This window comes from Nycticebus coucang, chromosome X (assembly GCF_027406575.1).
Source record: "Nycticebus coucang isolate mNycCou1 chromosome X, mNycCou1.pri, whole genome shotgun sequence".
Taxonomy (NCBI): Eukaryota; Metazoa; Chordata; class Mammalia; order Primates; family Lorisidae; genus Nycticebus; species Nycticebus coucang.
The window spans coordinates 180,365,282-180,509,460 of NC_069804.1; the positions used below are offsets into that span (position 1 = coordinate 180,365,282).

The 144,179-nt window shown below is 42.5% G+C and overlaps 2 protein-coding genes and 1 non-coding gene across 3 annotated transcripts; 1 reads left to right on the forward strand and 2 right to left on the reverse strand.

Moving 5' to 3' along the window:
* Positions 1-14,274: 14,274 nt before the first annotated feature.
* On the reverse strand, positions 14,275-73,206 carry LOC128577102 (melanoma-associated antigen 8-like). Its single transcript, XM_053579119.1, has 3 exons — positions 73,095-73,206; positions 16,005-16,080; positions 14,275-15,325 (listed from the first exon to the last, which is right to left on the reverse strand). Exon 3 carries the CDS (start codon positions 15,286-15,288, stop codon positions 14,275-14,277), a length of 1,014 nt encoding a protein of 337 aa, XP_053435094.1. The 5' UTR covers positions 15,289-15,325; positions 16,005-16,080; positions 73,095-73,206.
* LOC128578275 (transmembrane protein 185A-like) lies at positions 35,632-44,241 on the reverse strand. Its single transcript, XM_053580857.1, has 3 exons — positions 42,952-44,241; positions 42,044-42,167; positions 35,632-41,194 (listed from the first exon to the last, which is right to left on the reverse strand). Exons 1-3 carry the CDS (start codon positions 43,237-43,239, stop codon positions 40,950-40,952), a joined length of 657 nt encoding a protein of 218 aa, XP_053436832.1. The 5' UTR covers positions 43,240-44,241; the 3' UTR covers positions 35,632-40,949.
* Positions 73,207-128,683: 55,477 nt separating the features above from the next.
* On the forward strand, positions 128,684-128,816 carry LOC128578867 (small nucleolar RNA SNORA76). The gene has a single exon (XR_008377966.1). It is a non-coding gene; the product is annotated as a small nucleolar RNA SNORA76 (small nucleolar RNA).
* The last annotated feature ends 15,363 nt before the right edge of the window (positions 128,817-144,179 follow it).

Genomic DNA, 144,179 nt, shown 5'->3' on the forward strand with positions numbered 1-144,179 from the left:
TTCCTTTTGATTCTTTCTTAAAGATTTTCCATCTTTCTGCTTGGATTACGCATTTGTTCTCAAACATTATCCACTTTTTCCATTATAGCTTTTAGAATATGAACCGTAGTTGATTTAAATTCCCAGTCTGATCATTCCAACGTGTCCACCATATCTGATGCCTGCTCTCTTTTATTGTGCTTTGACATTGAATATTGCAAACTTGACACAATGTACTGATTAAAAAGAACTGAGTTCAGGGGGTAGGAGAAAGATGGCAGCCAAGTAACAGCTTTCTTGCAACTGGGCATGGTGAGACTGGGGAGAGAAGATTCCAGGCATCTCTGGCTGGTGGGATTGGCCCAGAAACATCCCTTTGGGGACACAGGGAGTCAGCGAGAGACTTCTGGACCCCTTGAGGAGGACAAAAGCAGTGGAGAACTGGCAAGTGGCTGCGTGTGTTTGTTCAGTCTAATTGCACTGATGGCTGTAAGTATTGCACCAGTGAGGTTGCAAACTGAAAAGGCCTTACCTGTCAGCGTTTTTTTTTTTTTTTTTTGGACTGCACATTCAGTTGAACTACCTTGGGAGAACATGGGTGAGAGTGTGGAGGACTTTAAGTGTTGTCTAGGGCCGTGGACTGAGCCGCTGAGCCTGAATGGAGCTAATGGTCTTCGGCTGTGGGACGAGCAGAACCATTGTGAGAGAACTTCCCCTGCAAACTCCGCCCTCAGGATCGCAGAGTGAGTATCTATTGGTCGGGAGACCTTGGGTGAGTAATCTAGTGACTGAGCAGCCTATGGGTGGGGACTGAGACACCTCAGAGCCTTGGCCCTCAGGGGCATAGAGTGAGACCAGTTTTGGCACACTAGGTAAGTGGACAGCCACGTCAGGAGGGATACCAGTGACAAGTGCTTTCCTAAGAAAGCATCTGCTTAGCCAAGGTTAGCAGTTTAAAGTGCCTTTTAAGCAGGCTGAGGAGAGATTTTGGCTCTCCACCCTGCAGGGTTTGACACATCAGCAGAGGCCTCCAGTCTCCATCTTGTATAGCTGTATCAGCATTGTGATTAACATCTCATAACCCAGAAGATCACCTGTTGCCCAGACAATATTCACCAAGATATATATATATATACATGTATACTGCTTTGTTTTTGTTTTTTTTAAATTTCCCTCTAGATACTTCTTTTTTTTTCTTTCTTCATTTTTCTAGTTTAAATATAATCTTCCATTGTTGCCTTCTTTAACAATGAGAACTTCATTTTATCTAGTGTTTCTACCCCTATTATTTGGTTTTGCCCCCCATTTTATATCATAAAATTTTCTGTTTGATTGTTTGGGTTTGATTTATACCATTTTTGTCTTTCCTCTCTACTTGGTGGAGGTGGGGTACTGTGTCTGAACTGGCAGGCAAAGAGCTGCTGACCTCAATGGAACCACCCAACCCGCAGCACCAGAGCTTGGGGGTTTTTAAGGTTGGGTCAAAGTATCCTACTGTACACCGATATTGCTCCTGTCTCCCTCTTTCTATGCCTCTGTTTGTTTTGGTTTTTTTCTTTTTCTTTTCTCAATATTTCCTTTTATTCACCCCCTCTCCTTTCTCTGTTTTCTTTTTTCTTTTGTTTGTTTTAAATCTTTTTCCCTTTTTGCTCTTCAACCTCACCCTTCTGGTCCTGTACCAAAAGGACTCATTGAAAGCTAGGCCAGATGCATGGTAACTTAGAGAGCAAGAGGAAGTGAAAGGAAAATTAGGACAAGGAAACAGATAAAAGAAAACACTCAAGAGGAAGTATAAGCAGAAACATCTCAGCAACATGAAAAACCAGTCCAGAGCACAACCCCCCACCCAAGCCAGCACCGGCAAAGGACTGTGATGCAGCTACTTCAGAGGATTCCACCTATGAAGAAATGTTAGAAATGACAGAAGAGGAATTTAGAGTACACATGATGAAAACAATGAAGGAAATGATGGAAACAATGAAGGAAACTGCTGATAAAGTGGAAAATAAACAAAAGGAAATCCAAAAACAGAATCAAATAAGAGATGAACAACATGAAGAATATAGAAAGTATATAGCAGAGCTCAAGGAATTGAAGCAGTCAATTAGGGAACTTAAAGATGCAATAGAAAGTATCAACAACAGATTAGACCATTGAGATAACTCAGATAGTTAAAGAGGCAGAACAAAAAAAGATAGAGAAAGCAGAATGTTCAGTGACAGAATTAGGGGACTTTATGTAGCATTCAAACATATGAGTTACAGGTATCCCAGAAGGGGAATGAGAATGCCCCAGAGGAATGGAAGCCATACAAGAGAATATTATAAATGAAAATTTCCCAAATATCACCAGAGATTCTGACACACTCCTTTCAGAGAGATGTTGGACCCCAGGTCACCTCAACTCTGGCAGAGCTTCTCCAAGACACATTGTAACAAATGTGTTCAAAGTCAAGACAACAGAAAAGATTCTGCAAGCTGCCAGGAATACATGCCAGTTGACCTACAGGGGAAAATCCATCAGGGTGACTGCACACTTCTCTAATGAAACTTTTCAAGCCAGAAGACAATGGTCATCTACCTTTAATCTACTTAAACAGAACAATTTCCAGCCCAGAATTCTATATCCTGCTAAGCTAAGCTTTAAATTGACAGAGAAATCAAATCATTTACTGATATGCAAACATTGAGGAAATTCACCACCTCAAGACCAGCCCTATAGGAAATACTTCAGGAACCTCTAATTTTTTTATGTCAAGGGTGAGAGTACTTATCAGAGTCCTTTATATGTATCTCCTCGAATAGACGAAGCACTTCAGGATTATGACGACATGAGAGATTCAAAAGTCTGCAGAAAATATGGATTATAAAATCCTAACTATAGGCCCTTGAACAGCACAGATTTGGGCTGGGCAGGTCCACATACAGGCAAATATCTACACACTGACCATCACAATGGATCAACAGCAAAGTAAGAACTCAGAAATTCAAGGACAGAACCTAACTTCCACAATGATGCAAAAGATAAAACTAAGCAATGGACTCTCACAAAATAAGATGAATAGAACCCTGCCACACTTCTCAATTATCTCAATAAATGTTAACAGCTTGAATCCCCCACTAAAGAGGCATAGATTGTCTGGTTAGATTAAAAACACAAGCCATCCATATGCTGTCTGTAGGAAATACACCTAGCTTCAAAAGACAAATTAAAACTCAGAGTTAAAAGTTGAAAGACAATTTTTCAGGCAAATGGAATTCAGAAAAAAATAGGGGTTGCAATCTCATTTTCAGATACATGTGGATTTAAAGCAACCAAAGTCAAAAAAGACAAAGATCGTCACTTTATATTGGTCAAGGGAAAAATACAAAAAGAAGACATTTCAATTCTAAATTTTTGTGCACCCAATTTAAATGCTCCCAGATTCTTGAAACAGACCTTATTCTGGTCAGTCAGAACAATATGCTATCCTATAACACCATAATTTCAGGGGACTTTAACATTCCTCTTACAGAGCCGGACAGATTCTCTAAACAGAAATTAAACAAAGATATAAGGGACTTAAATGAGACCCCAGAAGAACTGTGCTTGATAGATGCATACAGAACACTCCATACCAAAGATAAAGAATATAATTCTTCTCATTGCCCCATGGAACATTCTCCAAAATTGATCACATCCTAGGACACAAAACAAACCTCAACAGAATCAAAAGAATTGAAAATTTACCTTTTATCTTCTCAGACCACAAGGCACTAAAGATGGAACTCAACTCCAACAAAAACATTCAACCACACACAAAGGCATAGAAATTAAACAGCCATCTGTTGAATGACAGTTGGGTGCAGGAATAAATAAAAGAGAAAATCATTAAATTCCTTCAGCATAACAACAATGAAGGTGCAAGCTACCAAAACCTGTGGGATACTGCGAAAGTAGTTCTAAGAGGAAAATTTATCACTTTAGATGCTTACATTCGAAAAACAGAGAGTGCATCAAGCCATCTTATGGAATTGGAAAAAGAAGAACAATCTAAGCCTACACCCAGTTGAAGAAAAGAAATATCCAAAATTAAATCAGAGATCAATGAAATTGAAAAAAAAAAGAATCATTCAGAAAATTAATGAAACAAGGACTTAGTCTCTTGAAAAAATAAATAAAATAGATAAACCTTTGGCCAGATTAACTAAAAATAGAAAAGTAAAATCTCTAGTAACCTCAACCAGAAATGATAAAGGTGAAATAACAGGAGATGCCACAGAAATACAAGAGATTATCTCTGAATACTATCTATGCCCAGAAATTTGACAATGTGAAGGAAATGGATCAATATTTGGAATCACACCCTCTCCCTAGAATTAGCCAGGAAGAAATAGAGCTCCTGAACAGACCAATTTTAAGCACCGAGAGCAAAGAAACAATAAAAAAATCTTCCAACAAAAAAATGCCCTGGTCCGGATGACGGATGACTTCACACCAGAATTCTATCAAACCTTCAAAGAAGAGTTTATTCCCATACTGCAGAAATTATTCCAAAAAATTGAGGAGGAAGGAATCTTCCCCAATATGTTCTATGAAGCAAACACCACCCTGACACAAAAACCAGGAAAAGACCCAACTCAAAAGGAGAACTTCAGACCAATTTCACTAAAGAATATAGATACAAAAATTCTCAACAAAATCCTAACCAATAGATTATAGCTTATCATCAAAAAAGTCATACATCATGATCAAGTAGGTTTCATCCCAGGGATGCAAGGCTGGTTTAACCTATGCTAGTCCATAAATGTTATTCACCACATCAACAGAAGCAAAAACAAAGTCCATATGGTCCTCTCAATAGATGCAGAAAAATCATTCAATAAAATCCAGCATCCTTTTCTAATTAGCACACTGAAGAGTATAGGCATAGGTGGCACATTTCTAAAACTGATTGAAGCTATCTATGACAAACCCACAGCTAATATTTTACTGAATGGAGTAAAACTGAAAGCTTTTCCTCTTAGAACTGGAAGCAGACAAGGTTGTCCTCTGCCACCTTTACTATTCAACATAGTGCTGGAAGTTCTAGCCAATACAATTAGGCAAGACAAGGAAGTAAAGGGCATCCAAATGGGAGCAGAGGAGGTCAAACTCTCCCTCTTTGCTGACGACATGATCTTATACCTAGAGAACCCCATAGACTCAATCACAAGACTCCTAGAAGTCATCAAAAAATACACTAATGTCTCAAGATATGAAATCAATGTCCACAAGTCAGCAGCCTTTGTATATGCCAATAACTGCCAAGATGAGAGACTAATTAAGGACACAACTCCCTTCACCATAGCTTCAAAGAAAATGAAATACCTAGGAACATACCTAACAAAGGGGTGAAGGACCCCTATAAGGAAAATTATGAAACCCTAAGAAAGGAAATAGCAGAGGATATTAACAAATGGAAGAACATACCATGCTCATGGCTGGGAAGAAGCAACATTGTTAAAAGCTATACTTCCCAAAGCAATCTACAGATTCATTGCCATACCTATTAAAATACCAACATCATACTTTCAAGACTAGGAAAAAATGATTCTGCATTTTATATGGAACCAGAAAAAAAATCCATATAGCTAAGACAGTTCTTAGTAATAAAAACAAAGCCAGGGGCATCAGCATACCAGATTTTAGGCTATACTACAAAGCCATAGTGGTCAAGACAGCATGCTACTGGCACAGAAATAGAGACATAGACATTTAGAATCGAATAGAAAACCAGAAAATGAAACTAACATCTTACAACAACCTAATCTTTGATAAACCATACAAGAATACACACTGGGGGAAAGAATCCTATTCAATAAATGATGCTGGGAGAACTGGATATCCACATGTAAAAGACTGAATGTGGACGCACACCTTTCTCCACTTACATAAATTGATTTAAGATTGATAAAGGACTTAAATTTAAGGCATGAAACAATAAAAATCCTTAAAGAAAGCATAGGAAAAACACTGGAAGATATTGGCCTGGGGAAAGACTTCATGAAGAAGGCTGCCGTGGCAATTGCAACAAAAACAAAAATAAACAAATGGAACATAATTAAAGTGAAAAGCTTCTGTTCAGCTGAAGAGCAAATAGACAACCTATACAATGGGAAAGGATATTTGCATATTTTGAATCAGACAAAAGCTTGATAGCTAGGGTTTATAGAGAACTCAAATTAATCCACATGAAAAAAGCCAAGAATCTCGGGTGGCACCTGTGGCTCAAAGCAGTAGGGCACTGGCCTCATATACTGGAGGTGGCAGGTTCACACCTGGCCCTGGCCAAAAACTAACAAAAAAGAACAAACTGCAATAATCCCATACATCAATGGGCAAGAGAATAGAACCTTCCGTAAAGAAGACAGATGAATGGCTAACAAACATCTGAAGAAATGCTCAGTGTCCCTAATTATTAGAGAAATGAAAATCAAAACCACCCTGAGATACCATCTAACCCCAATGAGAATGGCCCACCTCACAAAATCTCAAAACTACAGATGCTGGTGTGGATGTGGAGAGAAGGGAACACTTTTACACTGCTGATGGTACTGGAAACTAATACAACCTTTTTGGAAGGAAGTATGGAGAACCCTCAAAGCCCTCAAGCTAGACCTCCCATTTGATCCTGCAATCCCATTACTGGGCGTCTACCCAGAAGGAAAAAAATCCTTTTATCATAAGGACACTTGAACTAGACTGTTTATTGCAGCTCAGTTTACAATCGCCAAAATATGGAAACAGCCTAAATGCCCAGGAATGGATTAACAAGCTGTGGCATATGTATACTATGGAATACTATGCAGCCACTAAAAAAATGGAGACTTTACAGCCTTCGTATTAACCTGGATGGAAGTGGAAGACATTATTCTTAGTAAAGCATCACAAGAATGGAGAAGCATGAATCCTATGTACTCAATTTTGATATGAGGACAATTAATGACAATTAATGATACGATGTGGGTGGGGGAAGGGGAGAGTAGACAGAGAAAGAAGGAGGGAGGGATGGGGGAAAGGAAGAGCTGAGAGAGGGAAGGAGGAAGTGGGTGGGGTCCTGGTGTGTGCCACACCTTTTGGGGGCAAGACACGATTCTAAGAGGAACTTTACCTAACAGATGCAATCAGTGCAACCTGGTTTCTTGTACCCTCAAGGAATCGCCTCTCCCCCCCAAAAAAGGAACTGATGTAAATAGGCCATTAGTATGAGGCTATATGTTTATCTGGCTGTGTTTACTGTTTTCTTTTCTTTCTTTTATTTTTGTAGTTTTTGGCCGGGCTGGGTTTGAACCCACCACCTCTGGCATATGGGGCCGACACCCTACTCCTTTGAGCCACAGGAGCTATCCTGTGTTTACTGTTTTCTGTAGCTGTAGGCATCAAGGTTAAACTTGCCTGTGCTGTCCTTTCTCTTGCCTCCTCTGTTGTCTTTGGTTGTCCTTAGGGACCTGATCGACATGGGCTGCCATACACAGTCAGTTCTTTTCATTTCTTTGCCCAAGGATGTGGTGGTGAGTTGAGGAGGGAAGTGAAGTTTGCTATAATCCTAATGGTTAGCAGTCAGTGTCGGAGGCCGGTGTGTCCTGGACTGTAGCCTTCCCTGGTGCTTCTCAGTTTTGTTTTCTTTCCCCCTGAGGAGAGTCTGGAAGGCTAGAGGGTGTTGTAATTGGATATTTTCCTTCCCCTAGGTTGATTAGAGTCTGGTGCGAAGCCAGTAGGATAGACTCTGAAAAAACACTGTCTCTCGAGGGAAGGGCCTAATAAGAACATTATACTCTGGGTGTATTTTTTTTTTTTTTTTTTTTTTTTTGTAGAGACCGAGTCTCACTGTACCGCCCTTGGGTAGAGTGCCGTGGCGTCACACGGCTCACAGCAACCTCTTAACTCTTGGGCTTACGCGATTCTCTTGCCTCAGCCTCCCGAGCAGCTGGGACTACAGGCGCCAGCCACAACGCCCGGCTATTTTTTTTTGTTGCAGTTTGGCCGGGGCTGGGCTTGAACCCACCACCCTCTGCATATGGGGCCAGCGCCCTACTCACTGAGCCACAGGCGCCACCCACTCTGGGTGTATTTTTAACTGGCTAGTTGGCCCCTGCCCTGCAGGAAGCACAGAGGGATTTTTCTTGCTCTTCACTGTGAGAACCACCTAGGGCTCCTGCAGGTAAAACGCAGGACAGTGTGCTGGCCCCACAAGACTGTGTCCCCTGGAGTCCCCTGGAGTTTTTAACTCTCAAACTTGCTCATACTGACGCTCCAGCACTTCATCATCTACAGACTGAGTTTTCCTACCTTGGTATCAGTTCCCGAGTATTTGTCTGCTGGGCTTCCGGTCTACAACATCGTGATTATCTGTACAGGCCCGTCTCTCAGTTTGGGGCAGCAGCTTGCCCTGTGGCCTCACCTTTCTTATGGACCTAAGAAACGTGTTGGTTTTCCATTCGTCCACCCTTTTGCTTGTGTTAATGCCAGAGAGACTTCCAAGCTCCTTACATGTCCGAGTTGAAATAAGAAGTGACTATGAATACTGCAAAACACCTTTTTGAAAATATCACTTTTAATAGAGTTTAAAATGAAATGCTTTGGTATATAGCTAACAAGTCAGGTATGTATATGTATAGAGAAAAGTATAAATTGCTGATAAAAAACTCAAAGGGGGCAGAATCAAATAAATGGCCATATGGTGTTCATGGACCGAAAGCCTCGTTTAAAATGAGAATTCTTACCAAAGTGATTTACAGGTTGAAAGTGACTCCGATCGAGTAGTGTTAGTATTTTATTATAGATGTAGACAAGCCCATTCAAAAAGTTGATGGAAGGCAAAGAAACTAAAATACTTAAAACAACTTTAAAAAATGCAGTTACCATGGGAGAATTATGCTACCCAATTTTAAGATTTACTATTAGCCTTCAATAATCAAGAAAATATGGAATTGGCTAAGGGATACACCTATAGATTAATGGAATAGAATAAACAGTTTGTAAATAGACTGACACCCACACAGTTATGGCCAAAGGATCGTTCAGAAAGGAATAAAGATAATTTATTTGAAAAATGTTGGCCTCAGCTGGGCTTAATGATACACACCTATGGTCCCAGCTACTCTGGAGGCTGAGGCAAGAGGATTGCCTGAGCCCAAGAGTTTGCAGTGAGCTATGATGTCACGGCACTCTACCCAGGGTGCCAGAGTGAGACTCTTGTCTCAAACATAGAAAAAAGTAAAGAAAAATGTTCCCTCGGCCCCTATGGCTCAAGCAGCTAAGGTGCCAGCCAAATACACTTGAGCTGGCAGGTTCGAATCCAGCCTGGGCCCACCAAACAACAATGATGGCTGCAACAAAAAATAGCCGTGCATTGTGGTGGCGCCTGTAGTCCCAGCTACTTGGGAGGAAGAGGCAGGAGAATCACTTGAGCCCAGGAGTTGGAGGTTGCTGTGAGCTGTGATGCCATTGCACTCTACCCAGAGTGACAGCTTGAGGCTCTGTCTCAAAAAAAGACAAAGAAAAAAAGGAAAGAAAAGAAAGGAAAAAGAAAAATGTTAGCCTTTTCAACAAGTGATATTAAAGGAATTTAAAATCCATAAGGAAAAACAAAAAGAAACCATTAACAATCCTCATACTTTATACAGAAATTAACTCAAGGGTGATTATAGATCTAAATATTCCACATAAACTATAAAAATTTAACAAAAATAGGATAAAATATTAACGGCCTGAAATTGGGCAAAGAGGTCTTAAACATGACACCAAATGCATTGATTCACGAAGAAAAAAATGCTATATTGGCCTTTCTCAAAATTAAAACTTCAACTCCGAGAAAGACACTGATCGGAGGATAAAAAGTCAAACTACAGACTGGAAAAAATATTTGCAAATCATATATCCAAGAAACGCCTGTTATGAAGAATATAGAGCCCTAAATATCTCAAAAAAATAGAAAACATGTGTCAAATAACAAAATTATACCAAATTTAGTTTAAAGATCTAACTGAACCGGTTATTTACATAGAAGTCTCACTTTGTTGCCTGGGCTGGAGTGCAGTGGCACAATCATAGCTCAGCGCAGGCTTGACTGTCTGGGATCAAGCCATCTCAACCTCTGGAGTATCTAACTGGCTTTTCTTTCCAATTCTAGAATGGGGCAATGTCTCATGTATAAAATAGAATGGGTGTACCCATGAACTAAGCAGAAGCGTTTTGTTTTACAGGCAAACGAGGACTGAGGGAAGCAAATTCAGAGAACAGAAAGGGGATTGGTCATTTCAAAGTGGCTTTCCTTACAGCGTTCAAAGAGAAGGAACTTTCTTCTCCTGCCTGCTAATGTAAACTGGGTCCCTTCTGACTGGTTGGTAGAAATCTTTGGGTTTTGTTTTGTTTTTGTTGTTGTTTTTGAAGTGTCCCGTGTTAAACTGGTAACTTTGATTACCTGGCAGTCAGCAAGAGTCACTCCATTCTGATTTGATCTGGTCTGCTGAGGCCTGGGGCAGGAGCCTAGTCCAAAACAATGGCTTCCACGAATTCATTTCATACACACAACCATCTGTTTCAATGGGCAAAAGATATCCATAGGCACTTTATCAAAGTGGACATACACAAAACAAGTCAGCACGCGAAAAATTGTTTCACATCTCATCTATTAGAGAAATGCAAATTAAACCAAGTTGTGATATCATAACGCATATTTGAAAATGCCTAGAATTTTTTAAAAGCAACTGACACTAGCAGGGATGAAGAACAACATGAAATGTCACACGTTGCTAGTGGGAATTCTGGAATGACGTGACTAATGTGGACAATGACTTGGTATTTTCTTACAAACACACACTTACCACATGATTCCACAGTCCCCCTCCTTGGACAAATGAAAACTACATTCACATGAAAGCCTATATATGAATGTTTATAAAGGCTCTATTCATATTTGTCAAAACCTGGAAATTCCATAAATGTCTTTCTACGGGTGAATGGAGAATGAACTATTGGTGCCTCCATAGTATGGAGTATACTGCTCAGAATTAAAAACGTATGCTCTATTGCTGTACACAACAACTTGCATCAAACTCACAGGTGTTTTGCTACGAGAAAGGAGCCAGTCTCAACAAGTTACCTACTCTATTGTTCTATCCCTATGACATCCTTGAAAAGAGAAAACGGAAATGGTGAAGAACAGATGAGTGGTTGCCTGGGTTACATGTGGAGAGGGGGTATAAGTACAAAGGACGAATAGAACATGTAGGGTTTTTGTTGGGGGCAGGTGATGGTGCTGTTTGTGTCATGATTGTGTGCTGCATCCATGAGTCTATACATGGGCTGCAACCCATACAACTGTACATTATTGACCCAAATAAGAGACCAAATGAACATTTATTAAGCCACAGTTGAGGATGCACCTGGGAAAAACATGAAGCATGGACAGATCTGTGGGTGTTTTTCTGAAGGGGATTTGGGGAACTTTGGCATTTACAGGCATACAAAGAGAAAGAAAAGAAAACGGTGAGGGTTGGGGGGTGTTTGTGAGGCAAAATGGTTACATTCTTTTGAGGCCCATGAACTCTACATTTTACTTAAGGGAACGAGAATGTTAGAAGGGAAAAGGAAGGGAAGGAAGCATTGAGGCAGGAGTCAGACACCCTGCAGGCTCTGAGGGCAGGGGTCAGAAGGAGAAGGCCGAGGGAAGAAGAAAGTCACAAGGATGTGAACATGCTTAGCTAAGACAAACGCACCCGACGGGGACCCTCTTTAGCCATATCATCTTCATCTAAGGAAAAAGGGGAGACATTCGTTGACTTGGGACATGAACACAGTTGAGGTGACAGTGTCCCTAAATGAACTACCCTCATTAACATAGTAAAAATCGCACCCACCAGCACCACGACAGTTTACGACTGCAATGGACCATCCCGGAAGTTTCGTTATAAGGTCAAGAAGTGGGAGAATTCCCAGTTCTAGGAACTCTCCACCCTTTTCCCAGAAAATCCATAAATATTCTTCCCCTAGTTTAGCACAGCATTAAGATTTAATATAAAAGAACAGACCTTTACCCTGGGGTGACACTGTTCCTAATTGGAGAAGTCAGCTCTCTACCATCTTGGAGAGTATACTACACTTTCTACACTCTGTCCTTAATAAATTTCTTCTTGGACAGTGTGACCCTGCATGAAATTTTTCTTGCACAGGGTCAAGAACCCTCTCTGTTGTCACAAGCAGTGATCTGGCACGTATTAGCATCAATTATGTAGCTGTCCCTGGGTAGGTGAAAGAATGTCTGATCCTGTCTTGTCCGTTATGTGCCTGTAAAGATAAACTTGTAATTTGTTATTAGTGTGGAAACAAACAGATTTTAGTTCTAGGAGATAGACATACCCTGTGGACCTCCAGTTACAATCTCCTGTCCATATTTATGAGAACTTGGCGAGGGATTTCCTTAATGAATGGTCTGTGGATCCAGATCACCTGTGACATGAGATCGATAAGCCCTGTCCAGTAGGGCCGCTGGGATGTGCACAGTGTATGCAAGGCCCCTGGCCCAGCGCCCGGTGTGTGCTGGATCTGTGATACATGGCAGATGCCTGTTACTTCTAATATCATTCGGTCCCCGACCCCACCACTCTGGCATGTCATTGTTGTTCTCCAGGGTGTGTCACAGAATATGCAGCTCAATAGGACATCGAATTATCAGTCTGCCCAGAAAGGACATTAATTAGTAAAATTCACTGAGTATTCCCTCTTAGAGGATGTACCTCCAAATTTGGATGTGCAGAGTGAGTCCTCCCCAACTGGATACAGTTCAAAGCTCCTGGAATTTGAGTCAAGGACCAACCCCCTCCTTCCCTCCTAGCTGCTTGTCCAGCCAAACTGCTGTTTTCTTTCCTCGTCACCACCCAGAATGCAGTCCTTTGTATATAACCGGCCAACTTACACTTGAAATAACCTAACTAAAACGTTGGCTCTGGTTCTCCCACCGGGCAGATGAGTACCTGTCCTGTGGCTTCGGGCCTCACTGTATGGACGATTGTCCCCTATCTCTCAGGAAATCCCTGCCGAAGACGGGCATGAATCACACAGTTCTTGCAATGTGCTCACCCCATCAAACCTCTAACCCTTGCTTAGAGGTGTCCAAAGTACACAAAGGTAACCTAATTGAAACGTTTCTCTATTGGGGTCATCTGACTTCCGGGCATTGGTTCTCAGGCTTATTTATAAGAAATCTTTATCACTCAGGAAATCCCTGCAGATGGGAATCAATCACTTGGTTCTTAATTGGGACGAGACTGCAGGACGTCCACACCTGCCCCAGGTGGACATTCCTCTGCTTTAGCCACCATGGACATGGGACTGCTCAGGGCAGTTTTCTATTCCCCGCTTTGCTCTCAGACTTAGGTCACGAGCCACCCTGAGAGCCTGGACCTGCCACCACCCAGATTCCTTACAACCAATACCCACAGAAGGAACTGCGGTTTTCCAAAGTCCCCAAACCACCCTGGCTTGGGGCATTCGCTCCCCATTGCTCTCACCAGAAGCCCCACACCCTCAGCCTTTCCCTTACTTGTCCTTTAGGACATAGGGGACAGCTCACCAGCCTCAGTATGCGACTGCAGCCCCTAGACTCCATAATCCTATGGCTGAGGGTGGGCCTGGCTATTCCTGGTGTCTCCATTAACCCAGGGCCTTCCAAAGAGCAGATGCTCGATGAATATTTGCGGAACAAATGTGCCAGTGAGCAGTGGGCCTTATTTATGGACCTTAAATTCCTCCTACACTCTCAGGTAAGCCAAGCAAGTTCACTCCACATGGACAAGTATATAGGAATTTTATTGAAAAGAAGGTAAAAAGGGATAAGATGCCAAGCAATAACCATCTTTAAACTTTATTTATTTCATAACTACATATATTTGAATGCAAAGTTCTTTCATGTTTCTAAGAAAATTCTTATTTGGATAAAATTCCAATTTCGTTCCAGATAACTAAACAAAATGAAAGCCTTCCCAATTTGTTTTATAAAATAGCAAAGTCTTACTTTTGATAAGCAATATTACAAAAGAGATCAACATCATTCTCCAACTTAGAATAAAATTTGAAATGTTTCAAAAGGAAAACAGATCAATTTCTCAATCACCCCAATATAACAGAGCACAAAAAAGTTATAGACTGGTGGTTTCCCCAATATACTCAGGCCCCTGGCCACTACTCTCCTCAAACACAGGGGGAAAAAAAACAAAAACAAAAAAAAAAACCTCATTTCTGATTGGTCAGAGAAGCTAGTGGAAGGGGCCCTTGTTACTCACTGGCCCTGGCCCACCCTTCACCCCCGGCAGCAACTCCTGCACCCTCTCCCACTTCCTCATCTCTCAGAGCCTCTTCATACAGGCGTGGGAAGGACCTGCAATTGGTCCCATTGATCTTAGCCACATACTCCAAGACTTTCATCTTGGTGGTTTCAGCAAGGGCCCTCGGACCCCACAGGAACTCATAGCGCACAGGATCACTCTGGGGCACCTGCTGGTATACTAGGTAACCTTCCTGCACCCAGTTGTGGGTGATGAGCTTCCGGGGCTCCTCATAGATGTAATGCTCCCTCTCAGGCTCCACCCCAATCACACGCAGAGCATCCCAGATGACCTCCTCTGGGGCGCAGTTGTTTTCCATGAAGATCAAACCCAGGATCATTATCAGGAGGCCAACCTTGGGCAGGCTGTACTCATCATTCAGCTCCTCGTGGTAGGTGAGGCCCACGGAGGTGACGAGGACGTAGCAGTGGCTGGCAGGCTCCACTTCCTTCACGTCAACGCCAAAGATCAGCTGCAAGCAATCGGAGGCTTCCCTGAAGATCTCAGAGAAATGATCTCTGTAATCTTGGATGACACTATTCAGCATTTCTTCTTTGGTGATGGGCTCCTTCATTCGATACTTGAACAGCAGGAGATGAATCAAATCAGATATCTTATCTTCTATGGCATCTTGCAGCAAGGATTCGTGGTTTGCCAGCTCCAGCAAGGTGCTTGGCCCCTCTGCTCCCTGGCTGCTGGAGCCGTCACTGGACTGGCGCTCAAGAGTGGGGGCCAGGCCAGTGTGGGAGGAGGAGGCTCTTTCAGGACTCTGGGGAGGACTCGCTGTGGCACCAGCTGGCACCTCCTCCAGGGTGCCCGGGACCACAGCAGAGGAGGAGGCAGCCGCTTCCTCCTCCTGAGCACTGGGACCCTGTGCATCCTCTGGGGCCTGCACCTCTCCTTGGGCCCGATGTTCACGTCTGCGGCGATGATTCCTGGGATGGTGGTGGCGGTGGCGAGGCATGATGACTCTGCTTAGGGACAGCAGGCAGGAGCTTGGCCTGGGGAGAGAGTCAGCATGTCAGTGGCCTCAGTAAGAATCACACCTTAGGGCTTTAACGAAGTCCAACCTACAGGCTTTCTCCTAAAGTTGGTGCTCGGGTGGCCTCCCAGGGTTCCTGTCCTGCTTAGCCGGTCCCCTGAACACCTGAAGGAGGAAGGAGATGTTGCCTCAAGGAGCAGCAGGCTGGCAGAGCACGAGGCTCCGGGTCTGAAAATAGGCAGATGGGCCAGTCTCTACCGGGTCTCCCCTGTCCTGGGGTGGATGGTCCCCTCCATGCTCACGCAGGACCCTCACCTTTCTCCTGTGGACCCTACACCCCACCCCTCTGCTGGCCTGAGAAACTCTCAGAGCAAGGGCTCACATCCCTGAGATGGAGCAGAAGGTCATGGGTGGGCCGCACATCTGGCCACAGCTGGCCGGGGGCATCCTAGAGAGGACAGAAAGATTTAGTGGGATCCTGTGGATCCTGCTTGGTCCTCACCTGGATGCCTGCAGGAGCCTCCATCTGTTGACCCGAGGCCACCTCCCTAAAACAAGGCCCTGTCTTCCCGAGTCACCAGAAGAAGTGAGGGGAGGCCATTCACCCACCACTCTCTGCGTATTTCCCCAACTGACATGAGGGGGACAGCACAGCTGGGTCCTGCGTGTTAGGTGAATGAGGTCCCCTTAGTCCTCACCTTGAGTCCTGGCAGGGCCTGGGATCCTCTCTCTGCTCAGCTGGGTGCAGCCCCCTCAGACCAAGGCTTTGCCTTCCTAGGACCACGGAACCAGATATAAGAGAGGGAATCTCAGCCTGACCCTGCCCAGGCTGTCCAGGGCTGTTATCAGGGCGGGGGCTGATTTCTGTGGGGCCTCTGGTTGTGTTGTCAGCTGAGGGCACTTTCAGTCCTCCCTAGGGGCACAGCTTGGGCCTGACAGATCCTGGGACTCTTTCCTCTGCTAGTTGTCCTCACTCAGGGACCAAAGTGCTCATCTCCCTGAGTACTGCGCCCCCAACTTCGTGCCAGAAAGGAGCCACGCCATATGCAACCCTGCCAGGGCCTCCCAGGTCTGAGAACAGTAGAGGACCGGCTCTCAGCCGGCCCTTCTTCTGGGGGAGGTGACAGCACCTTGTGCCTTCAGTCCTCACCAACGTTCCCCCTGTGATTCCTGCCCAACCCGGGACTCCCCCCTCTGTTGGCTCCATGACTCTCTTGGACCAAGGCCATCTCCTCCCACACTCTGAAGGCAGAAGCACAGAGGCATCACATCTAGCCACCCTGCCCAGGGCCTCTCAGTGCCAAGGTCCCCTGTGTTCTAGAGTGTGTTGTCCTCCCTCGTGTCCCCTTGACCCCTGGCAGGCCCTGGGCCCACAGTCCCCTGCTGACCTGCGGCTTCACCCCTCAGATTCCCCAGCTGAACTCGGGATGCGCCTCCTTGTGAAATTTCTTCTGTGGCCTCCCAGGGTCACAGCAGGGACAGGGGTGATTGTATGGGGCCTTCAGTCCTCCTTCAGTGTCACAACTTCCTCCCACCAGAGCCGGGCCCTCTCCCCTCTGACCTGACGTCTGGACCTTGGACCGAGCCCCTTGCCTCTGTAAGACACCCCGCCACCCGCCCCCGCGGAAGTCAGTGGACTTCACATCCGGGCCCCCATACTCCCCAGGGCTCCCAGAAGGAGTGGAGCTGGATTATCCGGGCCCCTCTACCTGGGGGTGGGGCCTCCTCCGTCCTCCCTCAGCTTCTCACTTTCACTCCTGACAGAGCTGGGCCTTCTGCTTTAAGCCAATCACACATCTGGACCTCAGAACAAGGCCCTTGCCTCTGTTAGCCCCCTGAGCGGAAGTCAGTGGACATAACACCCAGCCCCAGCCCCCCCACCCTCGCCGCCACCCGGAGCTTCCCAGAGCTAACAGCTGGGATCAAAATTTTCTATGGGGCCACCTATCATAAAGTGGCAGAGCAATGACCACCCCCCCGCCCCACGCTCCTAGGCTCAGAGTTTGCCCCAAGTTTCACCAGGCTCTGACTCCCAAAGTCCCCTGAGGAAAAGCTCACGGGAGGGTCTCAGCCTCACACAGGTAGCTCAGGCCCACAGCAGGGGAGAGCTGGATTATTGGGGTCCCTCTACCTGTGTGGGGCCCCCCTCAGTCCTCTCTCTGCGTCTCACTTTCACTCCCGACAGAGCCAGGTCCTCTCCCCTCTGTGGATCTCCAACCCGGAACTCAGAACCAGGCCCTCGCTTCTCTCAGGCCGCCACGTGGACCTCAGTAGACGTCACATCCCGCCGCGGCCTCCCACCTGTGGGGCTTCCGAGGACCGACCGAAGGGGTGCAACAGGATGGGGGTTGGGGACGCGGGGTCAGGGACAAGGAGGGACTGTGAGCCACTCTGGGGATGTAGTGGGGGCCTCTAGCTCCTCCCTTCGGGCCCGAGCGGCCACCCGTCTCGTCCCACCAGGCTGTGACTCCCACAGCGCCCTGAGGAAGGTGGGGGAGGGGCCCAGCCTCACACGTGGGTCTCGGGGGGCCCACAGCAGGGTGAGAACTGGATTACGGAGGTCCCTGTACCTGGAGTGGGGGCCTCCTCAGTCCTCCCTCTGCATCTCACCTTCACCCCTGACAGAGCGAGAGCCTGTCTTTCCGCCGATGTGAAGCCCGGACCTCCGAGCAAGGCCCTCGCTTCTGTCAGCCCCCCACCCGGAAGTCAGTTGATGTCACTTCCAGTTCCCGGCACCCGGAGGAGGCTGGGATAAGGATCGATTGTGCCCCCCTCCCCCATCAGGCCACCTGGGCCCCACTCTCTGCGGACCTGAGTGCCCCTGGGTCTCACGGGGCTCAGCCTCCCACAGTCCCCCAAGGTGGCCATAAGGGCAGGGCAGTGGTCAGGGGGCCCACATGTCAGGTGTCCCAGGGCCGCCAGCAGTGGTTGAATTGCACCCCGAGGGCCCTGTCTGTGGGCCGTGTGGACCCTCAGTCCTGGCTCCCGAAGGCCCTCACTATGGCTCTAGGCTCTTGGACTAAGTGCCCGGCACTAGGTGCCCTGTCCCTGCCACCCCTGAGCATTTGCTCCCCTGCAATCCTTGCGGAGAATGGCTGCGGGTCCCAGGCTGGGTGCCTGGTCGGTACTGCAGTGCCTGGGATTGTAGCGGCCTGTGGGGCAAGCCACCTTCCCACGGGCTCTTTCCCAGTCGCACACAGACTTTGAAGCCTTTTTGTCCTACAAGATTTGCTTTCTACACCAGAAAGGCTGAGCAGGGCTCGGCACCCATAGCACAGTGGTTACGTACGCCACACGCACCGAGGCTGGCAGGTTCGAACCCGGCTCGGGCCAGCTAAACAATGACAACTGCGACAACAACAACAACAAAATAGCCGGGCGTTGTGGTGGGCGCCTGTAGTCCCAGACACTTGGGAGGCTGAGGCAAGAGAATGGCTCAAGCCCAAGAGTTTGAGGTTGCTGTGAGCTGTGCTGCCAGAGCACTCTACCGAGGGCAACAAAGTGAAACTCTGTCTCAAACAAAGAAAGGGTGGCCCCTGTGGCTCAGTGGGCAGGGCGCTGGTCCCATGTACCGAGAGTGGCCTGTTCGAACCCCGGCCCCGGCCAAACTGCAACAAAACAATAGCTGGGCATTGTGGTGAGCGCCTGTAGTCTCAGCTGGTCTCCAGGAGTTGGAGGTTGCTGTGAGCTGTGTGACGCCCTGGCACACTGCCGAGACCGTCTCTTCAGAATAAAAAAAAGGCTGAACAGCAGCAGAGGATTTGGTGAATCCTGCTTTCTGAAGTTATCTAACATTTCAGTCATGTTTGGTGATCTTCATATTTTAATCCTCGTTCATCTCCACCACGTGCGTGTGTAGATTAGGTATGTTCTGTATATGTAGAGTATATGCATACTCCTGTTTTCATACGTAAACATGCACATGGAAGTGCACTTGTTCACTTATTTGCATAATTATATGTGTGTGTATCTGTACATACAGTATATTATACGTGTGCATATGTAGATGATAATGCAGTTATTTTACTAAAGAATATCTACTTTTACAAAGTGTGATTCTCTCTTGTACTTGTTTTATTTCTAGTTCACTCTTCATATTCCACTAAAATGATGAGTTTGGGAAGGCCAGTTCTTACCCACTGGGGCACTTTCAGGTGCTTATTTGCGGGACCCTGGAGCCACAGTGTCTCAAGCAACCCAGTTTTCCTGCTGTCCTGTACTACCCCGGGGCTACCCAGCTCTGTAATGTGAGAATCTCCCTGAGATTATGCAATAAATGGGGGCAGAAGTTTAAAACTCTCCCCCTAGACTTCATGTCCTCTGCCATCTGTGCAGGCTACAGACCTACACAAATTCCCTGCTGCTCCGCACACCCCAAACACAAGCACCAGTTCAACACAGCCTTTGCGGCCCACCGGGCTGCCCCCAGCCACCACCACCCCTGTTTTGTGAATTAGATTTTGGCACTTGATTTTAAAAATGTTTTCTTTTTCCTTTCCAAAGTTTTCCAGGATTGATTTTGGGAGTAGAACACAGCAGCTTGAGCTGGATTGTCACTTCACCATATAGGGAAGGTGCTCATTCTGTAAGCAACGTAAGTAGAATCGATATCTGTAACATTCTGGGCCTCATCAAAGAATGTGGCATAGTGGCACGTGTATTTGGGATTCTTTTCCTCTGACTCTATTGGTAAACTTGTACGATTGCTTGCCTAACGATCTTGTATGTTTTGTTAAATTTTGTTTACTGCTTGTTACATTTTAGGTTTTACGGCTGTTGTGAATCGTCTATTTTCTATTTTATGTTCTAAGGTGCTTTTGTGAGGCAAGGCTCATGATTTTGCTGTCGTGATCTTCCATACTCTGTTTTCTGAAGTCTCTTATCTGTTGGAATATTCCAGGTGTCTATGTCTTTGAATTTTCTTATTCTCAATAAACATTCTCTATTTCTTTTTAATCTCCATACCTGTTTTTCATCTTGACATCCATAGCTCTGGCTCTGGATTCCACTTCAGCTGTGGCTGGTAGTGGGGTGAGCATATGCCAGTGACTTTTCCCTGACGTGAATGAGAATGCTTCAACATTGCACATTTAAGTATGTTGGATGCCAATTTTAGGAAATGGGTGTTTCTTTTAATCCTAGTTTGCTAAAAGTTTTTAATTGAACTCACATTGAATTTCTTTCAGAGACGTTTTCTGTACCCATGAAATGATGAAATGTTTTTCCTACTCTATTTTGTATGTAGAGAATTAAAATTGATTTTTTTCTAACGTTCAGCAACGTTTTTATTCCATGGATACAGTCTGTTTGTTCATTGAATTCACTTCTGGGTTGAATACGCAGTTTTCTGTTTTGAATAATTGCTGCCATATGAGTGAACTTGGCTCAAATATGTTTTTATGGGGGTTAGGGGATCTTCATATGTTTTTCTGAATCCAAGGTAGCTAGCCTGGGAGAATAAGTTGAACAATTGCTCAATTGTGCGCTCTGCAAGAATTAAGATGGTGATTACTTTTCCGCAACCACTTGGTAGACCCGACCTCTAGAACTGCTTGTTTTGGAATTTGGAGGGTGGCTTGAGCTTTGAGCACGTTTTCAGTTTTGGATGTACCATGGTTTCTCCATTCATTTGTTGAAAGAAGTCTTGGGGGTTGTGAATAAGCTGCTATAGATTTGTACATTTTTTGCATGTGTGATCATACATTTTCACTTTACTTAGGTAAGGCCTAGCTGTAGGATTGCAGAGTCTAATGGAAAGTCTATGTTTACCTATGGAAGAAATGGCCAAGAAACGGCCTTTCAGAGAGTCCGTAACATTTTTCTTCCCTACTAGCAATGAATGAGAATGACACATTCCCTCCAGCACTTGGTATTTTCAAGTATTTGAATTTGAGCCGTTCAAAATACATGTGTGGTGGAATCTTCTTGCTGTTAGCACTTGCATGTTTTATTGCACCATCACAGTGAGCATCTTTTCATATGCTTTTGTTGTGATCTGTATATCCTCATTGGTGAAGTGTCTTCGAGTCATTTGCATATTTTTCTTGGATTGTTTATTTTCCTATTACTGATTATTAAAAATTCCTTTAGTTATTCAGACTACGAGTCCTTGATCAGTCTTGGAATTACAAGTACTTTTTTCCCAAGGTGTGACTTTTTTCTCAGTTTTGAATAGTGTCTTTTTAAAGCAAACTTTCTGTTTTAGGATAACTTTGGATTTAGAGAAATGTTGCCGAGACAGTTCAGAGTTTTTCTGTATACATCATACCCGGTTTGTGCTGTCATTAACATCATACATTTATGTGATACTTTTGGCACAACTATCAAGCCACTACTCTTCCCCAATATCCTTTTAGTATCCCATATCTCACCTAAGATAGAGTCATCACATCACATTAGGATCTTCTTGGCTGTGACAGTTTTCAGACTTTCTTTGTTTTCGATGACTTGGAAAGTGTTGAGGAATACTGGGCAGGCAGTTTGTTGAATAACCTCATTTGAGATTTATCCGAGTTTTCTTACAGTCAGACTTGGCTGATAGGTTGGGGCAGGAAGACCAGAGAGGGGACCTGCCATTCCCTTCTCACCACAACCCATGGAGGGCACAGCCTACTGTCATGGTTTGTCACCCCGTTGATGTTCACTTTGATCGCCTGGCTGAGGTAGGGTTTGTCAGGGTCCCCCTCTCTAAGAAGGTGCTTTCCCCTTTCATATTGTGCTTTGTAGAAGGAAGTCGTAGGGGCACCCCCATTTGCGGTGTGGGGTGTCATGTTCCACCTCCTTTTGAGCTGGCTGTATCTACACAAATGATTTGGAATTCTGTTCAATGGGAGATTTCTCTATTCTCACCCATTCATGTATTTGTGTAACCATTGATTTATCTTAGCATGAACTCACAGTAATTTATTTTATGTTTTGGTTATAGTCCAATACTACTGTATTTTCTTGCTCCAATCGTTCCATATTTGGGCACTGGAAACTCTTCAGCTGGCTTTTAAGTCCCTTTCACATACCTTTCCGGGAAGATGGTGCAGGCTCATTTGTATATTTCCTGTTCCTGTCACAGAATAAACCACTTTTCCATGGATTTCTGATTCCGTAATAGGAGAATCATACCAGAAACGTAGATGTGGGTGCTAAGCATGCTTATTGTTACTGGAGATTTGTTTCTCCACCTGTCTCAGCTGACACAACGAGGAAATATATGTGTCTCTTAATCTGTGTGCACACGTAACCACAGATGCTTATGTGTGCAACCACCTGTATATATATTGAGGTGGACACGAACTCTTACTTAGGTCTCCAACACTAATTTGTTACCTTAAGGAGCTGACAGAATGAGGAAATATATGTGTCTCTTAATCTGTGTGCACACATAACCACAGATGCTTATGTGTGCAACCACCTGTATATATATTGAGGTGGACACGAACTCTTATTTAGCTCTCCAACACTAATTTGCTACCTTAAGGAGCTTCTGCTCCATGGTGATGTACATCTGTATTGCTTACAGAATTGTAGGCACCCCACCCCTATGGCACCATAGTCCCAGATACTCATCATAGAGGTTGTTCTATACATACACTTCTAACACGGTTTTATTATGTTTTCTCATATCCTATATTCCACTCTGGCATTGCTTGACCTCCTAGTTTTTAAAAAATTGCATAATTAAGGTTCACTCTTTCTGCCTCAAAGTTCTATGTGCTTTGACAAATGCATAGTATCATCCAGCATTTTGACAATGTGAATGTGTAATCTACCTTGACGCAATGAACTTGATCTCTATGGTATCGTGCAGTGTTGTTTCACCACCCTAAGAAATCCCCTGTGCTTATCCTTGCTTATTCTATCAAAACCTACTTCCTGAAAAAATAAAATAAAAATCCTTCTTCCTACCACGACCCCTAGCAACAATAAATGTTTTTACTGTTTCTGTAGTTTTGCCATTTCTGGCTCCTTCCTCTTAACACTAAGGATTCAAGAATCATTCGTATGGCTCAGTGCCCATAGGTCAGTGTTTAGGGTGCTGGCCACATACACCAGGACTGGCGGGTTCAAACCCAACCCTGGCCAGCTAAAACAACAATGACAACTGCAACGACAGCAAAAATAGCCGGGCATTGTGGCCAGCACCTGTAGTCCCAGCTACTTGGGAGGCTGAGGCAAGAGAATCGCTTAAGATCAAGAGTTTGAAATTGCTGTGAGCTGTGATGCCAGGGCACTCTACCGAGGGTGACATAATGAAACTGTCTCCAAAAAAAAAAAAAAAAAAACAAACCAGGCAGCGCCTGTGGCTCAGTGGGTAGGGCATCAGCCTCATATACCAAAGGTAGAGGGTTCAAACCCAGCCCCAGCCAAATTGCAACAAAAGAGTAACCAGGCGTTGTGGCAGGCACCCGTAGCTCGGCAGCTAAAGCGCCAGTCACATACGCCAGAGCTGGTGGGTTCAAATCCAGCCCGGGCCTGCCAAACAACAATGACAACTACAAACAAAAAATAGTCAGGCATTGTGGCGGGCGCCTGTGGTCCCAGCTACTTGGGAGGCTGAAGCAAGAGAATCACTTAAGCCCAAGACTTGGAGGTTGCTGTGAGTTGTGACACCATGGCACTCTACCCAGGGCAACAGTGAGACTCTGTGTCAAAAACACAAAAAGAAAAAAGAAATAAAACATTACAGATACAGTTGAAATGCATTGTGTAATTGTAATCCTCCATCATTCACAGTTAAGTAAAAATAAATGACTAAGAGTTACGCATACTCTTATTTGACATCAGAGGATTCATATGGGTGAGAAACCCTATGACTGCAAGATATGCGGAAAGGCCTTTAGAATGAGCTCACGACTTAAGCAACATCAGAGAATCCACACTGCAGAGAAACCCTACCAGTGTAAGGTAGGTGTGGGAGGGCCTGCAAACGGGTCTCACATCTTACTGTACATTATGGAGTTCATACTGATGAAAAACCACATGAATGAAAGGAATGTGGGAAGGCTTTCAGTCATTACTCACAACTGATTCAACATCAAGTACTTCATACTGAGGAAAAGCCCTATGGATATAAGGAGCGTGCGAGGACCCTAAGTCACAAATCAACTACTGTTCAACATCAGAGAATGCACACTAGAGAAACACATGTGAATATAATAAATCAGCACTTAACCCTTGTTAACCATCAGAGATTTTATGCTGGAAAGCAACCACATGAGCGGAAGTAATGGAGAAAGCTCATTAGCTTAGGCTAATCACAACTCTTAACCACTTGGAGGAAGACCTGTAATGTAGGTGAGAAAGCCTTCATTTAGATGTTATATTTTATTCTAAGTCTGAAAATATGTATCAAAGAAAAATTTTTATGGATGAAAATTGTTCAGATCACGATTATCAAAGAAGCAGGAAAAGGCTGGGAAAATTTTGTTCCCCAACACATTCCAGGATGACTTTCTAACCACAGTGTAATAATTTTAACAAGAGTCAATGTATTAGTTCTCTTAGAAATTAAAACAAAAGTCAAATTATGATTTGATTAACAAGCAAATAAATCATGTGATCCCCATGAATGGTAATGGAAAGAATGAATCCAGAGGTTTACACTCAAGAGACATGAGGTGTGGCCTACAGCCAAAGCGATGGGAGATGTAGCCAAAGTTTCACCTAGAGGAATTTTTACAGCTTTTAAATGCAAGCACATTACATGAAAACCTGAAAGATTCAACTATAATACACTACCAAACACCCAGGCAGTGAAAAAAAGTAACAAAATCAGAAAATGGTGATAATAGTGAATAGAAAATGATAATCATCTTTCAATAATCTCAGTCTTTGTTTCTTCCTGATCCAGGAATAATTTAAATTTAGGAAAGTGTTTCTTAACTTGTACAATGTTAAATTATTTGGGGTTATTTCACATGACTGTCACAAATGCTTGCCGGCCTAGCAGGCATAACCAAGCGCTCTTGTTTCTGGCAGCAGTGTGTCTTACCTTATCTGAGGCCATCAGATGCGAATTTTCCAGCCTCCTGTACAGCTCAGAGTGGCCAGTATAGGCCAGTGTTGGGCAGGGGAATCTTCTGGGACTACTGGGAAATATTCTACTCACTCAGAAGAGACAGATATATTGTGGAGACGCCATCCCCTCTCACTGTTTTTAAACATTTTCTTATGAGAACTTGATGCCTGGAGCTGCTGCAGCTATCTTAGAACCAAGAGAAAACAGAGGACCTCAGCAAAGCTGACCTGGAACCTGACGACCCTGAGCTACAGGGTCAATTCTGGAATTGCCTCTTTGATGCCTTGTTATGTTAAAAAAAAATAAACTTGTTGAAGTTCCTTTTATTTAGATACTGTATAAACTTGCAGCAAAAAGCATCCTAATGGCGTAACTTCAGAATTTATTTTGTTATGATTGGCAATTTTGCCTGAAAATATCTACTTTGTCAGTTTGGCTTTGTGGATTTTTGTGTATGTTCCATGAATGCTGAAAAAATATGTATTCTACATTTGTGGATGTAAGTTTCTAAAGTAAGTTTATTGAACAGGCAGATTACAATGATATTCTCCACGTTTTTGTATGACATAGCATACATAGTATAATGCTAAAATTGAATTTTTTTTTGCCAAGATCTTGAATTTCCAGAGATTTTTGCTTTTTAATTTCTGTTGTTTAGCCAATAGTGACATATTACTAAACCTCTGTTTATGGATCGTATCTTTTATCATTCCATAATATCCCATTTTGGCTGGTCCAGGGGTTTACAAACCAAATCAAGGCTGCTGCCTATTTTTAACGCAAGGTCTTACTGGAACACGGCATGCTAACTATCTGTGACTGCTTTTGTACCACAATATCTGGGCTGAATAGTTGCAGTAGAGAACATATGGCCACAAAACCTATATTTACTACCTGGTTCTTTAGATTAAAAGTTTGCCAACGCCTATCTTAGGGTAATTCTATTTTTTATTTGTTTGTTTGTTTGGGGTTTTTTTTTGCAGACAGAGTCTCAACGTGTCGCCCTTGTTAGAGTGCTATGGTGTCACAGCTCACAGCAACCTTAAACTCTTGGGCTTAAGTGATTCTCTTGCATCACCCTCCCAAGTAGCTGGGACTGCAGGTGCCAACCACAATGGCCAGCTATTTCTTTGTTGTTGTTTTTGCATTTGTCATTGTGACCCAGGCTGGGTTTGAAACCACCAGTCTTGGTGTATGTGGCTGGCACAATATCCACTGTGCTACGGGCGCCGACCCCTTAGGTTAATTCTTTTGGTATCTTATTTCAACACTTAATACTAATTAATGGTAATGATTTATCTTTGTTTTTTTTTTTTTTTTTTTTTTGAGACAGTCTCAACTTTGTTGCCCTCAGTAGAGTGTGGTGGTGTCATAGCTCACAGCAACCTGAAACTCTTGGGCTTAAGCAATTCTCTTGCCTCAGCCTCCCAAGTAGCTGGGACTACAGGTGCCCACCACAACACCTGGCTGCTTTTTATTGCAGTTTTGCAGTTGTCATTATTGTTTAGCCAGCCCAGGCCAGATTCGAACCTGCCAGCTTTGGTGTATGTGGCTGGTGCCATAGCCACTGTGGTACAGGCACTGAGAGAAAATTTTTATTTTTTGATAGAGAAAGGACTTAGTTTCTTAATAATCTAAACTGTTAAAGTGTTACATTTTACGAATGACTCAGTTTATGGTTTTTAAGGTTTTAAGTTATTGAAAAGTGTTTTGAAACTAATATAGGCTTTATTTTTGGAATATTTCTTATTTATTTTACCTCTCACATAGCCACCTGGTATTAAAGATGGCTAGAAGGGATAGAATTTATTTGTGCCCTTGATTTATTTACCAGGTGCAAAGTTTAAGGCAAAAACTTTGGAGGGTTTAGTTTCTCTCAGAATAGCCAGAGGGAAAAGTTGGTGTAGGGAAGAAAGAGCCATGTGGGTTAGACTTTGTCCTGTAGCTGCTGGTTTAGGCAAAGAGAACAAGCTCTTAGGCTTTTCCACGGCCACCTGTCTGACCTTAGCATTCAGAGGCTCAAAATCAAGAACATGAGCTTATAGTTAAATCTAGCAAAATTCAGAAACATTATAGAGCTGGCAGTTTTACAATTTCTGAACATCTGAATTTTAATAACTGCTTTAAACTTAGTTTTATTTATTAAAGAATACTAGAGTCAGCTGAACAAAATGGTATCTGAGTTTTTTATTCCGTTTTCCTGATAAAATATTTGATTTAAACATTTATTTCTTCTTTTCAAAGTCAATTAGAGCTTTTTGGCATATTCTGATAGTGAAATATTATGGGCATATGACATATATAAACATAGCGGTAGATACATAGATAGAAACAGCGTTTACATTTCCTGGCTTTCAAATATATATTTTTATTTAGACTATTAATCTTAGGTTACCTAGGTTTTAGTTATTAGTGTAAGTTATTTTTCCATTAACCATTTTTCTATTTTGTAAATTAGATTTTATCAAGAAAAAATAAAGATACGTATTTTAACCTGATTTGTTGTTTAAACTATGCAACATCATTATTACAATTCAAGGATTTATTTAAAGGCTATTTTTCTTCAGAGTCAAGATAATTTTTTAAAGTCTGAGAAAGAGCTTATAGTGTTAAAGGAGGTAGGTGTTTAACTTAACCTTGAAAATTTATTCAAACAGTGGGGTAGGGCCCCTACACTTGATCTTCTAGCAGGGAGAGCAGCTGTGGAATGCACAGGAGGGTGCATTTTATTTTCTCCTCCAGAGATAGAGCTAGAGATAGAGGAAGAAAATGGCTGAAAATTTAGGGAGAGCAGACAAAGTGGCTTTGGTGTTAACAGAGAGAGTGTGTTCTGAGTTTCTAAGTTATTTCTGTCTGTGAATTGTTTTATCACAGTATGGGCTACTATTCGAAAAGGTCTTTTTCTGTTTTGGGGGCCAGTTGCCGGTCCCTCCTCCTTTGGCCCATCTGTCTATCTTCATTTGCTTATCAAAGACCACTGAAGTCGGATTTGGAATTCCACTTGTGGAGTCTGAGGCTTTTTTGCAATGTTTTGGAGTTTATGTTAAATATTGGGAACTAATTGGGAGATGAAGTGTACTTCTAGTATAGATTGTCCTTCCATGGTGCCAGAATTTAAATTGGGAAAGAGGGATATATATATATATAGATATAGATATATCTTTTGTTGTTGTAGTTGTTGTTGTTGTTGTTGGGCACAGTCTCACTCTGTTGCCCTCCATAGAGTGCCGTTGCGTCACAGCTCACAGCAACCTCCAACTCTTGGGCTTAAGTGATTCTCTTGCCTCAGCCTCCCAAGTAGCTGGGACTACAGGCGCTTGCCACAATGCCCACCTAGTTTTGCTGTTGTTGTTTTCGCAGTGGCCTGTGGAATCTTTTTAATACCTACTCAGTCCATTTCCTTTGAACTGAAGCGGGAGTGGCTACTCTACAGAGAGATAGAAGTAAGCCAAAGGTAGTTGTCGCAAAAATTGTTCCACAAAAGATACTACAAAATGAGGCAAAACAAAGGGGAAACCATGGGATTTTGTAAGCATAAATGGGAAAAGTGAAAATGAAAGCAAACAAGAAAGAGATCTCACAGGCAAAAGAAATCAAAGCTAATCCCACCACAGGCTACTGCGTTTAGAAATGGCACCTTCTTCGCTCTTACACAGACATGAGTGTGACTGGTCTGTTTCTTGTCGTTAGGGGCTTTCATGGGATTGTGCTGGAGGAAATAATGAGACTGTACACCAACTTAATGAATAAATTCTAGGAAGCCTGGAGAGAGGCGGACATGGACTCACACGCCACGTGGCATAATGAGACAGTGCAGTGACTCCCTGACTTCCAACTCTCTTTGGAGGTGTTCTAAATTTTCACTTTGTTCTTCCTAAATAAAAACTCTGTTACCCTGAAACTTGTGTACATTATTTTTCTTTCTATCCACACTGCCTGCGCCACTCCGGTTTTATTTTCATTTTCCATTCACTTTTGCTTTTGGCTACCATTGTGCCTCCGTTGAACTTTCTAGCTCAGCCAAGTAATGGAACCAGGTTAACTGAGTTAAAGGAATTCGAATGCCCGACTCCCAACAAGGAGCATAAGGTCCCCAAGTGGTGGGGAGCTGATGCCCTGGTCTTCACGGTCCTATGGACCCTTTGTTGTGCCACACTCTTCTTTCAGCTCGAAGCAGCCTTCCTTGGTGGCTCATGACCCAGGAGACAGTTCCTCTATGATCTACTGGTTCCTCCAAGGCTACTGTAGTCTGTGTATGTACTGTAGGGCATTGGCTGTGGGTCCTCAGGACAAAGACACAGGGGCTGAGATTTCCGTGATGAGCCAGCTGAAAGGTTACGGAGCCAAAGATGAAAGATTCTTCTGAGGCACAAGACAAAAGGAAAATGGATGCCCGGTTTGTGAAATTAAAATGGCTTTATTCCAGGCGGCACCTGTGGCTCAGTGAGTAGGGCACTGGCCCGATATACCGAGGGTGGTAGGTTCAAACCCGCCCCGGCCAAACTGCAACAACAACACAAAAATAGCCAGGTGTTGTGGCAGGTGCCTGTAGTCCGACCTACTCAGGAGGCTGAGGGAAGAGAATCACCTAAGCCCAAGAGCTGGAGGTTGCTGTGAGCTGTGACGCCACAGCACTCTACCGAGGGTGACAAAGTGAGACTCTGTCTCATAGAAAAAAAGGGGGGGCTTTAATCCACCTGCGTACTGGTGGGATAAGATTTCCAACCGAGCCAGGAAGAAATCCACCTGTGGGTAATGGCGAATGGGGGTTTTAAAGGTCAGGAAGGTGGGAGTCGGGACATTATCTCTCCTGGGTTGGGCATCTGTTGTAAGGGTGGGCCTCTGTGTAAAGGTAAAAGGTTGGCCCATTTACCTTTCCCAGGTGGGACATCTGGTGAGGTAGGGTCGGGGATTGACCCATTCGTATTTCTTGGGTGGGATATCTGGTGGGAGAGGGTAGGGTGTTGATTCTTTAGGCGGGTCCACCCTATTTGGGTGGGGTTTAACTCTATACCAGCTGCAAAAACACTGCCTGTCTGTGAAGAGAGGGAACTGAGCTGCCCCTTCTGTGCAGAAGCAGGACGCAGAGAGCAGAGTACTATTGACGCAGCTGGAATTTCTCTGTGTCCAGTCCTCAATCTTGGGGTTCTAGTAATGAAACCACGGCCTATTCAAGTGAGAAAAAGGACAGAGCTCATTGATAAAGAACTAGACAAGAGGAAGGGGGAACAGAACCTCTAGCAACAAAGTGGGGAACCCCAGTGGGCAGCCCATGTGGGCCTTCTGTATAAAGCTTTACATACTGCTTTTCCTAGCCTCTGGCAGGGGTTTGGGGAATGCATGTCTGGCTGAGCAGACTGCCCGGAACCCTCTTCCTACGCCCTTTTGGTGCTGCCTTTCACTCCCTGGTGCATCCTAGCACTATGTCCTAGACTCTAGGACCTAGAGGCTCTGTTTGAAATGTGAGAAGCTGCTTCCTACTCTGGTTCCTCTCCTTGGAGGAGGCACAAACTGCTCATGTCTAGAAACAGCTTTTGTTACTGTGTGTCTGAGATATAACCTCCCCCCTAACTTTAATATTTCTGAACCTGTGTGTGTTTTGTGCAGGTTTTCTTTTTCCCCTGAAAATCGGTTATCATGATGGTACATCTGACATCTTGGAACTGTGCAGACATTGTATAACCTGCTCTAGCTCCTACTGGGGGGAGATGGTCAGGGCTGCTGATCCCAGGCAGGGACCAATACATTGGTTTGTGGGAGTCGGCCCTGGCCCATCCTTCAGGCCCACCCTCCCTGCAGCCAACCCACACTGCACAGCCATGTAAGGGAGAGTCCTCTGGGTGGACACTCTGCATTCCGAGGAAAGGGTCCCCCACGGGGCCTGCTCTCGGCCTCCCAGGTTCATGTTCCTAGCATGGAGAACATCCTAGGATGTTCGAGTGATGGAGTGACACTGCAAATCTTCCTGCCACAGCTTGGAATCTCAGGGGCCCTTCACCTGGACATATGGAAACCATTCTTTCTCACACCATCGTTTCCAAGATTTGAAATAGCCTAGAGTTACCCAGTTGCCAGCTGCAACCTTCTCTTGTGCCTCTAGTATTTCTAATTACTGTCTGCATTTACTCCCAGAAAGCAGGCAGAAGAGGATTTTTGTCCCCCAGGACACAATTATGTATGCATATTAATGAAAGTGGCCTCCCAGTGGTCTAGGTGAGACTCTCTAAGGTCAGTGTACCTGACTGTGCCTTTCCAAGCTGGCCCCCCGACGATCCTCCAGCACCATGATTCACTGGAATGCCATATAGTAAGCCCAAAGAAGCGTCCTGTGCCCGTGACCTGCAAGAAAAAAGTGTGGGTGCCCACTGACAATGGCTGCACCGTGAGTTAACTAGGAATCTCGAACTGAGCCCACAAAGCACAGAGACCCAGAAGTGTGCACCCACACCTGCCCGAGGCAGAGAGGGTGGGAAATGTGGCGGGAGAAGCAGCAGGCAGGGGCTGGTGTCCTGTGGCTTTAAAGGCCAGCCCGAAGAGGCAGTAGGATGCTTCTTCCCCGTGGATGACAACAGTTCACTGACGTGCATGCCACAGATAATGACACCAGGGCACTTGGGTTCTGGCAAGTCCCCGGGAGACTGCATGGGGTCCGAATGCAGACAGGCCCAGAAGGGCATCCTGCCACAGTCCAGGCAGAACAATTTCTGGTGCTGGACGAGGGTGACACTCCGGGGCTGGAAGTGAGGGATGGAGTCCAGAGGCGTGGCCAGGACAGAGGCCAGGCTTGCTGGCTGAGGGGAGGAAAGCCCCAAGGACAACAGGTCAGTCACAGTGGCCTCACACTGCTTTTTGGCGTGTGCTTGTGTTGATTTCCATTTCCATTTTTGTCCTTTTTAACAATATTTACTGCCCTCTGACTTTTCTTGCATGCTTTAAATTTTCACAAATCTCCATAGACTTCATTTTGAGTTTTAGATCTGCAGAAAAGCTGCAAAGTTGGCCGAGAGAGTAAGAGCGCGCCCAAGTACCACACAGCCAGTCCTTGGTATTGATATCGGATGTTAGTGCGCTCCAAGTGTTGCAATGAGTGAGCTAATGTTGAAAATTGTTAACTAACGTTGGGGTGCTGTTGGAACGCCTCGTGTCTCTTCTGCTGTTGCAGGACCCCATGCCGGATACTACAGTCCATTCAGTTGTCTCCTTAGGCTGCTTGCGGCTGTGACGTTCCTCAGAAGTCCCTTGTTTTTGATGAGCTTGACAGTTTTGAGCACTGGCCAGGTACATTGTAAAACAGCCCTCCATGGGGATCTGTCAGATGCTTTCCTTGTGATTACTCTGGGCTTGTTGTAGGTTCTGAGGCCTTCGTCCTCAGAGGTGATGTGATGTGCCCTTCTCAGCAGGTCCCATCCTCCCCCTGCGCTCTGCTCGCCCTCTGCAGCCTGTGGTCCGTGCTGGGGCACCCTGTCCCCTTCTGTGCTCGGCCAGGCTCCCTGGTGTGGTGATTCCATTGCTCCCTGTGCTCATCTGGCAAGCAGCTGGGCCATAGCACCTCTCCAGAACAAGGGCCCCTGTCATTGAGTGAAGTCCATATGTGATGTCACACCGAGTCCTCTTGGCCTTCCTCACTGTGGTGTGAAACCAAACAGCCCCCGAGGGTAAGATGGCAGCAACCGATAGAGGGGCCCAGCACCCGGGCTGATCATAGGCCTCCACACTCGCTCACCACAGTGGCCACTGCGGGGAGCCATGTGCCATCACCCACCCCCAGGACACACTGCACCTGAGCTGTGAAGGTCCAAGGCCATCAAGGTGTGTTGTAAACGCCCCACACATTGCCTACGCGTAACAACAACAAGATGGGGGACATGTTGTGGGAAAGACCCATGAGAAAGGTCCATGTGACAGTGTTGTGCTTTCACAGGCCGAAGTGCCACCTGTAAGACAAAATCCACTTCTGGCCTCCCCACTATGCCTGTGAAGAGCCCTGTGCGCTGCCTCCCTACTAAGGAGCCAAGAGTGCTGAAAAGGCGAGCTGGCCAGCTTGGATTTGCTGACCAGAAGCCCTTCTTTCTCCAGCTAGTAGAGTCCCTGTCAACAAGAGCACCCACTGAACATCTCGGAGCCAGCCGTCTCGCACTCATCCAGGGCTGGTACTCCTTCAGCTTCGCCCGCTGCCCGTGTCCCCCAGTTATGTACCTTGCTCTGCTCCTTACCCTGCTTGGCTGCTGCCTCGCTCGTGGGCCTCACCCTCACTTCAACAGGAAGGCGGAGTCACTGAGGTTGAACAAGGAGGGTGAGTACGGGGCTTTGAGCCTGGGCCAGCAAGTATGGCAGCTGCCTGGGGCAGCCTGGAGAGCCCGGAGTCACAAGGCTCAAGGAAGGGCTGCACCCTTCTCCCTGAGCACGTCCTTCCCGAGTGCTCTGCAGAGCCTGCTTTTGTGCATAATGTCTGAGCAGGGCTCAGGGGATTCAGGAACATGACTGGTTGGTTCCAAGTTCTCCTGGGCCAGAAGAGGTGGTGGTTGGCACATGGCTACCCTGAGGCCTGTCCCTGTAATGGCCAAACCCCAGCACCATCAGGAGGCCACAGCTGCAGAGGACGCTGTGGTGCCCCTGGAGAGAGCTCAGACTGGGGGCGCCCCAGCAGGGAAGGGGCTCTGGGCTTGGCACAGGCCTCACTGAGGCAGCTGCCCGCCCTGCCTCCCAGGGCCTGCTGTGCAGTGTGGCTCTCTGGTAATACTGGACCTCTCCGCCCTCGGCCATTTCCGAGGCTCTTCCCCATCTAAACGCTGTGAACCTGAACCCAATCTCTGTACTTGGTCCTCAGGCCAAAGGATCTGGCTGTGTTGCGAGAGGCGTGTGTGTGTAGAAAAGACCCAGACTGTAGCCTATGCCAGGCCCACCTGCCAGCAGGGGGACCTTTGACAAGGGTCACAGCAAGCCCAGATTTGTTTTCTTCCACTGAGAGCTCGCTCACCAGAGTGGCCGGCAGGTCGGTCACAGCAGTCGGCTAAGCCAGGTTTGGCCCAAGTGCTTGACACTGTTCTTCTGCAAACTCGGTTGGAATTTAGCTGGTGAATTAACAATGTGAGAGTTTAACGGTCTGAGAGAAAGCTAACAATTTAAATTTAGGAAATGTAGCTGAGAACAAAGAAATTGAGGTGATTCTCTGTCACTTGCAATTGTGCTGCTTCATGAGAGCTGTTGAGATTTCGAACCTTCAAATCTGGTGACTCTGTGTCTTCAAGAGACAGATGCCTCTCTGAAGCAGTGTTTCTATCAGTGGGCCTGATTCTATCACTATGGTTACCTGATGTCACCCTCAAGTTTATCTGAACTTCTTGATTGTCGTTTACATTTCAGAGAGGGAGGATGGATCATTTCCTCTCAGGCCTCCCTGGAATACTGAGTCCTCGTGCACGGTATCCAGTGGAGGGACAGGAAAGAAGGTGAGAGAGGCAGGGACACGGGTGACGCTCCGGGGACAGAGTCTCTCTCCAATAGATGGCACTGCTGCCCAGAGGGGCCAGGCTGCTCCTGCTGGTGGCGGCGGGGGTGGGGGTGGGGGGCGCTGCCCTGGGGCTTGTAGGCTGTTCAGCAGCATCCTGGGCCCTTTCTACTGATTAGAAACCAGGAGAAACACCTCCGTCATGACAACCAAAAATATCTCTAACTTCTTTGGAAAAGCAACTAACTCAAGGTCGCCTTTTGCAAATCTGCATCTTTCCATACAGATCGACACGTCAGTAAGGGTCACAGGACTGTCCGCTTTTAGGAAAGAGGGCTGTAGGTAGCAGGATCTCTGCACGATTCAAGATCAGTAGGCACATGTAAAAAAGAGATGGGGAATTGTAGTTCCTGAAAGCTGAAGGGCTCACAGATGCTGAATCTTAGAAAGGTGATTAGCACCCATTAGTTAGTGAGCATCCGTTCAGAAGTGGGCAGGCTGGGGGGAGATCCGCCTGCCCACCACTGCCACACTCTGGATTAATCCATCCCCATGTTTTCATCCTCTTTTTGGCCCTTCCTCTTCTCACAGGACTCTCCTACCCACCCCCGCATTAGCCACCGAGGAGAAGGATACAACTGGGTGCTGGTGCATTGGTGTCCGAGCTCTCTCCACGGCCTGATTTCACAGCTCTGTTGGTGTCTACAACCAATTATTTCTATGGAAAGAACTCGAAGATCTTATGTCCTGCAATTGCTCTGACAAGACATCCTTTAAAGAGGCTCACCGATGACAGATTGCGTTCTAAGACACTGAAGCATCCAGGTGAAGTTTCTTCAGAACTTGAAACATGACATCCTTCAAAGTTCGGGCTCAAAGAAAAGAAAAAGAATGACGGAAAAGAGGGATGAAAATGAAGGAAAGAAGACAGAAAGTCACCAGACCCACTACCTGACATAAAGGTCAAACATAAATCCTGTCAGCAGACAGTGTCTGGCACCCACTGCAGCGGTTCTCAACCTGTGGGATGCGACCCACAGGAACCGTATGAAAGGGCCCCAGCATTAGGAAGGTTGAGAACCACTGCTCTAAAGTGAAAACTCCGAGGCAAATGTCTTTTCCCTTACAGATCACGAATGGAAAAAAAGTATCCAATGGACTCAATACTATTATGAAACCAATATATAAACACTTACACATTCACCGGAATGATAAAATACAAAGGTAGTCCAGAGAGAAAGAGGGGACAAGAGGGAGAGAAGGGGGGGGAGGGCTAGTGGAGGGAAGGTATTTGGCCGGATCTCACGTACGCAATGCAAGGTACATTTCAAAACAAGAGTATATTAAACTCTTTAAATATATAAAGAGTATATATATAAATATATAAAGAGTATATAGAGAGAGTATATATAAAAATACATATACTCTTTAAAAGTATATACTTTAGTGTTATATACAACAGTAAGTGAGGTGATAGTTATGTTAATTAGTTTGATTTAAGCATTCCACGTTGTACATCAAATCATCACATTGTACCCTTTAAATGTATACAGTGATGATGTAACAAAAATTAACTACAAAAAATAAAAATAAATAAATAAAATGAAAACCCCAAATCCATCCGACTCGCTAGCTGTGCATGCCCCCTGCACATCTGACCCCCGGGGCCTTAGTAGTCCAATTCCAAGTGAGACTTATCTAATCTGCTCTATAAAGGCACTGCAATGACAGGGAATTGTGCTGGATAGGATGGAACATGGTGTCACTGGGAACCCTCAGCCACCAATGCTTGGGTCTTTGTCCTTGCAGAGCATTTCAAGGTCAGTTCTTTTTTTTTTTTTTTTTGAGACAGAGTCTCACTATGTCACCCTTGGTAGAGTGCTGTGACATCATAACTCACAGCAACCTCAAATTGCTGCGGTTAAGTAATTCTATTGCTTCAGCCTCCGAAGGAGGTGGGACTACAGGTGCCTGCCACAACACCCAGCTATTTTTTGGTTGCAGCTGTCATTGTTGTTTGGCTGGCTCAGGCTGGGTTTGAACCTCCCAGCCTCAGTGTATGTGGCAGGCGCAGTAACCACTGTGCTATGGGCACCGGGCCTCAAGGTCAGTTTTAATGAGTGGTGTTAGATGTCTGAGGACTGAATAGAACCCTTAGGTCCTGGTACCTGCGCTAGGCCGGAGAGGGCTGTTACACTGCAGTTGTTGCTATGTCAGCCAAGGACATGAGAGGGGTACCTGCCTGCAACGGAAGAAAACTGACAGAGGCCGAGAACACTTTGGTGCAGACAGAAAACTCATTTTCTGCTCATTCTATTAATTGGCACAGGTTCCTACCCCATGCTTCCCTTTACATTTATCTGGGGTGGTCAACGTAGTCTGGGCACAGGTGGGGCCCCTTACCAGCTGGCATGCATTCTGAGACACAGTGGCAGCTGGGGCAACAGTGGACCAAAGTCACAGGTGAAGGACCATGGCCACAGAGGCAGTAGGCCCAGTAGCCACGACAGGGCACAGGCACCTGGGCGTGGTAGAAGGGCAGCAGGGCTGGCAACAGGGTCTGAGTGGTGTCACACTGACAATCCTGCGAGACTCTCTCTCGGCTGGGCGGCCCAGTACTGCCTGGAAGGATTCATCTGGGTGGGAGGTGCGAGAAACAGGCATGGGGAACTCTGCAGGCACAGTGACACCTGCCACCAGGGTGACCTGAGCCTGGATGTCCTCTGGCTGTTGGTTGCCAACTGGGCTACCTGAGCGCCATCATTCTCCACAGGAGTTGCTGGCAGAGCACACTCACTCCTGATTCGGGCATGGGGTGGTCAAGATCTTGGTTCCTCCCCACCTCCTGGTTGTCCTCATTCAGAGATGTCAGAGTTGCTTGGGGCTGCAGGGGCTGGAGGGGTCTCCGTGGCTTCTGGCTTATTCTTCGTATTTCTTCATGCAGACTTAGTGCCCACTCTTGTCTTCATCCTTCCAGGGAGGTGAGGGAGTCACTTTTAAAGTAGAGATCACAGTAAAACAGTAAATGTGATTCGGAGTTTAGAAAGAAGAGGAAACCCTACTTCGGAGTTGACTGCAAGTACCAACCATGTAGGCCCCAGGGCAGCAGAACTCCAGGGACTCTGGGAGGAAAAGGTCACGGTCCCAGGAGGAAGTCGTGGGTTTACATCTTCAAGGTTCACCAGTTTGTGACAAGCATTTCACCCTTGGAAAATGCCTAAAGACGGACGATCAGGAAGTGTACACGGCCATTGAAAGGGACTTTGAATTTGCAGCCACGGAGGGAAGAGGATTCTGGGTGTTCCGGGTGAAGTGTCAGCTGGCAACAGAAGTAACCCCTGTCTGGGAATCGCAGGGCACTGGCTGTCCCACTCCAGGGACCCAGGACCAAGGTAAGCCAGCACGTCGGTGCCACCTCAGCAGGCTGCCCTGCACTCTCACGGTTTAGCCCTCACCCAAACACCAGCTGGGGGACTCTGATATTTAACAGATGCCCACACCTCCCTTTGTTACGGAGTCATGGGGACACATCAACTACCAGGTGACATTCTTTCTTTCCTGAGGAGGATATGCAGATACAGTGACTTAACAGGCCTGATATTTTATGCACTTGAGATGGCTGGCACCGTTCTCAGCCTTTTCCCCATGTGAACTCGTACTTAGTTAATGTTACCATTAATGCCCCCCCCCCCGCCCAGAGGGGGACACAGGCACAGGAATGGCTCTGTGCCCCACCCAAGATCACCCAATTACCATGAGACAGTCCTGGGACGTCCACCCAACCCACCCAAGAGACCACCTCCTCAGCCCCTTTCCAGGTTTCTCGCCTGTTTCCTTGCTCGTGACACATACTGGTCTTTCTTGGGTGAAAAATTTGGTGAGGCGGAGGGAAGGGTGCCCACTGGATTCTGGGCACAGAGCTCAGTGATGTTCTGAGTTTGCCAGGAACCACTACTGCCTCCACCCTTGAGTCACTGGGACACTGGGGCCTGAGGCTCTGCTACAGCGGGCGAGAGCCAGCAGTCTGCAAGCAGGATGATGAGGATGGTGTCTCCACCCAGCTATTTCTCAGCTGCGTGACTCTGGGCACGTCCCTTAACCTCTCTCGGCCTCCATTTCCTGCCAGGGAGAAGAGCAGGAGGGTTCAGTGGGACGACAGGAGGCCGCAAAGGCACCTGACAGGTGAGTCACAGCTACTATTACTACTTCAAAAGAGATTTTCTGTACATGCAAGTCTGAAAGGTAATGAGCTTCAGGGAGGAGCCATCTGTGGCCTTGGGCTACCTGCAGGGCGTCCTTCAACCAATAGCAACTGGTCAGTTTCTTAGCTGCAATCCATGAGCTGAAAGGCTACCTGGGTTAAGTTCCCCCCAAAGTGTAGAGATAGTTGGGTGAGCTGGAGAGAAACTGCAGAGATTTTGTTGAAAGGTCAGAAATCTTCACACATTGACCAGATAAAGCCCCAGGAGCACTAAAAAGGTGGTGTCAGTTGTAGATCATCTTGGAATCCGAGAACACTCTGGAAAGCCTGCTAAGCTGATACAACTATGGCATGGTTGAGCCAGCCAACCCTGGAGTCTCGGCATTGCCTCCTTCCCCTGTGTACCTCCGGGCTGTCCCTTGAGACAGAGTCGTCATAAAAGATTCTCCCCCACACCTGCCAGCCTCAGCTGCCTGCAAAGCTGGAGATTCCCTTTGCTCTGGCTGAGAACCATTCTGGTTTCCAGGACCACGGATCAAAGCAGGAGCACACGGTGCCCATGTAAAATGAGGAGCTGGTTTATTGAACAGTTTAAGAGAGCAAAAATAGTGGATTTCGCTATAGTTTTACACACTGAGCAGGAAAGGCCACACCACTCCATCACCCCCGACCCCAAACTGAACAAGCTCGCTGGAGGCCAGGGCCACGGTGGAGGCAGCATGCGCTGGGCTGGAACTGAGCCCGACTTAGGCCAGTGAGCAGCTGCCCATTTTCAAGTGCACGCTCCTCTCTCGGGGCTGAGCATGTCAACGCCCCCTTTTATTCTCTTTTAAATGAATGACCTACTTGTTTTCAGGTAGGAGGATATTACACTGGTAGCGTGTGACTCACGGCTGCTCCCGTGGTGCCTGGAGACACCGCACTCACGTGAGAGAGCATCTCGCCTCATCTGAAGTCTTGCTGCCAGAACACAGAGACCTCGAGACCTACCACAGGCACGACTCCACGGCCATTTCTGCTCTCGCCAACACTCTCCAGTGTTCTGTTGCCAGTCACACTTACAGGTGTTGGGGAACCAGCGTCCCCAGAAAGTCAGAAAAGCACAAAGCGCTTCTTGCTTGCTGTGGCTGTCCTCCTGTAGCAGCTACGACGTACCTGGGAGACTTCCAGGGCGTAAATGGCAACGTCCGGCGAAGGTGGACCACCCCAGGGTGTAGGGCAGCGTGCCACCACTTCTACTTGTGCAGAAGAATACGTCCATCTCCAGCACAAGCTTGTAAAAAAATACTTTAACAGAATGCACTGTACGGAACTAGGAGTTAACACCATATATTACAATGCCACAGCAAGTGTATAAATACTATACAGGCATGGAGTGACTCCATCAGAAAGGGCTGACCGTGAGGCCGTTAAAAACTGCTGTCAGCATGCCCAGAGGGAAACTACTTCCACGGTAGGAATGGGAAAACGGAGCACTGCGCCGTGTCTAAACATGTGGTACGTCAGAGACATGGCTACAGTTCCTAGCGACTACGCCACGGCAGGACAACGTGGAGCTGCACGAGGGGTCGGTCCAGTGGGCAAATCCATTTTGGAACAACACCTCTGATCAGAGCGTTAACACTCTGAAAACCAGCTGCATAGGGAGATGTCGCTTCTGTGGACCTTGGGAGCCAGCCAGCCCCCTGGGTGCGAGGGGCATGAACAAGCGCCTCAGACTCCCTCCCGGACGGTCGTAAATTGCTGCTCCCTCTCTCCCATTCTCCCTGGCACCTCCACTCATGCACACGCCAGTCACCTGCCACCTCTGCGTCCCGTCCTGCTGAGCGGCTGATAGGTGTCGGGTGCAAACAAGGCATGAGATGGACGTATCTGGAGACCCAGCTGCCGTTCCGGGGCTGGGCTGCAGGGTGAAGAGGAGGCAGACGGGGTGGAGAGAGTGTGTGGCCCAGTCCACTTATGTGCTGTCCCCCGAGGGACCTTTAATCGGGCATTTCAATGTTTAGTTTGGGAGGAGGCAGCACATACTTTCCAGGGCTCTGGGTAATGACCACCCGGGTCTTTTTTCGAAATATAGGAGCGATTTTAGGAGGTTCTGGAAGTGGAGTTTCTTCGGTTTCTTCATTATCTTCATGATGGAGATCGTAGGAAATATTTCCGTATTCTCGCAAAAATGGGAAGACTTCAAGCAGAAACTGACAGAAATCTTTGCGAATACCAAACCACCCTGAAAAATAAGAATTTTCTTTTTCAAAGATTAGCCCAAGTGACCTTCATGTCACCTTTCTTTCCCAACCAAGAAGTCCACTTTACCCAGATTACTCAGAAACGAAGACTATAAATGTGGCCTCACAACCCAGTCAGGGACAAGACTACGGTGTCTAGCTCCAGAGTTCTCAAAGAAAAAAGAGCTCCCGGACTGGCAGCAGTAGCACCCCCATAGCCCAGAGTTTGGGCTGTGATTCTCAGCCCCCAGCCCCGACCTCCTGAACCAGCTCAGAAACTGTGTGCTGGGCTGGGCTGGGCTGGGCTGGGCTGGGCTCAGGCCGTGCACTGTTCCTGGCCCTTTAGCGACGCCGCTGGGTGCTCGAGTTGGAGAACCAGTGCCCTAGAGAGTCTCCAATAGCTGTCATTGCTACACCATTCCGTCCTCTTATCTTCCCTGCCCAGGGTGCCCAAAGGATTTGTTGTGACCCTGTGGAATCTGGGGGGGGGAGGAAGCAGGCACACGTTGGTCTGGGTCAGGGGCCACCCTGAAGCTACTTCCCCAATGCCGGCCACACCTCTCTCTCAGGGCACCAGCACACCACCGGCTCGAGGCCGGCTCTCCTGGCTGGGGCCTGGGCAGCAAGCACAGCCCAGGCGGCAGTCTAGGCACTGCTCCACCCACCCGCTTCCAGAAGAGCAGCACTCTGGGGGTCCATGCAATGTGAGGAAGGGACCCTCCTGGGCCGCGCCAGAACTTCCTGACCCCTTGCTTTTCCACACAAACGTCCATCTTTGGGCCCTCGATCTTATCCTTTTGTAGATCAAGGATACCCCCGCCCCCGGGGCTTCTGAAATGCCAAGTACATACAGTGGTTTCCTCCCTTCTGTCCGAATGTGGTTGCCATCAGCGTGATCAGGGAGAGCCATAGCGGCACAAAGATGGGAATGCAGGAGAATGCGTTGTGGCCATCCAGTTTGTGAACCAGCAGGATCTAAAGACAGAGACACGGTCAAGGTCCTTTTGACACAACAATGGAACATGGAGGACTGTGGAAGCTGCTCCACACTGGGCAGCCCTTGCCTTGTGAGCTCTCAGAAGAGGGGAGGTCAGCCCCAGGGGTAGCGGCTAGAGGTCTGTGCTCCTTAGGGGCTCTAGGAGTTTGTTCAAAGGAGTTAACAGTGCCCATTCTAGAATTCTCCACAGAACTCAAATACAAAAATCAGACCTCCAACTTGCCCAGGACCTGGGCTCGGCGCCTGTGGCTCGAGCGGCTAAGGTGCCAGCCACACACACCTGAGCAGGGGGGTTCAAATCCAGGCGGCCCGCCAAACAACAATGACAGCTGCAACCAAAAAATAGCCAGGCATTGAGGCGGCGCCTGTAGTCCCAGCTACTTGGGAGGCGGAGGCTGGAGAATCTCTGGAGACCAGGAGTTTCAGGTTTCTGTGAACTGTGATGCCACAGCGCTCTACCCAAGGTGACAGCTTGAGGCTCTGTCTCAAAAAAAATAATAAACAAATAAAAAAAAAGAGCAGGACCTGGAGACATTCAGAGGCATCAGGACTAGAAAGGCACACTTCTCACTGCAGCCACTGCCCACCCCCCAGGGAACGGAAGGACGTTCTCCCCAGACAGATGTCCTCTCCGGAGGCGTGTTCTCCCGGATTGCACACTGCGATTTCGAGGGACAGCAGGCAGTCTGTCTAGGTGGACAGGATGCTATTGGAGGGAAGGGTAAGTGGCTAGGCCAGAGCGGTTCCCCACAGAAGGCTCACCTCAAAAGTGAGAAGAGGCACGACAATGGTCATCCAGCTCAGGGCCATTGTTATGTGTGTCCTGCGCTGCTCTGCAATGACGTCCATGGAGCGTAAGAACAGGACGGACCACACGATGTAGTAGAGGACCACCAGGCACAGGAAGGACATGAGAATCCACAGGGGCACACACACAACCTGAGGCAGGGCGGGAGAACACGTGTCCTTAGCGCTTCCGCCCAGCTTCCCGGAGGAGGCGTGTTCCACACCTTTCTGGGTCTCTCCAGTTAAGACAGCGCCAACCTCCATGAGGACAGCCCCCTCCTAGGCCTGCTGTGATGACAGTGTGTGGAAGAGAAGGGATGGCGGGCTCACTGTGGCCGTGCTGCTGGGGAAAACAACGTTCCTTTGTCAGTCAGCCCCTCTTCCTTCTGGGACAGCCTTGCATCAGCGGAGGCCTCTGCTCTTCCTGAAGTCCTTCTCCCTCCCTCCCTCCCTCCCCCCTGCACTCACTGGGGCTCTGCCTGACTCCGCTGGCACCGCAGCCCAGCATACTCTCTTCTCAGGGGACATTTCCACAACCTGCTGTGGGTGCTTTGGTGACACCTTTGGGAATGGGTTCCCCGGGAACTTTAGCTGTCTGGGTTTCTTGGGACCCCCCCACCCGTTAGTGAACTTGGCAGACTGAGGCTGGGCACGCATGCTGTCCTGACCCCGCCCCACCCCACATGCATTCGAGTATGTTGCTGTCCTACCAGAAAGACCTTGTCTCACTCACACGCAAGCCCAGAGGATAAGCCCTGCGGCTGTCACCCCGCCAGGCTCCCCTGTGTCATCTTTTTTCTTTCCTGTCCTGCCCCCCCAAGACTTCTCATTTCTCCCGTTTTCTTAGACTATCACACAGTAAAAGTGACTGTGCTCCTTTGATTTACACTTCCAAGAGTTGTAACCCACACGTAGATCCACACAGCCACAGGCAGGACACAGAAAAGAAGGGATCTCCCACTCCGTAAAATCCCTTGTGTTAGGCCAGGCGCAGTGGCTCACACCTGTAATCCTAGCACTCTGGGAGGCCAAGGCGGGTGGATTGCCTGAACTCATGGGTTCAAGACCAGCCTGAGCAAGACGACACCCCATCTCTAAAAATAGGCAGGCGTTGTGACAGGCACCTGTAGTCCCAGCTACTCAGGAGGCTGAGGCAAGAGAATCGCTTAAGCCCAGGAGTTTGAGATGGATGTGAGCGATGACGCCACAGCACTGTACCGAGGGCAATAAAGTGAGACTGTCTCAAAAGAAATAAAAAATAAAAATAAATAAAATCCTTTGTGATGTCCTTCCATGGTCACACAGCCACCCCACAGTAACCCCTGATCTGTTCTGTCACTATACAAAAGTCTTTGGGAGAACATTGCGTAGATGGAATCACAGCATGTTGTAACCTTTTGAGAGTGGCTGCTGGCAATCAGCATAAGACTCCCCAGATTCAACCAGGTTTCTCCCTGTGTCCACAGACTGTTCCCTTTCATTTCTGAGTGGCATTCCATGCATAACTACTGTTTGTGTTCCCATCCGTCCACTGAAGGTGGCTTCTAGCTTTTGGCTATCCCCAGCGACGCTGCTCAAAACACTGGAATGTGGGTTTCTAAGTGACTGGCTGTTTTCCCTTCTCTTGGGTAAATGCTCAGGAGAGTGGCCTCTATGTCACATGGCAAGTGTGCCTTAAATTATATCAGAAACAGCCAACCTGTTTTCCTGCCAGGAAGGGAGGAGCATCCCACTTCCCCTCCCCACATGTCCCCACACACCTAGCTGTGTCAGTGTGTTTGAGTCCCTCCCTTCTGATAAATATGTCAAGGAACCCCATCCTGGTTTTACTTTGCCTGTCCCTAATGGATAATGATGTTGAGAATCTTTTCTTGTGCTCATTTACCATGTGTGTATCTTCTTTCGGAATTGTCTGTTAAGCTTGCCAGTTTTTAAATTATGTAATTGTTTTCTTATTTTTGAGTTTTTAAGAGTCCTTTGTATGTTTGGGGTCCTAGTCAATATTTTGATATGTGCTTTGCAAATATTTTATGTCGGTCTGTGGCCTGTCTTTGGTTCACTTCAATTTTAAGATGTCCAAACTTATTTATTCATTAGTTTTATTGTAGGACTGGGGCAAAGAAAATAAAAGATGAACTTAACATTTTGTGGTGCCAGAAAATAATGAAATGCTTAAGAAATAATGAAGAACATGAAAAGGACATAGGAGCTCCCAAAGGTAGAAAGGACTCCCCAAAGCTCAGAAATTTGAGCAAAAATATAAATAGTGACAGCATCGAATTACAACCAATAGAATAAAATAATAATTTTGAGTTTTCTGATCCGTGAACATGTTCCTATGTCTCTGTATGAGGTCTTCTTTAATTTTTCTCAGCCATATTTTGTAGTTTTTAGTGTAGAGGTCTTTTGTATTTTCTTTTTTTTAAAAAATGAAATAAGCAAAATAGTTCATTAATTGGATCTTTTACTTTTGACCTGGAATTTTGCTGTTGTATAGACATAGCTTTAATCACAATCTAAAAGACACCAATTTCAGTGATGTGACCGTGTAAGCAGGACTTTGAGCACTATTGTTAAATAGAAGTTGTGACAGTGAGTATCCTGGTCTAATTCCAGTTCTGAGTGGAAATGCTTTCATCTTTTCCCTGTTCAGTATGATGTTGGCTGTGAGTTTGTCATCCATGGCTTTTATAACTTTTAAATATGCTCGAACTATGCCTGTTTTGTTAAGAGTTTTTATCAGCAAAGGGTGCTGAATTTTGTCAATGCTTCTGCATCTATTGCGATGATCACATGACCTTTGATTTTGCTCCCATTTATGTGGTGAGTCACATTTATAGATTTATGTATGTAGAACTATCCTTACACATATTTCATTAAATTTATTCCCAAGTGTTTTATGTCTTTTGATTATATTGATAAGGTACTTGACTTGTCATTTTCATGTGTTTGTCTTAGTATAAAGAAATACAACTGATTTCTGTATATTGAACTTTTTTTTGAGACAGAGTCTCACTATATCACTCTCAATAGAGTGCTGTGGCGTCATAGCTCACAGCAACCTCAAGCTCTTGGGCTCAAACGATTCTCTTGCCTCAGCCTTCCAAGTAGCTGAGACTACAGGTGCCTGCCATAATGCCTAGCTATTTGCTGTTGTTGTTGTAGTTGTCGTTGTTGTTTGGCAGGCCTGGGCTGGGTTCGAACCCACCAGCCTCGGTGTATGTGGCTGGCGCCCTAACCACTGAGCTAATGGCTCTGAGTCTGTACATTGAACTTTTCTTACAACAATAGTATAGTCACTTGTTAATTACAGTTTTGGATTTTTTATAAAATCTTTAGGATATTACATGTTGATCTTCATGTTGTGTACAATAAAGAAGTTTTATTTGTTCCTTTTGGATCATTATGCCTTTTATTTCATTCTCTTGCTCTATTGTAATAGTTTAAATCTCTAATATAAAAAATTGAGAACTGTGAAATCAGGTATTTTTGCCTTGTTCCTGAGAAAGTATTCGATATTTTACCATTGAGCAGAATCTTGGCTCTAAACCTTTTTGTTGATTTTCCTTAACAAATTTCTAATTTTCTGAGAGTTTTTAAAAATGAAATGTATTGAAATTTTCAAATGATTCTCTGCATCCAGTGGAGATCTGCATCAGATCTTCTATATTCTTACTTACTTTCTGAGATTTTTCCCCAACAATTACTGAAAAGTTATTTAGTTTAGAAACTTGGATCTACATAAAGGAAGAACACCAGAGAAGGAAAAATGAAGCTAAAATGAAATGTTTTCTTATTTTCTTTATTTCCTTGCTTATTTTTTATTTTTTTATTTTTTGAGACAGAGTCCCACCCTATGCCCTGAGCAGAGTGCAATGGCATCATAGCTCACAGCAACCTCAGACTACCTCAGACTCAGGCTGTGGGCATCCCGCTGCCTCAGCCTCCGGAAGCCACTAGGATTACAAGCACTCGCTGCAGTGCCCGGTTAGGTTTTCCATTTTTATTTTTTTAGGAGTTGGGGTCTCACTCTTGCTCAGGCAAGTCTCCAACTCCTGAGCTAAGCAATTGTCCCTCCTCAGCCTCCCACAGTACTGGGATTGTAGGCATGAGCCACTGTGCCTGGCTGTTTTCTTATTCTTAACTGATGTAAAAGGTAACTAGTTGTTTAGGTTAACAACAGTAACAGTGTATCAAGTGATTACTGTATATGGATAAATGAAATAAATGACAGGAGTGTTGTAAGCCATGCAAGGGAGGAACTGAGTAGACTGTTTTATGAAGTATTTATAACAATATATAAAGCAGTATAATGTTATTTTAAGGAAGAGTTATTAAAAATATGTACTCTAAACTCTAGGACAAGCACTATTTTTAAAGAAGGTATATTTTATATTTGAGAGGATCTAAAATAGAATTGTACTAGATGCTCTATAAAATGAGAGAAGGAGCCCAGCGACAGTAGCTCAGTGAGTAGGGTGCTGGACACACACACCAAGGCTGGTGGGTTCCAGTACAGCCTGGGACAGCTAAACAACAATGACAACTGCAACCAAAAAATAGCCGGGTATTGTAGCGGGCGCCTGTAGTCCCAGCTACTTGGAAGGCTGAGGCAAGAGAATCGCTTAAGCCCTAGAGTTAGAGGTTGCTGTGAGCTGTGATGCCATGGCATTCTATGGACGGTGACATAGTGAGACTGTCTCAAAAAAATAAAAAAAAAATGAGAGAAGGAAGAAAAAGAAGAGGAGAAACAAAAAATGTATAGTAAACATTCTAATACATGGTAGATATTAATGCAATTATATTAATGATAACTTTATTTGTAGTCTACATACACCAATTTAAAAAGACAAAGATTGTCAGAATGAATAAAAAGAACAGTATTTGACCACATGATTTTTTTTTTTTCAGAGACAGAGTCTCACATTATCACCCTTGGCAGAGTACTGTGGCATCACAGCTCACAGCAACCTCCAACTCCTGGGCTTAGGCGATTCTCTTTCCTCAGCCTCTCGAGTAGCTGGGACTACAGGCGCCCGCCACAACGCCCGGCTACTTTTTTGTTGCAGTTTGGCAGGGACTAAGTTTGAACCTGCCACCCTTGGTATATGGGGCTGGCACCCTCCTCACTGAGCCACAGGTGCCTCCTGACCACATGATTTCTATAAGAAATTCATTTTAAATTATACTCAGGTTAAATGTAAAAAGGATGAAAAATATGTAACGTGTTAACACTAAAAAAAGAAAACTTAAGTGACTATATTAATTTCATATTTAGAGTGTCTAAAATTAAAAAAGCATACAATACCAATTTCTGGCAAGGATACTGAACGAGAAGAACTGTCGTTAATTTCTGGTGGGAATACAAATAATACAGTGTCTTTGGAAGACAGTTTGTGCATTTCTCACAAACCCGAACACTGTCTTACCACGCGATCCAGCAAACACACTCCTAGGTTTTTACTAAACTAATTTGAAATTCTATGTATATTCAAAAATCTTGCATATTAATTTTTTTTAGACAGAGTCTCATAATGTTGCCCTCGGTAGAGTGCTGTTGCATCACAGCTCACAGCAACCTCAAACTCTTGGGCTTAAGCGATTCTCTTGCCTCAGCCTCCCAAGTAGCTGGAACTACAGGTGCCTGCCACAATGCCCAGCTATTTTTATTGTTGTTGCAGTTGTCATTGTTGTTTTAGCTGGCTTAGGCCGGGTTTGAACCCACCAGCCTCGGTGTATGTGGCCAGTGCCCTACCCACTGAGCTTTGGGCACTACCTTGCATATTAATTTTTATGGCAGCTTATTTAATAGTTGCCAGAAAATTGCAAGCAAGTAAGTTGATCTTCAATAGGTGAATGGATAAACCAATTGTGGTACAACCATATAACAGAACATTATTCCTCAGAAAAAAGAAATGACCTACAAAACAATACAAGGCATGGATAAATCTTAAATCCCTATCATTAAGTGAAAGAAGCCAGTCTGAAAGGGCATGATTGTGCATAATTATTTAATAGTCTGGAAAAGACAAAACTGTAGAGACGGTAAGCCAGCCATGGTGGTTTATATCTGTAAACCCACCTGCGCAGACTTGCTTCCCTCCCTATGACACAGAGCATTCCTAGCCCCTGCAGAAGCCCCCTGGCTCTCTCACAGCTGCTCCTAGAGCACCTGTGATAGCCACAGCCCCGTCAATTTAAAGGTTCACTTTGGACAGAGACTTTTAGCCATACCAGACTCACTCGCACTTTTCCAAATGGGTGGTGAGTGGAGTGGGATGTAATACATAATCTACATTCTTTTTTTTTTTTTTAGAATGATCTTTTTTAATTTTATTTTTTGAGACAGAGTCGCAAGCTGTCGCCCTGGGTAGAGTGCCATGGCATCACAGCTCACAGCAACCTCCAACTCCTGGGCTCAAGTGATTCTCCTGCCTCCACCTCCCAAGTAGCTGGGACCACAGGCGACCTCCACAACACCCAGCTATTTTTTGGTTGCAGCCATCATTGTTGTTTGGCGGGCCTGGGCTGGATTCGAACCTGCCAGCTCAGGTGTATGTGGCTGGCGCCTTAGCCACTTGAGCCACAATCTACATTCTTTTTTTTTTTTTTATCTTATTTATTCTCTATTTTATTATTTTTTTTATTAAATCATAACTGTGTACATTAGTATGATCATGGGGCACCATACACTTGGTTCATAGACCGTTTGACACATTTTCATCACACTAGTTAACATAGCCTTCCTGGCATTTTCTTAGTTATTTTGCTAAGACCTTTACATTCCACATTTACTAAGATTCACATATAATCTACATTCTTGAGATACAAAGTTAGAGGGAAATCATCCTGAGTTTTGAAATAGGAATCTAATGGGGAGTTTTATTTGAAACTGCCACTGATCACATATTCAGATGAATGAGCTTTACTTGGAGGTCAAAATCAAAGTCTCCCTTACAAGCCAAAGATGAGGAAAGAACACAGAAAAATGAAAACACAGCCTCAATACATGTTTGCTGTGGAGCAAACCCTGGAGTCTCCCAGGAGGTGAAAAATGGTTCCTTAGAGGCTAGCTTGAATTTTAATAAATCAAACTTCTACTTGCTCTTGTCTGGTACCTGCTCCACAGCAAAATACTGGCTTTCAGTGTGCCTAAGGACACCTGCACAGGTGTTCAGGTAGCAGCAGGGTAGCAGAAACTCACAGGTTAAGATTTTGACCAGGAAGCAAAAGTAAGCAGAAAATTCTCAGTCTACTAAGGATTTAGAGGTTATTACAAAGGGAAGCCTCCCTGGTGAGCCTTCCTGCTGAGAACTACAAGATGTTCTGACAGTTGTGTTCCTATATTTGCAAGCATCAGCCACATAGTAGGCACTTCAAAATTTCAAGAATTTCATGACAAATTGTGCTTTCTCAGAAAGCACTTTCAAAAATGGAGAGATATTTTCACAAATTATAGTAGTTACTTTTATTTGTCCTCAGTAGAGTGATGTGGCATCACAGCTCACAGCAACCTCAAACTCTTGAGCTTAAGTGATTTTCTTACCTCAGCCTCCCAAGTAGCTGAGACTACAGCGCCCATCACAACACTCAGCTATTTTTTGTTGCAGCTGTTTAGCTGGCCCGGGCTGGGTTTGAACCCGCCACCTTCCGTGTATGTGGCTGGGGCTGTAACCATTGGGCTATGGGTGCTCAGCCAGTACGTACTTTTTCTTGAGTGTTTACTATGTAACAGTTTATGGGAGAGACTATAGTACTCATCCACATCTTCTCTTCCTCTCCTTTCGGAGCACATGGAAACAAGACGGTCCATTTGTAATTAGCAAAGGTCATGTGACATTCCGTGCCACCGATATATGAGCAGAGGCGTTGTTTGTCACATCCAGGTATTTGAGAACAAGTATGTCATTTTCATGCTTTCTTCCTCAATTCAACAGCAAACATGGGTGGCAGAACGACAACCTTGAAGCATCCTTTCCCTGGGTCACCTGAGAAGAGTGAACCCCTGTCAAAAGTGCATCAGAATCTATGTACACAAAAAACAAATTTTTGTTGGGTGAAGCTATTCAACTCTCAGCATTTGTCTATGCGTCAGCTGTCAGTAACTTTAACCGATACGCAGCTACTATTATTGCTGTTAGGCTTATTTAAACAGTTTAATTGCAAAAAGTGCATGTATTCCTGCTGCAAAAAATATAAGAATAAAGATATATAATAATTTATCTCTTTTAAAAGTTTTTCTATAATTCAGTCCCCTCATCAAAGGTTACCACATTTTTTAATCTGATGTATATTATCTAAAAGCTGATTTTAGGCTTTTTCATACATACATGTGCTGTGAAACACTTGTATATTGGTTACTTCAATATACATGAGTTATGCTGTATATACTGACATGCTACTTGCCTTTACCATTAATAAAATGAATGCAGGATTTAACAATGACAGAATGTATATATCTACCTTGATTTTGCAACCACTCTTTAGAATTTTAATACATTCAAATGCCATAATTAATTAAGCCATTCTTCTCCTGTTGGATACACAGTGTTTTCCTTTTTTTTTTTTTGAGACAGACTCTCACTATGTCGCCCTCGGTAAAGTGCCATGGCATCACAGCTCACAGCAAACCTCCAACGCTTGGGCTTAAGTGATTCTCTTGCCTCAGCTTCCCAAGTAGCTGGGACTACAGGTGCCCACCACAATGCACAGCGCCAGGCTATATTTTTGTTGTAGTTGTCACTGTTGTTCAAACCTGCCAGCCTCAGTGTATGTGGCTGGAGCCGTAATCCCTGTGCTACAGCTGCCAAGCCATGAGTTAAATTTTGTATATGGTATGAGATAGGGTCTAACTTCATTGTTTTGCAAGTGCTTATCCAGTTTTCCCAGCACCATTTGTTGAAAAGATTGTTCTGTCCTCCATTGGATGCTCTTGGCAGCCTTATTAAAATCAATTGCTCACAGAAGTGTGAGTTTATTTCCAGACTCTCAACTCTATTTCATTAATCTATACTTCTATTCTTGTGTAATATACTGTTTTAACTACAATGCTTTATAATAAGTTTTTCTTCATTTTTTTTTAAATTTAAAATTAATATGAGGGTAAAAACTTTTAGGTTACAGTGTTCTCACTCCCAAGGTAAAGTTCAAGTTGTAGAAGAACCTTTGCCCAAAGAGTGTGCTAATACCCACATGTTGTGCACATTTGGTGATATCCTGCCAAATGCCCTCCTTCCTCCCTCCAATTGCCCTTCCCCTCCCTTCTCTCTCTCCTCACCCCTCCCCGTTGCTAAACTATTTCTGTGTTTTATCATTCATATGAGCATGTAATTGTTTGTATATTGATTTCATATTAGCATTGAATACATTGGATATTTTTTTCCCACTCTTTTTTTTTTTCTTTCTTTTTTATTGTTGGGGATTCATTGAGGGTACAATAAGCCAGGTTACACTGATTTTTTTTTCCCACTCTTAAGATACTTTACTAAGAAGAATGTGTTTCAACCCTATCCAGGTAAAGGTAAAAGATGTAAAGCGTCCATCATTTCTTAATCATTGAATAGTATTCCATGATATACACATACCACAACCAATCATGGGTTGATGAGCATTTGGGCTGTCTCCATGACTTGGCAGTTATGAACTGAGATGCAATAAATATTCTTGTGCAAATGTCTTTGTGGTAAAATGCTTTTTGTTCTTCTGGGTAGATACCTAGTAGTGAGATTATGGGATCAAATGGAAGGTTAACTTTTAGTTCTTTGAGAACTCTCCAGACTTCTTTGCACAGAGGTTGTATTAGTTTGCAATCCCACCAGCAGTGCAAAAGTGTTCCCTTATCTCCACATCCATGCCAAAATCTGCAGATTTGGGATTTTGTAAGGTGGGCTAATCTCACTGGAGTCAGGTGATATTTCTGAGTGCTTTTGATTTGCATTTCTCTGATGATTAGAGATGATGCTTATTTTTTCAGGTGTTTTTTGGCCATTTGTCTGTCACCTTCAGAAATGTTACTGTTCAAGTCTCTTGTCCACATAGAAATGGGGTTGTTTGCTTTTGTCTTGTTGTTTGAGTTCTCTATATATTCTAGTTATCAGGCCTTTGTCAGATTCATAACATGCAAAAATCTTCTACCATTCTGAAGGATATCTGTTTGCTTTGGTTGTGGTACCCTTAGCACTGCAGAAGTTCTTTAGTTTGATCAAATCCTAGTTATTTATTTTTGGTATGCTGCAATTGCCAGAGGGTTCTTCCTCCTAAAGTCTTTTCCAAGGCCAATATTTTCAAGCATTTTCCCCATACTCTCTTCTAGAATTTTTATCTTTTAGAATTTTTATTGTTTTATGTTTTAAATGTAAATGGATTCCACTGAGAATCCATTTTTTGTCAATGGTGAGAGATGTGGGTCCACTGTCAATCTTCTACATGTGGATAACCAGTTCTCCCAGAACCATTTATTAAATAGGGATTCTTTTCCCCAGTGCATGCTTTTGTTAGCATATCAAAAATCAAAAGATGACATGTGGTTGGGTTCACCTCCAGGTTCTCTGTCCTATGTGATCCATGTCTCTATTTTTGTCACAGTCCTCATCAAAGCACCAATATCATACCTTGAAGAACTTGAAAATATAGTACTTCACTTCATATAGAATCAGAAAAAAACCCAAATAGCAAATATAATTCTCAGAAATAAAAACAAATCTGGAGGGATCATGTTACCAGAATTCAGGTTATATTACAAGTCTATAGTGTTTAAAACAGCATGTTACCAGCACAAAAATGTAATACATTTTGAAATCAAGAAGTGTGAGTCTTCCAATTTTGCTCTTTCTCAATATTGTTTTGGCTAATATGGGTCCAAATAACTTTTGACAAAGAATCGAACTCATTTTAATGAAGGAAGGACAGGCTTTTTAAGCAACAGTGCTAGAACAATTGTACATCTATAGGCAAAAGCATGAGCCTCATTATAAACCTGACACCTTATAAAAATTTATGTCAAAATAAATATTTATTTAAATGTAAAACATGTAACTATACAACTTTTAGAAGAGATTTAAAGAGAAAAAGTTTAAGAACTAGGGCTTGGTGAAAAGTTCTAAACACGGCATTAAACTCACAACCCATAAAATAAAATATAACCAAAGTGGACTTCATCGGAATTAACAACTGTTAATCTGTGAAAAATATTAAAAGAATGAAAATATAAGCAATCCATGTATTCCAGAAAATGACTAGATCCTTGAATATGTGAAGAGGCCTCATTAAGGAAATACAATGTAAAACCACAATTAATTACCTATGTATACTTATTAGAACAGCTAAAATAAAAAATAATGACAATTCTAAATGCAGGAAAGGACATGGATTAACTGGCTCACTCATACATTCTTTTTAGGAATGTAAAACAGAACAGTCACTCTGGAAAATAGTTCAATAGTTCCCTTTAAACAGAAATATGGACTTAGCATTTTACCTCACAATTGCATTCCTAGACAATTATCCCAGAGAAATCTAAGCTATTCACACAGAAACCTGCACAGAAATGTTCATAGCAGTTTTATTTATAAATAGCCCCAAACCAGAAACAATCAAGATACCTTTAAGCTGTGGAAGGAATAAGTACACTGGTATATAATGAAATACTATTCAGCAATTAAAAAAAAAAAAAAACTATTGATACATGCAACCAATTGTATGAATCTTGAGGGAATTATTTGAGTGAACAAAATCTCAAAATGAATCACATTCCATTTCATTTATACAACTTTTTGAACGAACAGCATTATAGAGATGAAGAACAGATTAGTCAGTTGGCAGAGGTTAAGGTTGTCAGTGAAGGGGGAAATGTGACTACAAAGTGTAACACCAGGGAGTCTTGTGGTGATGGTATAGTTAAGTATCATGATCACAATAATGGTTACACCAAAATATACATTTGATAATATTACATTTATACTCAAATATTCTCACACACACAAATGATTGCTTGCCTAACTCTTGAAATAGTAATAAACTTTGTGCATTGTACCAATATTATTTTCCTGATTTTAATATTGCACTGTATTAATGAAAGATGCTAATGGAAGGAGAGGTGTGGAACCTCTCTGTACATTTCTCTGTAACTTTCTATGATTCTACAATTATTCAAAATAGAAAGCTTTAAAAATAATAACAGAAAAGAGAGAAAACCAGCTGAACATATTGTCTACTTTTTCTCTATATTCTATCTTGAAGTATATCTTACAGCTAGAAATACTGTCACTTTTATGAGGCTTTTTTTCTTGAGAAAAATGATGTAATTGGTTAATTTTATGTGTCAACTTCACTGGGCTAAGGGATGCCCAGATAACTGGTATACATTATTTCAGGGTGTCTGAATGTGTCTCTAAAGGTGCTTCAAAAAGAGATTAGCATTTGAACCTGGAAACAGAAGATCTTCCTCACCAGTATGGGTGAGTATCATCCAAACTGTCCAGGAACTGAATAGAATAAAAATACAGAGAAAGTGAAAATTGGCTGTCCCTTCTGGAGTTAGGGCACCAAATTTCTCCTGACCTCTGACATTGGTCCTTCTGGTTCTTGGGCCATTTGACCGGGACCAAGACTTAATACCATTGGGCTGATTTTCCTTTTGCAGTTGTTGCCTGTGGGGGGCAAGGTGACTTAATTGCTGGTATTTCTCTACAGTGGAGACTTAAACCCAGAGTAACTAATTCACTAGGGTAGGACAGAGACCAGCTGAAAACAAGACAGAGACACTTAGCCCCACCACACCAAAGAAGTCCCCACAGTCCAGGCCATAGCTATGTACGGGTCCTTTGCAAAGCTCTAGGGGAAAAGGTACAGACACCAGTCACAGCTCTGGGGTAAAGGGACCGTGAATCACTACTCCAGGAGCCCACCAACCCAACTTCACCTTATCTGTTCATCTAGCCAAACAATGTAAAATGTTTATGGGGCAGAATCAGTGGAAAAACTCTGGTAACATGAATAACCAGAGTAGATCGACTCCCCCAAGGAACGATACGGCGGACAAAACTGAAGATCCTATTCATAGACAAATGGCTGAGATGTCAGAAATTGAATTCAGAGTTTGGATTGCAAATACGATTAATAGAAAGGAGGTAAAGTTGGAATTAGAAATTCAAGGAGCAAATTCAAAATTCAAAAGTTGTCTCAAGAATTCAATGAATTCAAAGACAAAATCACCAAAGATTTTGACACACTGAGACAAGAATTTGCAGCCCTCAAAGATCTGAGAAATACAGTAGAATCCCTCAGTAACTGAATGGAGCAAGCAGAAGAAAAGATTTGTGATATTGAAGACAAAGCTTTTGAACATTCACTCACAAGCACTCAAAGAGGAAGAGAAATGGAGAGCAAAAATGGATCATTCTCTCAGAGAGCTTTGGGATAATTTGAAGAAAACTAATATTCTCCTTATAGGAATTCCTGAAGATGACGAAGCGTCTTCGCAAAGCACAGAAACCCTTTTTCATGAGATTATGAAGGAGAGCATTCCAGACACACCAAGAGATTCTGAAATGCGGATAGCAGACAGTTTCAGAACCCCAGAATGACTCAACCCAAATAAGACAACCACCAGACACATCATAATTCACTTCACTAAAGTTAATATGAATGAGAAAATTCTGAAAGCAGCCAGATGTAAGAAAACCATAACCTACGAGGGAAAGAATATTAGAATGACTGCAGATCTCTCTGCTGAAACCTTTCAAGCTAGAAGAGGGTAGTCATCAACTTTCAACCTGTGGTCCTATATCCAGCAAAACTGAGTTTCATTTATGATGGAGAAATTAAATATTTTAATGACATTCACATGTTGAAGAAATTTGCCATAACTAAACCAGCTCTCCAGGATATTCTCAGACTTATCCTCTAGTGCAATCCTTCACCACAAAATTAAACTCACTCAGAAACTTTTGATCAAATTCCAACTTCCACAGTGGCAAAAGGATTAAAAATGTCCAGAGGACTTTCAAAAAACTTGATACCCAAAATTCTACCAGGCTTATTCATATTCTCCAATAATGTGAATGGCTTAAATTGTCCTCTAAAGATGCACAGGTTGGCTGACTGGATACAAAAACTCATGCCAGATATCTGCTGCATACAAGAATGACATCTTACCTTAAAATATAAATATAGACTCAGGGTGAAGGGATGGTCATCTATATTTCAGGCAAATGGAAATCAGAAAAAAGCAGGTGTTGCAATTTTATTTGCAGATACAATAGGCTTTAAACTAAGAAAAGTAAGGAAAGGATTTTCCTCAGAAACAGTCCCTACCATCCCTCTTTGCTTCTAGACCCATAACTAGACTCAGGTTCTAGTGATACCAGAATTTTGTCTTCAGTAGGTTCTTGGTCTCGGTGATTTGAAGAATGAATCCACAGATCACAGATCAGTGGTAGTATAGGATTTATTTTACAGAAAAGAATACAAAAACACCAAAGCTCCTGGCAGAGAGAAAAAACCCAAGTCGGAGGGGGAAAAAAGTGCTCTCTCTGGGCTCTTTGTCCAGGGGTGTACATATGGTTACATGGGTCCTGTGTAGTTACATTTAGTATACATGGGTCCTGTGTAGTTAAATTTGGCCAGGACTCAGTAACAATAATTGGATACAATTCCTTTGGTTTCCAGGCCTGGGAAATGTACATGAAATTGACCAGGCCTGGGAAATGGGGGTTCCCTGTTCAGCTGCAAGTGCAAGGGCAGCAAGACACTAAGGTGCTGGTGTCTCCCCAGCAGTTGTCTGGCCCCTCTGGCTACTGGAGTCTCCTGCGGCTCCACCCCCATCCCACCTACCCATCAGTCCGCTGGTCCTCTAGCAGCCCCCAAAAGGCAAGGTGCAAAGTATCATGCATGAATACCTGTGCTACATGCCAAAAGTACTTCTTGAGCTTTCTAATTTATATGAGCAGAAATATGGGAACATGTGTGGGAATGGATATTAAGGCTGTGGGGTAATGGCAGAAAGAGCATAAGTTTGGATCAGGCTGAATTTATCAATATGGGGCCACTAAGAAGAGATTTTATTTTTAATGTACCTATTAGAGTTAAAAAGAGCTCTGACAGTTTGATTGGTTTGTTGAAACATGGACCTAAAGATGGTCCATGTGAATGAATTGGAAGTGCCCAACTTCTCTCGTTTAATGTAGATTGGAATGTGAGAGTGAATTTGTCTTTTAAGACCTACTCTCTGACATTGGGAGGGTCCAAGAAATGTACTTTTCATGATACTTTGAGAAATTAATTTGTAAGGGACCCCCAGCATTCTTAAAGAGCTCTATGACCATCCTTGTCTGTTGTTCAGACCTTACAATAGGAAATGCAGTTAGTAACTTTGGAAACCTAAGTACAATAGAAGTAATTGGACTCCAAGGTGGCAGCAGCCAAGTGGCAGCACATAATTGTCAAAGGCACAGTGGGAGTGGTTATGGTGATGAACAGCAGTGTCAAGGCAGTAATCAAAATAGTCTGACTCACACAGACTGTGATTTGGTTAACTGGTTAATTGTTTGTGGATTCCTAGAAGGAAATAGATCTGTATAAGCAGAAAAGTTCTAGGTCAAGTGAGGTAAAGTCTATCCTGAATCATAAAATCAGAGTTGCATATCCCATACTTAAGCCCATTTATCAACCCAAAGCCCCTTGAATAAAGAAGAGGCCAGGTACTCATGAGGAGCCCCAATACACTACAGAACATTTATACTATTAATCTTTCTCTAAGCCTCCCTGAAAGAATCCTATGGCCTTTTACCAGGATAATTGTCCATTTGGGAGAGAGAAATTTCAGGGACTACTGGACACAGGCTTTGAACTGACATTGATTCTAGTATACACAAAACATCACTGTGGCCTTTTGATCTGAGTAGGGGCTTATGGAAATCAGGTGATTAATGAAGCTTTTGCTCAGATACATCTCACAGTGGGTCCAAGGGGTTGTAGAAGCCTTCCTGTGGTTATTTCCCCAGTTCCAGAGTGCATAGTTGGAGTAGACATAATAACATCCTGGTAGACTCTCTACTTGGTTCTCTGACTTTTAGAGTGAGGGCTCTTATAATGGGAAAGACCAAGTGGAAGCCATTGGAACTGCTTCTATCTACGAAAATAATGGATACAAAGTTGCAGATATGTTGGATGAACAAAGATAGAGTAAAATATTAGGACTATGGTTAATAAAATCATCTCGTGTCTGGGATTTTGCCAAATGAGTAGATTTTAACTGTTCTTGTGACAAAAAGAGAAAATGATGTGAAGAAATATAGAATCCCAGAAGACATCTAAAAGATTACCATCACCCATGATGACTTGAAAGGTGCAGAGTTAGTGATGCCCATCACATCCCCATTCAACTCTCCCATGTGGTCTGTGCAGAAGACAGGTGCGTCTTGGAGAATGACAGTATATTATCATAAGGTTAAGCATATAGTGACTTCAGTTGCAGCTGCTGGTTTCATTACTTGATCAAATTAACACATCCATTGGTACACAATATGCACCTATTGATCTGGCAACTGCTTTTTTTCCTCTATGCCTGTTCATAAAGCCCACTAAACTAGTTTACTTTCAGCTAGCAAGGCCAGAAATATGCCTTCACTGCACTACCTCAGAGGTATATACATATAAGTCACAATTTAGTTTGCAGAGAACTTAATCATCTTTCCTTTGCACAAGAGATCATAATGATCCATTACATTGATAACATTATTCTGATTGGACCCAGTGAGTGAGAAGTAGCAACTTTTCTGGACTTATTAAAAAGACACTTGTATGTCAGAGGGTAGAAAATAAATCTGACTAAAATTCATGGGTCTTCTGCCTCAGTGAAATTTCTAGGGGTCCTCTGGTGTGGGTCCTGTTGATGTCCAGACACCATGTAGACATCCTTTCTAAGGTAATGGATAAGTTGTTGCACCCAGTCCCTCCTACAACCCTGAAAGAGGTACAACATCTAGAGGTACTTTTTGTATTTTGTGGGCAACATATTCCTCATTTGTTGTTGAGTGTGTTACTCTAACCCATTTACAGAATGGCCCCCAAACCTTCTAGTTTTGAGTGGGGCCCAAAATAGAAGACTTTGCAGCAGGTCCAGGCTGCTGTACAAGCTGCTCTGCCACTTGGGCCATGTAGATCCAATGGTACTTGTGGTGTCAGTGGCAGACAAGGATGTTGTTTGTAATCTTTGGCATGCCTTGTAGGGGAATTGAAGCGGAGGTCCTGTCATTGTCTGAAGATGAATTTCTCTATTTTGTGAGACAGATCTTGGACTATTACTGGGCCTGAGCAGAAACTGAACGTTTGACCATAGGCTGCCAATTACCATGAGACCTGAGCTTCCCATCATGAGCTGGGTGTTATCTAACCCACCAGGCTATAAAGTTGGACATTCACAGCAACTCTCCATCATTAAATGGAAGTGGTATAAATGTCATTGGGACTTAGCTGGTCCTAAAGGCAAAGTAAGCTACATGAAGAAGTGGCCCAAATGCTGGTTTCTTCCCTCCTGCTACTCTGCCTTCTCTCTCCCAGCCTGAACCTAGGGCCTCATGGGGAGTTCCATACAATTAGTTTACAGGGAAAGAGAAGACTTGAACCTTATTCGGCAATGCCCAGTACATGTGGGAGTCCACTAGATCTTTGCCCCAACTCTGTGTGGTAACATGGTTGCTTCTAAGTTAGAGAAGAGACTAACATTCAGGGGAGGGGATCAAGTGACTCTGTAGTATGGAGCCAAGGCAACAAAACCCAGCACTTCAGCCTCCCTGATCTGACTTACAAGTTCTATTTCATTTTAAACCGCCACGTAGGGCCACTGAGGGGATTTGAAGAGGAGCTGGCATCAAAAATGTGTTTTCCTTTGGACAGCACAATGCTCAGTATAATATAACTCAGAGCACATCACCAGGATTCAGGACTTCTGGATACATCAGAGTAGAATTTGGGATCCACAAAATCAAACTTGGCAAAAGTATAAGTAGTGATGTGCCCTTCCCCAGAACTCTGAAATCTCCCTAAGAGAGTTATAAACATATGTTTTAGGGATTGTTTTCACTTTTTGATTATTATGACTAATACACAGTAATCAAAAACTTAAAACAATCCATGTTCCTCTGCTGATAAATGTATGAACAAAATGTGATATCTCCATACAACGGAATACTATTCAGTCATAAAGAGAATGAAGCAGTTATACATGCTATAACACAGACGAACCTTAAAAACATCATGCCGAATTTAGGAAAAAAGATGCAACATGCCACATATCCATTTATATGAAATGATTCCATTTGTATGAAAGTCCATAATAAGCAAATCCATGGACATAGAAAGTAGATTACTGGTTGTCGGGGACTGGGGGAAAAAGGGACATTTGGAGTGTCTGCTAATAGGTAACTGTCTTTCTTGTTGGAGCAATGGAAATATTCTGGAATTAGAGAAGACGGTTGCATAAAAGTGAATACATTAAAAACACTGAATTGTACACTGTAAATGGGTGAATTTTAAGGTATGTGAATTTATCTCAGTTAAAAGAAAAAAGCTGCTCGAGACTAACAATAAGAGAAAATGAACATCCTAGTGAGTACACACTAGAGATTTGCTTCCTGAAGTAGGGAAAGAAAAAAAAAAACACACACTAAAATGCTTCCATGACTTTTACTTGATACATTCTGCATATTGCAAGAGAGGATAACTACATTAACAAATCCATTTTATTATTATTTTTTATTCTTAAATCATAGCTGTGTATATTAATGCAATCATGGGGCACCATACACTGGTTTTATAGACTGTTTGACACATTTTCATCACACTGGTTAGCATAGCTTTCCTGGCATTTTCTTAGTTATTGTGTTAAGACATTTATATTCTACATTTACTGAGTTTCACATATGCCCTTGTAAGATGCACCGCAGGTGTAATCCCACCAATCACCCTCCCTCTGCCCCCCTCCCCCTCCCTCTCCTTTCTTTCCCCCTTCCCCCTATTCTTAGGTTATAACTGGGTTACAGTTTTCATATGAAAGCCATAAATTAGTTTCATAGTAGGGCTGAGTACATTGGATACTTTTTCTTCCATTCTTTTTTTTTTTTGTAGAGACAGAGTCTCACTGTACCACCCTCGGTAGAGTGCCGTGGCGTCACACGGCTCACAGCAACCTCCAGCTCTTGGGCTTACATGATTCTCTTGCCTCAGCCTCCCGAGCAGCTGGGACTACAGGCGCCCGCCACAATGCCCGCCTATTTTTTTTTTGTTGCTGCAGTTTGGCTGGGGCCGGGTTTGAACCCGCCACCCTTGGCATATGGGGCTGGCACCCTACTCACTGAGCCACAGGTGCCGCCCTTTTCTTCCATTCTTGAGATACTTTACTAAGAAGAATATGTTCCAGCTCCATCCATGTAAACATGAAAGAGGTAAAGTCTCCATCTTTCTGTAAGGCTGCATAATATTACATGGTGTACATATACCACAATTTATTAATCCATTCGTGGATCGATGGGCACTTGGGCTTTTTCCATGACTTAGCAATTATGAATTGGGCTGCAGTAAAAACATTCTGGTACAAATATCTTTGTTATAATGTGATTTTTGGTCTTCTGGGTATATACGTAGTAGAGGAGTTATAGGATTGAATGGCAGATCTATTTTTAGATCTCTAAGTGTTCTCCAAACATCTTTCCAAAAGGAATGTATTAATTTGCATTCCCACCGGCAGTGTAGACGTGGAGGCGGAGACAAGATGGCTGACTGAAGCCAGCTTTCCACAGAGGCTCCCGTCCAGGAGAGTTAAAGGACAGAAATTTAGCAAGTAACCTGGTGGATTAGAGCCGCACCAAGAGAGAAGGTTGAAGAACGCACATCAACCCCACTGAGGTGAGCTGTGACCCCAAGGATACAAACCAAAGGTACAAAATCCATCACCAAGCAGACGGGAGTCCCCTCCCCCATAAGAATGGCTCTGAGTGCCCCACAAACAAATCCATTTTAAACATGAGCATGTTTGCACAAACTCTGACTACTCTTACAGAGGGACATTCCTAAATTACTTCCCAGAGTCTTCCCAGCATATCAGAGGCCACCGAAACTTCTTTTACAACAGACAGGAAATGTGGTAAAAGCATCTCTCCATATAAAGCCTTACAGAATCATAGGCTCTGCTTGGGAGTGATGACATTATAGAGCTTGCATGTATGTCCTTTGTTATACAGTGTATTCTAAAAGATAATATAGCTATGCAGACACATGCTCACGCACGCACACGCACACACACATACACACACACACGAGATAATAAAAGCCTCCCAAGGGCATTAAGTATAGCCCCATTTAGTTTTAGCCTGCAATCGAAATCATATGTGAAGATGTCCAGAAAGAGTCATGCTCCCTATTGCCTTGTCAGAAAAGCTCCTCTGCCCAATGACATCAATCTCCTTTTGGAAACTGAAAGTTGTCTAGTGGCTTGGCTTCAGCTCCCTCAACTGAGGTCTCAGCTTGAGGCTGCTCTCATAAGGACACAGAGGTAGAGTTGGCCAAATTTATTTCCCAGCCCGTGTATCTGAGCTCCACTGACAATCTCACCAACTTCTGTCCTGCAGCTGATCCCAAAGGGTCTGTCTCAGCTCTGATTCCTCCTGAATGAGTCTGGAACTATCTCCTGTGTGATGAAAGACAAGTGACTCTCTAAGCCAAAGAGACTTGGCTTTCCAGACTCCAGCCCACAGTGGATTCAGAGGTGGATCAGTTTAACTACTGGCTGCTCGTATTGTAGCTGGAAAACTATCCCATCTGTACTTAGATTTGCTGGGACTCATGCCCCTCTGAACTAATTAGACAGGCTCCCCAAGTCCCGCAGCCAATACGGAGGGGCCACACTCTCAAATCTGGCTCATCCCACTTCAGTTGGACAACTAGCCCATCTACGCAGAGACCTACTCAGAGAAGAACACTCTTTTGAGCCATTGAGACCAGGGACTCCAGTCTCTTTTCTACAGCAGATATGAAAGGGGCCTCTCCTGCTATAGTTGAGGAACTATCTCATCTGTGTGGTAACCTGCTATAAGAGGAGTGCCCATGTTGAGCCAATGTGATGAGCTCTCCAGTCCGCATACCATAGCAGATTCTGAGGGCGTCCAGTCTCATTTGCAGTTCCTCCTATGTAGTTAGGAAACTATCTCATCTCTGCCGAGACCTGTTGTGATGAATGCTCCTTTGAGGCAACTAGCCAGGCTTTGTAGATCCAATGAGAGATTCTAAGGGGAAATAGCCTCAGTTTTGGCTAGTAGCGTCAGGGAACCATCCTATCAGTGCAGTGACTTTCTGGGGGACAAATGCCCCTTTAAGCCAATGAGACCTGGATAGTTAGCCTCTGTCCCACAGTACTTACCAGGGGGGCCTAGTATCAACTCCATCCTCTCCTACTGCAGTTGGGGAACTATCTTATTGGTATAGCAACCTGCTGTAAGATGCACGTCCGTGTGAGCCAACGTGATAGTCATGCTACCCTTCATCTCACGGCAGCTCCTAAGGGAACCCATTCTTAACTCCCATCCCCTCTCACTGCAGTTGAATTCTCTTACCACCTGTGTAGGGACCTGTTCAGAAGCTCATCCATCTGGCCAGTTTTCTGGACTGAGCTCCCTAGGTAGCTTTCCCACATAGCCCTATTCCCACCCTGGCTTTTTGTCAGGTCTGTTGAGGCTGGAAAGCCATGTTAACCTTCGAATCCTTGTGAAAAATGCAACCAGCTTGAGCTTAGAGCATCCTCTAGTGTCAAGATGGCTGCGGTGGTCACAGAAAGACAAATAAGTGATGGAGATGTGTGATCTTCTTAAAGTGCTGAACAGATATTTGGGTTCTGATTTTACTCTTGAAAATGTGAGTGCTGCCAAAAAGTGATGAAATGAATAACATGTGATTGTGAAGCTAGTAATAGATGTCTCTTGACCGGAGTTTTATAGGGTTTATAGGACCTATACAAGCCTAGTAGAGGACATGATCTAATTTTTCTTTCAGTTAATTGTCACCTTGTAGTTCTGTGCATTCCATTTGAAAATTGACAAGTAAAGATTTATGTTGACTGAAAATAGAGTTGTGAATGTACCAAGATATTTTTTATTTTCCTGCAAATCTTGAAACCTGTTTTCAAATTCTTGTATCAAAGTGAAAGCCAAGGCTGCATATTTTTTGATGTTCACAGGACTGCGTGTAGTCAGCATGTTAAAATGCATAAAATTGTTTGCCTTTATTTCAGCTTGCCGTAATTTTTATTTCCTTTGGAATGCTGTTGTGGTTTGAAACACTGTATTGATAAGTTGGTTTTCACCTTAAAGATGCATGTTTCACTCATTTAAATGAGCTGTTAAATCCACTACGAAGGCTAAATGGGTAGGACAATTTTTCTCACCTACTTCTGGCACTAAGTTGGGTTTTGATTCCATAAACAACTTGATAACACATCACAAGGCTTAAAATCTTTTCAAGATTTGGCTTCAACTTAGCCAACTTTCTTCCAAAAAGTAAATGATATCACCATACTCAGCATAAGTTCTTTTAAGGAATTTCTGGAATTGATGAGTATTCAATCCCTTGGCCTTTATGAAATATGCAGTCTTAAGGACGATTTCATGATATTGTTCATTTTTGAACCTTTTAACATTAATTCTCCTGGTGTCCTATACAGTGAAATATCATCAAACATTACTTTTTGTTGACAATTACATCATCTGTCATTAATTTTACAAGTCTCTCTCTTTACCTAACATCATCAGGCACCATGAGTAACTCTACCAAATATGTTGGCAATGGACAAAGAAAATCACTTTAACATTTTTTTTTTACTACTTCATATAAATCTCTTGATTTCATTGTGTCTTTTAATGGCACTAAAGAAGCCATTTCTTCAGTTACAGTATATTTCATCATCAATGCCTCTGATAAAAATGGCAAGTGGAGCCATATTTGTAGCATCACCAAAGCATACAATTTAAAACTTGCTGCTTTACTCTCCAAATTTCTTTTCATAGATTTTCCTCATTTCTTCAATTAGCCTTGGTATAGTCTGGTGAGACAAACGAATTTCAGAAATATCTCTCCCATTTCTTTCAGGGAAACTTATATCTGTCATGCTTTCCATACAATGCTTAATAACCTTTCCATCAGTAAGTGTTTTTGGATGTTTTGCTATTACATATGCCATCACATAACTAGATTTTACAAGGGAATCTAAGTTGTAATTTTTTTAAAAATAAATTTGTTGAGAAGATGAACTATTTTTCAGTTCTTCTCTCTTGTCCTTATGACACAGTTCTTCATATGTGACAAATTTGGGAGTGTGTTTTATAGTCTTTGAAAACTTTCACACATTCCCTACAAATTCAGAAGACTACCTTACTGTTTTCTCTATAAAAAAGCAGCCATCTGTCCACTTTTCATTGAACAATCTTCTTTCACCCATATTTTTTTTTTCTTTTACAGGTTCTGTTTCCTTTTGAGACACTGTACAAGCCATGCTGGGATTTAAAAAAATTAATTGATAAGGGGATATGTTTACTCTTTTATGAAAATGAATTGACAAGAAAATAGAAAGCAAGGTTCAGGCCCTTCCACATCTCAGCTGCTGATGCTGGGTGATGTAGAGGCCTATTGCAAAGCATGGCAGGTGATGGGTGAGACACCACCAAGGTCTCACAGTACCTTAGTAATCAAATTAGAATACTTTCCTGGCTCCTAAATAACATTAAATGCCTAACGTTGCAACGATAGGTTGAAACTTTATTGATGATTGCTGCCTCACCAAGTCACCACCAACACATGTTACATCTAATGGTCTCAGTTCAACTGTCTGCACTTGGAAGATAACACACTAGAAGAACACACACAGGTAACACTGCAACCATGTCTGTGTACAAATACAAGTGCTATTTGTTTACTTTATGGGACATTGTGATATGATGTTGTCATCTACGAAGTTCACACTCAAGAATGTGCAACTGAATTCCACCAAAAAAATCACTAAAAAGCTTCATAATGTTTTAAGTAAGTTTATCATTTTGTGTAGCCTATGGGCCATAGATTGGATACCCCTACACTAGACTACACTAGACCCTGTCCTAGACACTTTTGTCCAGCATCTCTGCCTGTCCTCCTGGTGAAGGCCAATGTCTAACCTTGATGAGACTGCCAATGAACATTAAAATACAGAAAAGGAGATAAGGCACAGAAAGCTTGTATAACATGCCCTGGAGCCACCACCTATGAAGGGTGGAGGAGCAGACATGCAATTCAGAATCAAACCAAACCCACAGCCCACACTCTGCTATAAAGAGGCACTTGCCAATGGTCAGGTTTGCCAGCAAGTGGTCTTGCTCTGAACAGGCATCAGGAAGGAGATGCCTTGTCAGTTCAGACACTTGACAAACAAGCACCTTTGCCCTTGCAAGAGCTTCCTAGACAGAGGCCAGACCGGCTGTTTGGAGTCCAGAGCGTCTAAGAAGATACTACTTAAATGAAGTCCCAGTGTCATCCCCAGGAGTTCTGGAGCTGAACCACTCCTCTGCAGGCTCCAAAATTGAATCTTAATAGTTCCTCCAGAGTTGACTAGTAAACCAAACACTACATTTACACACAAACCAGTTATCAACTTCAAGGTTTCTCATTATTGAGTGCAAATTTCCACACAAGCAAGCAGATGAGGGTACAAGCAGATGTGATAGTGTATTAGAGTTGGATACATTAGTAAGAACTCATCTTTTGCTTTATATACGTATAGGCTATTACATCTAGAAATTTTTATAGATATGTACATATACACACATTATTACATACACATATAATTCCTTGTTCTGTCTGCAGAGAAGCATAGAAGCAATGATACCCCATTAACAATAAGCATACCTGGCGCCCAAATCGATGTTTCTAATATCAGTAAAAAGAACACGGGATCAGTGCTGAAACTGCTGAATCTAGAATTAGGGAAGGAAAAATAAAAGATACGCCTGAAGCATCTTGTAGTGCTTGGAGGAAAAGAAGTGCTAAAAAATATTTTAATCACATATTGACAGATGTCTGAGAAAAACGTATACAAAAATGGCCAACAGAAAGAACTACCAGTGGCCAAACCTGGAGCCACATGAACAACAACATTTATAAAGTTGCATTGGATTTTAGACCAAAGTATAAAATAATTATTCCTGAGCCCATGCTGAGAGAAATAAATGGTCAATTAAATGCATAACTGAGGGAGAATAGATTAATTTCCCATGGAAAAGGGAACACTTCAAAATAACTAAGAGTAGGGCGGTGCCTGTGGCTCAAAGGAGTAGGGCGCCAGCCCCATATGCCAGAGGTGGTGGGTTCAAACCCAGCCCTGGCCAAAAAACTACAAAAAAAAAAGTAGCTTTATATAACTTCATAGTACAAATTTTTAGCAAACACCACCTAAGCCAGGTCATCAAGTTCAACATCATCAATGACCAGTCATGTGATAGTATGTTGCATTGTTGGGATATGAGAATGGCACTTCTCTGTGGTCTTCCTCCCCAGAACCCATAAACCCAGTTTATTCACAAGAAAAGCCAAAGGCAAACCACGAATGAGGGTCATTCTACAAAATACCTGACCAATACTCCTCAAAACTGTCAAGACCATAAAAAGCAAGGAAACCCTTATGGCCAAGACAAACCAAAAGAGACATTACAACTGGGTGGCGCCTGTGGCTCAAAGGAGTAGGGCACAGGCCCCATATACCAGAGGTGGTGGGTTCAAACCTGGCCCCAGCCAAAAACTGCAAAAAAAAAAAAAAAAAGGAAGATATCACAACTAAACATAATGTGGTATCCTAGATGGGATCCTAGAAGAGCAAAAGGACATTAGGAAAAAAGTAAAGAAATATAATAAAGAATGGCCTTTAGTTAATATTAATATTATACGATGCATCCATTATAACAAATGTACTGTCCTCATGGAAAATGCTCATAACAGGGGAAACTGAGGGAGGGGTAGGAACTCTGTTCCATCTTTGCAAAATTTTTAAAAATCTAACATACTTTAAAATAAAGTGCAAGGGATTTCCAGAAAGTATCCAGGCATGTATGTCTCTGTACTATGTAAGGTATACAGATCTCTATACTATATTTCATAGTACATGGCTGGGTATTTTCTGGGTATTTTCTCATCCGTCATATGTATGAGATTTAATAATTAAAAAAGACAAAAGAAACTTTGCAAGGTGATCAATATACTTCTAAAAAAGAATGAAGTCCAAATGTAAATGGGGCCCCAGAACCAGGAGCATGAGCTAAACACTCATGTGGGTTAAAGTTGTCCTTTATTACCAAGATTCAGAATCCCACAAAGACAGAAAGATCATTCTGAAAACCTGCCTTACTTTGAGAGACTTTGACAGGGTCCTGATACCCTCCTCCTAAGTTATTATCTTTAGCTATACACCATCCAGCCCTCTACTCTCTAGCTGAAGGAGTCAGTGTTTGTTACTTTCCCAAGCTGCACATTTGGTGTTTCTTTTCCTCAGCCCAGGGACGTGATGGCCTTTACAGTGTCAGGAGAGCACTGGCTCATATGATTGATTGATAACCAGTTAGAGGATTAAGTACCTTTTGCAGCAAGGGGGAGCGGGTTGAGGCTGTTTTCTCCTCTTACATTCCCCACTCTCATTTCTAGACCTCTCGTAGACCATGTCTACAAGATTTGTTTTAGATTTGTAAGGCAATTTCTCGGAAGTTGCCATGGTATTTGTAAATTGTCATGGTGCTGGTGGGTATGATTTTTACTGTGTTAATAGGATAGTTTATTTAGAAACATTGTTACCTCAGCTTTGTGTGTGTGTGTGTGTGTCCTAAAGACCTTCTATTATAGAAGGATTGATCAGTCCTTGTGGACCCCCTGGACATGTCTTCTGTTACTTCTTGGGAGCCCCCTCTTTAAGATCTTAATCAGGCTATTCACAAAATAACCCAAGTGAGTATGATGTGTGACCACATCTGGTCTGTACATGTCAGAAAGTCCCTGGGACATTTATTAGCCTCGATCTCAAGGCAACCTGTTTATAGGGTCTTAATTAGTCCTATTTTCATGATAGCTCAGTATGACAACTCAGCCTGACAAGTCAGGCCCACTTAACTCAAACCAGTCCAAAATAGGGTTCGACCTCTACCCTGCTCATGTTCAACTAATTGTCTAAACTTAACATTTCACCCTCTGATTTGTAGAGCCCAGTTCTTTTGGAAATGGACTGCTGCCCACTGACCATTCTGTTTCCTGCTGAAAAGTGAGCAGTGTGAGTAGTGCGCTCTGTCAGGGGCCACAGTAAATGGGGTTCAGATGCTGGTAAGCATTCCTTTGTTTTAGACAGGTGGGTGTCTGGTTGTTGTTTTAGATGTTGATCACAGTTGCAAGTGTATAGTCTCTAAGTGGAAAGAAATAAATCTTGTTATGCAGTTGAAAATACAGGATCCAAAAATTAGAATTGGACACCTTCTAGTACAAATAGAAGAGAATAAATCAAGTCCTGGAATACAATGTAAATCAAAAGAAACCATTTATTTATTTATTTATTTAGTCTCACTATGTCAACCTCGGTAGAGTGCCTTGGCATCACAGCTCACAGCAACCTCAAACTCTTGAGCTTAAGCCATTCTCTTGCCTCAGCCTCCCGAGTAGCTGGGACTACAGGCTCCCACAACAACGCCCGGCTATTTTGTTGTTGTTGTTGATGTCATTGTTGTTTGGCAGGCCTGGGCCGGATTTGAACCTGCCAGCCTCGGTGTATGTGGCCAGTGTCCTAACCCCTGAGCTATGGGCACCAAGCCAAAAGAAACCATTTATTAAGAATATGACCAGATACTAGAGGAGCCATACACAGCAGTGTCAGTTGGGAAGGAAAAGCAGCTGGTATATTAAAGAGTAAAGAGGATCATTTTTGTTTCCTTTTCAGTTTTTTTTTATTAAATAATAAACACACATAGATCATGTATACATTAATGCATTAATGGGGTACAATGTGCTGATTTCATATGCAATTAGGAACGCTTATATCACACTAATTAATATATCCCTCACCTCGTTTAATTATTGTGTTAAGACATTTATACTCTATGCTTAATAGATCCAACTTGTACCCTTGCAATGTGCACAATAGGTGTGATCCCACCATTCACCCTCCCTCCATCTGACTTCTCCCCTCCCCTCCCATCCCCCTCCTCCCTCCTTCATCCCAGGCCATAGTTGTGATCTATTCTTCATATGAAAGTGTGAGTAATTGTAAATTGGTTTCATAATAGTACTGAGTACATTGGCTACTTTTCCCTCCATTCTTGAAACACTTTGCTAAGTAGGATATGATCCAGCTCCATCCATATAAAGATAAAAGAGAAAAGGTCTCTGTCTTTTTTAAGGCTGAATAATATTCCATGGTATATATACACCACAATTTATTAATCCATTCATGGGTCCATGGGCACTTGGGCTTCTTCCATGACTTGGCTATTATGAATTGAGCTGCAATAAACAATCTGGTGCAAATATCTTTGTTGTAAAGTGATTTTTAGTCTTTTGGATATACACCTAGTAGTGGAATTGCAGGATTGAATGGCAGGTCTACTTTTAGACCCCTGAGTATTCTCCATACTTCTTTCTAAAAGGGATGTATTAACTTACATCTTTTCAGTTTCAAATGAGTAACTGAACTTGGGTCTTCTGCTGAGTGCTAGTATCTTATCTTGAGGACATCTGTAACTTAGCAACTGCAGTTGTTATCAGGCAAAAAGATAGAGACAGTTTAACAAACTTTGTATTTTAACTCTACAGTGGCATATTGACCCTTTGAGTTCTGAGCTTTTGATACATTTACTCATTAGATTAAACACATGTACAAGAACAGGAAGCTAAGAGATTTCAAACGTACCGAGAACAGAAAACTTGTTTTAACTAGAGATACCTCTTTCATTATAGCCAACTTAATCACATACAAAACTATTTTTAACCTTTTTTCACAAACCTTCTCAACTTACATGAACCATCTTTAATGTCTTTAATCCTGTTTTTGTCCTAAATTTTCTCTCTTAAACCACCAGTTACTTTAGGATAAAAAATTTCACACAAGATTCCTTCCTACACAAAGTTATTCTATTTCCTTTTATCCTTCCTTACCCAAATACATCTTCATACCTATGTCTTTACACACATCTCTCTCTCCCATACTTATTGGTTCCTTCTATTTTAGCTCCAAGCCTAAAATGGGGGTTGGGGGGGAGAAATGTTGCCTGAAGGCCGATCATAAAGTCTCAATTAAGCTTATCCAAGAGTCTGGGAAAGAAAGCCTGTGATGTTAAAAGAGTTAGGTGTTTAACTTAACCCTAAACTTCTGTACCAACATTAGGGGTAGGGCAATTGGACTTGGTATCTCAGTGGGCAGAGAAGTGTGGAATACACAGAGGGGTTGTATTTTACCTTCCACTCCAACAATGGAGAGAGGAGAGGAAAAGAGGTCTCAAAAATTCAGAGAGAGCAGAGGAACTGGCCCAAGTGTTATTAAAAGTAGTTTCCTTACCTGCAACAACGACAACAAAAAAAAAGTTACCCGAGGCTCAGCCATTCCAGCATGACAAACTTGAGCTTGTTCTGAGAATGGGGTCTATTCATCAGACTTAGGTAATCCTAGCGGGTCTGCGGGTGTGGAGGATGCCAGCTCAGGGGAGAGTCTGCCAGTTTCAGGCACCAGCTCTGCTCTCTGGCACAATTCTGTCCAGGGACCTCGCTGACTGCAAAGGAAGCAGGGCTCAGCCCCCAGAGCAGGGTGCATTCTTGATGTCTTCTTGCCTGAGCCTCCAGGATACCTTTGTCTCTGAAAAAATTCTACTATAGTGTTAGCCACCATTTGAAAAGTGTCTTTCTGTTTCTGGAACTGCTACTGGACCTTCTCTCTGTCTCTATCCAGTTATCAAAGATCTTGTTTTTGGAATTTATGCCAAATATCAAGGACCAACTGGGAGATGAAGTGCTCTGCTTGGATAGATTGCCCCTCCCTAATGCCAGGATCTAAATGGAGAAGGAGGGAGTCGAAAGAGGCACCTTACCTGGAAAGTGAAGGCAGCAAGAGCAGGCAGAATGGAGATCAGAAAGTCCAGCAAGCTCAAGCCTCAGCAGGGCAAAAGTAATGAGAAAGCATTCAAAATAAAAGTAAATCAGTGAAACATACCCCCTCCTGGCTGGTTACAAGCAAAATCGAGTTCCCTGATGGCTTTTAGATGGGGTTGTAACCTCCACGCCCCTCTCCCTTGGCTAAGGAGGGGAGTGGCTGGCTCAGCTCCCCTTCTGGAGCTGATGGGAGTGTGGGAGTCTCATCTTCTTGCTTACCAGCTTGCAGTGATCAGCCTCACCCTGCAAGATAAGCTTTTTCTCCTGAGTGGCTGACTTTCCCCCCTCTTTTCTCTGAACCATCTGAAAATTTCCTTTTTTTTTTTTTTTCTTGTGTCTGTATTATGTAAAGACATTTGAAATTTTATCTCATTTTCCTGATCATTGACAGGGAAATTCAAGCTGTAAAACAGTAGATAATTCAAGGATCCATTCAAGGGCCATCTTTCTTCAGAGTCTAAAATATACGTAGGCTAAACAGGTTTACAATGGAATAGTAATTCCCTTTTAGTTAGTGGTTAATACTCTTAAGTAGCCCAATAAGACAGGATTTACCCCAATGCCCTTTCCTTGAGGAGTTTATACACACACACAGGGAGAGAGAGAAATACCATGCTCACAGAGAAAAATACCACACACACACACAAACACAAAGAGAGAGACAAATACCATGCTCCCAGAGAAAAATACCACACACACAGAGAGAGAAATACACACAAAAAGGCAAATACCATGCTCACAGAGAAAAATACTACACACACACACAGAGAGACAAATCCAGGTATACAGACAAAGAGATATGAGGTATATACACAGAGGCAGAAGCAGAAGGTGCACTCATAATCAGATATGTACCTCTAACCAGGATTGTATGCACACAAACAGGTACCAGGTGTATACACAGACCAGATAACAGGTGTGTACACAGAGATAGGAGTGTACTCATTATCAGACCGAAATAAAGGACAGACTTTTCCTTAGGGATGAGAGATGTCGATTCAGCCTGCCAAGGAGTCCTGGAAAAATGTCCCAGTGGCACCTCTGTAGGAGAGTCCAAATCAGGTTTCCTAAGGTCCCTCTATCCCAATCACTTGGAGAGTTATGGCAAGTCAGAGAAACCCCAATTTTCCCTGCAAGCCTCTGGGCATCGCCCCATGTTGCATGCCAGGTATATAACCAGGGAGCTGAAACCAGGAGCATGAGCCCAACAGTCATGTGGGTTAAAGTTGTCCTTTATTATTACCAAGATTCAGAATTCCAGAAAGACAGAAAGATGTTCTCCAAGCCTGCCTTACCTTGTGAGAGTTTCATAGAGTTCTGATACCTTCCCCCAAAGCTATTATCTTTAGCTGTACATCATCTACCTTCTACTCTCTAGCTGAAGGAGTCAGTGTTTGTTACTTTTCTAAGCTGCACATCTGCTGTTTCTTTTCCTCAGCCCAGGGACGTGATGGCCTTCACAGTGTCAGGGGAGCACTGGCTGGCATGACTGACCGATAACTAGTTAGATGATTAAGTAGCTTTTACAGCAAAGAAAGAGGCGGGTTTGAGGCTATTTCTTCTCTTACACAAATACAAGCACCGAACGCCAGGCAACTGAAGTCAACATTCCTAAACTGTTGTCAGCAATTTCCTCCACTTCAACATCCAAATGCAGCCTCTAGCCCTGGCCAATGCCTTGGGACTTTTTCCTTGTTTTCCATCCCCCAAGCACCACCCTAATCCAGTCCTGCAATTCATCTCCCAAGGACTACATTAGGAGGCGAGGTTTTAGACATGGGACCCCTTACTCGCTTGAGAAGGGCTGTAGGACACCTGCCAAGGGTAACCGCCACAGGGAACCACTGGCAAGAGCCAGGCAGGGTTCAGTCCCTTGCCAAGCAGGCTGGAAATCAGAGCAGGGCTTTAGCCACAACTGGTGGAACAAGGAGGCTGCCCAGAGAGCAGGAAAGACCTGAATATCCTCACACCAACTCCGCAGGGGGCAGGTTCAAGGCACCCAGAGAACTTCAGGACCTTCCCACAGCTGGGTGTGGGGAGACTCCTGTCTGCTCTGTCTTTCCCTGGTCAGGACTGGCTCATCCCTGGGTGGCATGTGCCCACACAGGAGGCTACTGCAAAGGGTGCTAGAGGATCATTTGAATAATAGCTCACTCAAATAGCAATTATTATTATTTATCAATCACTAAGAAGATTACATCATACCCTGCCAGTTCTATCTGAACCACAATGTCTTTGAAGAGGATTCCTAACCAGGGAATTTCAAATAATGATAACTGCATGTCAGCCTCAGCATGGATCCTGAGTTGTTGTGAAGAGAAAAAGTTGGAAAGACAAAGTTCCAAATGGCAAATTGAGGTTAGGTGCAGGACAATGTAGGCGTGTGTGGGCACAGGAACAGGGGTAAGGAAGGTCCAGGGATTGATAACAGTAAAGTAGAGCACAATTGAAGGCCAAGTGGATGCTTGGCTTTGTGCAGGAAAGAATTCAAGAGCAAGCTGACAGAGTAAGATAAAAGCAAAGATTTTGAAATAAGAAAAGGAAAAAAGAGAGGCTGCCCCATAGACAGGGCAACAGCCATCTCTCAGAGCAACAAAGAGCAGCACATCGTGAGTTTCTGGAGTCTTATTTTACATATTCTATTTAATCTTATATTAAGCAGAGGGAAGATTATTCATAGGATTTCTGGAAAAGAGTAGGGAATTCCTGGAACTCTGGGTTCTTTGTCTTTTTTAAACCATATAGGGTAATTTCTGGGAGTTTCCATGGCATTTGTAAACTGTCATGGCACTGGTAAAAGTTTCTTTTAGTATGCTAACACATTATAAGCAGGGTATAATGAACAGTGAAGGTAACTTGTGGTCTTTTTTTGTCGCCATCTTGGTTCTAGTTAGTTTGTGCTGGCTTTTCCTCCACTTCCTATTTTATCAGATACTTGGTTTGAGATTCATAATTCTTTTTTATTATTATTAAATCATAGCTGTGTACATTAACGCAATTATGGGGTACAATGTGCTGGTTTCATATACAATTTGATGAAATACTTTCATCAAACTGGTTAACATAGCCTTCACCTCATTTTCTTATTATGTTAAGACATTTATATTCTACCCTTAGTAAATTTAACATATACCCTTGTAAAATGCACCATAGGTGTGGTCCTACCAATTACCCTCCCTCCACCTACCCTCCTCCCCCTTTCCCCTTCATCTTGGGCTATAGTTTGGTTATAGCTTTCATATGGAAGTGTGGGTGCTTATAAAATGGTTTCATAGTAGGGCTGAGTATATTGGATAATTTTTCTTCCATTCTTGAGAAACTGCTAAGAAGAATATGTTCCAGCTCCATACATGTAAACATGAAAGAGGTAAATTCTCCATCTTTTTTAAAGCTGCATAATATTCCATGGTGTACATACAACACAATTTATTAATCTATTCATGGGTCGATGGGCACTTGGGCTTCTTCCATGACTTAGCAATTATGAATTGGGCTGCAATAAACATTCTGGTGCAAATATCTTTGTTACAAAGTGATTTTTTGTCTTCTGGATATATACCTAGTAGAGGAATTGAAGGATCAAATGGCAGGTATATTTTTAAATCCCTAAGTGATCTCCAAACATTTTTCCAAAAGGAATGTATTAGTTTGCATTCCCACTAGCAGTGCAGAAGTGTTCCCTTTTTTCCACATCCACGCCAACATCTATGGTTTGGGGATTTTGTGATGTGGGATAATCTTAATGGAGTTATATGATTTCTCAAAGTGTATTTGATTTGCATTTCTCTGATGATTAAAGATGATGAGTATTTTTTCATGTGTCTGTAGGCCGTGTGCCTGTCTTCTTCAGAGAAGTTTCTCTTCAAGTCCCTTGCCCAGCCTGAGATGGGATCACTCGTTCTTTTCTTGCTAATATGTTAGAGTTTTCTGTGGATTCTGGTTATTAAACCTTTGTCAGAGACAACCTGCAAATATCTTCTCCAATTCTGAGGGCTGACTGCTTGCTTTACTTACTATGTTCTTGGCTGTGCAGATCCCAGTAATGTATTTTTGTTGTTGCTTCAATTGCCCAGGAGTTTTCTCTGCACTTTCTTCTAGTATTTTTATAGTTTCATATCTTAAGTTTAAATCTTTTACCCAGTGAGAGTCTATCTTAGTTAATGGTGAAAGGTGTGGGTCCAGTTTCAGTCTTCTACAGGTTGCCAGCCAGTTCACCCACCACCATTTGTTAAATAGTGAGTCTTTTCCCCACTGAATATTTTTAATTGGCTTATTGAAGATCAAATGATGTTAAGTAGTTGTGTTCATCTCTTGGTTCTCTATTCTGTTCATACATCTACCTCTCTGTTTTTGTGCCAGTGCCACATTGTTTTGATCACCATCAATTTATAGTATAGTCTGAGGTCTGGTAGCGTGATTCCTCCTGATTTGTTTTTATTTCTGAGTGATGTCTTGGCTACTTGAGGTTTTTCCATATAAAATGAAGTATTATTTTTTCGAGGTCTTTAAAGTATGACAGCGGTGCTTTAATATGGATTGCATTAAAATTGTATATTGCTTTGGGCAGTATGGACATTTTAACAATGTTGATTCTTCCCACCCAGGAGCATGGTATGTTTTTCCATTTGTTAATATCTTCAGCTATTTCTTTTGTTAGAGTTTCATAGTTCTCTTTATAGAGATCTTTCACATCCTTTGTTAGGTAAACTCCCAAATATTTCATCTTCTTTGGCACTACTGTGAACAGAATGGAGTCCTAGATTGTTTATTCAGCTTGACTATTGTTGGTATATATAAAGGCTACAGATTTGTGAGTATTGATTTTGTAACCTGAGATGTTGCTATATTCCCTGATCACTTCTAAGAGTTTTGTAGTTGAATCCCTGGTGTTTTCCAGATACACAATTGTATCATCTATGAAGAGTGATAGTTTGATATCCTCTGACCCTGTATCCTTGATGCTTGTTCTTGCCTGATTGTGATGGCTAAGGCTTCCATTACAATGTTAAAAAGCAGTGGAGACAATGGGCAACCTTGCCTCATTCCTGATCTAAGTGGAAATGATTTCAATTTACTTCCATTCAATATGATATGGGCTGTGGGTTTGCTGTAGATTTCCTCTATCAGTTTAAGAAATGTCCCTTCTGTACCAATTTTCTTAAGTGTTCTGATCATGAAAGGATGCTGGATATTATCAAAAGCTTTTTCTGCAGCAATTGAGAGAATAATATGGTCTTTGTTTTTTTAGTTTGTTTATGTGATGAATTATATTTATAGATTTATGTATTTTGAACCAGCCTTGAGACCCTGGGATAAAACTCACTTGGTCATTGCATATAATTTGTTTGATGTGTTGCTAGATTCTGTTTGCTAGGATCTTACTGAATATTTTTGCATCCATGTTCTTTAGCGATATTGGTCTATAATTTTCTTTTTTTGTTGATTCTTTTCCTGGTTTGGGGATCAAGGTGATGTTTGCTTCATAGAATGTATTGGGTAGTATTCCTTCTTTTTCTATATTTTGGAAAAGATTAAGTAATATAGGTACTAGTTCCTCTTTAAAGGTTTGGTAGAATTCTGATGTGAAGCCATCTGGTCCTGGATTTTTCTTTTTGGGGAGATTTTGTATAATTGATGCTATTTCAGAGCTTGATGTAGGCCTGTTAAACATTTCCACTTCATTCTGGCTAAGTCTAGGAAGGTGGTGTGCTTCCAAGTATTGGTTCATTTCCTTCAGATTTTCATATTTCTGAGAATAGTTTCTTGTAATATTCATTAAGAATTTTTTTTTAATTTCTGAGTAGTCTGTTGTTATTTCATCTTTGTCATTTCTGATTGATGAAATTAGAGATTTTGCTCTTTTATTCCTGGTTAGGTTAGCCCAAGGTTTATCTATTTTTTTGACCTTTTCAAAAAAACAACTTTTTTATTTATTGATCTGTTGTATAATTATTTTGTTTTCAATTTCATTTAATTCTGCTCTAATTTTGATTATTTCTTTTCTTCTGCTAGGTTTGGGATTAGAATGTTCTTCCTTTTCCAGTTGCTTGAGATGTCCCATTAAGCTGTTAACTTTGTCTCTTCCCATTCTCTTGAGGAAGGCTTGCAATGCTATAATTTCCCTCTTAGGACTGCCTTTGTGGTATCCCAGAGGTTCTGGTAATTCATGTCTTCATTATTGTTTTGTTCCAAAAATTTGGTAATTTCTTTCTTAATCTCATCTCTGACCCAGCTATCATTCAGCATAAGGTTATTTAACTTCCATGGTTTTGTATGAGTATGCAGATTCCTGTTGTTACTGAATTCAACTTTTATTCCATGATGGTCTGAGAAGATGAAAGGAATAATTTTTATTCTTTTAAATTTGCTGAGGTTGGACTTGTGACCTAAGATGTGATCAATTTTGGAGCATGTTCCATGGGCTGATGAGAAGAATGTGTATTCATTTTTGTTAGGATGGAATGCTCTGTAGATGTCTGTTAAATCCAATTGTTGAATGGTTAAGTTTAAGTCTAAAATTTCTTTGCTTAGATTCATATTGGAGGATCCATCCAACAGTGCCAAAGGGATGTTAAAGTCTCCAACTATTTATGGTGCTGGAGGAAATCAAGTTGCTCATGTCTGTTAGAGTCTCTATTATAAATTAAGGTGCATTCTGGTTGGGTGCATAAATGTTAATGATTGAAATCTCATCATGTTGAGTGTTACTCTTAACAAATATGAAGTAACCATCCTTATCTTTTCTTACTTTTGTTGGTTTATAGCCTATTGTATCTGCAAATAAGATTGCAACACCTGCTTTATTCTGATTTCCATTTGCCTGAAGTATAGATGACCATCTCTTCACCCTGAGTCTATATTTATCTTTTAAGGTAAGATAAGATTCTTGTATGCAGAAGATATCTGGCCTGAGATTTTGTATCCAGTCAGCCAACCTGTGCCTCTTTAGAGGATGATATAAGCCATTCACATTAATTAAGAGTATTGATAAGCCTGGTAGTATTTTGAGTATTGAGTTTTTCAAAAGTCCAGTGGACATTTTTAATGCTTTCACCACTGTAGAAATTGGAGTTTGATCAAAAGTTTCTGGGTGAGTTTACTTTTGTGGTAGAGGATTGGGCTGGTCATTATGGAGGATTGGTCTGAGAATATCCTGGAGAGCTGGTTTCGTTATGGCAAATTTCTTCAACATGTGAATGTCATTAAAGTATTTAATTTCTCCATCATAAATGCAACTCAGTTAGCTGGATACAGGATCCTGGGTTGAAAGTTATTTTGTTTTAGGAGGTTAAAGGTCAATGACCACTCTCTTCTAGCTTGAAAAGTTTTAGCAAAGAGATCTGCAGTCATTCTATATTCTTCCCCTTGTGGGTTATGGTTTTCTTACTTCTGGTTGCTTGCAGAATTTTATTCTTCATGTTAACTTTGGAAAAGTTAATTACTATGTGTCTGGGAGATACTTTATTTGGGTTGAGTTGTGCTGGGGTTCTAAAACTGTCTGCTATCTGAATTTGAGAATCTCTTGCCATGTTGGGAATTTCTCCATGATTATCTCTTGGAGTAGAGCATCTGGGCCTTTCAAAGCAACCTCGTCACCTTCAGGAATTCCTATAAGGCAAATATTAGTTTTCTTCAAATTGTCTCAGAGCTCTCTGAGAGAATGATCTGTTTTTGCTCTCCACTCCTCTTCCTCTTTGAGCATTTTGGAGCATTCAAAAGCTTTGTTTTCAACATCAGAAATCCTTTCTTCTGCCTGCTCCATTCTGTTAACTGAGGGATTCTACTGTATTTCTCAGATCTTTGAGGGCTGCAAGTTCTTGCCTCAATGTGTCAAAATCTTTGGTAATTTTGTCTTTGAATTCATTGAATTCTTGAAACAACTTTTGAAATGCTCCTTGAATTTCTAATTCAAACTTTACTTCCATTCTGTTATTCTCATTTGCAATCCAAATTCTGAATTCTATTTCTGACATCTCAGCCATTTGTTTATGAATGGGATCTTCTGGTGTGTCCACCTTGTTCTTCCTTGGGGGGATTGATCTACTCTGATTATTCATGTCGCCAGAGTTTTTTATCTGATGCAGCCCCATGATTATTTTTCACTGTTTGGCTAGATGAACAGGTAAGGTGAAATTGGATTGAGGGCTCCTGGAGTAGGGGTTAACCAGCCCTTTGCCCAGGACCTAGGACTGGTGACTGCAGGTTTTCCTCTACAGCTTTACAAAGGAGCCATACAATACTACAGCCTGAGACACTGGGGACCTGGTTGGTGTGGTGGGATAAGTGGCTCTGTTTTGTTTTCAGCTGGTCTCTGTCCAATCCTAGTGAATCAGTAACTCTGGGTTGAAGTCCCAGCTGTGGAGAAATACAAGTAACTAAGACACCCCAACCCTATGGGCAACAACTGGAAACGGAAAATCAAACCTTCCCATAACAACACAACCAGGGTAAGACCTTGGATGGTCCTCAGGAGATTGGCCCAGGTCAAGTGTTCCAAATCAATTGTCCCAGTCAGCACCCAGTCTCAAGTGGGAGAGTTCAAAAGTTCTCCAGCAACTAGATAGCAGGGGTCTGCTGGCAGCTCGAGTATGATTCACTGTGGTGCTCCATGGAGTCTGAAGGGCCCACCTAACAAATGAATTAGTCTTGGAAGGTTAATGTCTCCTTCCCCACCTTGCACCTCTGTCATGCCCAGTCACTGGTAACCCCACAGGGCTATGACCCAGTTCCTCCAATGAGCAGATGCACTAGGGGTTTGCACCTGCCTAAGTCACTGGGAGATCTATTTATCCTCAGCCAGGCCACCACATTCTGTCACCAGCTGGCAGGGGGAGCTGAAGCCTGACTACCTTTAAGTGCTTATTGGAGGCTGGGGTGTTTCATTCAGCTCCAGCCCAGCCCCCGATTGATGTTGCTGCCACTTATATTCTTACAGAATTTGCATTTCTGTCCCAGCTATATTCCCCTGTGGGCCAGGCACTGTTTGAATTCACAAAAACTGCGACTCAGCTCCATCCTGTGCCACTTCTGATGCGCCAATTCTCAGGGAGCTGGCATCTCTGTCTCTGCTGCACTCTGTGTTGGGGCAGATGTAGTTAGAGCTCATTAACAGCTCTCAGTTCCTGTCCTTCTCTGGGCTGATGTTGCTGCCACACCTGCTTTTGTCCCAGCTATGCTCCCCTGAGGGCCAGTTGCATCTTGGGCTAACAAAAGCAGCAATTCTGACCCAGTCCTGCGCTGGGAGTATGCCACCTCTGCACGTGTGCGGATTCTATTCTCCATCCCAGCTGCACCCCGCCTGGGCAGGTACTGCCTCAGGCATACCCTTTGCTCATGGGGCCTGCATTTCCATCCAAGATCTATTCTACCCATGGCTGCCACCAGAGCAGAGGCCCAGCTCCCTCTGCTTGCTAAGAGAGGTAGGAAGTGTTTCTCCAAAACATCACCAGGGGTGTGAGCCCTATTGTTCTTGCTGGTGCTGGTGCTGCACTGCTCTACAGGGTACCATCTCTCTCTCTCCCATATGGCTTCCTCGCTCCACATTCCCAACTTTACACCTGTGCTGCTGATTCAGCACAGACTTGTAACAACCCACACCCTGTCCATACGTCTTGAGAAAATGCCCAAGAATAAGTTTCACAATTCTGTATCATGTAGGGACTGATAGTTCCCTATCTCAGGATGAGCCTCTGAAGAACACCCCGAATATCAACATGACCATTTACAATGTTGAATTATGCTTTGTGAAGACCATTGTGTTAATTTTTATATCAAAGTGAAATGGAAAGAGAAGCAGGGGATCAGGGCAAATGCCTCAGCTGCTATCTGACAGGAGAAAGCGTTCAGCCAGCCATGGGTTTGGGAGCCTTAACATGTTGACTTCCCCAGGATGCCAGAAGTAGAGACAAGGAGCTGGGATCCCCTTTAAACTCAGTTGCTTACATGGTCCAGAGCCCAACAATTGCAGGAAGGTGGGGAGCATTGAAAATTTCACTGTTTTGCTGGCTGAGGGAATTGAAAATACTATGAGGCTTTAGTGCAGAGAGCCTCCAAATACTAAGACCTTGGAGCGGCAGTTCTTCATTCATTTCACAAATGAGTCCTGACCATGTCCTATGTACCAGGCACTGCCCTAGGCTCAGAGGACACAGCATTGAACAAATTCCCTGCTTCTGCAGAACTTATATTCTGTGGGGGGGGGGAGGGGCAGGCACAGCATGAATCAGGAAACAAAGCAAAAGTGAAATGGGTTTCATGGTGATAAATTCTATGGACACAAATTGAATCTGAAGTGTTGGCTATGGGGTGGGAGGAGGAATTGCAATTTTAAAAAGGGTACTCAGAAAGTGTCACAGGGAAGATACTGGGAGAGAGACTGTGGGTGTCTGGGTAGGAGTACTAGCAGTACTACAGGAAAATGTGTCCAGAAGAGAACATAGGCATGCAGTAGCTCAGGGCCCTGCAGTGGAGAGTAGGAGGCATGAGTCTAGGGAGGCTGGTCTGGAGTGTGTGGTGAGCCAGGTACTGGGTGTGGCATGATCCTCTGGCCATAGGCTACCTGAGACCCAAGTTGGCTGCACTGTGCTATCAACTGGCTTATCAGATTCAAGTTCCTATCACAGGTTACTGAGTTTCTTTATATTATTCTAGTTGAAATCAGATTAGCCATTGTAGTAAAGATTGTTGAGACATAGATACTAGGTATTCTTGGTATATTATATCATTCCCTACTGTTGTATACATTTAAGACTTTCTGTAATAAAAAGTTTTTTATTGTAAATATGCCATTACATTTGAAATATGAAGTGAAATGGACTATATCTTAGGAAAAAAATGACCAAATTGGTCCATAAAAAATAGAACACTTTGAGCATTACAAATGGAAACTATATTGTCAGCTCACACCACCCACAAATGATCCAGGAAAAAGAAGCTGTAGAGGGCAGTTTTACCAAATGAGCAATAAGAATTCATTTCCATCCTTAGCAAAATCTTTCAAATTATAACATATGAGGGACAGTTGTCCAATTTATTTTCCCAGATGAGTGTTCTTTGTTTCAAATACCAGAAGATGACCTCACCATGAAAAGAATACTTAAGCCAAAAAACAAATTTAAAAAAGAGAAAAGAATACTTAAGCCAAAATCACTCACATAGCAAAAAATATTCTAAATAAGTTAACAGAAAATTCAACATGGCAGTGTATTAAATGGACAAGCAGGATGCATCCAGATAATGCATCAATATAATTTGACATTTAAAAGTATTTTGGGGGACAGTGCCTGTAGTTCAGTGGGTAGGGTGCTGGCCACATACACGCAGGCTGGCTGGTTCAAACCCGGCCTTAGACCTGCTAAACAATGATAACTGCAACCAAAAAATAGCCAGGCGTTGTGGTGGGTGCCTGTAGCCCCAGCTACTTGGGAGGCTGAGGCAAGAGAATCACTTAAGCCCAAGAGTTTGAGGTTGCTGTGAGCTATGATGCCACGACATTCTACCAAGGGTGACACAGTGAGACTCTGTCTCAAAAAAATGAAAAAGTATTTTCAGTGAAAAAAATAAATAAAAAGAAGTATTTTGAATTGTAAATCTCTGTGTTAACAATACAATGGAAAATAAAAACATATGATCACACCATATATACAGAAAAATTATTTGAAAGAAATGTAAAAAATGTAAAATGAGTTCATCATAAAAATGTTTAGCAAATTAAGAGTGGAAGGGAAGTTTGAGTCTTAAAATCAACAGAAAATGTACTTAAGTGTGAAATGTTAGAAACATTCTTGCCCAGTGCAGGCTACAAAAGTAGGCAATCACCTCTACTTTTTGATGATGTACTAGAACACAAAGTAAAAGGCATAGATAGCAAAATAAATAAGATGTTGACCCAACAAGAAAAGAAAATTATAGACCAATATCACTAATAAATATTGATGCTAAAATATTCAATAAGATCCTAACAAACAGAATCCAACAACACGTCAAAAAAATTATACACCATGACCAAGTGGGATTTATCCCAGGGTCTCAAGGCTGGTTCAAAATATGTAAATCTATAAATGTAATTCAGCACATAAACAAACTAAAAAATAAGGAACATATGATTCTTTCAATTGATGCAGAAAAAGCTTTTGATAATATCCAGCACCCCTTCATGATCAGAACACTTAAGAAAATTGGTATAGAAGGGACACTTCTTAAACTAATGGAAGCCATCTACAGCAAACCCACAGCCAATATCGTATTGAATGGAGTTAAATTGAAATCATTTCCACTTAGATCAGGAACCAGGCAAGGTTGCCCATTGTCTCCATTGCTCTTTAACATTGTAATGGAAGTTTTAGCCACTGCAATTAGGGAAGAAAAGGTGATCAAGGGTATCCACATAAGGTCAGAGAGAGATCAAACTTTCACTCTTCGCAGATGATATAATCATATATCTGGAAAACACTAGGGATTCTACTACAAAACTTTTAGAAGTGATCAAGAAATACAGCAATGTCTCAGGTGACAAAATCAACACCCATAAATCTGTAGCCTTTATATATACCAACAATAGCCAAGCCGAAAAAACAGTCAAGGACTCTATTTCTTTCACAGTAGTGCCAAAGAAGATGAAATATTTGGGAGTATACCTAACAAAGGACGTGAAATATCTCTATGAAGAGAACTAAAATAGCTGAAGATGTTAACAAATGGAAAAACATACCATGCTCATGGCTGGGAAGAATCAACATTGTTAAAATGTCTATACTACGCAAAGCAATATATAATTTTAATGCAATTCCTATAAAGCTCCATTGTCATATTTTAAAGATCTCAAAAAAATAATACTTCATTTTATATGGAATCAGAAAAAACCTCAAATAGCCAAAACATTACTCAGCAATAAAAACACAGTAGGAGGAATCACGCTACCAGACCTGAGACTGTACTACAAATCGATAGTGATCAAAACAGCATGGTATTGGCACAAAAACAGAGAAGTAGATGTCTGGAACAGAATAGAGAACCAAGAGATGAATCCAGCTACTTACCATTATTTGATCTTTGACAAGCCAATTAAAAACATTCAGTGGGGAAAAGATTCCCTATTTAACAAATGGTGCTGGGTGAACTGGCTGGCAACCTGTAGAAGATTGAAACTGGACCCTCACCTTTCACCATTAACCAAGATAGACTCTCACTGGATTAAAGATTTAAACTTAAGACATGAAACTATAAAAATACTTGAAGAAAGTGCAGGGAAAACTCTTGAAGGAATCGGCCTGGGTGAATATTTGATGAGGAGGACACCCCAGGCAATTGAAGCAGTATCAAAAATACACTACTGGGACCTGATCAAACTAAAAAGCTTCTGCACAGCCAGGAACATAGTAAGTAAAGCAAGCAGACAGCCCTCAGAATGGGAGAAGATATTTGCAGGTTATACCTCCGATAAAGGTTCAATAACCAGAATCCACAGAGAACTCAAATGTATTAGCAAGAAAAGAACACGTGATCCCATCTCAGGGTAGGCAAGGGACTTGAAGGGAAACTTCTCCAAAGAAGACAGACGCACAATCTACAAACACATGAAAAAAAGCTCATCATCCTTAATCATCAGAGATATGCAAATCAAAACTACTTTGAGATATCACCTAACCCCAGTAAGAGTAGCCCACATAACAAAATCCAAAAACCAGAGATGTTGGTGTGGATGTGGAGAAAAAGGCAAACTTCTACACTGCTGGTGGGAATGCACACTAATACATTCCTTCTGGAAGGATGTTTAGAGAATACTTAGAGACCTAAAAATAGACCTGCCATTCAATCCTATAATTCCTTTACTAGGTTTATACCCAGAAGACCAAAAATCACAATATAACAAAGACATCTGTACCAGAGTGTTTATTGCAGCCCAATTCATAATTGCTAAGTCATGGAAAAAGCCCAAGTACCCATCGACCCATAAATGGACTAGAAAATTGTGGTACATGTATACCATGGAATATTATGCAGCCTTAAAGAAAGATGGAGACTTTACCTCTTTCATGTTTGCATGGATGGAGCTGGAACATATTCTTCTTAGCAAAGTATCTCAGGAATGGAAGAAAAAGTATCCAATGTACTCAGCCCTACTATGAAGCTAAATTATAGCTTTCACATGAAGGCTATAACCTAACTATAGCACAAGTCTATGAGGAAAGGGCCAAGGAAGGGGAAGGGTGGAGGGAGGGTAATGGGTGGGGCCACACTTATGGTGCATCTTAGAATGGGTACAGGTGAAACTTACTAAAGGCAGAATACAAATGTCTACATACAATAACTAAGAAAATGCCATGAAGGCTACGTTGAACAGTTTGATGAGAATATTTCAGGTTGTATATGAAACCAGCACATTGTACCCCTTGATTGCACTAATCTACACAGCTGTGATTTAACAATAAAAAATTACAAACATGAATATCTGAAAAATTATAATAAAAAATTCTTTAAGCGAACAAAAATAAATAAATAAGATGTTATGTATACTGACCAAAAAGACTTGATATTTGGTTTGATACTATAATCATCTACCTAGAGAATTCAAAGAAATGCACACCTGGAATAGTCAAATGAATAATAAATTTTGAAATAAGTGTACAGAAGATCATGACAGCAAAATTAAAAGCCTGTAACACAAACATAATAACTATTTAGAAAATGTTATAGAAACAACCTCATTCACACTGGCAAAAACATGCAAAAATGAGCTAACAAGATAAACAAAAACATAGAAGATTTTCATGGAGGCAACTATACAGCCACTGATCAATTCAGATCAAAAAAGTCCTGAATAAATGGAGAATATTATATTAATACCATATCAGTTGACAGGGAATAAAATCTTACAAATATAGCAATTCTCAAAATCTCTCTCTCTCTCAACAAATTTAAAGATATAATACTTTAACATTAGCTGCCGAGATGACAGTCAAGGTTAGATTTCTGTCTTCCCCTTCTAAATTCAACCCCAGAAAAATGTAGAAGCGAGAAAGAAATAAAACACACACACAGTATCACAGTTAAGTGCAAATGACAAAATATGAGAAAACCCTGAGGGAGAATCTGTTGTCGAACTGTTACTTGTACTTGGCCTAGGGGAAAGGCAGGGAAGTTGGGAGGTTTGTAGCCAGCATAGAGGACATTAGACAGAATGAGTAGAAGGAAATGTTTAAATTTCTGCTCCTACTTCACTGTGGAAATCTCAGGCAGTGCCTCAGCCACAGGTGCTGGCAGGCAGGAGGTAATACCAGGACTGGGGGAAAGATTGGTTTGACTGCAGCAAGTAGAGCTCCAAAGTCTGTGCTAATAACTACTCCAAACCACCTTAGCTGGTGAAGATTGGTCCTTCTAAAAGTCATTTTATTTGAAGATAAGACATGGACTAGGAATGGAGTATTGAACATTAGGGAGAATCAGACATAATGATGTTAGGTATGCTTTCTGACTCTGATAGTTAAAAAGTGAAAACCACTGCACTAGACTATGATATGATAGATAACTTTTTTCTTGCTTCTGAAGCAGGACTTCACTAAATCCCCTGCTGCTTCTCAGACTCTTTGGTGTAAAAGGCATATCTTTTAGGACAAAAAGGCTTCAAAGTCTGTGCGCAACTCAGGAAGAACCCGTGGGAAGGAGGTGTCTTCTCCTACAGGCCATTGCAATCTTGGGCACTGCAGCCATTCTCTGCAAGGGCTGCAAGGAAGCAAATGCCCAGAGGTGGCAGGGATAGGGCACCTCCTGCGGGCACTTAAATAAAAAGCCTGGAGCCGCAGCAAGGGCCCTCAGGAGTGCGGATTGAGGATCCAAATGGCACATACAGAGGGTATTCAGGGTGCAGCTTGGACCCAGGGGGCAGCTCTGAGACAACTGGCATGTGGGCCCCCTGACCACTGCCCTACATCCAGGGCCACCTCTGAGGACTATGGGAATCTGGGTCTGGAGAGACCTGGGAGCATTCAGTTCCACAGAGGATGGGGGCCACTCTCTCTCACAACCTAATGGGGGGGGGGCACGACCACAGTCCATACTTGTCCCTACTGTGAGCCCTGGGAATCCCCGTGTGTGTGTGTGTGTGTGTGTGTGGTGGGAGATGGTTGACTCCAGATGTGACTTCCACAGACTTCCATGTGGAGGGTTGAGCCACTCGAGGGCCTTGTTCTGAGTTCTGGGCTAAAGATCTGCCCAGGAGAGAGGGCCCAACTCTGTCAGGATTGAAGGTAAGATGCTGAGGGAGGACTTAGAAGGCCCCCACCTCAGGTAGAGGGACCCCAATATTCCAGCTCCCACCCTGCTGTGGGCCCTGGGCCATCCCAGGACACATGCGTTAGGCTGATCTCCTCCCTTAAGAGGACTGTGGGAGTCAGAGCCTGGTGAGACACTGAGAACGCAGAATCATAGAGTGTGTGGCCCTAAGGGGAGAGCAAGAGGCCCTGCTACATCTCGATAGCCCCACAGTCTATCCTTCTCTGCTACCTCTAGCCCCTACCCTCCCTACAACTACTTCCTCAGGGGACTGTGTCAATCAAAGCCTGATGATACCTGGGGTGACTCAGGGCCAAAGAGGGCCGAGCCCTAAGGGAGGAGAGAAAGACCCCACAGTCCATCCGTGTCTCTGACCCCTTCTGCATCCCCATCCTCCCACGTGTGAGGCTGAGTTCCTGTCCCACCTTCTTCCTCAGGGGACTGTGAGAGTCAGAGCCTTGGGAGACCTGGGGCGACTCAGGGCCATAGAAGGTGGGGCCCTAAGGAAGGAGAGAGAGGCGCCACGGTCCATTCTTGTCTCCAACCCTTCCCCATCCCCCATCCTCTTCCCCCCACTCCCCCACATCAGTCCTGGAAAGCCCCGTATGTGGCGGGTGGGGGCTGGATGTGATGTATACCGACTTCCGTCTTGGGGGAGCTGAAAGAAGCGAGGGCCTTTTTCTGAGTTCCGGGCTTGAGGGAGAGGGGAGAGGACCTGGCTCTGTCTGGAATCAAAGTAAGACCCCAACGGAGGACTGAGGAGTCCCCCACCCCAAGTCAAGGGACCCCCAAAATCCAAATCTCCTCTACTGTGGGCCCAGGGCCATCCTGGGCCCCATGTGTGAGGCTGAGTCCCTCCCCAACCTTCTTCCTCTGGGGACTGTAGGAGTCAGAGCCTTGTGAGGCCTGGGGTGACTCAGGGCCATAAAGGGTGAGGCCTTAAGGGAGTAGAGAGAGGCTCCCCTACATCCTGATAGTGGCCCCATGGTCCATCCTTGTTTCTGAGCCTTCCTCCATCCTGTTCCCCCTCCCTCCCCTCAGCCCTAGAAAGCCCTGTATGTTGGGGGTGGGGGCCAGATGTGACGTTTATGGACTTCTGTCTTGGGAGGCTGAGAGAAGCGAGGGCCTTTTTCTGAGTTCCGGGTTTGAGGTAACAAAGGGGAGAGGACCCAGCTCTGTCCAGAATCAAAGTAAGACCCCAACGGAGGACTGAGGAGGCCCCCACCCCAAGTCAAGGGACCCCAAAAATCCAACTCTCCTCTACTGTGGGCCCCAGGCCATCCCAGGCCCCACGTGTGAGGCTGAGTCCCTCCCCCACCTTCTTCCTCAGGGGACTGTGGGAGTCAGAGCCTTGTGAGACGTGGGGTGACTCAGGGCCATGGAGGGCAGGGACTTAAGGGAGGAGAGATAGGCGCCATGGTCCATTCTTGTTTCCGACCCTTCCCCCATCCCCCATCTTCCATCCTGTTCCCCCACCCGGTCAGTCCTGGAAAGCCCTGTATGTGGGGGGGTGGAGGCCGGATGTGATGTATACCGACTTCCGTCTTGGGGGGCTGAGAGAAGCAAGGGCCTTGTTCTGAGTTCCGGGCTTGAGATAGTAGAAGAGAGACGACCCAGGTCTGTTAGGAATCAAAGTAAGACCCCAAGGGAGGACTGAGGAGGGCCCCATCCCAGGTCAAGGGACCCCAATAATCCAACTCTCCCCTACTGTGGGTACAGGGGCCACCTCGGGCCCCACGTGTGAGGCTGAGCCCCTCCCCCATCTTCTTCCTCAAGGGACTGTGAGAGTCAGAGCCCTGTGAGACCTGGGGTGACTTGGGGCCATAGAGGATAGGGCCTAAGGGAGGAGAGACAGGCACCATGGTCTATTCTTGTCTCCGACCCTTCCCCCATCCATCATACCCCATCCCCCATCCCCCATCCTGTTTTCCCCCTCCCGTCAGCCCTGGAAAATCCCATATGTTGGGGGTGGGGGCCGGATGTGATGTATACCGACTTCCGTCTTGGGGGGCTAAGAAAAGCTAGGGCATTGTTCTGAGTTCCCGGCTTGAGATAGCAGAGGGGAGAGGACTTAGCTCTGTCAGGAATCAAAGTAAGACCCCAACGGAGGACTGAGGAGGCCCCTACCTCAAGTCCAGAGAGCCCAAAAATCCAACTCTCCCCTACTGTGGGCCCTGGGCCATCCCAGGCCCATGTGTGAGGCTGAGTCCCTCCCCAACCTTCTTCCTCAGGGGACTGTGGGAGTCAGAGCCTTGTGAGAACTGGGGCTACCCAGGGCCATGGAGGGTGGGGACCTAAGGGAGGAGAGGCAAGTGCCATGGTCCACTCTTGTCTCCGACCCTTCCCCCATCTTGTTCCCCCACCCCGTCAGCCTTGGAAAGCCCCGTATGTGGAGGGTAGGGGCCGGATGTGACATATACCGACTTCCGTCTTGGGGGGCTGAGAGAAGCGAGGGCCTTGTTCTGAGTTCCGGGCTTGAGATAGCAGATGAGAGAGGACCCAGATCTGTCAGGAATCAAAGTAAGACCCCAACAGAGAACTAAGGAGGCCCCCACCCCAGGTCAAGAGACCCCAAAAATCCAACTCTCCCCTACTGTGGGCCTGGGGCCATCCCGGTCCCCACGTGTGAGGCTGAACCCCTCCCCCACTTTCTTCCTCAGGGGACTGTGGGAGTCAGAGCCTTGTGAGACCTGGGGTGACTCAGGGCCATAGAGGGCGAGGCCCTAAGGGAGGAGAGAGGTGCTCCTATATCCTGATGGTGGTCCTGTGGTCCGTCCTTGTCTCTGACTCTTCCCCCATCCTGTTTCCCCTCCATCCCCTCAGCCCTGGAAAGCCCCATGTGTGGGGGGTGGGAGCCGGATGTGACGGATACCGACTTCCTTGTTGCCGGGCTGAGAGAAGCAAGGGCCTTGTTCTGAGTTCCGGGATTGAGATGGTGGGGGGGAGGGGACACAGATCTGTCAGAATCAAAGTAAGACCCCAAGGGAGGACTGAGGAGGCCCCAACCCCAGCTCAAGGGACCCCAAAAATCCAACTCTCCCCTACTGTGGGCCCGGGGCCATCCTGGGCCCCATGTGTGAGGCTGAGCCCCTCCCCCACCTTCTTCTTCAGGGAACTGTGGGAGTCAGAGCCTGATGAGACTTGGGGTGACTCAGGGCCAGAGGGTGGGGCCTTAAGGTAGGAGTGAGAGGCCCTGCTACATCATAATAATGACCCAACAGTCCATCCTTGTCCCTGACCCAGCCCTCATTCTGTTTCATCTCTTCTGTCAGCCCTGGAAAGCCCCTTATGTGGGGGTTGGGTCCTGATGTGACATCCACTGACATCCAAGTGGGGAGCTGATAGAAATGAGGGCCTTGTTCTGAGTTCCCAGTTTCAGATCAGTGGAGGGGAGAAGGCCTGGCTCTTGTTAGGAGGGAAGATGAGACCCTGAGGGAGGACTGTGGAGGCCCCATCCAGGGAGGCAGGACCCCAATAATACAGCTCTTGCCCTGCTGTGAGTCCTGGGCCACCCCTGGATACACGTGTAAGGCCAAGCCCCTCCACCAAGCTTTTCCTCAAGGAACTGTGGAAGTCAGAGCTTGGTGGGACACGACTCAGGCCATAGTGGGAGGAGCCTGTCTTCCCCTGTTCTCAGACCTGGGAGACCCTGGCAATGTTGCATATGGCATGGCTCATTTCTGGCATGAGGTCAGGGGCACAGTTCTCAGGGAGATGAGCACTTTGGTCCCCAAGTGAGGACAGCTAGCAGAGGAAAGTCCCAGGATCTGCAAGACCCAAGCTATGCCCCTAGGGAGGACTGAAGGTGCTCTCAGCTGACAAAACAGCTTGGGGCACGGCAGAAATCTGCCCCTGCCCTGATAACATCCCTGGACAGCCTGCACAGGGCTCAGGCTGAGGTTCCCTCTCATATCTGAATCTTTATTCTCAGGGAAGCGAAGCCTTGGTCTGAGAGGACTGCACTCAGCTCAGCAGAGGGAGGATTCGAGGCCCTGCCAGTTCTCAAGGTGAGGACCGAGGGGACCCCATTCACCTAACACGCAGGACAAAGCCCTGCTCTCCCCCTCATGTCAGGTGGGGAAAGATGCAGGGAGTGGTGGGTGAATGGCCTTCCCTCACTTCCTTTTCTGGTGTCTCGGGGAGACAGGGCCTTGTTTTAAGGAGGTGGCCACAGGTCAACAGAGGTAGGGTCCCAGGCTCTGCCAGGCATCCAGGTGATAACCAAGCAGGATCCTCCCTTTTCCAGGATATATGGATCTTACTGAATCTTGCTGTCCTCTGTGGGATGCACTAGGCAGTTGTACCCACATGAGGGGCCCACACACCACCTCCTGCTCCATCTCAGGGATGTGAGTCCTTGTTGTGAGTTTCTCACACCAGCAAAAGGGTGTGTTCTAGGGCCCACAGGGGAAAGGTGAGGGCCCTGAGTGAGCACAGAGGAGACCATCCACCCCAGGACAGTGGGGACCCCCCAGAGCCCAACCTGCCCTCCTGACAGTGCTAGGGACCCCAGGACTCTGTGTGTATCTGCCCCCGAAGACCCCTCACTTCCTCTTACGTGGGCTCCAGGAACACACAGTGAGACCTTGATCTGAGGCAGTGTCCTCGGGTCACAGAGCAGAGGAGGCCCAGGCAGTGTCCAGAGTCCATGTCAGGTGCCAGCCCTGAATGTGTGCCAAGGGCCCTGCCCTCCCTTGGACAGAGGGGACCCCACAGTGCCTGCCCCACCCACTCACTGTCAGCCCTGGAGCCTCACACTCTGCCTGGTGGCTGCCCTTGAGCCATCCCACTTGGTCTTGCAGGTGCTCAGGGATCAGGCCGAGCAGGAGGACAGGAGCCCTCGGAGGCCTCTGAGCACCACCTATGGATAAAGCCTGTAGGTTGGGCTTTGGGCTTTGCTAGAGTCCTGGGGTGTGGTTCTCACAGAAGCCACTGACATGCTTCCTCTCTCAGAACAGCGCTGACCAGATCCACAATGTCTGACCGCCAGGATGAGCAGAACCAGGGCTGTCATGCCCAAGGAGAGGTGCAAGACTCCCGGGCTCAGGAAGAGGAAGCGGCTGCCTCCTCCTCTGCTGTGATCCCAGGCCCCCTGGAGGAGGAGGGGGCAGCTGCTGCTGCCTCCCCCCCAACTGGCGAAGAGCACCAGCCTGATGAGGGCTCCAGCATCCAGGGAGCCGAGGGGCCAGCCCCCCCCCAGGAGCTGGAAGACCCCGAGGCACTGCGAGATGCCATAGAAGATAAGATGTCTGATTTGATTCACCTGATGCTCCTCAAGTATCGAATCAAGGAGCCAATCACCAAGGAAGAAATGATGAATAATGTCGTCCAACAATATGGAGATCACTTCGCCGAGATCTTCAGGGAAGCCACCGACTGCTTGGAGCTGGTCTTCGGTATCGACGTGAAGGAAGTGGATCCGCCCAGCAACTGCTACATCCTGGTCACCTCCATGGGCCTCAGCTACCATGAGGAGCTGGATGATGAGCACAGCATGCCTAAGGTCGGCCTCCTGATAATCATCCTGGGCTTCATCTTCTTGGAGGGCAACAGTGCCCCAGAGGAGGTCATCTGGGCAGCACTGGGCATGATGGGGGTGCATGATGGGTGGGAACACTTCATCTATGGGGAGCCCCGGCAGCTCATCACCCAACACTGGGTGCAGGAAGGTTACCTTGTGTACCAGCAGGTGCCCCACAGCAATCCTGTGTGCTATGAGTTCCTGTGGGGTCCGAGGGCCCATGCCGAAACGAGTAAGATGAAAGTCCTGGAGTATGTGGCTAAGATCAATAAGAGGGATCCCAGGTCCTTCCCATACCTGTATGAAGAGGCCTTGAGAGAGGAGGAGGAGGCGGGGGAAGAGTGAGCAGGAGTTGCAGCTATCTACATCTAAATTGGGGAATATTGTTCATCACATATGTAATTTTGCTTATGAAAAGTAAGAGCTTGCTATATTGTAAAAAAAAAATAGGGAAACGTTCCATTTTATATTGTTTTGGATGGAGGTTGGAATTGGAATGTTAGTGGAACAGTAATTTTCCTAGAAATGAGAAAACTTTGCACTTAAATGTATGCAGTTATGAAATAGAGAAATAAAATTTAGTTATTTTCTGGCTTTTCATTTCTTCAGACCTGTTTTTCTATAAAAATTAAAATATTAGTATATGTATATCTGAATTTATTTGGCTCATTTGAGAGTGTAGGAGGAATTTAAGGTCTATAAATAAGGCCCCCTGCTCACTGGCACATTTGTTCCCCAAATATTCATCGAGCATCTGCTCTTTGGAAGGCCCTGGGTTAATGGAGACACCAGGAATAGCCAGGCCCACCCTCAGCCATAGGATTATGGAGTGTAGGAGCTGCAGTCACATACTGAGGCTGGTGAGCTGTCCCCTATGTCCTAAAGGACAAGTAAGGGAAAGGCTGAGGGTGTGGGGCTTCTGGTGAGAGCAATGGGGAGCGAATGCCCCAAGTCCAGGTGGTTTGGGGACTTTGGAAAACCGCAGTTCCTTCTGTGGGTGTTGGTTGTAAGGAAGCTGGGTGGTGGCAGGGCCAGACTCTGGGACAGTGTGATTTGTGACTCAGGGCTGAGAGCAAAGCCGAGAATAGAAAACTGCCCGGAGCAGTCCCATCTGATGGTGGCTACAGGACAATAATGTCCACCTGGGGCAGGTGTGGAAAGAGTCCTGCACTCTTGTCCCAGTGTGTGTGAGCCCAGTTCAGAGCCAAGTGGTTGATTCCCATTGTCTGCAGAGATTTCCTGAGAGAGAAGGGTGAATCTCCATGTAGTGAGGCCTGAAGCTATTGGCCAGATGCCCATCTGCCTGGCTGGGAGAACCAGACTGATGGTAATAAAATGACATTTTAAGTTATTTTTAGAGTAACTTGGACAATTTGAAGCAAGATGGTGGAGGGGGGGCAGTTTAAAGTGAATGAACATAGTGGTTTGGACGGAAGAGAAACTGGGAGGAACAAAAGGAGTTAGTTCTTAATTTTGTACAATTTTAGGATATTCCAGTTAGTTGTACCTAACTGTGGAAGGCTCCTCAACACTTAAATAATACATCCTCTTGGAACATTTACTGAGCAGCATTTTTGTGTGTACGTGTGTGATTTTCAGTTCAAGTTCCTATTCAGTTGCAAATTCTCTGAGATGTATTTGAGAACAAAAATATTTTTCAGAGCAGAGAATGAGTCTGGGGTCAAAATAATATCAGAAATAAATGCCAATCATTAAAGATCCCATATACCCCAGGCACTGTGCCAGATATTTTAACACATTTCCTAGGTTCTAACAGTCCTACAAGATACCACTTAAATCCATGTTACAGGTGAAGCTGAGGCTCCCACTGCTTGGTAGTTTCCCCAGTGTCATGTGGTTAGTGAACAATAAGGCTGCTTTGAACAGCCCATGCTGTTGCCACTTCTCGCAGCCTTAGGTTGACCTCTGTCTCTGCATTCATTTCTCTTCTCAGTACTGCATAGTGTGGCTCAGGTGATGAAAAGAAGGACCTGTGGCTATGGTAATGAAAGCGGGCCTCCAAAGGACAATGAGGATGATAATAAAATACAACATAGGGGTAGTCTGTGGGCTTGGGCTTGCTTAGTGTAGGGCCCTCCTCTGTGAGTCCTAAGGTTCCTTGTGAGCTGACCGCCTAGGTGTGGGCCTTTCTGTTCTGCCCTAGCACTTTGCTGCATCACAGCGTCCTTCCCCTGCTTTGTCCCCATGTGCCATCCCTCTTGACTCTGGAACTGGGCTTCTACCAGCTCCTTCCTGCTGCCTCATCTGGAGACTGTGCAAAATCACGGCCTTCCCCATGACACAGAGCATCCTTTGCCCCCGCAGAAGCCCCTGGATCTCCCGCAGCTCACCCTTGGGCCCCTCTGGTAACCACAGACCCTTCAACTTAAAAGATTCACACTGGACAGAAACATTTAGACATCCAGTCATCTTAGTGTCCAAGTACATTTACACTTTTCAAAATGGGTGGTGAGTGGAGTGTGGTATAGTAAATGATCTATTAATTCTTGAATATAAAGTTAGAGAGAAACCACTCTGACATTTGCAATAGGAAACTAATGGGGTGTTTTATTTGAAACTGCCACTTATCACATATGCAGATAAATGAGCTTTCTTTGGAGGTCAAAACCAAAGTCTCCCTCATAGCTAGAGATGAGGAAAAAATGCAGAAATCACTTTGGATCAAACATGAACTGAGGCTGAATTAAAACGCTGCAGACTCACCAGGATGTGAAAAATGGTTCCTTAGAGGCTATGCCAGCTTGAATTTTAATAAATCAAACTTCTACTTGCTCTTGGCTGGTACCTGCTCCACAGCAAAATACTGGCTTTCAGTGTGCCTAAGGACACCTGCACAGGTGTTCAGGTAGCAGCAGGGTAGCAGAAACTCACAGGTTAAGATTTTGACCACGTAAGCAGATATGTGGCACTTTGTCCAACAAATGCAAACAATGTAACCTAATCGTTTGTACCCTCATACTAATATGAAACTAAAAAATACATATTTCAGCCAACAAGTGAGAGGAAGTAGATGATTCTCAGACTACTGAGAGGTTATTGCAAAGGTAGTGCAGAAAAGTGCTATTGAATAAAGAAAAAGAAACCTCCCTGCTGAGATTCACAGTATCCTTTGAAACTTAAATGTGATCTTATATTTGAAAGACCTATTCCATAGTAGGTTGAAGAATTTCCTGGCAAATTTGTAGTTTTCAGGAACTCTTCCAATCAATGAAGAATTCTACTGTCATACCCTATTATAACAGTTGTTTGAGTTGAGCCACTGCTAGGTAACACTTTATGGCCAAGACAAGTCCTTATCCACATCTCATTTTCTTACTCCAGCACAAATGGCAAGGTTATATTGCCACTTGTCAGTCAAGAAGGATCATGTGACATCACTTTGTTATTAAAATATGAGCAGAAACTTTATTGTCACAACCATTTTGATATAAGTTGTCACATGAGTAGTGGATTAATTCTCAATACATGATAATAACAAAGCACAGACCACTTCATGTCTACATCCAGGGACTTAAGTCATCCATGTTTGTTTCCTTTGATGTGAGAAAGTAGATTCTGTGCCTTTAATGCCCTGGAAAAGGGCTGATATATTCAAAAGAGGGTAATACACCATAAGGTACCAAGCGCTGGAATTCCTTCTTGCTCCCTGCCACTTTCACGGCCCTGAGGCACACCCATCAATCAATCTTCTGAGAGATCTCCTATCTTCCAGGACCAGTCTCAGGCAGAAACCCAAATGGTCCTGCTGGGATTGAGGATTTCTCTCCTCATGACCTCTGTTGTGCAGCAAGTTGTCAACACTCTCCAGATCCAATCTCAGTCAATTTAGCTGGGACTTGTGCCCAGCATGCTATCTCTGCACTCACAACTACTCAGCTCAAGATGCAGCTTGTGTTGAAGTTTATATGTAATTTCCAAAATCTAACAATTAAGAATTCCCTTCCAGGGCCGGAGGAGAGCTGGAGCCCTGGACCATGTCATGAGCTGAGTGCTTCCAGGAAAAGGGGAGTCTTTGGTAGCGCACTACAGGCTCAGTGGGTAGGGCGCTGGCCCCATATACCGAGAGTGGTGGGTTCGAACCCAGCCCTGGCCAAACTGCAACAAAAAATAGCTGGGCGTTGTGGCGGGCGCCTGTAGTCCCAGCTACTAGAGAGGCTGAGGCAAGAGAAGCACCTAAATCCAGGAGTAAGAGGTTGCTGTGAGCTGTGATGCCACAGCACTCTACCAAGGGCGATAGAGTGAGACTCTGTATCTAAAAAAAGAAAAAAAAAAAGAATTCCCTTCCAAAATATTGTGATTCAGGAAGAGCTGGCGGGAGATGATGAAGCCTTTTGGTGCGTCTCCTAGTGGTTAGAAAATAATAATCCTTGCTACATGAATGAATGGCAAATCGCTATGATGGCGAGTTATTATTCAAATGCCTACGTATGTAACACCTAACCTTTCGTTAAAATGATCACCTTATTACATAAGTGGCTGTGAATTTTTCCTTTCTGAGGTTGATCCAGGAGGGTGGGGCAGGGATGTCTTGTCAGCTGCCCACAGAGCCAACCTGGGCCATTATGTCTCCAGAAAGGAAGTTTGAGCAAATAGTGAGAGTGGTGGGCTTCAGGGACACTCCCCAGACACCACAGTATCCCTAGACCTGTATTAGGATTTGGACAGGAGATGGGTGGGAGAGGGCTTTGGGTTCCTGCTGCAGTGAGGGTCAGCCACCTAGGAGACATCTAAGAAGGAGCACTGGCTGGATCCATCTGAGGGGCCTGATTGGCTAGTGAAAGGGACATGGGGCCGGAGGAGAGCTGGAGCCCTGGACCATGTCATGAGCTGAGTGCTTCCAGGAAAAGGGGAGTCTTTGGTAGTGCACTCCAGGATGGAAGCAAGGACACTGTCGGAAACAGGGACACGGCATGGCCCTCTTGGAGTGAGATGATGGGTGTGGCCAAGGACTGCAGGGCTGCAGCAGCGATGACACACGTGCTCCCCGGCCTCTCCTGGAGGCATTTCTGGGCCCCAGCACCCTTTGCAGCAGCCTCCTGTGTGGGCACACGCCATCCAGGGATGAGCCAGTCCTGACCAGGGCAAGACAGCAGACAGGAGTCTCCCCACGCCCAGCTGTGGGAAGGTCCCGAGGCTGTCTGGGTGCCCTGAGCCTGCCCCCTGTGCGGTGCTGCGCATCCTCTCAGGTCTTTCCTGCTCCCTGGGCAGCCTCCTTGTCCCACCAGCTGTGGCTAAAGCCCTGCTCTGAACTCCAGCCTCCTTGGCAATGACTGAACAAATCAGAGGTGCAATCACCTATAAATTCCCACAAAAGGGATCCTTCCTACAGGCAATCTTTGCTTCAGAGCTCCCCTTTGGGATAGCAGAGACTTTGATAGATATTTGCAAAAGATGAGAGGGAGAAATGGGGTATATATTGTTGCAAGTTTTTATACTGCATGTGAAATAATATATTATTTGAAGGCTAACTGTGATTAATTAAAGTTTATCCAGGGGTTCTCAAACTACGGCCTGCAGGCCATATGAGGCGGTATAATTGTATTTGTTCCTGATTTGTTTTTTTACTTCAAAATAAGATATGTGCAGTGTGTATAGGAATTTGTTCATAGTTTTTTTTTTTTTTTTTTTAACTATAGCCCGGCCCTCCAACGTTCTGAGGGACAGTGAAATGGCCCCCTGTTTAAAAAGTTTGAGGACCCCTGTAACTTTAGGACAACATAAAAAACATTTCCCATAAGAGGTATACATAATTAGCCAACAATACAGATAAAGTGGAATAATAAAAATATTAAGTTATAAAAAATTGAAAAAAGGGGGAAAAAGAAAAAATAATATATGGAACAAATAGAAAACAAATAGTAGATTTTAATTCTATTATTTTGATAATTTTAAGTATAAGAGGACTAAAGATACTGATTCAATGACAAATTTTCAGATTGGGTAACAATGCAGGAACAAAATATATACTTCTACAAGGTACCCACACCAAATATAAAGGCATAAAGAGCAAAAAAGTAAATGTTTGGGAAAATATGATGCTAAAACTCATTAAAAGAAAGCTAGAATGGCTATATTAAATCAAACAAAGTAGATTTTATAGCAAACTACTGTTAGAACTATCCTTTCTCTGGGGATAGTTTTAGTATCTTAAGTAATTTGCTTGGGCTCTTCCACAGTTCATCTGAGAACAATTATGTTCATAAAGTGGATGCTGTGGTGTTCTTCCCATAGCCTTTCGGTACCAAAGTGCATATTTCTCGAACTTCTTAGACTCAACAGGTCATAGACTGAGAGCTCAAATCTGAATGTTTCTCTAAAAATCTCTATTTCTGGAAGGGAACTGACTCAATCCTTCCACAAGGAAGCAATGAATGACTGCCAGCGAGGATGCACAAAGCCTGGCCCAACTTTTTCCATTCTAGACAGCAATAAATGTCTATGTCAGCTCCAGAACTCACCAAGGGAATGGTCATAGCCACAGTATGTTAACTAGTGTGATGAAAATGTGTCAAACGGTCTATGAACCAAGTGTATGGTGCCCCATGATCATACTAATGTACACAGCTATGATTTAATAAAAAAAAAAAAAGAAAAGAAACTCCTTCCTTCACCTATTTTTTCTTTTTTGAGACAGAGTCTCAAACTGTCGCCCTTGGTAGAGTGCTGTGGCGTCTCGGCTCACAGAAACCTCAAACTCTTGGGCTTAAGCGATTCTCTTGCCTCAGTTTCCCAAGTAGCTGGGACCACAGGCGCCTGCCACAACGCCCGGCTATTTTGTTGTTGTTGTTGTTGTTGTTGCAGTTGTCATTGTTGTTTTAGTAGGCCCAGGCCGGGTTCGAACCCGCCAGTCTTGGTGTATGTGGCTGGCGCCCTACCCACTGAGCTACAGATGCCACCACCTCTACCTATTTCTAAAAGATAAAGTAAACTAAAATACAAAGCAAGTTTAAGAAAGGAAATGATGAAGTTAAATACAGACATAAATGACACTACAAAAACAGAGACAATTAATAAAACCAAAGGCTGTTTTTTAAAAGATCAATAAAGTACTGATTCTTTAACTAGACAGACAAAGAATATACAAAGAGAAAGTACAAATAACTAATATCAGAAATAAAAGAGGGGTATCACTACAGACACTGCAGAGAATAGATGGAAAACGGAAAACATTTTTTAATTTTTTTTTACATATACATGTGTTTATTAAGTTTCCACTTTTTGCCTTCACATAATTAAAAAGGCTTAAAATTTAATAATAAAAACAATGTTTAAGATGAGGCCTAGAGGGCAGTGCCTGTGGCTCAAGGAGTAGGGCGCCGGCCCCATATACTAGAGGTGGCAGGTTCAAACCGGGCCTCAGCCAAAAACTGAAAAAAAAAAAGGACGATTTACCCTAATAAAGAACGCTTTAAAAAAAAGATGAGGCCTAGAAACAAAAACCTTGTAAAGAATGACGTTAAATACAGTCAGAAAAGAAATCAGAAAATTGCTGCATCGAAATATTAAGCAATAATAATAATAATGCAAAGAAAGTAACATTCACATTGTCAAATAAGAGAATGTCTATTATAGGATGCTTTGACTCTGAGATTCAGTATGGGAGTCATCAGTTAACTTCTTCTTATTATTATTTTTTTTAAGTCTCAAAAAATAGACTACTAATATTTATAAATAAAAGTAAAAGATAATTTCAAAAAACAGGTCATGACAAATTTATAGACAATAGAAAAAGAAGAAATACTTCAAAATCATTCTAGTTGATCTGGGTATACCTGATATTAAAATTGGAGAGAATATATTATTATAAACGGGAAATTACAAACATATTTCACTTATAAATGATGATGCAATATCCTAAATAACATATTAACAAATTAAATTAAAAATTAATGTTTAAGTAATATACTTTGGTCAAAATTAAATCCAATTTATGTGAGAATTAGTCACTATTTTCTTTTCTGCTCTTCTTTTCCTTTCCCTCACCCCCTCCCTCCTTCTCTGTTTGGTCTCCTCTTCCCCCATGCCCCACTCTGTCATTAATTGTCATTAATTGTCCTCATATCAAAGATGAATGCATAGGATTCATGCTTCTCCATTCCTGTGATGCTTCACTAAGAATGATGTGTTCCACCTCCATCCAGGTAGTACACATGCTGCAAAATCTCCATTTTTGACGGCTGCATAACATTCCCTGGTATACATATACCACAGCTTACCAATCCCTTCCTGGGTTGAAGGACATTTAGGCTGTTTCCACATTTTAGCGATTGTAAATTTGGCTGCTATTGGCTGCTATAAACAGCCTAGTACAAGTGTCTTATAATAAAAGGGTTTTTTTTCCTGGATAGATGCTCAGTAATGGTATTGCAGGATCAAATGGGATGTCTGGGTTGAGTTCTTTGAGGGTTCTCCATACTTCCTTCCAAAAAGGTTGTATTAGTTTGTAGTCCCACCAGCAGTGTAAAAGTGTTCCTTTTTCTCCACATCCACACCAGCATCTGCAGTTTTGAGATTTTGTGATACAGGCCATTCTCTTTGGGGTTAGATGATACCTCAGGGTGGTTTTAATTTGCATTTCTCTAATAATTAGACATGATGAGCATTTTTTCATGTGTTTGCTGGCCATTCGTCTGTCGTCTTTAGAGAAGATTCTATTCATCTTTCTTCCCCATTGATGTATGAGATTGTTGGTTTTTTTCTTGTGGATTAATTGAAGTTCTGTATAGATCCTGGTTTTTAAGCTTTTGTCTGATTCAAAATATGCAAATATCCTTTCCCATTGGGTAGTTTGTCTATTTGCTTTGGTTGTCTCCTTGGCTGTACAGAAGCTTTTCAGTTTAATTAAATCCCACTTATTTATTATTGCTGTTGTTGCTATTGCCATGGCAGTCTTCCTCATAAAGTCTTTCCCCAGGCCAATATTGTCCAGTGTTTTTCCTATTCTTTCTTTGAGGATTTTTATCATTTCATGCTTTAAATTTAAGTCCTTTATCCATTTTAAATCAATTTCTGTGAGTGGAGAAAGGTGCAGGTCCAGTTTCAGTCTTTTACATGTGGATATCCAGTTCTCCCAGCACCATTCACTGAATTGGGAGTCTTTTCCCCAGTGTATGTTCTTGTTTGGTTTATCAAAAATTAGGTGGCTGTAAGATGTTAGTTTCATTTCCTGGTTTTCTATTTGATTCCAAATGTCTATGTCTCTATTTTTGTGCTAATACCATTCTGTTTTGACCGCTACGGCCATGTAGCACAGCCTAAAATCTGGTATTCTGATGCCCCTGGCTTTGTTTTTAGTATTAACAACTGCCTTAGCTGTACGGGTTTTTTTCTGGTTCCATACAAAACGAAGAATTATTTTTTCCAAGTCTTGAAATTATGATGTTGGTATTTTAATAGGGATGGCATTGAATCTGTAGATTGCTTTGGGAAGTATAGACATTTTAACAATGTTGATTCTTCCCAGCCATAGGCATGGTATGTTCTTTCATTTGTTAATATCCTCTGCTATTCGTTTTCTTAGGGTTTCATAACTTTCTTTATAGAGGTCTTTCACCTCTTTTGTTAGGTATATTCCTACAGATTTCATTTTCTTTTTCTTTCTTTTTTTTTTTTTTTTGAGACAGAGTCTCACTATGTCACCCTCAGTAGAGTGCTGTGGCGTCCCAGTTCACAGCAATCTCAAACTCTTGGGCTTAAGCAATTCTCTTGCCTCAGCCTCCCATGTAGCTGGGACTACAGGTGCCCGCCATACTTGGCATGATCTCTCTTCTATGGTGATCCCTCTAGCCGCTATCCGCCCCCCGCACACACATACGTATAGACACATTCACACTCATGCATGAATACCAGTTTTTAACACATTTCAGTTTCACAGGTCTGCTTTGTAGATTGCAGAGTTTTTAACATAGTGATGGCCCCCCATTCACCACTTCCATGTCATAAACCCAAAGCCACTGCATTTGGAGCATGCAAATAGAAATATCTTCTAAGCTTTTGCTAAACAGATATAAATTAAAATATACACAAAAATCTAGAAACCACAGCTCTGTCTAACTAATCAGTCAAGCACAGGACACATTTACACAACAAAGATGAAAAACATACATAAAGGAATAGATTTCAAATACATCTACACAGTACGGAAGCAAAAATCTGTGGAAGCCATGGTTCTACGGCCAGGCTAACTGTAGGAGAGCCCTCCAGACTCTGGTGAGTACAGGAAAGTAATCCATTTACCTACAGGGGAGTCAGGGATCAGGAGGGAGAGGAGAATAATTGAAGCTAAATCTTTCTGAATGTATCTGGCTTTGCAGTTCTGCTTTATAACTATGTAAATATTTGACATGATTTTTAAAAAGTTATATTTTTAAAAGGCAATTCCTATTAATAAAGAAGCTGAGAAAAATGAGCCTAACTATATGTCAATCGAAGGCATAATCACATAGAGAAGAATTATCTCAGTGCCTATGGCTCAACGAGTAGGGCGCTGGTCCCATATGCCAGAGGTGGCGGGTTCAAACCCAGCCCCGGCCAAAAAAAATAAGAAAGAAAAGAGAAGAATTATCTTAGGTGAATTTGAGATACAATGGTCAGTTGTATATCTCACTTTAGATATATCCTAATGGTGCAAAGAACACAAAGAGATCTTAAACTGCATTTAGTACAGTGAAATGGTAAATGGATCATCTATCACTTATACTTCCCTTAGTTTACTCACTCATCTCCTAAATAGATACTTGTTGGGATTCTAGAGTTAACAAAAGTCTAGAAGCGGGCGGCGCCTGTGGCTCAGTGAGCAGGGCGCCGGCCCCATATACGGAGGGTGGCGGGTTCAAACCCAGCCCCGGCCAAACTGCAACAAAAAAATAGCCGGGCATTGTGGCGGGCGCCTGTAGTCCCAGCTACTTGGGAGGCTGAGGCAGGAGAATCGCCTAAGCCCAGGAGTTGGAGGTTGCTGTGAGCTGTGTGACGCCACAGCACCCTACCGAGGGCAATAAAGTGAAACTCTGTCTCTACAAGAAAAAAAAAAAAAAAAAGTCTAGAAGCTCTGATCTCCTTTATAGGGGAGGATGTAAGCATTTCTATAATTCAAAGTAATCTGAGAGAGGTGACAACATACATCCACACAAAACTTTATACATCAATTTTCACAGAAGCATTATGCATAATATCCCCAAAGTGGAAAGAAGCCAAATTTTCATCATCTGATGAATAAAGTATGGTGTACCTACACAATGGAATATTATTTTTATCCATAAAAAGGAATGAAGTACTGATCCATTGTGCCCCAACAATAAAAAAAAAAAAAATCATCCTACTTTGAAGTGACTATACACACACATGTATGAGTGGTGAGTCACACAAGTCAAGAATGGTGCACTGATTGGCAGCTGCCCCGCTTACTAATGGTGCAGGCTTAAAGCAGGAGCCTGATTTCTCTGAACTTATTTTCTCTTTGATGTTGAACAAAAATATAGCAAACGAAAAGTACCTGAAAGTGTTTTAATAGGTTTATTGAAATACTTTAAGTTAAAGCACATGGGATGTTTTAGTGATTAAATTCATGTTTATTCTTAATCTTTCTAGTCACTTAGTCACACATTTTAGGAATATTTTCTGAGCTCTTAACATGTGCTAGCTACTTTCTGGGTATTTGCAATAAAAAAAAGCAAAGGATCTTAAAAAAAAAAAAAAAAAAAAAAAAAAGAAGTACTGACCCATTCTACAAGGATGAACCTTGAAAACATCGTGCTCAGTGAAAGAAGCCAGACACTTCAGACCACGTAGTGTGTGATTCCACTTATGTGAAATATACAGAAATAGGTACAGAGACAGAAATAGATTAGTGGTGGCTGTCAGAGGCTGCAGTGAAAGGCAATGAGTAGTGACTCTGTATTCAGGATAGTGTTTGTTTTTGAGATAACAAAAAATATTTTATTATATATTGTGGCAGTGGTCATACAACTCCTAACCCCTGTGGCCTGGCTCTCAATGCCTCCAACCTCCTTGGGGACCTTCCTGCAAAAAAGTTTTCTATTTTGTATCTTCCTCCCTCTGTTTCTTCTGAACTTTTTCACAGTAAGTCACCTATTTTTATTTGGTTTGTAAATACTTTTCTTTGGTCTCTCCTGTCTTCTGCTTTCCCATTTTTTCTGCTCCCTGTTTGCTCCTTGGTCCATTACATTCTGTGTCCTGTCCTCACTGATCCACTGAAACAGCGCACAGCACTGGTCCCCAATGCCCTAAATTGAGAGTCAAATGAACACTTGTCAGTCCTTATCTTATTCTGCCCCTTAGCAGTAGTGTTGTCCTCTGTGACCACCTGGACCTCTACCCCCGACCTTCCTGACCTTTGTTTATATGCCTCTCCTCCCACCTCTTTGGTGTCCCTTAACTGATGATGCTTCCAAGAGCCTTGTCACCTACTCCAGGCCACACATCAGCAATTATAGTCCTCTCTTCTGGACTCTTAAACCAGCCAGAAATCCCCCCTTGACAGAGCAAATTTACACCTCAGGTTCAGCATTTTGGGACAATAACAACCAAACTCTACACATTTTCTCCTTCCTCCTAAACTGCTACTCCTCCTGTGTTTCACCATTCGTGTGGTCACAAAGCCAGACAATTGGGACGTATTCAATACTCTTCATTTCCCCCACCAGCATTAATTCTACACACAAAATATTGCTGTTATTTATCCCCTCCTCGCAGTAGTGTACCAACACATATTAACAACTATATACCAGAAAGCCCTGATTTTCAGCATTTGCAAATTTCTATCACTTATCTTCTTCTTTTCTTTTTTGGAGACAGAGTCTCACTATGTCACCCTCAGTAGAGTGCTGTGGCATCACAGCTCACAGCAACCCTCCCATTCTTGGGCTTAAGCAATTCTCTTGCCTCAGCCTCCCAAGTAGCTGGGATTACAGGCACCCAGCACAACGCCCGGCTATTTTTCATTGTTGTTTAGCTGGCCTGGGCCGGGTTTGAACCTGCCACCTTTGGTGTATGTGCCTGGCACCATAACCACTGTGCTATGGGCACCAAGCCACGCATCTTCTCTCATCATAGCTAACTTAAAGAGGTCAATGTGAAGTCACTGCTGGAAATGATCTTTAATAGCACACAATTATATACTATTTGAAGTATATCTATCTAAATACAATAGATGTAAACCTCAAAAGCATAGTTAGTATCTTAAGTTTAAATCTTTAATCCAGTGAGAGTCTATCTTAGTTAATGGTGAAAGGTGTGGGTCCAGTTTCAGTCTTCTACAGGCCGCCAGCCAGTTCACCCAGCACCATTTGTTACATAGGGAATCTTTTCCCCACTGAATGTTTTTAATTGGCTTGTCAAAGATCAAATAACGGTAAGTAGCTGGGTTCATCTCTTGGTTCTCTATTCTGTTCCAGACATCTACCTCTCTGTTTTTGTGCCAGTACCATGCTGTTTTGATCACTATTGATTTATAGTATAGTCTGAGGTCTGATAGCGTGATTCCTCCTGCTTTGTTTTTATTTCTGAGTAATGTCTTGGCTATTCGAGGTTTTTTTCTGATTCCATATAAAATGAAGTATTATTTTTTCGAGATCTTTAAAGTATGACAGTGGAGCTTTAATAGGGATTGCATTAAAATTGTTTATTGCTTTGGGTATCAGAAAGCCCAAATTTAACAATGTTGATTCTTCTCAGCCATGAGCATGGTATGTTTTTCCATTTGTTGATATCTTCAGCTATTTCTTTTCTTAGAGTTTCATAGTTCTCTTTATAGAGATCATTCACATCCTTCGTTAGGTAAACTTCCAAATATTTCACCTTCTTTGGCACTACTGTGAACAGAATAGAGTCCTTGACTGTTTTTTCAGCTTGACTATTGTTGGTATATATAAAGGCTACCGATTTATGAGGTGCCCATCGACCCACGAATGGATCAATAAATTGTGGTACATATACACCATGGTAAATTATGCAGCCTTAAAGAAAGATGGAGACTTTACCTCTTTCATGTTTACATGGATGGAGCTGGAACATATTCTTCTTAGCAAAGTATCTGAAGAATGGAAGAAAAAGTATCTAATGTACTCAGCCCTACTATGAAACTAATTTATTGTTTTAAGCTATAACCCAATCATAGCCCAAGAATATGGGGAAAGGGGAAAAGGAGGGGAGGGGAGGGGGGAGAATGGGTGGAGGGAGGGTAATTGGTGGGACCACACCTATGGTGCATCTTGCAAGGGTACATGTGAAATTTATTAAATGTGGAATATACATAACAATAACTAAGAAAATGCCAGGAAGGCTATGTTAACTAGTTTGATGAAAATATTTCAAATTGTATATAAAACCAGCACATTGTACTCCACGACTGCATTAATGTACACAGCTATGATTTAATAATAAAAATATATAAAATGTTTGGTATAGAAATACAAAAAAAGCATAGTTAATAGTCAATTTTAGAATAATAAAGAAGTGATGACTTCTGAATTTTCATTACCATTATTTTTAATACAATTCACTTAAATGTAATTCTCTCCAACAGTTACTTCTTCTGTGACCTCAGTCACCTACGCATTTGGTGACTCAGTTTCCCTTTTTGTTAAATGGGCTGAGTGATAGTTCTGACATCCTGAGACTGCTGTGAAGATGCCTAACTTTTACTTTCTACCACTCAGTATGCTCCGCAAAAGGCTGAGATCCCTGGTCTACCCTAGCTCTTGGCCCTACTCCAAGGCTAAATTATTCCTTTCCTGTTCTTCAGCTTGTCACTCCAGCCTTTCGTCCCTTAAAATAAACATGGCTTCTAGTAGAATATTTACTGTGTAGAAACTGTTTAACATCTTGAACACAGTATTTCATGTAATTCTGTCAATGAAGTTGATATTGTTATTCCATTTTATAGATGAAATAACAAATGCTCAGAAATGTAACTTGCCCAATCACATGCTGATCCAACTTTCGAACCCAGGTCTGTGTGACTCCAAAATTCCAGCTCTTACATTATGTACCTGCATGACCCTACAATTAATATGTCCCATTTGACATGGTGAAGTCAATATTAAGGAACATGAATGAATCAACATAAATAACATGGTTGAAAAATGCAATATTCCTTTATAAAAGCAAACAGGGAATATTATTATCATTTTTCTTTTGAGTTTTGCTTTCCACTGGTTTTCACTCATCTTAGTTTGAAGGTTATTTTTTTTCTTTTCTTCCTTTAGCGATTCTCTTGCCCTTAGCCTCCCAAGTAGCTGGGACTACAGGCACCTGCCACAATGCCCAGCTTTTTTGGGTAGAGACAGGGTCTCACTCTGGCTCACTGCAGCTCAGGATGGTCTCAAAACTCTGAGCTCAGGCAATCCACCTGCCTTGGCCTCCCAAAGCGCTAGAACTACAGGCGTGAGCTGCCATGCCTGGCCTGGGAACATTATTATTTGATAGGCTTTCAACAAAGCCAAATTTCTCTAGGATGACAGAAAATGTTATCATGAAAATTTCACACCCAGCAAGCAGGATCCTGGCTCCCCAGTTTCTATATATTTTTTTTCTTTAATCTTCCCAAAGAATAGAACACCTGCTGGCCATGTACACCCTTACCAATCCATTCAGAGCCTTAAAGAAAATCCTTGGTACTGATAAGAATCACCATCTCCTAGAGCTATATGAGGTAACGGTAAGAAACATTAGTCTCAGGAGGTTGTAGGTTTATAGGAATTCCATATCTTCTAGGTTTTCCAATTTGTTTGTATATAATTATTGATAGTACTTTCTTTTGTTGTTGTTGTTGTTGCAATTTTTGGCCGGGGCCGGGTTTGAACCTACCACCTCCGGTATATGGAGCCGGTGCCTTGAGCCACAGGTGCCACCCTGATAGTACTTTGTTATGACCCTTTGTATTTTTGTAATATTGGTTGCAATGTCTCTTTTAAATTGATTATTTTATTTATTTAAGTCTTCTAGCTTTTTGTCTTAGTCTAGCTAAAGGCTTGTCTGTTTTGTTCATCTTAAAAAAAAAAAAAAAGGGCAATGCCTGTGGCTAAAGGAGTAGGATGCCGGCCCCATATACCGGGGGTGGCAGGGTCCAGCCTGGCCCCAGCCAAGACTACAAAAAAACAAAACAAAACAAACAAACAATAAATCCTCTTAGATTGTTGATCTTTTCTCTTGTTTTTCTATTCTATATTCCATCTATTTCTACTCTAATCTTGATTGTTTCCTTTCTTCTCCTAACTTTGGGCTTAATTTATTCTACTTTTTCAGGTTTCTTAAAATGTTAAGTTAGGTTGGTTATTTGAGATTTTTCTGTTTTCTAAGGTACACGTTCATAGCTATAAATGTTCCTCTTAGAGCTGTTTCTGCTGCATCCCATAAGTTTTGGTATGTTATGCTTCCATTTTCATTTGTATTGAGATTTTTTTTAAACTTATCTTTTCCCCCCTCCTTTGATTCATTGGTTGTTCAGGTACATGTTGTTTAATTTCCACATTTCTGAATTTTCCAATTTCTTTCCTGTTTTTGATTTCTAGTTTCATAACATTGTGGTATGAAAAGATACTTGATGTGATTTAAAAATTCTTGAATTTTTCAAGACTTGTTTTGTGACCTAACATGTGATCTATCCTGGAGAATGTTCTGGGTGCCCTTAAGAAGCATATTTAATTGAGGAGGGGAAATATTTGTACACTGAAAACTATAAAATACTGATGAAAGAAATTGAAGAATATTATAGAAATTAACTTATGTAACATAATAACAAAGAAATTAAAAGAGTCACGAATGCATGGAAAGTATATTGAATTAATATGTTAATTATATATAATTAATAAATATAATTAAAATTTATATTAATAAATATTAATATAATTAATATTTCTAAAATGTCCATACAACCCAAAGAAATCTATAGATTCAATCCTATTCCTATCAAAACTCCAATGATACTTTTCATAGAAATAGAAAAGACAATACTAAAATTTGTATGTAACCTGAAATATTTCAAAAAGCCAAAGCAACCTTGAGCAAAAATAACGAAGCTGGAAGCAGAACATTATTTAATTTCAAAATCTATTATAAAGCCATAATAATCAAAACAGCATGTTACTGGCATAAAACCAGTCACAAAGACCAATGGAACATAGCAGAGAGCACAAAAATAAGTCCATGTATTTAGGGACAATTGATTTTTGACAAAGATACCAACACTGTAAAATGGAGAAAGAAAATTTTCCTAAATAAATGGTGCTGGGAAAACTGTACATTCACATGCAGAGCAACGAAATTAGAATGTAATCTCACATCATATACAATAATCAACTCAAAATGGATTAAAGACTTAAATGTAAGACCTGAAACTGTAAAAGTACTAGAGAAAAACAGGGGAAATCTTCAGGACATTGGTCTGGGCAAGGATTTTTTTGGCCAAAATCACAGGCAACAAAAGCAAAACAAAATATTGAAAAAAGCAATATTCCTTTATAAAACCAAACAGGGAACATTGTTGTTTTATAGGTTTACAACAAAGTCAAATTTATCTAGGATGACAGAGAAGCAAAACAGATAAATAGAATTACATCAACCTAACAAGCTTTTGCACAACAAAGGAAATAAAGAGCAAAATAAAAAAGCAACCTTTGCAAATCATACCTATATTAAGGGGTTAAAATCCAATTTACAGAGAGTGCCAAAAATGTATACACATTTTAAGAAAGAAAGAAAATGTTTTAAATTTGCAACACTCAAATTGTTTCACTTCTGCAATTACAAGAGGTGCTCATTGTAACTTGTATTCATCTTTTGTTAACCATACATATTGAATATTACAACTTTAATACAATTTTATCCTTTCTTAAAATGTGTATATATGGGACAGCGCCTGTGGCTCAGTTGGTAAGGCGCCGGCCCCATATACCAAGGGTGGCGGGTTCAAATCTGGCCCCGGCTGAACTGCAACCAAAAAATAGCTGGGCATTGTGGCGGGTGCCTGTAGTCCCAGCTACTTGGGAGGCTGAGGCAAGAGAATCGCTTAAGCCCAGAAGTTGGAGGTTGCTGTGAGCTGTGTGATGCCATGGCACTCTACCGAGGGCCATAAAGTGAGACTCTGTCTCTACAAAAAAAAAAAAAAATGTGTATATATGTTTTTGGCATCCTCTGTATATAACTAACTCAAATAATTCAACATTAAGAAAAATAACCTGATTTTAAAATGAGCAAAGACCTGAATAGGCATTTCTCAAAAGAAGACAATACAAAAAGCCAACAGATACATGAAAATGTGTTAAACACCACTATCATCAGGGAATTCAAATCAAAGCCATAAAAACATATCATTTTATACTTGTTAGATGGCTATTATCAAAAAATCAAAAGATAACAGGCATTGGTGAGGATGTAAAGAAAAGGCAACCATTGGGCACTGTTGGTGAGGATGTTAAATTAGTACAGACACTATGGGAAACAGTATGGAGGTTATTCAAAAAATTCAAAATAGGATTACCAGATGATCCAGCAATCCCACCACTGGGTATATATCTTTAAAAAAACGAAGTTAGCATGTTGAGGAGATATCTGCACACCTATGTCCATTGCAGCATTACTCATAATAGTCCAGATATGCAATCAATCCAACTTTCCATCAGTGGATACAGATGAATAGATAAAGAAAATATGAAAAAAATATATAGGTCACTATGGAAGTTTTGAGACAGACTGTGTTGTCCATTTTTTCACTTCCAAGAAACACAGTCAACAGCATCCGTTCTGATTCACCTGTGAAAGTTTCAATTTGCTTGACCTATTGGTGTTACTGTGAGGGCTTCATTTTTTTCCACCCCTGCAGATATGTTTCTTGATTCTTGTGTATCACAAAACTTGCAAATCAAAACCACCCTGAGATATCATCTAACCCCAGCGAGAATGGCCCACATCACAAAATCTCAAAACTGCAGATGCTGACGTACAGATGCTGGCGTGGATGTGGAAAGACAGGAACACTTTTACACTGCTGGTGGGACTGCAAACTAGTACAACCTTTCTGGAAGGAAGTATGGAGAAACCTCAAAGCACTCAAGCTAGACCTCCCATTTGATCCTGCAATCCTATTACTGGGCATCTACCCAGAAGAAAGAAAATCCTTTTACTATAAGGACACTTGCACTGGATTGTTTGTCACAGTTCAATTTACAATCGCCAAAATGTGGAAACAGCCTAAAATGCCCACCAACCCAGGAATGGATTAACAAGCTGTGGTATATGTATACCATGGAATACTATTCAGTATTTAAAAAGATGGAGACTTTACATCCTTTGTATTAATGTGGATGGAAGTGGAACACATTGTTCTTAGTAAAGCATCACAAGAATGGAGAAGCAAGAATCCCATGTACTCAATTCTGATATGAGGACAATTAATGACCCAGTACACGGTGGGGGTTGGGAGAAGGGGACAGCAGAGAGAGGGAAGGAGGGAGAGAAGTGGGGAAGGTCATGGTGTGTGACATACCTTTGGAGGCAGGACACAATTATAAAAGGGACTTTACCTAACAAATGCAATCAGTGTAACCTGGTTCTTTGTATCCTCAATGAATCCCCAACAATAAAAAAAAAAAATTGTCAGAGGAATAAAAAAAATTATATGGGTCAGTGCCTGTGGCTCAAAGGAGTAGGGAACCAGCCCCATATGCTGGAGGTGGTGGGTTCAAAGCCAGCCCTGGCCAAAAACTGCAAAAGAAAAAAAAAATTATATGTCAGGGTAGCAGAAACATTATAATTCTTAAGAATTAGGGAAAAAACTTACTAAGATTCTGATTTATCTTGTTCAGTTTTAAATTTGTCACCAAAAATTTCTCCAAACCTATGAATATGTTTATTTATTAGATATCTAATATACTCAGTGCTTATATGTCCCTTCCGTTCTATCCCATGTTACCAGTTATTGAGAGTTAACTCAAATTTTAGTAAAATGAAACTATAGCACCATATTTCAAACATTTAGCAAGATATTAAAGTTTTGATTTTTCATTATAATCATTGCAGACTCTATTTACTAAGTGGGAAAACTGAAAAAATAAAAATTGGGTCAGAAAATTTGGCCTGTAGGTGGATGGACTCTCATGAAGAGAAATATTCCTAATGATGTCCAACAAAAAAATTCAGCATACAACACAAAGCAGCAGCAACTTTAATATTAATGTCATCACCAACAGCACCAATGGCAGCAGCTAACATTTATTGAATTATTGTCAAATGACAGGTGACTTGCTCACTCCTCTATCTGGATTTTCTCATTTAATCTTCAGAATAACACCGTAATTAGGTACAATTATTACTCTCCTTTTCCTTTTTTTTTTTTTTTTTAGGACAGAGTTTCACTATGTCACCCTTGGTAGTGTGCCGTGGCATCACAGTTCACAGCAACCCTAACTCCTGGGCTTAAACAATACTCTTGCCTCAGCCTCCCAAGTAGCTGGAAATACAGGTGCCCACCACAATGCCTGGCTATTTTTTGTTGCAGTTGTTTAGCTGGCCCGGGCTGGGTTCAAACCCGCCACCCTTGGTGTATGTGGCTGGCGCCATAACCACTGTACTACAGGCACCAAGTCTACTCTCCTTTTTCAGGTAAATGAGTAGTTTGCCTGAGAACACAAGACTAGTGAATGACATAGCTAGAATTTGAACCTAGGCAATCTCCCTACTATGCCTGTTTTGGTGAGATGCTTTCTAAAACAGTTCCAATGGTTGGATCAATATGGATCAGTAAAATAATTGTTTTCTATCTTATTAATAACCCCATTCTCAATGTGGTCGTCTTATGAGGTTAGTGGCTTAAATCATAAGTCCTCCATACATTAGTGTTTAGACTGAACTACTGAAAACATTTCAATTAAGTATATAAAATGGCATTCATTTCTCCTATTTACTAAATTTACAGTGACTGAGAAGACTGATTTGTTTTTTATACTTATTATACCTTATTGTTTGTGGAATAATAAAAAAAGTTTGTATGTATAGACTCTGTACATATGCATTTTTAAAAACATTTTCATTCCAAGGTTGTTTGAATCCATGAATATGAAAATATACTGATTCTTTTTCTTTCTTTTTTTTTTTTTTTTGAGACACAGGCTTACTGGCATCACAGCTCACAGCAACCTCCTACTCTTGGGCTTAAGCGATTCTCTTGCCTCAGCCTCCAAAGTAGATGGGACTACAGGCACCAGCCACAATGTTTGGCTGTTTTTTTGTTGCAGTTGTCATTGTTGTTTAGCTGGCCTTGGCCGAGATCAAATCCGCTAGCCTTGGTATATGTGGCTGGCGCCATAACCATTGTGCAATGGGTGCTGAGCCAGTATACTGATTCTTAATAAAAGAGAATTACACCATGAATTTGGCAAATCAAATCAGAAAATTAAAATTTTGCCTTAAAAAATTCACTTTTTTAAAATTATTTTTTATTAAATCATAACTTTGTACATTGATGCATTTATGAGGTTCAGTGTACTGCTTTGATATACAATGTGAAATGCTTACATTGAACTAAGTAACACATCCATCACAATTATACTCGTTTCTTAATAGTTTTGAAATGTACCATTGCATCATGCACATTAGGTGAGGTCCCTGAAAATATTCTCTATTCTCCCATATCCCCTCTCCCCTCTCTCTCCTCTTCCCTTCTACTTTCTGGACTATACTTATCTTTTGCCATTCATATGAACATGAAGGTGATTATATATTGATTTCACAGTAGTATTGAGTACACTGGATACTTTTTTTTTTCCATTTTATTTATTTATTTTTTTTTTTAGAGACAGAGTCTCACTTTATTGACCTCAGTAGAGTGCGGTGGCGTCACAGCTCACAGCAACCTCAAACTCCTGGGCTTAGGTGATTCTCTTCCCTCAGTCTCCTGAGTAGCTGGTACTACAGGTGCCCCCCACAATGCCCAGCTATTTTTTTTGTTGTGATTTTGCAGGGGCCAGATTTGAACCCACCACCTTTGGTATATGGGGCCAGCGCCCTACTCAATGAGCCACAGGCGCCGCCCTTTTTTTCCATTCTTGAGATACTTTACTAAGAAGAATATGTTCCAGCTCCATCCAGGTAAACATAAAAGATGTGAAGTCTTCATCCTTTTTATAGCTGCATAGTATTCCATGCTGTACATATACCACAATTTGTTAATACATTCATGGGTAGATGGGCACTTAGGCTGTTTCCATGTCTTGGCTATTATGAATTGGGCTGCAAAAAATTAACTTTGGACCTTGAAAAAAAAACTTTCATGATGACCCATGTATGTGTGACATATATAATATGTATATATATAAATGGACGATTATTTAGCCATATAAAGAAGGAAATCCTTCCATTTGTGACAATATGGATGAACTCTAAGTGAAATAAAGCAGAGAAAGACTATTTACTGCAAGATCTCATTTATGTGTGGAATTTAAGAAGTAGAACTTACAGATACAGTAGAAGAGTGGTAGGTAACCGGGGGTGGGGGAGGAACTGGGGATGTTGCCTAAAGGGTATAAACTTTCCATTGTAAGATGAATAAGATCTATATCTATTTACAGCATGGTGAGTAGTAATAATACTTAATTGTATAATTGAAATTTAGTAAGACAGTAAAACTTTAAGAGTTCTCACCACAGCCCCCCCCACACACACACACAAAATGGTAACTAGATGAGGTAATGGGTGTGTTAACTTACTTGATTGTAGTAATTGAAATTCAAATATTTTACTCCAAAATATATTTCTCTGATATTTTGAGATGGCTGCTCAGAGAGCCAGCCAACAGAAGTAAGCAGGCAAAGATGTCTTTTGGGTGGGCGGGGGAGGGATATTTACATCTGAGTATTCTTTGAGGCCTTCATTTATCAAGCTCTGGGAAAGATTAATTTAGAGTCTGACACCTTTAAAGCTTTGAAAAAAACATTCACTATCTATTCCATCTGAGGGATGCTACCTGTGAGATTTCATCTACACAAGACCACCTTTGCTAGCCAGAACTCCTCCCTGTCCCATAACTTTTTTGCCACCATAACCTGTTTTGCCATGATCCAAGTCCCCATACTGTTTGTAACTTCAAGATGGTATATAGCCTATGCATCCCAATGGAAGTTAGGAAATCACTTCATGATTTTTCCCCATGTAAACATTGATAAATTGTATTCCTTTTCTCCAATTCATCTGTCTTTTGTGAGCCTTCTGAGAGTGAAAGGGAGGGTTTCTCTTGACTCCTACATAATCATTTTGCAATGTATATGTATATCAAATCATCACATTGTACACATTAAGTACATGCAGCTTTATTTATCAATTATACTTCAATAAAACTTGAGGAAAAAGAAATACTAGGAACAAAGTATCAAGAAGAAACATTAATGGTGGGAATAGCAAAATAGAGTCACAGAAAAGCTGGGGAGGCTTCTGAATTGGGATTTTGGTTAACCTTTAATAACCCATGGAAGGGGGTACTCCCAGTATTGTTCAGTTATTCATGGCCTCTCTGGGAAGAATCTGAGGTGCACTCACTTCAATTCCATGCTTACCCATATGGGTTCACCTTCATGTCGCGAGGCCATGGTCACTCAAGACAGCATCTTTGTACTTTCTGCACATGTTCTCAGTACTTCAGATACTGTCTAAAAGATGGCTGAAGTCATAGGTGTCCTTTTTGCCAAGTTTTGGATAACCATCTACTCCCACTAACCATCTTCTGAAAGATGGAGGAGCCCTATGAGAAACAAACAAAGGAAGGAAAGAAGGAAGGAAGGGAGGGAGGGAGGAAGAGAGAGAGACAGAGAAGAAAAGAAAACAGATAGTTACCACCAGCTGGGTTCATTATCTGCTGCTCAAGAGTAAACCAATACATTGAGACAGCAGTGGTTGCAGCAGAGAAAGAGTTTAATATCACAGGGTGTCAAGAAAGGAGATGAATAAAATTTCTCAAATTTATCTCTCTGAGAATTTTTGGACCAAGTGTTTTACAGATAGTTTAGTGGACAAAGGACTAGAGAATTGGGTCTGTTGTTTGTCTTGGGATGAACTCAAGGGTTGAGAAGCAGAAACTGTTTTCTTGTGATGAGTCAGTGCCCAGGTAGAGAGTCCTAGGACTTGTTAAGTCAGTTTCTAAATATGGCCACTGGTCTGGTGTCATCAGTCAGTGCCCTGGAATACAGAGTCTGGAAAGTATTTTAAAGACCAGTCTTAGGTTTCACAATGGTGCTGTTATCTATGTTATCTATGGGATAAATTAAGAAAGCTATGAATTTTATAACCATAAAGCAAGCTAGGAAACAATTGCTAAGATATACACAGACACACACACAGACACACACAGACACACACACACACACACACACACACACATATATATATATAATGCTTATACCTTTGCATAGTTCTGGCCCCTATTACAGTTCACACCTTGTGGATCTTTATTAATTTCATAATGAGCTGTTTCAGAAAGAAGGAAGGAATGAAATTCAGTCCTTAAAAAATGAAGTACTGATACATGCTACAATGTGGATGAACATTTAAAAATTATGCTAAGTAAAAAAAGACAGACACCAAAAAATCCACATTGTATGATTCCATTTATATGAAATGCCCCCAAATCTACATAGACAGAAAGTAGATTAACTCTTGCCTAGGGATAGAGAAAAGGAGAATAAGAAGTGACTGCTAATAGGTAGGTGGTTTCTTTTCAGGATAATTAAAATCTTCTGGAATTAGGTATTGGTGATGGTTGAACAACCTAGTGAATATACAAGAACTACTGAATTGTGCTCTTCAAAGTGATGATATGTGTATTTTTACAAAACAAAATGAAATGACAACCCACAGAATAGTAGTGGAGGATAGGAGAGAGCATCGGTAAAAGGCCCCTCTGCCCTTGTGAGACTCCTAAAGCTGAGAAGGGAATGGGAACTGCGGAAACACACTCCAGCATCACAGGACTTGCCCTATGAACAGGCAGATCACCCTGAGAGATTTTGAAGCTGATAACAAAAACAAAATTCAAACCCAGCTAAACTATCAAATAAATTGACTGCACCTCACACCCAGCAGAAAAAGGCACATTATAATTTACATGCATAAATATTATTTGCCTGAATCTATTTTTTCTTCTACATATAAGGCCTGGCATTTAATGAAAATTATAAAATACTAAAAAGGTCAATGTTACTCAATGTAAACATTAAAATGGAGGAAACTTTACCAATTAGAAACTGCCAACTACCCTCTAAGTAGGGACTTTGCCAATCAAAAAACCACCCGCTAACCACTACCTATGGACTTTAATTGTCCACTTTAACCAAATATTTTCTTCGCCTTGCTTCCATATGCACTTTATAAATGTTTTCCACTTACATCCCTTTGGTGGAGCCCTAACCCACTTGCAGTTTGTTGCTGCCCAATTTATCAATCACTACTTATACAATTAAATTAGTTATATTTTAGTGTATCTAAGTTTTTCTTTTAACACAACTATTTTTAGTTTACTGTACATATTGAAACAAAGAACAGTGATCTCTGAGAGACCAGTTTTCTGAGTTAAGGAGACAGAACTGGGAGTACAGGGAGTCTAAGGATTACAGAGAAAAAGAAGGAAGAGAAGAAAGTTGTACAGAGAGAAATTTCCAGAGCTTACCTAGGGGTGAGAATAGTTCCCATTTCCATTATTTGGAGTGGAAAATCTCGTAAGTCATGGGACATGAACTATAAAACAAAAGGTTTTTCCCTCTGGTAAGAAGGCATTGAAAGCTATAGACTAAAAACTGCTCTAATTTCACCTAAAAAAGTTGAAAGCAAGACTTGAAAGGACTTTACTGTTTTCAAATAACTTAACCATGTATAAGAATAAATCCCAAGAATGTTTTTATAGAAAAAATTCCAGCCTTCAACAACGTAAACTTCACAATGTCTTACACTCAGTTGAAATTATCAGGCTTACAAAGAGGAGGCAAATTAGGATAAACAATGAGTATTAAAACCAATTGACCCAGAAAATAGAGTTATTTTAAAACAATTATTATAGTCATATTCTATACATTCTAGAAATAAGAAGAGACATGGAAGACATTTTAAAAAGACATGTGGAAGTTATAAAAAGACCCCAAATAAACTTTGAGAATTGGAAACTGCAATATTTGAGTTGTAAAAATTAACTGGTCTCAATTAATTGTATTTAAGACATGGAAAAACAAAATTTAGTCAACTTGAAGATATAGCCATCAAAAATTTTCAAAATGAACTGTGAAAGGGCAGTGCCTGTGACTCAAAGGAGTAGGGCACCGGCCCCATATACTGGAGGTGGTGGGTTCAAACCCAGCCCCAGCCAAAAGCTGCAAAAAAAAAAGAACTGGAAAAATAATAAATAGAACATTAGTGAGATATGGGGCAACTTCAGGTCATCTAATGTACATACATATGAAGATCACAAAGTAGAGAAAGAGTGGGGGATGTGAAAACTATTTGAGAAAAGAATGAAAGTTTTCCAAATTTGGTGAAAAATTTAAGCCCACAAACCCAAGAAGCTAAAATAATCCCCAAAACAATAAACATAAACAAGGCACATAATAATCAAATCGGTTAAAATCAGTGAGAACAAGGCTTGGCGCCCATAGCACAGTGGTTAGTGCCAGCCACATACACGGAGGCTGGCGGGTTTGAACCCAGCCCAGGCCAGCTGAGCAGCAGTGACAACTGCAACAGAAAAATAGCCGGGCATTGTGGCGGGCGCCTGTAGTCCCAGCTACTTGGGAGCCTGAGGCAAGAGAATCTCTTAAGCTCAAGAGTTAGAGGTTCCTATGAGCTGTGACGCCACGGCACTCTACCAAGGGTGACATAGTGAGACTGTCTTAAAAAAAAAACCAAAAAGGAACAAAGATAAGAATGATAACGTATTTTTTGTCAAAAAAAAAAAAAAAAAAAGCCAGAGGAGAGTGGAATACTGAAGAAAACAGAACTATCAGCCTAAAGTTCTATATTGATGAAAACATAATATTTTAAGAACTAATATTAAATAAATACATTTTTGTTTTAGGAATACAAAATCTGAATGAATGCATTGCCAACATTTCTGTGCTAAAAAATATTAAAGCATCCCTTCAGGCAGATGGAATGTGTTATCTGAAAAAAGTCTGGATCTACATAAAGGAATGAAGAACTCCAGAAATTGCATCTACATAAATAAACATTAAACTTACGTTTTCATATTATGTAAATGGCTGTAGAACAAATTAACTGTTTAAAGTAATAGTACTTAAGTACTTAATGTTATTGAATATTTTAATAGCATTGTAAGTATTATTAAAAATAGCAATATATGCTGTGGCTTATAACATATGTAAATGTAAAATGTATGTTTAGAATAGACCATAGGATGAGAAGAGAAAAATGGAAGTATTTGTTGGTTTTTATATATCTGAGTATTCTAAGTTCCAGTGGGGAGGCTGGCTGTTGTCCTCTTTGTACATGAGGCATAGTAACCAGATGAGCCCCACACATGGCAGGCATTTGAAAAAAATACTCAGCATTTAAAGTGTGACTATACCAGCTTCTGTGAACTCCAGACAAATTACTCTTCACTGTTCCTTAAAATAAGAAACTCTTACAGGAAGCACTTCAATTTGTGTTCTTAAAGGAAATCAAGAGATGCACATTTAATAGGTTTTAGTTGAGATTAGGCAATGTGAATATTAATCAAGGGGATTATGCACCATGTAGGGAAGCAGAGAGAAAGTGAAGTGAGTCAAGTTCCTTGCTCTTGTTGGAGATGCTTGAACATGATCTCAGAATACGTTCAAAAGAAGGAAACATGATAAAAATGCCCATTGAGTTACTTGGTATTGATATGTTATGAGGTAAAAGCAGTAGTAGGGACCTCTTTCCCAGAAGAGACTTTGAAGCAAAGCTGAGAATTCAGGCAAAGACAAAAATTGGTATCAACAGGAAAAAAGAGTGAGTATATGCAAAATCCTAAGGGTGGTGGTGGTGAAGGGTTGGAGGGACAGTAGGGCAACCAGTCCTATGCTGAGAATGGAGGATACACGAGCAGGTAGGATGACAGTTTGTGTCTATGTGTGTTTAGGTCAAGGTTAGGGCAACAAGGAGTTGGGAGAACAAGAAATGGCACAGTAAGGTCTGCTGGGGATGCAGACATTGGGGACCATGATTTCTTGGCAGTTCTAGACAGCCAGGAGGCAAAGTTGGGATTCGGTGCCTTGGGCAGAATGGCGTCACACCGTGAGGTGCCCATGCAGGAGAATGATGGGCCCATGTCTGAGGAAGGGTCTTCTAGTGCAGAGCTTTCCCAGTCGTGCTCAGAGGGAACCCCAGAGTTCTGTGGTGGGGCGTCAGGGCCCACTGCCTCAAACAGGCAGAAAGGGTACTGGGCGGGCAAGACCTGGGGGTTACAGTCTTCACTTCAACAGACTGCTCTGCCCTCCTCATGTTCAGGGACTGGCTTTCTCTGGAAGGCTGCAGTTGGAATAAGAGCTTCCATGTCTAAGATGTGGCAACCATCATACAGTAGGTAGACAGGAGACGCATCATGGAGTCCTGGCCATTACTTGTGCTATTGCTTTCAGTCCTTTGCTTCTCTAACTTTAGTAACTACAAATGTACCAGCTAACCAAAATAGACACAAGAGGTTAAATGAGATTTAAGAAGGCTGTATATGTTTTCTCCACTAGTTTTCCATCTGCCCTGCAAATGTTCGGGCCTTGGGCTAATCCTCTGTTCTAAACAATGTAGCCTTAGGTAGGACACCCACCCTCTTCTGTACCAAGAACTCAAAAACCAGAGTCAGTCTGAGCTGGGGGCACTATCTGGATCATTTTTAAGGCATGTCCTCATCCAGCCATTTATCTACAGAGTTACTGAATTAATTAGACCTGGGGCATTCACACTCCAATTTCCCCTTCCTTGTGGGTGCATACTCCCTTGCATTGCTCACTGATATTCTTCATCTGTCTCAACAGTCAATCATCAGACACCAACCCTACTCACATAGCAGCAATCTTTATTAGGGGGAGATCCACTGTCCACAGGGAAAACATTGCCAGCCAGCCTCCATAGGTTATCAAGATAGCTCCCAGCCTGGGTCCCTGGCAAGAGTGCACTGGACCCCTAGAGGGGTCAAGGGACTTCAGGGAACTCACCCAGAATGATGCATGGAGCCAGGTATGTTCTTCCCATCAGAGCTGGGGGTCCTAAGGGGGCTGCGGTGTCTGCATCCACCCAACAGTCCCACCCACTCAGATGTCACTGCAGCTTCCAGGTGGGGACGATGGTCCTCAGATTTCCCAAGCCTATTCGTGTGCCTCCTCCTGTCCTCTCTCCTCCCTCCTTCCCTCCCTCAGGTCCTTCCCCACCAGGCTGATCTCTGGAGGCAGATCTCTGAGTGCCAGCCTGCCTGGGGTCCTGTGGCCATGGCTTTGCATGTGGTCCCTCTCACAGACTCTGGACACTGCTCTCCCCTGGATCCCCCCAACACCCCTCACTCGCTAAGATGTCCTGTCTGCTCTCCTTCCAGGCTCCTGCTCAGTCTGATGAAGTCATTCTCAAAGCAAGGGGGGAAATGGAGATTCAGTTTCAGGAGGTTACAGTCTGTTTACACTTCGAGTTAAGTTACAGTTCAATATGTACAAAGAAATCTTTTGACCAAACTTAAAATATGCACAGAGGCAGCTGTAGGCCAAACTTTGATACCCTTTAGGTAAGACAGGAAAGCTAAAAACCTGGAGTAGGAGCAACATCATTCCCTATCTAGGATAAAGCTGTGTCAGAACCATTTACTGCTGGAGGGTATCTTTGTTACGGAGAAGGCTCTGGGTATATTTTTCTCTTACCCCTGCCAAATGAACAACAGAAGTTTGCTCCGATCTTCACTGTGAGAAACTGCTGATGCTCTTAGAGCAGTGGTTCTCAACCTGTGGGTCGCGATCCCTTTGTTCAATTTGTAACAACGCGGGCATTAGGAAGGTTGAGAACCACTGTCTTACAGCTAAAGCCCGCAAAAGGTAGCCTCATAAGACTATAGCTGCCTTGTATCCATGGTACTCTCAGGATATTCCACACTTAGCATCTATAAATTTATTAAAATTAATATTTAAAGGTTTTTAACACTTCATGAACCTAGAATTATCTGCTCCAGATAAGCATATCTTGGATTTGCTGTTTTTCTCCTGAATTTCCAGATTTGGGGGTGATGGTTTGCCATTCAACTTCAGTTCTTTAATAAGTGTGAAGAATAACTGGTTTTCAATTTTCCAAGCATGTTTTTTGTTGGAAGGATAAGAATGTCAACTTCTAAGACCTTTACAGTGACGTCTGAAGTTAGAAGTCCTATATAATATTTTTAGTGGTTACTTTTATGTTTTCTATTATGTATGTAACTTACCAAGATAATTTCAATTGTTCAGTTTGTCCATTAATAGATTGTGCTTTTATGTTGTGTCAAAGGATGTACTGACTATTACATAAATGAGCCAAAACTTGGCCCCTGTGTACTGGCCCCAAATGACCCACACTTTGATTATTTTCTCACAGCAAGCCAGGGCCATCACCCCAAAGCCCACTGGTGCCAAACCAAATTCTTACACATCCAATTGCTTTAAATATAGTCGGAATAAACATATTTTCCCTTTTAGAACCTTACCCACTGCATACCCCACATAAGCACCAATATCTGCTAAACATGGATAGGAGGAACCCTGTAGTTGTAAAAGAGCTGCAGACTCCTGCTGCCCTTTGTAACTCTCTTATCCAGCTATTCTAACCTTGCTGCCAAACAACATCTCCTGGGCGTGAAATCCCTATCTCACATTTCCTCTTCTTTCCTGTGAGGTTCCTTGCCCTATTACTCTTCTCCGTGATGGCCTTTCACTGCTGCCTCTGGGAGATCTCTTTCAGCAGGGATTCCTCCCCTCATGTAACCCTGCTCAAGGCCTGCCAAATAGCACTTTATGTCACTATGTCTCGTGGTCCTGTCTCTTCCATTACCACACTATGCAAAGGTATGATGATTTTCTCTTACCTAATTTTAAAAAATTTACAATTTTAGCTTTGACATTATAGGTCTACAATCTATAGACCCATTACTTTTTTATATGGAGCAAGGCATGGATAGAAATGTATTCTTTGCATACGGATATCCAGTTACTCTAGGCCCCATTGTTAAAAAGACTACTCCTCTCCTCTAATGTCTGTCTTTATCAATAATCAGTTCTCTAGATAGGAATAAGTGTGTGAGTATATTTCTATTCTCTTTTCTGTTCCATCAATATGTACCTATTGCTGTGTCAATATATGTACCACACTGTCCTGATTACTATCACTTCCTAATATGCCTTGCAATCAAGTAGTCTAATCCCTTCAACTTTGCTTTTTAAAGGTTATTTTGGCTATTCTAAGTTCATATTCTTACATTTGAATGAGAACATAATTCTGCCAAATTCTGTTTTTTAAAACAGCCCTCTGGGGGTTTGACATGGATTACATTTAATCTGTGAATGCATTTTGAAAGAATGACATCTTAATGGTATTAAGTCTTACAAGTCACGAATAGTTATATGTCTCCATTTATTCAGGTCTTCATAAATTTACCTCTGCAATGTTTTATAGCTTTTAGTATGCAGATCATTGTTTGCATTTGTTCAGTAAACTCCAAGTTGTAGTTGAGCCCTTTACCAGGAGGTATGCCATATATACCTACATTGTACCCTTTAGGTGAGAGCACACCAATCCCCTCCCACCTCCCATTTCCCACTCACTTGAATTGAATTGTGTTTTTCTCTTGTGTGGGTGTGTACATAGTTGTTCATCTTCTGGCATCATATTAGTATTGAGTACATTGGATGCTTGCTTTTCCGTTCTTGTGATACTTTACTGAGGAGAATGTTCCTCAACTCCATCCAGGTTTATACAAAAGATGTAAAGTCTCCATCTTTTTATGGCTGAATAGTATTCTATGGTATAAATTTATCACAGTTTATTAATCCATTCATGGGTTCAGGAGCACTTGGATGATTCCACATCTTGGCGATTGTGAATTGAGCTGCAATAAACATTCTAATGCAAATGTCCTTACAATAAACTGATTTTTTTTCTGGGTACCTATTAGATACCTAGTAATTAGATTGTAGGATCAAATGGAAGGTGTACTTTTTACTCTCCATACTTCTTTTCAAAAAGGCTATACTAGTTTTTAATCCCACACCAAGTTTACAAGTGTTCCCTTCTCTCCACAACCACTCCAGCATCTGCAGTTTCGGGACTTTGTCGTGTGGGCTAGTCTCACTGGGATTTGGTAATTTCTCAAGGTGGTTTTTATTTCCATTTCTCTGATGATTACAGACAGTGAACATTTTTTCATATGTTTGTTGGCCATTTATCTGTCTTCCTTTGAGAAGATTCTGTTCATGTCTCTTGCCCAATGATAAGTGGGAATGTTTGTTCTTTTTTTGTTGATTAATTTATGTTCTCTGTAGATTCTGGTTATAAGCCCTTTGTCATATTTGTAACATGAAAATATTTTTTTCCCATTCTGAAGGTTGTCTGTCCACTTTAATTGACATCCTTAGTTGGGCAAAAGCTTTTTAGCTTAATTAAGTCCCATTTTTTTAATAGTTGTGATTGCCAATGGGATCTTATTCATAAAATCTTTCCCCAGACCCATATCATTGAGAATTTTTCCCATGCTTTTTTCTAATTTTTGTCATGTTGTGTCTTAGATTTAAATCTTTTATCTATTCTGAGTCAATATTTTAAAAGCTGGAAGGTGTGGGTCCAGTTTTAGTCTTTTCCATGTAGCTAACCAGTTCTACTAGCACCATTTATTAAATAGGGATTCTTTTCTCCAGTGTATGCTTTTGATTGGCTTATCAAAGATCAGATGGTAGTAAGAGGTTGGTTTCATCTCTCAATTTTCTGTTCTGTTCCATAGACATATGTCTCTATTTTTGTGCCAATATCATGCTGTTTGTATCAGGGCAGACTTGTAGTATAACCTGACATCTGGTAGAGTGATGCCTTCTAGTGATGCCTTTAGTAGAGTGATGACTTCTTTGAATTACTGAGAATTGCATTGGCTATGCTATTGTTTTTCTGGTTCCATACAAAATGAAAAAGTATTTTTTTCGGTTCTTCAAAGTGTGATGTTTGTATTTTAATAGATATTGCATTAAATCTTAGAGTAGTATAGATATTTTAAAAATGTTGATTCTTGGCTCAGCGTCCATAGCACAGTGGTTACGGCACCAGCCACAATCACCAAGGCTGGCGGGTTCAAACCTGGCCGGGATCAGCTAAGCAATGAGAACTGCAACAAAAAATAGCCAGGCCCCACAGCCAGTATCATATCGAATGGAGTTAAATTGGAATCATTTCCACTCAGATCAGGAACCAGACAAGGCTGCCCATTGTCTCCATTGCTTTTTAACATTGTAATGGAAGTTTTAGCCACTGCAATTAGGGAAGAAAAGGCGATCAAGGGTATCCATACAGGGTCAGAAGAGATCAAACTTTCGCTCTTCGCAGATGATATGATTGTATATCTGGAAAACACTAGGGACTCTACTACAAAACTCTTAGAAGTGATCAAGGAATACAGCAGCGTCTCAGGTTACAAAATCAGCATTCATAAATCGTAGCCTTTATATATACCAACAACAGTCAAGTTGAAAAAACAGTTAAGGCGCGCTGCCTTTGAGCCCCGTTGGGCTTCCTCGTAGCGCCGGGGGTCAGGCTGCAGCGCCAGAGCACAGGCTTGCGTATAATTGGGGCCGCCTGCCCTCACCGTGGGCGGCCCTTTTAACCGCGACCAACACGGCGGCGGCTGCAGTGGCTATGGATGGGCTGTTTTCCAGGCATTTTGCTACGGCTGGTACCGGTTTGCGGCCTGTTAGGAACTGGGCCGCAGAGCTCCACTTCCCTCACCCCGCCTTGGGGAAGTTGTCCTTGAAACGTAGGAACCGGACTGCGGGGCGGACGAGCAAGGAAAGGTGCTTTATCTTTATTTACGGCAGCTCCACACACCATCTCAGTGCTCTGCCTCCTGCCATCCCATCCGGGGGTAACACGAAACCGGTCCCAGGTGCCCAAAAGGTTGGTTGATGCACTGTTAACACAAAGGATGAAATGTCCGGGTGGGGGGGGTGTTGTAGGCTCTGCGCAGTGAGTGACCTGGCATGTACACCCGTACATTCCTCCGCTTTCCCTGAGTTGCACTGGGTAGGTTGTGTCTTCCCTTAAGTCCCAAGCTGTCATCCCTCAGTGGTCAGTGAAAGACGGAGGTTTAGTTAAAGACAGTGTAGGATGGCGGAGCACTCATGCTCAACAGGAAGGTCTGCGGTTGAATGAATTTTAATTCTCCGCTAAGGTAATGTCATCACCTATTTACAAATACTGCCATGCAAGTGAACTGCTTATTTAGGTCTGGGGCTTAAGCTTTGAGCATATTAAAACACGAGGTTGTGAAGATGTTATACATAGGTGGGTATAACATAAAGAACCTAAATAATACATAAGTCACCTGTTCATAGTCCACCTTCTACTGATGTCAGATCTTCACGTGGACTTCAGGTACTGAGCATCTGAATAGTGGGTGGTAATGGTGGGCAAGGAGTCACAAATACTTTACATTCAATAACTTAGAGGGCCCCAAATTGACAGGATTACTAGGGACTAAGGCTGTGAACTTTAACTGGACCTAGGATGTGCAAGGTTGTGGTCAAGATTGCCTTGCATCTTTAAGAGGAGTAGGCCACTGATCACTTAGTAAATAAAAGCTATTGCCAGGTGAGGGCCCAAGTGTTTGGTACTGTTTACTCTGTCCATGTTTATCTGAAAAGAATTCCATAGAAATAAATTAGATGCTTAACTAGAAAAAAAAAAAAGAAAAAACAGTTAAGGACTCTATCCCATTCACAGCAGTGAAGTAGCCAAAGAAGATGAAATATTTGGGAATTTATCTAACAAAGGACGTGAAAGATCTCTATAAAGAGAACTATGAAACTCTAAGAAAAGAAATAGCTGAAAATATTAACAAATGGAAAAACATACCATGCTCATGGCTGGGAAGAATCAACATAGTTAAAATGTCTATACTACCCAAAGCAATATATAATTTCAATGCAATCCCTATTAAAGCTCCACTGTCATACTTTAAAGATCTGGAAAAAATAATACTTCGTTTTATATGGAATCAGAAAAAACCTCGAATAGCCAAGACATTACTCAGAAATAAAAACAAAGCAGGAGGAATTACGCTACCAGACCTCAGACTATACTACAAATCAATAGTGATCAAAACAGCATGGTATTGGCACAAAAACAGAGAGGTAGATGTCTGGAAAAGAATAGAGAATCAAGAGATGAATCCAGCTACTTACCGTTATTTAATCTTTGACAAGCCAATTAAAAACATTCAGTGGGGAAAAGATTCCCTATTTAACAAATGGTGCTGGGTGAACTGGCTGGCAACCTGTAAAAGACTGAAAGTGGACCCACACCTTTCACCATTAACTAAGATAGACTCTCACTGGATCAAAGATTTAAACTTAAGACATGAAACTATAAAAATACTAGAGGAGAGTGCAGGGAAAACCCTTGAAGAAATTGGGATGGGCAAGTATTTTATGAGGAGAACCCCCCCAGGCAATTGAAGCAGCTTCAAAAATACACTACTGGGACTTGATCAAACTAAAAAGCTTCTGCACAGCCAAGAACACAATAAGTAAAGCAAGCAAACAGCCCTCAGAATGGGAGAAGATATTTGCAGGTTATGTCTCCAACAAAGGTTTAATAACCAGAATCCACAGAGAACTCAAACACATTAGCAAGAATAGAACAAGGGATCCCATCGCAGGCTGGGCAAGGGATTTGAAGAGAAACTTCTCTGAAGAAGACAGGCGTGCGGCCTTCAGACATATGAAAAAATGCTCATCATCTTTAATCATCAGAGAAATGCAAATCAAAACTACTTTGAGATACCATCTAACGCCAGTGAGACTAGCCTATATCACAAAATCCCAAGACCAGAGATGTTGGCGCAGATGTGGAGAAAAGGGAACACTTTTGCACTGCTGGTGGGAATGCAAATTAATACATGGCTTTTGGAAAGAGATATGGAGAACACTTAGAGATCTAAAAATAGATCTGCCATTCAATCCTGTAATCCCTCTACTGGGCATATACCCAGAAGACCAAAAATCACACCATAACAAAGATATTTGTACCAGAATGTTTATTGCAGCCCAATTCATAATTGCTAAGTCATGGAAGAAGCCCAGGTGCCCATCGATCCACGAATGGATTAATAAATTGTGGTACATGTACACCATGGAATATTATGCAGCCTTAAAGAAAGATGGAGACTTTACCTCTCTCATGTTTACATGGATGGAGCTGGAACATATTCTTCTTAGTAAAGTATCTCAAGAATGGAAGAGAAAGTACCCAATGTACTCAGCCCTACTATGAGACTAATTTAGGGTTTTCACATGAAAGCTATAACTCAGTTACAACCTAAGAATAGGGGGAAGGGGGAATGGGAGGGAGGGAGGGGGGAGGTGGGTAGAGGGAAGGGGATTGGTGGGATTAAACCAGCGGTGCATCTTACAAGGGTATATGTGAAACTTGGTAAATGGTCTGTGAAGCTAGTGAATGATGCCCCATGATCATATCAATCTACACAGCTATGATTTAATTAAAAAAAAAAAAACAGAGAGAGGCGGAGCAAGATGGCAGCCAAGTGACAGCTTCCTTGCATCTGGGCACCGTGAGTCTGGGGATATAGGACTCCACACATCTCTGGCTGGTGGGATCTGCCTATCATCACCCCTGAGAGGATACAGGGAATCAGCGAGAGACTTCTGGACCCCAAGAGGAGGACTAAAACAGTGGAAAACCGGCAAGTGGTCACGTGTGTTCAATCCGTCTAAACCCGCCCGCAACTGTAAGTTCAGTAGCAGCGAGACTGCAAACCAGACAGGCCTTAGCTGTGAACTGTTTTGGTGTCTTTGGACTTGGCACTCAGCTGAACTGCCTTGGGGAGAGCCTGAGCGGGAGTGCGGAGAACTTTGGCCTTTGTCTAGGGCCCCAGTCTGAGCCGCTGAGTCAGACGGAGCTAATAGTGTTTGGCTCTGGGTCATAGGCAGACACTGTGAGCGATCTGCCCCGGCAAGCTCCGCCCTCAGGGTCCCAGAGCTGGAATTGGGTGGGAGCTGGTAACCCAGCGAACAAGTAGCCTAAGGGCGGGGTATGAGCCGCCTTGCAGCCCTAACCCTCAGGGGCAGAGTGAGACCGGTTTTGGCACACAGGGTAAGTGGATAGCCACTTCAGCAGTGATTCCAGCGACAAACACTTCCCTGAGAAAGCTTCTGCTCAGTAAGTGAACAAGTTCAAAGTGCCTTTTAAGTGGGCTGAAGAGAGATTTAGGGTGTCTACCTGCTGGGGTTTGAGAAACTAGCAGCCTCCAGTCGTATCAGAACTGTGATTAACATCACATACCCCAGAAGACCACGTGTTGCCCAGACAATATTCAATAACATGTACATACTGCTTTGATTTTGGTTGTGTGTTTTTTTTTTTTTTTTTTTTTGGTTTGGTTGTTTTTTTTTGTTTATTTTGATGTTGTGGATTGTTGTTTTCTTTTTTAAGTTCAACCTTTTCCATACAGATCCTTTTTATTTCTCAATTTTTCTAGTTTAATTATAATTTCCCATTGCTGCCTATTTCAATAATTAGAACTTCATTTTTGTTAGTGTTTCTACCGCTATTATTTGGTTTCTCCAGCCAATTTTATCCCGTAAAGTTTTCTGTTTGCTTGTTTTGGTTTGATTTATAGCATTTTTGTCTTTCCTCTCTACTTGGTGGAGGTCGGGTACTGTGTCTGATCAGGTTAGCAAAGAGCTGCTGACCTCAAGGGAACCACCCAACTGGGCACCCCCAGAAGGTTTTATTTTTTTTAACGTTGTATCAAAGTACCCTACTGTACACCTATATTGCTCTGTATCCCTCTTTCTGTGCCTCTCTTCTTTTTGTCAATATTCCTTTTACCCACCCCCTCTCCTTTCTCTATTTTTCTTTTTTTTTCCTTATCTCTCGGTCCTCCTTTCTTGCATCATTTTTTTGCTCTTAAATCTTCTCACCCTTCTGGTCCTGTAACCCTTAGTCCACAGGCACGAGAACTTAAAGAGCAAGAGGAAGTGAAAGGAAAATTAGGGCAAGGAAACAGATAAAAGAAATCACCCATGAGGAAGAATCAGCAGAAAACTCCAGGCAACATGAAGAACCAGTCCAGAACAACCCCGCCAAGGGACCATGAGGTAGCTACTGCAGAGGATTCCACCTATACAGAAATGTTAGGAATGACAGAAAGGGAATTTAGAATACACATGTTGAAAACAATGAAAGAAATGATGGAAACAGTGAAAGAAACTGCTAATAAAGTGGAAAATAACCAAAAGGAAATCCAAAAACAGAATCAAATCAGAGATAAACGATATGAAGAATATAAAAAGGATATAGCAGAGCTGAAGGAAATGAAACAGTCAATCAGGGAACTTAAAGATACAATGGAAAGTATCAGCAACAGGTTAGACCATGCAGAAGAAAGAATTTCAGAGGTAGAAGACAAAGTTCTTGAGATAACTCAGATAGTAAAAGAGGCAGAAAAGAAGAGAGAGAAAGCAGAACGTTCACTGTCAGAATCATGGGACTTTATGAAGCGTTCCAGCATACGAGTGATAGGAATTCCAGAAGGGGAAGAAGAATGCCCCAGAGGAATGGAAGCCATACTAGAGAATATTATAAAAGAAAATTTCCCAAATATCACCAAAGATTCTGACACACTGCTTTCAGAGGGCTATCGGACCCCAGGTCGCCTCAACTCTAACTGAGCTTCTCCAAGACACATTGTGATGAACCTGTCCAAAGTCAAGACAAAAGAAAAGATTCTGCAAGCTGCCAGGAGTAAGCACCAGTTGACCTACAGGGGCAAATCCATCAGAGTGACTGCAGACTTCTCTAATGAAACTTTTCAAGCAAGAAGACAATGGTCATCTACCTTTAATCTACTTAACCAGAACAATTTCCAGCCCAGAATTCTGTACCCTGCTAAGCTAAGCTTCAACATTGACAGAGAAATCAAATCATTTATGGATATACAAACATTGAGGAAATTCGCCACAACAAGACCAGCTCTACAGGAAATACTTCAACCTGTTCTGCACACTGACCACCACAATAGATCAGCAGCAAAGTAAGAACTCAGAAATTAAAGGACAGAACCAAACCTCCACACTGATGCAAAAGATAAATCTAAGCAATGGACTCTCACCAAATAAGATGAACAGAATACTACCACACTTATCAATTATCTCAATAAATGTTAATGGTTTGAATTCCCCACTGAAGAGACATAGATTGGTTGACTGGATTAAAAAACACAAGCCATCCATTTGCTGTCTGCAAGCAACACACCTGGCTTCAAAAGACAAATTAAAGCTCCGAGTCAAGGGTTGGAAGACAATTTTTCAGGCAAATGGAATTCAGAAGAAAAGAGGAGTTGCAATCTTATTTTCAGATACATGTGGATTTAAAGCAACTAAACTCAAAAAAGACAAAGATGGTCACTTTATATTGGTCAAGGGAAAAATACAACAAGAAGACATTTCAATTCTAAATATCTATGCACCCAATTTCAATGCTCCCAGATTCTTGAAACAGACCTTACTCAGTCTGAGCAATATGATATCTGATAATACCATAATAACAGGGTACCTTAACACTCATCTTACAGAGCTGGACAGATCCTCTAAACAGAAATTAAACAAGGATATAAGAGACTTAAATGAGACCCTAGAACAACTGTGCTTGATAGACGCATATAGAACACTCCATCCCAAAGATAAAGAATATACATTCTTCTCATCACCCCATGGAACATTCTCCAAAATTGATCATATCCTGGGACACAAAACAATTATCAACAGAATCAAAAGAATTGAAATTTTACCTTGTATCTTCTCAGACCATAAGGCACTAAAGGTGGAACTCAACTCTAACAAAAATGCTCGACCCCACCCAAAGGCATGGAAACTAAACAATCTTCTGTTGAATAACAGATGGGTGAAGGAAGAAATAAAACAGGAAATCATTAACTTCCTTCAGCATAACAACAATGAAGACACAAGCTACCCTGTGGGATACTGCAAAAGCAGTTTTGAGAGGAAAATTCATCACTTTAGAGGCCTACATTCGAAAAACAGAAAGAGAGCACATCAACAATCTCACAAGAGATCTTATGAAATTGGAAAAAGAAGAACAATCTAAGCCTAAACTCAGTAGAAGAAAAGAAATATCCAAAATCAAATCAGAGATCAATGAAATTGAAAACAAAAGAGTCATTCAGAAAATTAATGAATCAAGGAGTTGGTTTTTTGAAAAAATAAATAAAATAGATAAACCATTGGCCAGACTAATGAGGAATAGAAAATAAAATCTCTAGTAACCTCAATCAGAAATGATAAAGGGGAAATAACAACTGATCCCACAGAGATACAAGAGATCATCTCTGAATACTACCAGAAACTCTATGCCCAGAAATTTGACCATGTGAAAGAAATGGATCAATATTTGGGGTCACACCCTCTCCCTAGACTCAGCCAGGAAGAAATAGAGCTCCTGAACAGACCAATTTCAAGCACTGAGATCAAAGAAACAATAAAAAATCTTCCAACCAAAAAATGCCCTGGTGCAGATGTCTTCACACTAGAATTCTATCAAACCTTCAAGGAAGAGCTTATTCCTGTACTGCAGAAATTATTCCAAAAAACTGAGGAAGAAGGAATCTTCCCCAACACATTCTATGAAGCAAACATCACCCTGATAACAAAACCAGGAAAAGACCCAAACAAAAAGGAGAATTTCAGACCAATCTCACTCATGAACATAGACGCAAAAATTCTCAACAAAACCCTAGCCAATAGATTACAGCTTATCATCAAAAAAGTCATTCCTCATGATCAAGTAGGCTTCATCCCAGGGATGCAAGGCTGGTTTAACATACGCAAGTCTATAAACGGTATCCACCATATTAACAGAAGCAAAAATAAAGATCACATGATCCTCTCAATAGATGCAGAAAAAGCATTCCATAAAATCCAGCATCCTTTTCTAATTAGAACACTGAAGAGTATAGGCATAGGCGGCACATTTCTAAAACTGATTGAAGCTGTCTATGACAAACCCACAGCCAATATTTTACTGAATGGAGTAAAACTGAAAGCTTTTCCTCTTAGAACTGGAACCAGACAAGGTTGTCCTCTGTCACCTTTACTATTCAATGTAGTGCTGGAAGTTCTAGCCAATACAATTAGGCAAGACAAGGAAATAAAGGGAATCCAAATGGGAGCAGAGGAGGTCAAACTCTCCCTCTTTGCTGACGACATGATCTTATACTTAGAGAACCCCAAAGACTCAACCACAAGACTCCTAGAAGTCATCAAAAAATACAGTAATGTTTCAGGATATAAAATCAATGTCCACAAGTCAGTAGCCTTTGTGTACACCAATAACAGTCAAGATGAGAAGCTAATTAAGGACACAACTCCCTTCACCATAGTCTCAAAGAAAATGAAATACCTAGGAATATACCTAACGAAGGAGGTGAAGGACCTCTATAAAGAAAACTATGAAATCCTCAGAAAGGAAATAGCAGAGGATATTAACAAATGGAAGAACATACCATGCTCATGGATGGGAAGAATCAACATTGTTAAAATGTCCATACTTCCCAAAGCAATCTACCTATTCAATGCCATTCCTATCAAAATACCAACATCGTACTTTCAAGATTTGGAAAAAATGATTCTGCGTTTTGTATGGAACTGGAAAAAACCCCGTATAGCTAAGGCAGTTCTCTGTAACAAAAATAAAGCTGGGGGCATCAGCATACCAGATTTTAGTCTGTACTACAAAGCCATAGTGCTCAAGACAGTATGGTACTGGCACAAAAACAGAGACATAGACACTTGGAATCGAATTGAAAACCAAGAAATGAAACCAACATTTTACAACCACCTAATCTTTGATAAACCAAACAAGAACATACCTTGGGGGAAAGACTCCCTATTCAATAAATGGTGTTGGGAGAACTGGATGTCTACATGTAAAAGACTGAAACTGGACCCACATCTTTCCCCACTCACAAAAATTGATTCAAGATGGATAAAGGACTTAAATTTAAGGCATGAAACAATAAAAATCCTCCAAGAAAGCATAGGAAAAACACTGGAAGATATTGGCCTGGGGAAAGACTTCATGAAGAAGACTGCCATGGCAATTGCAACAACAACAAAAATGAACAAATGGGACTTCATTAAACTGAAAAGCTTCTGTACAGCTAAGGAGACAATAACCAAAGCAAAGAGACAACCTACACAATGGGAAAGGATATTTGCATATTTTCAATCAGACAAAAGCTTGATAACTAGGATCTATAGAGAACTCAAATTAATCCACAGGAAAAAAGCCAACAATCCCTTATATCAATGGGCAAGAGACATGAATAGAACTTTCTCTAAAGACAACAGACGAATGGCTAACAAACACATGAAAAAATGTTCATCATCTCTATATATTAGAGAAATGCAAATCAAAACAACCCTGAGATATCATCTAACCCCAGTGAGGATGGCCCACATCACAAAATCTCAAAACTGCAGATGCTGGCGTGGATGTGGAGAGAAGGGAACACTTTTACACTGCTGGTGGGACTGCAAACTAGTACAACCTTTCTGGAAGGAAGTATGGAGAAACGTCAAAGCACTCAACCTAGACCTCCCATTTGATCCTGCAATCCCATTACTGGGCATCTACCCAGAACGAAAGAAATCCTTTTATCATAAGGACACTTGTACTAGACTGTTTATTGTAGCTCAATTTACAATTGGCAAAATGTGGAAACAGCCTAAATGCCCACCAACCCAGGAATGGATTAACAAGCTGTGGTATATGTATACCATGGAATACTATTCAGCCATTAAAAAAAAATGGAGACTTTACATTCTTCGTATTAACCTGGATGGACGTGGAAGACATTATTCTTAGTAAGGCATCACAAGAATGGAGAAGCATGAATCCTATGTACTCAATTTTCATATGAGGACAATTAATGACAATTATGGTTATGGGTGGGGAAACAGAAAGAGGGAAGGAGGGAGGTGGGCGGGGCCTTGGTGTGTGTCACACTTTATGGGGGCAAGACATGATTGCAAGAGGGACTTTACCTAACAATTGCAATCAGTGTAACCTGGCTTATTGTACCCTCAATGAATCCCCAACAATAAAAAAAAAAAAGAAAAACCATGCATAAAGGAATTTCTAAAGAAAAAAAAAAACTGAACTCAGTATATGAAGGATCATATTCCTGAGTGAAATAGTACAGCCTCTTTTGGTCTTCAGATTTCCTTCTTTTACTCACTTCATTTATTACTACTGGTGTTTTAAGAGAAAATGTCTTTTCCACCAGTAAGATGCTAAAAAATCTAATGAGGCTTGTTTATCCATATGTAAAACTGTGTTAAAAATAATAAAATAATATAAAATTCAAAAAAAAAATAGCCAGGCATTGTGGCGGGCACCTGTAGTCCCAGCTACTTGGGAGGCTGAGGCAAGAGAATCATTTAAGCCCAAGAATTTGGGGTTGCTGTGAGCTGTGATGTCATAGCACTCTACCAATGGTGATATAGTGAGACTTTGTCTCAAAAAAGAAAAGAAAAGAAAACAAAACAAAACAATGTTGATTCTTCCCAGCCATGAACATGCTATGCCCTTTCCTTTGTTAATGTCTTCTGCTATTTCTTTTCTCAGGGTTTCATAGTTCTCAGAGGTACTTCACCAACTTTGTCAGAAGTATCCCCAGGTACTACTATGAAGTCTTTGATTTGCTTCTCAGCTTGATTGTTATTGGTGTATAAAAGGCTACTGATTTGTGGACATTGATTTTTATACCCCGAGACATTACTGTATTTTTCGATCACTTCCAGAAGTCTTGTGGTTGAGTCTCTGGGATTCTCTAAACATCAAATCATATTGTCAGTAAAGAGTGAGAGTTTGACCTCCTCTGCTCCCATTTATATGCTGTTTATATCTTTCTCTTGCTTGATCGCATTGGCTAGAACTTACAGCACAGTATTGAATAATAGTGGTGATAGTGGACATCCTTGTCTGGCTCCAGATCTAAGTGGAAAAGCTTTCAGTTTTACTCTATTCAGTATAATATTGGCTATGAGTATGCTGTAGATGGCTCCTATCAGTTTAAGAAATATACCCTCTATGTTTATTTAGAGAATTATGGGACTTCATGAAGCATTCAAACATATGAATCGCAGGTATCCATGAAGAGGGAGAAGAATGATGCAAAGGAATGGAAGCCATACTGGAGGACATCATAACTGAAAATTTCCTGAGCATCACCAAAGATTCTGACACACTCCTTTTAGAGGAATAGCCCACAGGGTCTCTGCATGTGGCTGTCTCTGATGTGCCCGTGAGCTTGAGCAGCCACCCTATGGGCAACTTGGGTGGATCCTGCACACCTATACAGACCACTCTGTGACCAAGTGGTAGTGTTTGGAAGGTTAAGGTGTGTCTCTCAAGAAGTCTGGTGAGAGCCTTTTAATTCCCCACCCTATGGGAATTAAATGCTAGCAAAGTGACCATGACCTGATTGAGGCCAAATAAATCAGGAAGACAGTACTGGGTCTGCACTACAGCTATATAGTAGCTTCCCACCCATCATACACAGCTTGTTTTGTGTCTCCTAACCCCAGGGCACCACCTGGTGCCCAGACAATATATGTTTGTGTGTAAGTGTATAATATACACACATATATGGTTTATATGTATACACATACATATACACAAATATATAAATTTTTAAAATTGTATATGTATACATACATATCATATAATTAAAATCAATTTTATTTTTTCATTTTTTAATTTTTGTTTTGTTGTGTTTTTATTTTTTCATTTTTATTTTCTCCAATATCAAGGTTTCCATCTTTGTTACAGTTTTCTGCCTTTTTCGTCTATTTCTTTTCTATTTCTCTCATCTTTTCTTTCTTTTTGTAGGTATTTTTCTACTTTTCTCATCTTTCTCTCATAAATTTCTCAAAAATCAAGATATCCCTTTATTTTTACTTTTTAACTTTAATTTTTAATTTTTTCTTTTTCCCTTTGTCTGTTTTGTTCTGTATTTTATTTATGGGACAGAGCCTTGCTTTAAGACCTGGGTTGGGGTGCCATGACATGGGGACCTGGCTCAAGGAGGCCTTGAAACCCTAGGCTAGGGCATCCTTTTAGCTTTGACCTTCTAAAAGACTGCATTGGTAGGTCCCCCCAAGACACTTTGCTGATTTTCTTCTATATTTGGTGGAGACAAATCACATAGCCAGGCAACCACCTTCTATGCTAGTCTTCCACTGCTCCTGACCTCTTCCTTGTGTCCTGGAGTGCCCCAGTGTCTCAATGTGCCTCCAGAACAATGTTTCTGGCTGGGCCAATCCAGTCAGAGGTGGCTAGAGTCCACTCTCCTCCATCTTTCTAAAAAACATCTGACAAGGGGATGTCTTTAATTCACCACCTTGGACTTCCCCTTGTGAGGGAGTTTTTAGCCAGTAAACAAATAAGTATATTGGAAAATCATCCCTAATCACTTGGTCTGGCCCCCAATGACTTTTTCCTTTACCCCACGGTAAAGGAAATATTGAAAGGAAGATATTTAGATGACATTCATGACATATAGTGTAATGCAATGACAGCTTTGGTGGCCATTCCAGAAAAAAAGTCCCAAAATTTCTTTGAAGTGTGCATTAGGTACTGGCATGGGTGCATAGCTTCCCAGGAGGAGGACTTTGAAAGTTACCATAGTGATATTCAGCAGTGAGGTAGATAGCACTTTTTCTAGGATGTGTTCATGCACTTAATTGCCAGACCTCATATACTCCCTTTTCTTAAGCACAAAGTTTTCTCTATTATTAACATCTTGCATTAGCATGCTAAATTTGTTACAATTAATGAGCCAATATCAATATTGATACATTGTTTTCTAATAAATTCCATAGTTTACATTAAGTTTCACTCTTCGTGTTTATGGTTCTTATGGGTTTTGACAAATTCATAGCACTGTGAATCCACCATCACAGTATCATGTAGAATAGTTCCACCACCCTAAAAAACCATGAGCTTCACCTATTTATCCCTCCTTTGCTGCCTCTAAAACTCTGTCAATCCCTGATATTTTTACTGTCTCTACCGTTTGTCTTCTCAGGATGTCATATAATTGGAATGATGCATTATGTATCCTTTTCAGATTGGATTCCTCCCTTGCCTTCCTCTGTGTCTTTTCATGACTTGATAGCTCATCTCTTTTTATTAATAACATTTTATTGCATGGCAGTATCATAGTTTGTGAATGAATTCACCTATTAAAAACCTCTCATTTACTTCTAATTTTTGGCAATTATGAATAAAGGCTATTTAATTAAAGGTAAAGGCTTGCTGGCAAGTAGACATGGAGTCCAGGAAAAAACTCTTCTCAAATACATGGATCAAAGAACTGAGGTTACAGGGAAACCATTTCTTCCAAAATGGGACAGACAGATGAATACAGAGAATCAGAGTATACTGAAGCAAAAGCCCAGAAGCATTTAAATCTAAGGCATGAAACAATAAAAATCCTCCAAGAAGTATGGGGTAAACACTTGAAGTTATTGGCCTGAGAAAAGAATTTATGAAGAATACTGCTGTGGCAATTGCAACAGCAACAAAATAAACTAATGGGGCTTAATTAAATTGAAAAGTTTCTGTAGAGCTAAGAAGACAACAACCAAAGCAAATAAGACAATCTACACAATGGGGAAAAGTATTTGCATATTATGAATCAGATAAAAGCTTGATAAATAGGAGCTACAGAGAACTCAAATTAATCAACAAAAAAAGAGCCAACAATCCCTTATATCATTGGGCAAGAGAGATGACTAGAACCTTCTCTAAAGAAGACAGATGAATGGCTAACAAACATATGAAAAAATGTTCCTTGTCCCTAATTGTTAGAGAAATGCAAATAAAAACCACCCTGAGATATCACCTAACCCCAGAAAGAATGGCCCACATCACAAAATCTCAAAACTGCAGATGCTGGTGTGGATGTGGAGAGAAAGGAACACTTTTAAACTGCTGGTGGGACTACAAACTAAATACAACCTTTTTGGAAGGAAGTAGGGAGAATTCTCAAAGAACTCAAATTAGGCCTCCCATTTGATCCTGTAATGCTATTACTGGGCATCTACTCAGAAGAAAAAAATCATTTTATCATGAGGACATTTGCAGTAGACTGTTTATCACAAATAGTTGTTTCCACGATTTCCAAATTGTGGAAAAAACCTAAATGCCCACCAACCCAAGAATGGATTAACAAGCTGTGGTATATGTATACCATGGAATACTATTCAGCCATTTAAAAAGATGGAGACTTTACATCTTTTGTATTAATCTGGATGGAGGTGGAACACATTCTTTTTAGTAAAGCATCACAAGAATGGAGATGCAAGAATCCAATGTACTCAATTCTGATATGAGGACAATAGATAAGCTAATACATGACGGGGGGGATAGGAGAATGATACTCTTTTTTTGTGTGTGTGTGTGTGATTTTTTGGCCGGGTCTGGGTTTGAACTCGCCACCTCCGGCATATGGGACTGGCGCCCTACTCCTTGAGCCACAGGCGCCGCCCCGGGATAGGAGAATGAGAGATTGGGAAGAGGGAAGGAGGGAGAGGGGTGGGGGGGTCACAGTGTATGACACACCTCTTGGGGGTGGGACACAATTATAAGAGGGAATTTACCTAATAAATGCAATGAGTGTAACCTAATTCTTTGTACCCTCAATGAACCCCAAACAATAAAAAAGAAGCCCAGAAGCAGAAAGAGCCAGTAATTGGATAGAAAATTTAAACTGTGCTTGATGAATTGCTGGAGGCTCATTGCAGATGAGCTTGAGAACTGAAAACTACAAGAGTGCCAGTCTAAGTTGTTGGGTTGTTTAGTTTTGTTTTTACTTTACTGAGGTATAATTTACATACAATAGAATAAAATGCACCCATTTAAAATGTACAATTTAATGATTTTTAGTAAATTTACTGAGTCATGCAACTATCCCACCCGTGTCAGTTTTAGAGCATTTCCATCACACAGTACAATCTCCTATGCTCACTTACAGTTTATCTGTTTCCAGTCCACTCCCATTCTCCCTTCTATCTCTAATGATTTGCCTTTATGGAAAATTTCTTATAAAAGGAATCATATAACACGTATCAGTTGTCTGATCTGAGCCATATCGTGTACCTGTTGCCCTTTTCTTTTTCTTTTTGAGCAGTATTCCATTGCAAGAATATAGCATATTTGTTTATCTATTGACTAGTTGATGGACATTTTGGGTGTTACAATTTTTTTAGTTATTGTGACTATGTTGATATGGACATTCCTATACAACTCTTTGTATGGTAATATGTTTCATTTCCCTTGGATAGTGGAATTGTGGGCTGTATGATGATTTTATGTTTAAATTTTAAGACGTTCTTTTTTTATTATTGAATTTTAAGAGTGTTGTACATTCTGAGAACAAGCCCTTTATCAGACATACGACTAACAAATAGATTGCCCAATCTGTGTCTTCTATTTTCATTTTCTTTTTCTTTCTTTTTCTTTTTAAGACAGACTCTCGCTATGTTGCCCTTGGTAGAGTGCCATGGCATCACAGCTCACAGCAACCTCCAACTCTTGGGCTTAAGTGATTCTCTTGCTTCAGCCTTCCAAGTAGCTGGGACTACAGGCTCCCCCCACAACTCCTGGCTATTTTTCTGTTGCGGTTGTTGTTGTTGTTTTAGCAGGCTCAGGCTGGGTTCGAACCCGCCAGCCTTGGTGTATGTGGCCGGTACCCTACCTACCAGGGTACATGTGAAACTTAGTAAATGTGGAATATAAATGTCTTAACACAATAACTAAGAAAATGCCAGGAAGGCTATGTTAACCAGTGTTATGAAAATGTGTCAAATGGTCTATAAAACCAGTGTATGGTGCCCCATGATTGCATTAATGTACACAGCTATGATTTAATAATAAG

What these genes read in the sequence shown, in the direction of transcription:
- LOC128577102 (XM_053579119.1), bottom strand. Translation starts at nt 15,288, where the DNA reads ATGCCTCGCCACCGCCACCACCATCCCAGGAATCATCGCCGCAGACGT.
- LOC128578275 (XM_053580857.1), bottom strand. Translation starts at nt 43,239, where the DNA reads ATGGAGGTTGGCGCTGTCTTAACTGGAGAGACCCAGAAAGGTGTGGAA. An exon ending in TGCCTCTTCTCACTTTTGAG is followed by an intron (nt 42,168 to 42,951) that starts GTGAGCCTTCTG and finishes CTCTGTCTTTAG; the next exon opens with ATCCTGCTGGTTCACAAACT. An exon ending in ACAGAAGGGAGGAAACCACT is followed by an intron (nt 41,195 to 42,043) that starts GTATGTACTTGG and finishes CTTATTTTTCAG; the next exon opens with GGTGGTTTGGTATTCGCAAA.